This window comes from Xiphophorus hellerii, chromosome 14 (assembly GCF_003331165.1).
Source record: "Xiphophorus hellerii strain 12219 chromosome 14, Xiphophorus_hellerii-4.1, whole genome shotgun sequence".
NCBI lineage: Eukaryota > Metazoa > Chordata > Actinopteri > Cyprinodontiformes > Poeciliidae > Xiphophorus > Xiphophorus hellerii.
Genome location: NC_045685.1, coordinates 25721179 through 25862864, shown reverse-complemented (window position 1 = coordinate 25862864; position 141686 = coordinate 25721179). Strand labels below are relative to the sequence as shown.

The window sequence follows — 141686 nt, the reverse complement described above, 5'->3', positions numbered from 1 at the left end:
CACAGCGACTGTGACTCAGTGGATACAGTTGTTGTCTTCCTGTTTCCCCTGATCACATGTTGATGTGCCCTTGGGCAAGTCAGATAACTCCTAAATACCTATTGATCTGCATATAGGTGTATGAATATGTGTGTGTGTGTGGGTGTGTGTGTGTGTGTGTGTGTGGGTGTGTGTGGGTGTGTGTGTGTGTGTGTGGGTGTGTGTGTGTGTGTGTGTGGGTGTTGGTGGGTGTGTGTGTGTGTGTGTGGGTGTTTGTGGGTGCGTGTGTGTGTGGGTGTGTGGTGCAGTAAATGTTGACCCCTGAATGATGAGGTGACTGTTGGTTCACAACTTTGATCTCATTAATAAAACAAAAATATGCAAAATTGATTTCAAAATATTCAAAAACGGAATTTTAAAAACCTGTTTTTCTTTTTGTCACAGGACCTGAACCTGAAGTTATTGGTGGAGGTAATGGTGGTCGGGTTGTTTCTGTTGTTGGTCTTGTTGTTGGAGCACTCATCATCATCATCATCCTCATCTTCATCATATACTGTGCTGTACGTCGCTGCAGAGGTGAACAAAGTAAGTCAGTCATTGTCTTTGTCTTGCAGGATTTTGGTGAATTAATGATTCTCTCCATAAATGCATATTTCCAATTGATAGAAAATATAGTTTTTAATAGTTTGCAAAAACTGATCTGAAGCTGAAGAGAAGTAAAACTCAGAAACATGGAGCTGTCTGGATAAACATGTATAAGAAAAGTTATGCAGTTTTCACATATTTATTAATATCTGTTGGTGTTTGTCTGAAAAGAAAAGAAAAACAAAAAACCAAATTATTATGAGTAACTTTTTTCTGTTTTAGGTCTTTGTTGTTTATTGTAGCCTTTCTGCCTGCCCAGGTTGATGAAACATTTTTACCAGACAAAAACTGTTAAGGAGAATTAAATATTGTCACTCATTTATATTGTTAAGCTAAATATTCACTGTTGTTTACTTTCTGTTGTGTACAGTTTTTCCATGCTGGAACAACAAGTCTCGACATGAACAAGTGATAAATGATGAAGGTATGGAAATGGAACAATTATGTAATAATTAACTTATGTTAATTATTTACTTTTTTATTTTCCTGCTCATTGATAAACTAAGCAGGACTGCAGTCACTGAACATCACAGCTGAGCATCAAACCAGGAAACTGAACTTCCTTGTTGGTGACTGAATCTGACTGACTAGATAATTTGATGTAGCAGCAATGAACTGGTGACCTGACTGGTTTACTCATGGCTCACCAGCTTTCCCACTGACCTGAACAGTGATATGCAGGTTTAGACCAGAGGTGACCAACCTGTGGCCCCGGATCTGGACAACACTAAAGAAAAACAGCCAAGAATCAAGAAAACAAAATCCAACAACATTCATTCATAAAATGCTATAAATAAATCTATTAAAAATTGCAAACACATAACTCAGATTTTCTCTTCTTTGTTGTGTTTTCTTCAACAGAGAAGCTTATAGCCAATTAAAACATGTTTAAGATTATAATTACATCAGACCAATTAAAATAAAAGAAACTAGAGTTTAATGAAAGACATCTCTTCTACCTTAATGAAAGTTTTATTTAAAAGGTTCTTTTAATCTGACAAGCCTCATCTGAATATACATTACATATTCAATTTAATATGACTATGTTTACATTTTTATTTTAATATGCTTTATTTTCTTTATTGTCTTATTTTTGTCAACAAGAATCTGGAAATAAATAAAAGACAAATAATTTCAGAAACAGTCAAAACTTTACTGCTTTAATTTAATTTATTTTTTGCTGATTGATGATAATTTTCTTTTGAAAAACTAAAAATGACAGAATTGAGTTTTTATTCAAGCCATCTTAATAATAATGTAACTTTGGGATGTCAAACAATCAGAAGAAGATGATTTTATTGAAAACATTGTTTTGTGTTTCATAGATCACAGAGGAAATGGTAACCAAGGAGATGGAGCTGAAGAAATACCTTTACAGAACCTGGAACAACCAAACCAAAATGTGTGAATCATCATCCTGATCTGAAATCTCTCCATTTTTGTCATATTTAAATCAAAGATATATATATTTTTTTAATAAATATAAGAAATGTTTAACTTTGTGTGTGTTGGCTACTTGGGAGGGACAAGGAGGGACCTTTCATGTTATGATCTGACCACCCCTAGACGAGTCGTAACAGAGTGGAGGTAGAGAAGTTTTGTTGATGAATATGTATTATGGTCTGGTCAGCGTAAAGACTGTGTTCATAATTAGCTTTGCCACATGATTGGTGATGAGTCACCATGGGGGAAACACAAACCATACAAACACAAACTATAAGATCAGAACAGAAAGAAATGTCTCATATTTCTGGACTCAGTGGAGGCTTAGAGCTGAGCTTCTATAGCCTGGACCTGGTAAATGAATCACCTGTTCATTTCAGTCAGGTACATGGAAGCAGGGAGAAAATGCAGGACAATGAGTCCAAAGTCCAAGGCTGAGAAAAGTTGATTTATGGTGAAGTAAATCAAACTATTCAGGCTCCCAGAGTCACTTATTTTGAGCCAGTGTTCTGTTGAGATTAGTCCATTTGACAATTATAGTTCCAAACCGATGAGCCTTTTTTAAATTCATCAGCTTGAACTGAGCCTGGTTTAAAATGGCTGTTTAATGTAGGAATAAATGGCTGCTGCAAAGTTAAAGACTGTGAATAAAATGGTTCTCTTTATACTTTATACTTCCTACTAACATCTCAGAAATCAAATGGCTCTTATTTTAAAAAACAGGTTTTTCAATTAGCCAACATCTAAATCCAACATGGCGGCTCCCTGGGTTGCAACTCAAACCTTTCTGGAGAGATTGAAGCTGTTCCTCTATTTCACACTTTGATTCTCTGCCCAGAAAAAGGAAAATGAAACTGCAATTCATTTTCAATATCTGCATAATTCAAATAGAAACTGTAAAAACTTATCAATGCAGGATTTTTTTTAACAACTTAAAAAATAAAAACAAAAAACAAACAAAATACTTTCTACTAAGTAAAGATTTTCAGGCCTGAATTAAAAGGTGTTTGTTAGAACTAAGTCATTATTAAAAAGCCATATTTATAGTAAAAGGCATGTTTTGTTCTTTTGTTAACTTTTGTAAATAATATATATTATTTCTAACAGAATCTGATATTCTGATATTTTGATTTTGTCTGGTGGAGTTTTGCTGTGCAACTCACAGTAAAACTGGAGGGAGACATCTAGTGGTTAAGTCAGAGTATTACTCTGACAAATCACAAGTCTTTATTGGGATGTTGATGCCAAATTTAATAGAAAATGTGAAACATGATTTTCCTCAGAACTACTACAGTTCAGTTTATCTTCTAGTTGTTCATTTGTCCTAAACACTATAAACTGCTGTTGTCACATTAAATATGTAAAAAGTCAAACTTTATAGTGCAAGTTATTATTATTTAACAGATAACATTATTCAAAGTGCTAAACAATAAAGAGTTAAAAATAATACAGATCAAACAGTTAAGACACAAAGAAACTCAATAAAAATATAGTATAAAATTAATGCATATATAAAACAGAGTGAACATAAATGTCTTTTTTTGTTTTTTTCTTTCTTCTTCTCTGAAATCAGGTCTCCACAGACGCAACTCATCCTGAGGTCTTGAGACGTTCAACAGTCTGACATCCTTCTCATGAACAACTGTCAGCAGAAAGAGGCCAGATTAAAACCTGAGCTTGAATCACAGCGAGCAGTCCGTCCATTTTAACATACGCTAAATATTAGAGATGTCCGGATACAGCTTTTTCACTCCCAGCACAATCCGGAAATTGCAGTTTTGATAATTACACATTCTTTTGTTACTTTTTTGGTGTAAAATGCTAGAAAAGGCTTAATCAAGTGGTATTACTTAAACAGAGCAATAGTCAACAAAAACAGTTATGAGAACAACTGACCCATTTGTCATTAACTTTAACCTTAAACACAATAATATTCTGCAATTAAGTTAAATGAATTAAAAGTCCCTAAGAAAAAAACCTCAATAAATTAAATGAAAACAAATTAAAGTTCAAAGCAACAATTCAAAGTCACTTCAGTTTTTTATCTGTCAGCCTGATGCTGCTGAATGGTGGGAACAACTACTGGTGGGGAAAACCCACAATATTGTCCAATTGTGAGAAATTAAGAGTCTACAGCTCCAATTTCCCTGACTGCACCCAAAATAATGTGACCACTGCTCTTGTTGGTTCCATGGTGGCCATTAGAAATGAAAATTATTGGAAAAAAATTATGTTTTTATCTTTGTTCAGAACGTGGTTTTGATAATTATAAATTACATTTTATTTTGATGTTTAATCTTTTTTTTCTAAAACAAAAACTTTAACTGCAGACGTTCAGCATTTCTTCTGCTGAGGAACACGGACGTATTTGGCGCCATCTGGTGGCGATCTTTCAGGTTTCACCACACTTTTGTCAGTCATGTCTTCCGAGTAAAAGAGGAAGAGAGTTAGCACAGAACTAGGAAAGTCAGTGTTTGTTGTGTGTTTTTAGGACCGCAGGTCTCCTGACATCTGCAGATAGAAAACAAATCTGAACCTGAGGCAACAAAAACTCTGATTACTCACTTTATTCTGAAAACCAGCAGTTTCTTATATTTGGAAATGTTACTGACAGGCAATAAAATAAAACACAAACAAAATACAAAATAAGACAGAGTCATTTTATATTCAAACAAGGAATCAACTTTATTTAGATATTTGTCTAAAACTAAATAGAGCTTACAATCTGAGTCACAAGACGACTATTGACACAGTTTGATCCAGAATCTGATCTTTGTCCAATAAATGACTGATGTCCTTATTTGATGATTAATGATGATGATAATCACAGTTTACAACAACATTTGTCATCAACATTTGTTGCTTTGTCACGTTCAGTGTGACACAGCAATAAATGTAATTAGTTTAGTTGAATAAAATCTTCCTGAGCAGTGATTGCCTCCATTGCTGATCAGAAACAGGGAGGGGCAGCACCCAAACAAACTCCAACAAAACAACAAACAAGATGAAAAAGTAGCTCCATAAAGACAGCTGGTCTCTGGACACTGAAGACATGACAACAATGATTGTACAAAAGACTGTTAATTATTTGTTTTCAGCCCTCTAGTTTAGGTTTTCTTCATCAAAGTATTTTAGATGCAGTAATTTATTTCAGCCACTGGGTGGCTTCATGTTCATATTTGTTGCATCTTGTTTATGGATCTGAGTAGAGTGATGCGGTTCTCAAGGCTGACTTCGTTCATAACCTCTTTCTATTGTCTGCGTCCATTGAATGTAAGTAATACTGTTGTTGATTTAGTTCGGTTGTCTAAATGTCTAAGAGCTGTAGTTGTGCTTTGTTCCGTTGAATATTATGGTCGTTTGCTGTATTTTATTTGTATTGTTGAGAGCTAAAGTTAGCCGTTTAGCATTAAGCTATTAAGCTCGGTTAATTAGTTGCAGCTGTTATTTGTGTTACCATTTGCAATTGAAATGCCTTATTTCTCTTGTATGTTTATCGTGTGACACTATTATTTGCAGGGTTTATTATTACTATGTATGTATAATTATTATTTACATTCTCATAGTCAGACATTAACACATTTATTCATTTGTGGAAATTAGGTTTATTTGTGAAAGGGTTTACAGATAAATTCTCATAATTTGTATTTGTTTATCTTTATAGGAAACCACACACACACACACACACACACACGTGCCCTTGTATGCATGGCTGAACCTCCAGAGCTAATTAAAAACAAGTAAAGCTCAATTCTGGACTCGGACATTCTCTTCTTTCACTAACTCACCTGAACATATATCTCAGCTGTTCTAACCCGACACCCTGGAGTGATTGTTTATCCACAACTGAACCAGCTTCAGTCTTCATTACAATGATCTCTCCAAAACAATAATGGAAACTAAAATACACATTTTAACCAATTGGACTTCAAATCAGTGCTGATTATTCTGGGTTAATGAACTCAGCAGAGGATCCATCAGGACAGGAAAATGAGAAGTAAAGTCTAATCCCAGCATGTAGAGGCTGAGTGAATCTGGTCTGGACTCTGTGGATCAGAGTCATAGTTTTAGAGACGCTGTAGAAACACAGAATACCTTTTATATGATCCAGGTACACTCCTATTCTGGAGGAAACTGGACGTTCTAGTGGAGTTTTAATGTTGTTGTGATAAAATGTGTAACTGTTTGTGTCACAATATAATGACCAGGATTTGTCATTGGATCCTAGTCTTTCTGTTCTGCTGATGTTCTTGTATGAAACGGCTACAGATCCTCCTCCTCTCCACTCCACCTCCCAGTAACAACGTCCAGTCAGACTCTCTGTACTGAGAACCTGATAACAAAAACCATCAAATCTGTCTGGATGATCAGGATAAGACTGTTTATGGTTCGCAAATGTTACCTTTCTATTCCCCTCAGATAAAATTAGAAATCTGTTTAGGGTGTTTGGATCCAGAGTGATAATTTTTAAAAGTTTCAAGAATCCATCTCTGGTCTTTGGTTCTGGTTCTGATGGTTGAACATCCACCTCAGTGAGCTTCAGTTCGATGTTTGTCCATGAGTCTCTCAGGATGACCTGTAGTTTGTCTCTGAGCTCTGACACAGCTGCTGTCACGTCCTCAAAGTGTCTCAGAGGACGGATGTTGATGCTGGATGAGTGTGTAGACTCACTGAGTGCTGGCAGTGAGGGGTAGTTGAGGAGAAACTGGTTGTGATCCTCTGTGTGTGAGAGCTGCTCCAGCTCAGCGTCTTTCCTCTTCAGCTCAGTGATCTCCTGCTCCAGCTTCTCCTGAACATCTTTGACTCGACTCACTTCAGTTTCCTGCTGGGATCTGATCTGCTGCTTCACATCAGAGCTTCTTTTCTGGAGGAGACAGATCAGATCAGTGAAGATCTTCTCACTGTCCTCCACTGCTTTATCAGCAGAGACATTGATGGCCTCCACCTCCTGTTGAAGCAGCTTCACATCTTTCTCTTGGTCCTGGATTCTCTGATGGATTTGTTGTCGACTCTCCTGGAGCTTCTTCTGTTTCTCAGCTCTTTCTGTTGCTGCTGGGACTGTTTCATGGCCTTTATGTTCATCCATAGTGCAGAGATAACAGATACACTGCTGATCAGTACGACAGAAGATCTTCATCACCTCATCATGACAAGAGCAGATGTTCTCCTGGAGGTTTTTGGAAGGATTCACCAGCTTGTGTTTTTTAAAAGCAGTTAATTGATAATGAGGCTTTAGATGATTCTCACAGTAAGAAATTAAACAGACCAGACAGGATTTTACAGCTTTCATCTTCCTCCCAGTACAAACATCACAGGCCACATCTTCAGGTCCAGCATAGCAGTGATCAGCTGGAGCAGCTTGGAGTCCAGTCTTCCTCAGATCCTCCACCAACTCTGCTAACATGAAGTTCTTCTCCAGTTCAGGTCTTGGTATGAACTCTTTCCTGCACTGAGGGCAGCTGTATTTTCCCCTCTGATCTTCTTCATCCCAGTGTGTTTTAATACAGTTCATACAGTAACTGTGTCCACAGGGAATAGTCACCGGATCCTTCAGTAGATCCAAACAGATGGAACAAGAATATTTACCTGAATCAATCTTATTTCCTCCCTGAGCCATTTCACTTCTCAACAACACTGAATGTCTCTAGTTCCTCTTTCTCCCAAAGATGTGTCCCAAAAGAAGCCAAACACCAGGTTGTTACGGATCTGCAGCAGTTTGTCTGATCAGCTCAGTGATTCTACCGATTCTGAGCTGATCAGATGAGTAAACCAGAAATGCAGTGTCAAGGAAACCTGAGATCTTCCCACTTCCCCATGCTGGAGATTTTAGTTTAACAGCAACAATAAATAAAATTACCTTTTAAATTAATCACACAAGTGACATCTAGACCCAACATTAGACTTAAACTTCAATAAAATCAATCTGGTTGTGTGTGTTGTTTTTGTCTCCTGCAAACTTTGCTTTAATTCTATTTCTTTTTTCTATCTAATCATAAGAAATCATAGTCAGTCAGAGAGTCATGAGACAGGAAGAGCAGGTTTCCTGGAAAAAGAGGAAGTAAGTTTCCAGCCTGCAGATTTATAAAAATAGTTGAGACTATTCCTTATTTTAAAGCATGAAAGTTTTAAAGAATGAAATCTAAACATTTTGAGTAATTGGATAAGACCCAAAATAAAATACTTATATTAATATTAGTTTACTTATAATAACACTTACACTTACATTTGTGGAAACACTTACAGGTAAAACAAGTAACTGTAATTTTGGTATCAAATAATTAGAATCATGGATTATTCTTGATTTCTTTTCAGAAAACATCTGTAATATCTGTAATAACTCACATTAAGATCATAATAAGAGTAACTAATAAGTTATGGTTATCATAATATTATAAATGAATGCTAAATCAGAGAAGCTAAAGAAGTTATAAATGTGATTTTGACATTGAACTTGAAATGGTGTAAAAACGTGTAACTGCAATTAAACATCACTGATACGTTGGCGGTAGATGGTAGGTGAAAGGTGAAATGTTAGGGGGGGAAGGAGGAACTAACAGGAGAGCAGAGATGATCAACGCCTTATTCGGAAACAGATTGTTGAACAACTTCAACTTTTCAAAGAAAAGGTTGTGCAGGCAACGGATGTAGGAGGACCGTTGAGCAACTCTGGGTCATTAGAACAGACATCAGGACATAATGTCTGTGAGACAAAGATGGATATGAGGTCAAGCAGTCAGCCAATGAAACAAGCACAGCATCAGTGCTAGCCAATGCAAACGCACCAAAATGGTGGATAAACCCTATAAAATGTGGGTGCAAAAGAGAAACCTTAGGTTGGATCCTCCAGGCAGCTTCAAGCCAAGAACATCATCATCAGTTCTAGTTTCAGAGCTGAACTTTGTGTTCAATAGAAGGGAAGAGCTTCACAGCTGCTGTTGTTGGGAGGGAAAAGTAAACATTTCAGATTTCTGCTGCGTTTCTCATTTCACTTCCTGGTTTTAAATGTTTTAATTTACTGACTTTGGCCTCCAGTAGACCATAATCAGAGTTACATTCATTTATATATTATGAGCAAATTTACGCACTCTACAATAGTAAAATATTTGCTATGCAGCAAAGATATGTTAGTAAATAATTTTCTTGAGAAAGTTTTTTACATTTGAAGACTGAATTCCATAAAAAATCTGTTGTGTAAAGAAATTAAATTAGCTGTTTTATTATTAATAAAAACAGAATAATAATGATGTTTGTATTAATCTTATTGTAACAGATGTATTCAACAGCTGTGCGAACAATGTCATGTTTTGTGATGATGGTGGCTCCAAACATGATGAGATCCTGACTGTATTACTGTATTATACTGTATTATACTGTATTATACTGTATTATACTGTATTACTGTATTATACTGTATTATACTGTATTATACTGTATTATACTGTATTACTGTATTATACTGTATTATACTGTATTACTGTATTATACTGTATTATACTGTATTATACTGTATTATACTGTATTACTGTATTATACTGTATTATACTGTATTACTGTATTATACTGTATTACTGTATTATACTGTATTACTGTATTATACTGTATTATACTGTATTACTGTATTATACTGTATTACTGTATCACCCCCAATGTCTTCTTCAGGAGTTCAGACAGATCGCTGTTATTCTGGTTTATCTGTCTGGATCAGACTACACTTTAACAGCCGAGTTCATAACTGATAGATACGACAACAGATGTGATGTTTCCATTCTTCTCCCAAACCTTGAACAATATGTGACATGTCCAACACAGAGATAAAATCCTGAATAAATGTGTTTATGTTTACGTGTCCAGGTGTTGTCCACCTCTGGTCTGAATTTTCCCAAGAAAATACAGACCAGACGTGGATTTTATGAAGAGGAAAAACATAACAGGAATAACAGGAAATATTACAAGATTGGACTTTTTCAAGCAACAGTGGGAAGCAGGAAAACCACTTTTTTCTTTCCATAACTCCTGAACTTTACAGGAATGAATATTGTCCTTCAGGTCGTTGAAGGGGAAGAACCAGGAAATGTGCTGTTGGGACTAAACTCTGTGTTTCACAGCTTTGACTGGTTATACTGTTTGCTTTGTCCCAGGAAATTTTGTTGTTTCTGTTTTCAACTATTCAAGTCGTTCAAATATTCAGTTCATAAACCATTCAGGAAACAAAGATACAACAACAAAGTTTAATATGTTTGTCAATAATACAATATCTAGAAATAACAACAACAAAACCCTGTTTTACAAAACAAAACTGCTTACTTCATGTGTTGAATGAGCTCCTGATCCAATAACCTTTAACCTTTAACCTGGTTTCTGTGTCTTACACTGCCATCTAGTGTTCATTTGCAGGTACTAAGCAAACTTTACGAAAGAGTCTGCTCATTTATATTGTAGTAATAAAAATAATCAGTACAGATCAGCTTTGATTTTAATAAATCCAGAAATTTCACACTAAAGTTTTTTCTTATTTTTTTTTAGGATAAATTAGTATTTGCTTTCTGAACGTGATCAGTATGATAATATTATCAGGTGGTAGATTACACCTGAAGACAAACACCAGATTTTCTAGTTGCACTAATGCAGTAACACAAGTGGACAAGATTTCATGCATTTGATGAGAAAATATTTATTTCATTCGGTACAGAACTGAGATTTGATTTGGACTTGAAGTTCAACCTGAACTCCCACTGCTGCAGTTTGAGAACATCATAATTTTATTTTAAAATATTTTAGAAGTCATTTATTTCCTTTAGATTTACATTTTTAACAGAATAAAAACTAAACATGATTGATGTATTATCACACATAAAACGAAAACAGACAGATCACAGATGCAAAAGTAGTTTTTATAGTTTCCAGCCACTGATTGTAAATAAGGGCAGTAATTTATATTGATGATCAATAAGCCTACAGATAATCATCTCAACACCTACACAGCTGTTGAATACAACAGTTAACCTGAATTGTTTGACATTAAATGATTTTTAAATATTTGAGAGGAGACTGATGGTTTCCAGTCCAGGGACATCATAGTGGGGTTGGAGGTGATTTTCACAGTAAGTAATTAAACAGACTAGACAGGATTTTACAGCTTTCATCTTCCTCCCAGTACAAACATCACAGGCCACATCTTCAGGTCCAGCATAGCAGTGATCAGCTGGAGCAGCTTGGAGTCCAGACTTCCTCAGATCCTCCACCAACTCTGCTAACATGATGGTTTTCTCCAGATCAGGTCTTGGTATGAACTCTTTCCTGCACCAAGGGCAGCTGTATTTTCTCCTCTGGTCTTCTTCATCCCAGTGGTCTTTAAAACAGTCCATACTTTAGCTGTGTCCACAGGGAATAGTCACCGGATCCTTCAGTAGATCCCAACAGATGGAGCAGGAGAAGTGACCTTGGTCTAGTTGAATTTCAGCTCTCAGTGAGTTTCTTGTCCTCAGAACAACAGTTCTGATCTAAACATCATGTGTTCCTGCAGTGAATGAGGCTTGAAAACTGTTAGATTCAGCAGTAAATTTTTAGATCTGAATTGGAGGAAACAGAGATGTATGTTGAAAGGATGCAACATATGAGAAGTCATCAGACAGTAGACAGTAAACAGAACCTGATTATATGAATCTGTCTGGATGATCAGAATAAAACTGTTGTTCCATTAATGTTACTTTTCTGTCCCCTCAGATAATAACAAAAATCTGTGTGTTGTGTTTGGATCCAGAGTGATTTCTTGAAAATATTTTAAGAATTCATCTCTGGTCTTTGGTTCTGGTTCTGATGGTAGAACATCCACTTCAGTTAGTCGACTTTCCAGGAGCTTCTTCTGCTTCTCAGCTCTTTCTGCTGCAGCTGGGACTGTTTCATGGCCTTTGAATGAATAAATGTTAACAAATTATAGTTATGATGCCAAATCCTGAAATTAAAAGTTTTTTTATTATAATTTTCAGTTGAAAATTCTTGTTTTGCAATAAAATGAGTTTATTTTCAGATATTTTATACATCTGTCCCTACCTAATGATGGGTCTGTAGATAAGTATCTGAAACCAGAGAGCTCTGTAGTTTCTGTAAGTCTGTATATATCAGATACTGAAAGTTGTTCTCTCTTACTGAGGATATTGATGAAAAGGTTACATGTTGGGCTCCCAAAGAAGAGCCACAGCTCCCAAACATCTTCATTTATGATCATCTGCAGCCCCATATACTAACATTACTTGGCAAACAAAGAAGTTTATAATAAATCATTTTGCATGAAATGTTCCCTATATGAGAGGCTTTTACTTCCTTAAATTGATGTATTTGTTCTGTTACGAAAGCAAACATTCTTACTTTTTTATAATATTTAAAGCAAACATTTAATTTTAAACAAAAACAAACAAATCCACCAAACAGACTCATAATAATAATTTATTAATCTTCAGTTAGATGCTACTTCTCTTACAGGCATCAGTTATATTTATGGTTTTTGCAACACATCACTGACTATTGACTGAGAAAATCGACTCACCTGATTGTCTTTACATTATCTCTGTTATCACATAATGGTTGGATCCCATATATGGCTCTCTCTCTCTCTCTCTCTCTCTCTCTCTGTCTCTCTCTCTCTCTCTGTCTCTCTCTCTCTGTCTCTCTGTCTCTCTCTCTCTCTGTCTCTCTCTCTCTCTCTCTCTCTGTCTCTGTCTCTCTCTCTCTCTCTCTCTGTCTCTCTGTCTCTCTGTCTCTCTCTCTCTCTGTCTTTCTCTCTCTCTCTCGCTCTCGCTCTCTCTCTCTCTCTCTCTGTCTCTCTCTCTCTCTCTGTCTCTCTCTCTCTCTCTCCCCACCTGCAGGTTTAAACAAGAAGTCAATCCGGTCCAACCTGTTGTCGCTTTGACAGGAAAAAAATAACTTGCTGTTCTGCAAATACTTTCACTCAGAACAAACCACTGACTCATGCAGCATGGAAAAGTCTTATTTATGTTTCTGAAAGTGTTAATTATGAAAAACTTTTAGTTTTCTTTATGTGTCTTAAAAACTCTGAGTTTAGTAACATTGTAAATGTGTGAGAGTAAACTTCACCTTGAAACGTCTTCAGTCGGTGTTCACACGCCCACAGGCAGATATCTGTACACAGGTATGTTTATGCTCTCATATTGTGTTTGTTTTTCCAGTGAGCAGACTGACCTACTTTACCTTTACTGCTACAGTATTTCCTCTCCCCAGGGCATGCTCAAAATGGTTTTACTCAAATCACCTGATGTGACATGAAGAACAGGAACATTTGACATAAAATTCCCTAAAAAAGCATATTTAATACAAACACAAACATAATTCAAAGCACATTTAACCGCTTAAATGTGGTTAAACTAATGATGTGCAATTAGGTTATTGGGCCTGCAGTAGCAATGCATAGGAGAGCAGTGCATTGCCTCACAAGATTTGCTATTATGTTTGCAGTAAAAGTTATTTTTAATGGTAATCCGTGATCACTGTACTGTGATAGATGTAGCTAAATGTTTTTTTTCTTTTTGAATGCATTGAAAATGCCAAAATGTTTTAATTTTTTTTCTGTAAAAGTGATTAAGTGCCATTTCCTGCCCATTAAAATTCAATTTCTGTCTGTAGTTACACTCAATGGGATTATATCATATAGACAAGGTTGGAAAATATATATTTTTTTAAAAATCTTTTTTTGCTTAAATTCCCTTTTGTGTTTAAATTTGTAGAAATTACATGCATAGGAAAGTAAACAGCATTTCAGTGTCAACAAAGCTCAGCCTATCAGAGTTTAAGAAGTTTCTTCTGGTGGAACAGATTTAAAAAATAACTTCCCTTATTTATAAATCCTGAACCTGACAGGAATGTTACTTATTGGGATGTTTAAATTCCACATCTACACTCTAAGAAATGAAATTTCTAATTTACTTAACCAAGTTGTCAACTATTTCCACTAAACCTAGTTAAATAAATCAAAAGAGAATTACACGTTTACTTTCAACATAATCGTTTCAGTAAATACAACCTACAACCTGTTTTTGGGTTAAACTCTGATATGAGAAAACGTTTCAGTGTTTCTTATAAAAATAACTTTTATTACTGGTATATGATAATAAAATGTAATGAAGCAAAACTAAAAAATAAGATCATTGTCCAAAAACAAACACAGACGACTGAGTCACAATACGACTTTATTGACACATATAGATTTATAATCTGATCTTTTCATCTGTACAATTATCTGAACAAACAACAACAACTTTTGATCTGACAAAGCAATAAATCTAAATGAAATTAGATTGGGTGAATAAAAATCCTCCGTAGCAGCGATAGCTTCTGTGGCTGAACAGAAACAGGAAGGGGCAGCACCCACACAAACTCCAACATCAACAAAACAAACAAGACGATAAAGTAGTTTCATAAATACAGCTGATTTTGAGCAGTGAAGAAATGACAACAAATATCTCTCAGCAACAATGATGGAGGTTTAAACAACTGAAACTAAAATACACATTTTAACCAACTGGACCTCAGATCACTGCTGACTATTTCAGTTTAATGAACTCCACAGAGTCCTTACTAAAGAGAGGCCTAACCCCAGCATACAGAGGCTGAGTGAATCTGGTCTGGACTCTGTGGAGGAGAGTCATGGTTTCAGAGACGCTGTAGAAAGACAGAATACCTGCTCTGTGATCCAGGTACACTCCTATTCTGGAGGAAACTGGACCTGGTACTGGAGTTTTAACTTTGTTGTGATGAAATGTGTAACCATCTGTGGTACAATTTAATGACCAAGATTTGTCATTGAATCCAAATGGTTCTGCCTTGTTTATGTTCTGGTATGAAACTGCTACTCCAACTCCAGCTCCACCTCTCATCGCCACCTCCCAGTAACAACGTTCAGTCAGACTCTCTCTACTCAGGACCTGATTATAAACACTGAATCTGTCTGGATGATCAGGATAAGACTGTTGTTGGTCAGTTGATGTTACTTTTCTGTTTCCCTCAGATAATAACAGCTTCTTGTGTGCTGTGTTTGGATCCAGAGTAATTTCTTGAGAATATTTTAAGAATCCATCTCTGGTCTTTGGCTCTGGTTGTGACAGTAGAACATCAACTTCAGGAATTGCCTGTTCAATGTTTGTCAATTTGTCTCTCAGAGCGTCCTGTAGTTTGTCTCTGAGCTCTGACACAGCTGCTGTCACGTCCTCAAAGTGTCTCAGAGGACGGACAATGATGCTGGATGAGTGTCTAGACTCACTGAGTGCTGGCAGTGAGGGGTAGTTGAGGAGAAACTGGATGTGATCCTCTGTGTGTGAGAGCTGCTCCAGCTCAGCGTCTTTCCTCTTCAGCTCAGTGATCTCCTGCTCCAGCTTCTCCTGAACATCTTTGACTCGACTCACTTCAGTTTCCTGCTGGGATCTGATCTGCTGCTTCACATCAGAGCTTCTTTCCTGGAGGAGACGGATCAGCTCAGTGAAGATCTTCTCACTGTCCTCCACTGCTTTATCAGCAGAGACATTGATGGCCTCCACCTCCTGTTGAAGCAGCTTCACATCTTTCTCTTGGTCCTGGATTCTCTGATGCATTTGTTGTCGACTCTCCTGGAGCTCCTTCTGCTTCTCAGCTCTTTCTGCTGCAGCTGGGACTGTTTCATGGCCTTTATGTTCATCCATAGTGCAGAGATAACAGATACACTGCTGATCAGGACGACAGAAAATTTCCAACTCCCTATCATGACGAGAGCATTTGCTCTCCTGGAGGTTCTTGGAGGGATTCACCAGCTTGTGCTTTTTCAATGGTGGAGCATCATGGTGAGGTTGGAGATGATCCTCACAATAAGAAGCTAAACAGGTTAAACAGGACTTGACAGCTTTTATCTTCCTTCTGGTGCAGACATCGCAGGTCACATCATCAGGTCCAGCATAACAGTGGTCAGCTAGAGCAGCTCCCATCTTCTTCAGATATTTAATCAACTCTTCTATCATGGTGTTCTTCCTTAACCCAGGTCTCTGTCCAAACTTATCTCTGCACTGGGGACAGGTGTGAGTTCCACTCTGATCTTCTCCATCCCAGTGGTCTTTAATACAGTTGGTACAGTAGCTGTGTCCACAGGGAATAGTCACCGGATCCTTCAGTAGATCTGAACAGATGAAACAAAACAACTTATCTTGGTCTGGTTGATTGCTCTCCGCCATTTCAGCTCTCAGTGACGACTGTGTTTGTTTATCTTCTGCAGAGCAGCAACAGCTCTGAGCTCTGATCTACACACCATTTGTTTCTGCAGTGAATGAGGCTTTACAGTTGTTACACTCAGCAATAAACCTCTAGATCTGATGAGGAGGGAACAGAGATGTGTTGACAGGATCCAGTGTAGGAGGAGTTATCCAGGAAAAGGTTTGAGGCCATTGTCCTGGCGTGTCTAAGCCTGTTTGTTTTGCCAGGTTTCGGTGTAGAGTTACAGATGGTTGAAACTGAAAGCAGACAATGGTTTGATTGTACCACATTGAACACAAATTGGAGGTTGAACTTTTTTAGCTTTGTGGTTGTTTTAGGAATTCAGGCTGCTGCTGATACACTGATTTCATTCACAGACATATAAATAATGTTATAAGTTGACTATTTTAGACTTACAAATAAAAGATTTAGCCAATAATAGCATAAGTCTGTTAAATAAAAAAAACATGTGCTCACCTGCAGTCGTGTTTTTTGTCATCAGCCTGTGGTTATGGTTACACATCTGACACAAGAAGACAATAGGGTTGTGGTCAGTAAGCACAGTCACTGGAGTTGATGAAGAACCAAAATACACCTCAAAATGCAGCAAGGCAAAGAGCATCACAAGAGTTCATACCTGTCAAGTCTCCCGTTTTGGCCGAGAAACTATCGTTTTTACAACAGTAGCATCGGACGGCAACATTTCCCGTATTCTCAAATCCAAAACTTGATAGGTATGAGAGTTTCTTTTTCAAGGATGGAATAGTTCACCTGCTGAGTTTTAAACTTAGCAGAATAGTGGCTTGCAGGATGGCACACTCCATCCTCGCCGTCTTGGAATAGCACTGCACCAGCACTTTAATCACAGACATTCACTCTGGAAGGCCTAGTGACATCAGGAGCAGCACTGCAGAACTACAGACAACAGATTTAGCTGCATTGAACGCCTCTTCATACTCACTGGTCCATGCAAAGGAACTACAGGGCTACACAAAGTGGTCATGGAAGAAAACATTTCAAATCATGTGCAAGCAATGTGTCCACCATAGTCTCCACTGGACAGGCTGGTCCAAGCCATGACAATATGCTGAAGAAGCTGGTCAGGGATCCCTGTTTAATTTTGTTTAATTTGTTTATAATAAGCAATAATCATGTTTAATATATTTGTAATTAGAAATGGCATGCAACTGCAGTCAAAGTTGATTAAGTTCAATGGAGGTTGCAACTTATAGAGGTGTGATGTGTCACAAGTAGATAGTAAAGGAAATAGATGAACTGAAAGAACCAGGGTGACCGACCTGAGCACAACACGCACAAACCCAAGCAAAGGAGGAACCAAGGAATGGAGAGTGCTGATCGGAAAGCAGGTGGTTGGTCCAAAGAAGGAACTGAGATGGGAAAGTGACCTTTAAGCAATCTCAGGACAAGACTCCCCCAAGCAGAGCAGAGAACTCCATCTAAAGCAAATTCATTACAGCTAATCAAAGATGCAACCTACTTCTGTTTTCATTTTGCAGGGCTGTGATCAACGAGTCTATGGGGGTCAGGAGGAGCTCATAAAGTTGACTGCAGAGAAGAGAAACTTCTGGGTTTCCTTCCTATCAGTCAACTCGCTTACAGCTGGATGGACAAAGAGGCCTTGAAACAAGGTGAAGAGGATCCAGGTGCTGTAGAAAAACAGAGGGCTGCTTCAAGTATGAGGAAATCACTCCAGGAATTCCCAATGACTGTGATTCTAAATTGGGACTCTGCCAAAAGCTGAGACCTGAGAAACCCAAGACTCAAGGTTAAGGCAAGAACTCGTTAGTCAAGGCTGGCTGTCAGCAACCGGATAAAAAGACGGGTCTCCGACAATCTCCCCTGAAGATTTGTGCCTGCCTCAGTCTGTCTGCTCCATGTACCTTGCTGGGGCTCTGTATTGGCCTGATGATGATAAATGCAGCTGAACCAACACTGTCAATACAGTCTTCCATGTGAGGGAGAGGAAGTGAGTCGGGCACCAAAACAGCATTAGGGAAATCAGTACAAAGTCATTTGATACCATCAGGCTCAGCAGCTGCCAAACACGGAGGACTCCATGGACTGTGACTGGTTTTTCCAGCCCGTTCTCCGACAGATAACCAACGTCTTCTTTTGTCTGGTCCGATTTGTCTAGGAGGAGCGATAAGATGCTACACTGGATCAGCTGTTTCCACATCAATGTGATGTTCAATCATGCAAATTCTGGATGGAATGTCACCAAACAAAGATAAGAAACCTTAAAGCACAGCACATAAACTCACAGTGAACATGTAGAGATCTCTGAAACTCGTGTCAAATATGTTAAAGCTTGAAGCTAAGATAAGCATTTCCCCTTGTGGGGACCGAAGTCTGGTCCCCACAAGGGGAAATGCTTATCTTAGCTTAGCAGTGTGTCCCCACAACGTAGTATATGTCAGGAGAAAGGTCCCCACAAGGTATTAGAAACAAACGCACCACACACACACACACACACACACACACACACACACCTACACACACACCTGTCCTCCTCCCTGCATAAAACGCTCCCTCATGAACATTTTAACTCCTTCTTACCAAGCAGCAGGAGCTAATCTGAACTCTTCCTCAATCTGTATCTGGTCACATCTCTCTCTCTCTCATCATCATCATCATTCTCTGACGATAATGAATCCCTCAATCACTAATTTTCCCTCCTTCTCCGTTAATGAATCTGCTACAGTGGTAAACGTTTGTATGATAAACATATAGGTTAGCTTGACATATTTTTCTGAATGGGCATATAGTTTTTCTGACCCGCCCCGTCTCGTATCAATAAAATCAACCAATGGGCTGTTGCGGCCAATAAAAATTATATTTAATATACTTTTTTTTTCTTTTTGTTAAATTATGACAGCCTAGGGTTGCCAGATATGGACAGTAAATGAGTCTGTAAACCAGACGGTCAGTTCGCCCCTGGACAGAAGTTCAAACTCAATTGTTTTACCTTGGCCGGTGGCGGATGCCAACACTACAGGGTTTGATGTGAAAAGTATTTAATTTTCCTCTGCAGTACCAAGAAGTGGACACTAGATGTCCCTGTTCATCTGAGTCACAGGATTCAAAGCTGTGACTCATGGATCACATGCCATAAACTCCTTCTGACATTTCCACTCATCTCTGTTGCCTGCTGTCAGCCATGATGGAGATGCTGGGTGGAGTTGGTTTTGGCTTATGACATTATTGATAAACTGCTGAGTTCTAGTGTGCTCTGCATCCCCAGAACCAGAACCAAACATAGAGAAGCTTCTATGCACCACAAAACCGCAAACTGCAAAACAGCTGCAACACTGGGTTCCTTTAAACCAAGACAAAAACCCACCTGTGTAGAGTTGCCTTTGATTAGTACTAAATGGAACATTGATCAACGTAGTTAATGTGTATTGATGACTTTGATGATGCATTGGATACAATTTAATGTTTGGTTATTTTCAAAATTGGTTACTGTTGATGTTTTTATGATGCAAAACATTTACTGCCTTGTAGCTTATTTGTCCAATACAAATAAACTAGAACTTTAAATTCCCTTGCTTCCCATAAACCTCACAGTCTAGTTCCCTTTTCTATTTTCGGCCTCATTGTTTGCTCTGCCACATGATAAAACATCATCCCCATTGCAACACTTTTTTTTTTTTTTTACATATTATTCTCATGGTCATCAAATCAGGTCAGATCAGGTGATCTGACACCAAAACAGTTTATATTCTCTTCAAAATACTTTAATGGAAAATCACAAGTGATTAACCACAACTTATTCCATCTAATGTGTTTGATTTTACAACTTAGGAAACCATAATAATTGATTTAAACAGTTTTCTCAATTGCTTTGACCTACTTAGAGGAAGTGGGATCCACTCAGCGGAGAGCTGATCTCCTAAATGTATCAACTCTTTCTTGTTGGTTTGACATATTTTGCTCACACTTTTGCACAATAGTTAACTCAGATGTTATTCAAGCAGTCCTAACGATGTAATGTTCTAACAATGGTAGCCAAGCAGAATTCACCGGTTCCTAATTATTAGTAGCTAATTTCAGTATGAATCCAATGAAGCACTTATTTCACTCAACTTCCCACAAATCTTCACTTAACAGTCAGTCTGCAGACTTAAATGGCTTCTTGCATTTTCAATACCTATTAAGCACTAAATCTGATTGTCACAAAGCAAATATTTCCTTATGATGGTGATTAATGTACATTTTAACCAACACTGATCCTGTTGAGGAGGGAGAAAACATTACTCTTTCTTGTTTCTACAAAGAAAACTATGATGATGAATCCATATCAGATTTCTCTGCTCATTTCTAGAAAGATGATATTTTCATGGGGTCAGAGATGCTACAGCAGAGAAAGTTTTCTACAAACGTCAACATCCTTCCAAGGCATGATCACGACAGAGCTGGTCGGCAGCAAAAGGTGATGATCCGCTCCTCTATCTGATTCAGGCTGTAGTAACCAGTAAATCAAAACTTGGTGACCTTTTAGCTTTAAAGTTCAAACATATATAACCTCCAACCTCCTTGGGATCCCCCATTGAATAATAAATATAACATGCTATATCTATTATACATGTTATAGTAAATAGAACATGTATATTTATGCTATAAATATAAAAATAGGTCTAATTCCCAAATAAAATAATATCAATAATTATTTTAAGTGTTACATCTTCTAGCGCAGCGCTGCTTAATGCCTTATCACTGTCACAATTATCACAGCAGCAGCGGTACAGACCCAGGTGAGGCTCACTTAGATCTGCATGCCAGTGACTTGTTATGTATTGTAATAGTGTTTTAAAAACAATAAAAGTTCTGCAACTCACCCCAATAAATAGAAAAACATTCCTGCAGACATGAATTCCTCCGGTCATATAAGTCCTGCTGTTGTTTTCTTTCCACAGGTTTCTTTATGGTGGATGTCGTCATCTTGGAAGTATCTTTGAGTGATGTGTTGCTAATGTTTATGAACCCTGTGTTTACTTCAGACTTGCAACGTATTGGCTAAAAAAAAATAAAAATAAAAAAAAACCAAAAGCGTGTGAATAGCGATTGAAACCTGGTATGTTAGTCAGCTGTTAGTGTCCTCTCCACTCCCAGTGGCTCAGGTTTACTCTGTAAACAACCTGAACTAAAGCACACAGGTGACCTTTCTGAAGCCTGGAACTGCAGTTTTGTTTTGGTTACAACACATAAATTTATTCATATTCAGCAAGCCAGACTCCAAAAAAAAAAAACACACAAAGTTGAAATTTGAGTTACATGATTACTTTATTCACACAGTTTGATCCAGAATCAGATCTTTGCCCAATAAAATTACTAAAATCCTGATTTATGATGATAATAACATTTCCCATCAGTTCATCTGTACATGGATTTGAACAACAATATCTGGTCTGGCAAAGCAATAAATCTAAATGATATTAGTTTAGGTGAACAAAAATCCTCTTGAGCAATAATAGTGAGTAGAAACAGGAAACAAACTCCAACATCAACAGAACAAACAAGATGACAAAATGGCTCCAATAAGACAGCTGCTGTCTGAGCAGTCTGGAGGACAGCAGGGGGCGCTGCGATTCTTTTGAAGGCCGTTTTGCTCGAAGGTAAACTTCACCCCTTGTATGCACAACTTTACCAGTTTAGACTTTGAGCTGCTTGTTAAAAACTGAGGTGTGTGACATTAAAACATGCATGGCTGGGCTGCAACTGTTTCTTCTTCTCTTTACTGTTTCTGTTAGTTTCTTGGCGCAGCTCCGTGATCCTGCTGGTAGCTTCACCATCAGTTCACACCCACGCATACACACATACACACATACACAGATACATAACATATCTGGAAATACGCTAAGCAATGCGATCCTTACCTGTGGGTAGGATAGGGTTGTTACCTTTCAGAAATTAAAATAAGGGACACCCACCACGGTGTGTCTAATCTCATGGAGTAGAGAGCAGGACTCCATGACAGCGGATGTTCCATCTCATGGGATTTACACTAAAAACTAGACAGAAATACTTTATAATTAGTATTTTTGTGTTTTTGCAGTGTCAGCACTTTTGTCAGCCGATACTGACTCAAACTGTGACTCATTAAAATCCTGTAAGGTTTCTCTGTGAAAGGGCTGAGTGACGCCATACAAGCTTTAGATCTACTGTGAAAAAAATATCAGCTACAAAGTATTTTAATAAAATACGAGAAATGTATCTATCAAGGCAAAACCCAGGTATTAAACTGCTTTAAATTTATTTTCTACACTTTTCAGCTTTCAGCATAGAAATAACAACTTAGTTTAAGAGACAAATTTTCACTGACAAGACAATAAATCATGTCACTGCAACAGATTCTGGTTCAGAGACTTTATCACAGTTTTTATTTGTTTGAATCAATTAAGTTTTAATCAGATTTCCACTTTGATATCAAACATGTTTCTGTGAGACACAAGAAAACATTCATGAACTTTAACCTATAATCTGATGACAGCAGAACAGCTTTATAGGATAAATGTTGAACTTTGACCCCCGTCCAGCTGTCACCATGATTGGTTGCTTTGTGCAGGTGGAGTGAAGCGTTCTGTGTCCTACACCGAGGTCATCATCTCAGAGGACAGGAAACCTCAGAGAATCACTGGTGAGTCAGTCGCTCTGGGTTCATCTGAGTTTTATGAACAGATCCGCTCTCTGGAAACCCACTGAAATAAACAAACAGTCCCTGAACGCATCACAGCCGTTAGAGCTGGTCACATCTGACGTGGTTTGGACCAAAGTTCACTTCCCTTCATTACGTCGTTCCTCGCAGACAGCATGCCTTTGTTGACGTTCATAAAACAGGAAGAATGTAGTTCTGCTGAAAACAGTGTCCATCACCATGGTAACAGTTCTTACTGTTACCAGTTCTTACATGGTAACTGTTACCAGTTACCATGGCAGAGTATTAAAGTGAATGTGGGAATATGTTACCTTTAGTGTTATTTATATAAATGAGAACCAACATTTTAATCCATTGTGCCAGAGCAGCCTCCCTCTCTTTCTCTCTCCATTTAAACATCTTTACATGTGATGCCAATAACTGTGGATTTGAACACATATGTGACGGTACCACAGGGCATACTGCCACACATATTATCTTTAAGCTTGAGGTGGAAAGATCCAAAAGTTTATTCCTAAAAAAAGAAAGTGCTGTTAAATTTTTGCACAAAACAAATATCTGCAGTTGCTCCTAACGTGCTGCTCAGTGACGTCTGACACTGTTTAGATCTATAAACCGGTTTCTCCAGCTGCATCCAACCATCTGAGGTGTGTCTTGTTATTGTAAGAACAGCTGACAAGAGACAACATGAAACATTTCAAACTTCACTTTATGGCAATAAATAGTCAACAGTAGAAAAATAATAAATATTCAAGTACAAAACATAATTTTGCGTAGATAAAAGTATTTCTGTAGTGAAAAACATTAATATAATATTTTAAGTGTTAGTGATTGGAACATCCAGCGGAGCAGCAAACGATGCAGAAAGTTCAAATGTCTCCATGAAGCTCAGAAAGAAACCAGTGACTCTTCACTGGTTCAGGCCAGGCTGGGCCAGTTTGATCCCAGCGTTTCTAGACCAGCTGATTTTGTTACTGGTGTCTCTCCACACACTTCATTCATCTGGACAGGTTGCAGGTTTGAGCTGCGTTTTCTAAAATCTGTTCTCATTTCTTCAGTTTGTGTGACGTTCAGTCAGAGATTGTTGACTGAAAACCTTCCACTCAGACTGGTCACCTTGATCTGTAGGCAGACACAGAAAAACTAAAAGCTTCTCTTCAGGTGTTTCCTCTTCCTGGAGAAAAATCCACATTTTTTCATGATTACCTGAAAGTTTGTGGGATTCCTGCAGAATCTGTGAGCTTCTTTATGAAGAACCTTCAGGAGAACAAAAGAAAATCCAGAGTCAAACAAAGAGCATCGCCTGCTGCATCATGGTGTGACATCATCATATGACCACTGATGAGACTCACCTGGTTTCATCGATACGCCTCAGACTGATCGACTCAACCTCCACAGTTTCCATGACGCTGCAGTTGATCAGGAGTCACAATGAGAGACTGGATGGAGTTTTTCTCCACATCAACACAGGTCTGCTCTGGAGCAAGGCAACAAAACTGCAAGGCAGAGGCTCTCAGGGGGTTCTGTTGAAATCTGTAACAGGTTTATTATTATTTTATTAATCTGATGATGATTATGAGAAAGAAGCGCTGATGTATTTGAATTATTTCTGACTTACTTTGTGGTTTTGGAACAATTTTTCAAGCTGATGATGAAAAGTGAACTCAGAGAAATGATGAAGAGAAAAACGGGGAAAACAAGAAACATCCTGGACCGACGACCTGAAATAAAAGAAGAAAAACCTCAGAAAACACAAAAATCTCTCAAAAGAAAAAAAAGAAACAAGTTAAACCTGGTTTATTATCAGAAGTATCAGAGTTTGGACCTGCTGACTCACCGTTCGTCACGGTTTCCTCCTGTGGCGTCGGACTGATGAGGTTTCTGTGAGGAACCGTCGATTTAATCATCTTTAGACCTGAAACAGAAACAATAACAGAATTCATGAGAAAAACAATTAAAACCTGAAGTTTGGACCCGTTTGTTCACCAACAACAAGCTGACAACTAATTGTACTTTAATTTAGTTATGAATTTCATTTAATTCAGTTAGTTTTAATTAGTATTTAGAATGTGTTTGCTAATTTGCATTAGTTACATACTGTTTAGTTTTAGCTAAAACAGTCTTTTGTTTTCCCTCCATTCTGTGGTTAATGTTTGTGATTTTTTAAACATTGATTGGGTAAAGAAGACTCAACAGAAGATACCATTTTCAATAAATGTGTTCAATTATTGCTGAACCACCAACAAACTCAGGAGTTTTCTCCAAACTATTGCTGTCGCTATTTTGCAGCCTAGCATAAGAGCCATCAGGAGGATCATGAACTGCTTATGTGTGAATTCAAAAAATACTAACAGATTAATAAACACAGAACCAAAGGACATTATATCTATAATTTGAGGATGTTTTAGTTTTGTAAATGTCCAATATAGTTCCATTTAGTTACAGTTTTTTTCCCATTAATTACAGTTTTTATTCATTTGTGTTATTTAAAGTTTTTATTTATATCCTCTGCAGATGGTTAGATTCATCAGATACTTTTAGTTTCTGTTCGTTTTCTCAGTTTTACAGCATTTAGACTTTAAGGTTCAGAAATGAAGCAGAAACTCACTGGATACGTTGAGTCGACATCTTCCAGAGTTGAATCCATCTTCAGTTTTCACTCCACACAGATACAGACCAGAGTCTTCAGTCCTCAGTCTGGACACATGGAGTCTGATTCGTCCTTCTCTGAGGACGTCTTTGTCAATCTGGACTCGTCCTGAAAACTGTTCATGCTGAGACTTTGAAATCTCAACACCTTTGTGGATGTGATAGAGAACTAGTTCTTTATGAGGAGCCAGCAAGCTGCAGATGATGAACAGTTTCCTGGAGGATCCCTGAGTCTTGGTGGGGAAGGTCCACTCCAGAGTGATGCCGTGGTTCTCCTCTGCCTGATAGCTGCTCTGTGTCACATTCACTACAAATGTTGCTGCTGAGGAGACAGAGAGGGAAAGAGAGGAGCAGACACACTGAGAACTGGAACATTTCCATCTATTTCTGTCACAAAGACAAGATGGAGACTGACCACAGAGACATGAGCTGAGGATGAGGAGCAGCAGGATCCTGGAGATCATCTTCATCCTGTCAGAAAACCAATTATTAGTGAAGCCATAAAAAATAAACAGCTTTTCACATGTTGATGTTAGAAGTTTTTTATCTGCAGATTGAACCTTTGCTACAAATGATTGAGCGTTCAATAAACAAATTATATTATTGACCTTTATGCAATAAAATGCTTTTTGGTTTAAAGGGGATTGAATTGTTTGTTCATTGGCATGTACTAATGTATTTATAATATTATATTAAATATGTCAAAGTGGTTCAATCAAAAATCTGCAGAATATGTGTTTGTTTCATCTGGTTAGTTGTCACAATAATTTAAAAGAAAATCTATTATAGAAAAATAGATTTATTTTTTTTACAACAATATCCTTTATTGTCCCACAGGGTATAATTAATTGTGGTGCAACAGCAGCAAAGTGACGGAATTACAGAATGATAAGAATATAAAATATATAAAAACAGATTGAAGAACAAATTGTAGTGCAGTCAGGGCAAAAATTCACTCAGTCACTGTCGTCTCTAGAGATTAGCAGGGAAGATTATCGTTTAGCAGGCGGCCGCTGTAGCAGAACTCTGTACGTGTTTTATGTATAATTGTGAGGATTTGGTTTTCCACCTGCGTCTCTTAAGGTCATCTCTCGGTCGACTTCCTCCGGTGTGAGTTCCTAGCCTCAATATTCACCTGTGCTGCCTGGATTTCTGTCACCATTAAAACCACCATTTTTCTCCATAACCTGAGTTCACTGCGCCTCAAGCTCACCTTGAACAGGTAAGATTTTTATTACCAGAATAGTGACAATAGTAACAGAAGCATGAACAGCGGAACAAAGAAGAGAAAAACACAAACAAGTAAATTAACTTAAAACCATAACAAACGGATCAAAGTTTGAATGAAAACATTTCCTGGTTGCTTAGTAACAGTTTAACGTAAATTGAGGAGAAAAGCAGCAGCGTTTACCTTTAACAGGCGTCCAGACCAAAACCACGAAGAAGATAAAAGTCCAAAATCCTGAACGGCTGAAGAAAAACTGACAGAGACCAGCTGCTGACATTACAACAGAACTGTTGTCACCGCCGCTACGGTACCGAGGATTCCCAACGGAGAAGGAACCAACTGTGGGTTTTAAACTGGGCTGACGTCATGGGCGTCAGGGGGTGGAGCTACGGTTTACGTAATGGAAAGTAGGGAGAACACACCTGACTATAACTAAATATTTATGGATCCAATTAAAGACAAATAATCGCTTCCAGATTAAATTAATCTGTGTGTAAAGGCACTTTTGTTGGTTTTCTGTGTTTTATTCTGTTTTCCAGACAAGATTAATCACAAAGTATATTAGACCTCTCACACAGAATTAATAATAAAGCAAGGTTCTAGAGTTTTCTAGAACCTACAAATAGTCTATCCCATTTTTATGATCACATCCTTCAACTAGGTCCTCTGCTCAAACATTTATTTTCATGTGAATAATTAGCAATACCAGGAATCCTGATTTCATTTTATTCTTATAAACATTTGAAACTTTCTAACAAACTGATTCACTTACATTAACAGTTAAAATTAAAAGTGAAAAACGAAAGCCGAGCTGTTTTTATTTATTATGACTTTAAGAATCTAAAGTTTTACTCTGCTTCTCGTGAAGGAGATTTAAATGTCACTTAAAGTGCAAAAACCAAATCATGTCAGACAGAAGTCATGGTGAATGTTGATGTTTTAGTGACCAATCCAGCCATAAACAGGGAAGCAGAGAGAGACAGAGTGATACTGAGAGATAAGAGTAAATATTTATCTGAAGTCTCCAGGGTAACCAAGCCACTCCCTGCTTATCTCCCAGTCATTGATGTCACACAGGATTCCCTACCTACAGTGAAAGTCTCTGCATGTTTTCACGTGTTCAGTTGTAATAAGAGATTTCAACCAAAGCCACTACAGCAGGTTGGGGTTCACAAAGTTACTGCTTTTTCGACCTTGCTGTCTCTCAGTTTGATCCTTTTGAGGTGGAGGGATGTTGCCCCACTGTGGGTGGGGCAACACAGGATAAACAAATCTTAGAGTTGAATGGGATAGAGGTTAAGATTTGAGTAAAATATCCACCTCCATTAATAAAATCAAAATCCAGATTACATCCCTAATCCAGGGATTATCACACTGGATAATCACACTGGATGTAATCCCTAATCCAGTGTGATTAAATCACACTGGATTAAAGAATCCAGTGGTCCCTATGAACATTGACTTGCATGCAAGAGTTTGAGAAGCTGGAATACCTGGAGAGAACCCATGCATAACGGTGGTGCATAAATCACCCTTCTACCTTAAAATATTAGCGGCTTGTGTTTTTGCTCACTCAGGTATTTGTACTACCTGAACCTGCTGCTGACTGGGCCATGAAATCCAGAGGCTCAGAGAAACTTCTCAGGAGTTTTTACCATCTGAGGAAACCCATACTTTATTAACAAAGTGTTTTAATCCTACATTATGTTGCATCTCTGAAATTAAAGGTGTTTTTTCTGACTTTACCCTTTTTTTCATTATTATTTCATAGAAGAAAAGCAATGGGTGAAACAAATGACAGACAAATCCAGCAAGCTGGATTAGAAATGAATGGGATAAAGGTTAAGATTTGAGTAAAATATCCACCTCCATTAACAAAATCAACTCTGAAAAGTCATACATGTGTTGCTGACCTTATATTTAAAATCATGTTGTGTTTTGTGTGTGCACTGATCAGTTTTTCCATCAGTCGCTCTACAAACTGTTTTCTCTGCGTTTCTATTGTCAGCTGGTGACAATAGAAGGGTTTCTGTATCTTATGTTTTCTCCTACATATAATGTTGTTTTTAAGTTATTTAAGTGCCCAAAGGTCTGTATTATTATTATTATTATTATTATTATTATTATTATTATTATTATTATTATTGTTGTTGTTGTTGTTTTCATGAAATCACTCATAACACTTATGTTATGAGTGATTTCATGTGACCTGTTTCCACCTCATATAAGGACTTATTTAAGAGAGCCACTTCAGGTCTTTTCAAAAATTACAGAAAAACTTTCATATGATCACAACAAGAAAAAAACAAATCATATTTAACACATAAATCATGCTGATTTGTAATATGGTGTCTGTTATAAAAACCATTCCACCATAAAAAGATTATTTTGTAAAGTCTTCATTGGTTATTACTATATTTCTCACTTCAAGTTAAAAAAAGTTTAAAAGTAACAATGAACCAATACAACAAATTAAAAATGTAAAAAGCTTTAAAATGTTGTTTTCTATATTTTTAAAGCTTCCAGATGAGCAAGGAACAAATAGATATGTCTAAAACTCAATGACAATTTAACAATTAACTAAAGCCAATGTCTTCTCTAACATTCCTCTAACTTTTTCTCTTCATTGTTTCCTGGTTCCTGGTTTTAAAAAAAACCAGTCTACCTGGTTAAAACCAGTCTAACCAGTCAACCATGTGGTCACACCCATGTGCATTTGAACTACCTAAAACCTACATGTTTATACCTGAAATTAACTAATTAAGTGACTTACTAGCCAAAACACATATTATAAATAACTATAATGAAACAAAAATTCTAATCATAAATTAACAAGAAAGTAAATGAAAATAAACCAAATAATCAAAATTCTAAGATTTAACTGAAAACAGAGAAATTGCTCCTTCAATAGTTTATGACAAACGATGAAAGCGTTTGAAGATTCCTCACTGCTTTTAACTTGGACATTTCCTCATTCATCTCAAATTAAACTGACTTGTTTAAAGCAGGAAATGTGGAGAAATTTGAGACGTCTTTCATCTGTGACTCCTGTCTTTTGCTTCAGGAACAAGATTAAGGTGTGTACACACCTTTAAGGTATGTACACACCTTTAAGGGTGTACACCTTTGTCAGGTCTAAATACCTATTAAACAAACACAGGAAAGACAAGAGAGTTAGATTCTTTGTTCTCGCGAGGAGAACGGACAGAGATGTGCTTTCAGTTACAAATCTCCAACCGCTCTGAAACACATTTGTCCGCTCCTCTCTTTTATTGCTTTTAGGAACCCTCTCACACAGAGCGCTGCAACTCTCAAAGGGCGGGGAAAACAATTCATCACATAGTTGCGGCGCTAATGACATATACTATCTAGACACATGTTATCTACACTCTAGATTCTTCTGCTCCAGGCACGGCGTCGAATAGGACACGTTGTATAGCTTCAAAGCAATGGCTTTGTAGCACAAAGAAGAGCAGAGCAGAGTTTATTGCTGGGCAATAAACTCTGCTATCGCTCAGGAAGTCTTGCAGGGCAATAAATTCTGCTGGGAGTATTTGTCACTCCTATCTCCCAGGGAGGCCTCAGGAAGGAATGAAAGTTATTCAACACACAGAAACATTACTTATACTAAGAGTAAAAGAGAAAAAGAATATAAGTAAACATTATCTAAATGTAACTACAAGGCTACATGATACAACGAATATTTGATAATACTAGTAATACAATTTACCCAACAACCTTGAAGGTGTACACCCTTTAAGGTGTGTACACTCTTTAATGAAGAAACCACTTCCTGGTTTAAATAAATCCTTTGTTTGAATCATGTTTGATGGTTAATCACTTCATCTTGGAAAGAAGCAGTCATGCATTCAGTCTCGTTTGTGTCGCCATCATTACGTTTCTGCTTTATCACCATTTTGGACTGAAATCTTCATGTTTGACTGCAAACTCAGATTCCTGGTTCATTCCTCCTGGGAATAATCATCAATACAGTTTAAATCCTGAGTCAAAGATGAACAGGGACCTCTAGTGGCCACCTCTCGCTACTGCAGCGGAAATCTAAATAAACAGGGACGCGTCACGTGTCCAGAAAAGAGAAATTTCCTTCTGATTAAACATCATCTGCTCTTCTTCAGCTACAAGATTATTTTAAACTGACAGACAGAAGAATGAAAATATAAAGTTCAGTGTTCATGTCAGGCAGGAAACCATAGCAACACCAATAGACTCTACAGTAGAAATATAATAAATAATTCAGTCAGAATATCCAGTTTGTTACATTGATGAAATGCAAAATAAGTTCAGTTGAGTTATAAATAGCTGCTGTCAGCAGCCTGCTGGTGGAAGCAAAAGGCAATTATTGACAAAGTTGGTAATTAAGATTAGAACTAGGATTATGTGCTCATTCTTCCTGGATTTACTGAGAACCGCAGCAGCAGCAGCAGCAGCTGCAGCAGCTGTCTGATTTTTTAGGCAGACCTGCAGTAATCAGATCTCATGAATATAATTTACCTCTCAGAGGTGCTGACACAGAACAACATGCAGATCGCGCTGAGCTATTTTGATCTTTAAATCTGAGTTGATGTGGAGTTTGACCAGTCAGATATTATTATGGTTTATTTAGTACAGTCTTTCTCAAACTGTGGTCCCCGGAACACTGGTGGTCCGCGGGCGCCCCCTCGTGGTCCGCAAGGTACTGCATGTAAACGACCGTTTATTTGCCGCCGTGACGTCATCTCAAAGTGCGATGCTACAGCTAGCTTACCAAAGGATTGTGTTAGAAGTACCGTAATCATGGGAAACTGGCTTAAAACCAAGTCACTCAAAAGAAAAGCTTCAGATACCGGTGGAAAGAATATTATATGATCAGAGGAAGCTACGTCATAGCTGCTGAGTGACGTAATGATTCCTTTGAGCGGTTAGCGGCAGGAATCTCTCCCGTTTGTCAGAACTGTTCTTCGTTTTTTATGAATTTGCTTGGCAATGAATGATGCTCTGCTTTCCCGTCTACAGCTATTATTTTTATTTAATTAAATGATTAAATTAAATTAATTAAATACATTTAACACAATTGATAGAGATGGGTGGATTATTTTTTATATTTGATGGTGCAGAAAAGGATTTTCTGTTTCTGCCAAAGCAACTCAAGTCTATTTTTCTTTAATTGTGCTTCTAAATGACAAATAGCCCTAAATTTTATGAATGCACATAATGATGGTAATAAAGAACAGCTTTTTTTTTTTTCCAGGTGTTTTGACATCATTGAAAAGCTCAGACACTTTCAGAATTTGTAAATAACTCAACATGTCCAAGTCGACCTGGACATTTTGTGGCCAGTCACATTTACCAAACAGCACCACTCCTCTCATTAGGAAGAACAAAGAAAACAACAATACGTGAATTAATAAGCTAATATTGTTATTTCAGGTTGCATTATATATTAAGTTGTTATCGAGGGGCAATTTTCAGTCATGGATCATTTTAGGTGGTTTGTTAAATGGGTCAACTGGTCCTCAGCCTGAAAAAGTTTGAGAAACACTGATTTAGTTAAACACAAAAGCAATTTAGATTATTTCATAAAACATACTTCATAACCAGCAACCAGCTCTCCTTTGATCTTTTTAACTTCAGTTGTCTCTGCAGCAGCAGCAACATTGAACCCATCAGGAAAAACATCAACTGCATCTCCTTTCCATTCTCCATGGCGATGATATAGTATGATGTGAGTCCATGTTAGATTTTACATTAATATGGGTTGTTGTGTTGTGAGGGGTTTTAATGTGACCCTTTTTAACTTTGAGCCCCCGCCCCTCCAGAGGCACCAACACCACTAGGTGCACTAGCTCACCTATTGGTGACTGGGGTATTTTTCAGTCACATAGCACCACCTAGTGGTGCACTAGGTGGTGCTCGTGTCTATCTGTGAACATTCCTGCATGTGTTAAAAGGGTATTTTCTAGTCACATAGTGTCATTTTGTAGCACAATATACTGTTACCTTGGTATAAAAACGTGTTATTTAACCTGTTGAAATTGGGCCACTGTCTCTTTAAGAAGCTCCTTCTCTTTCTGTATAGTATTTAGATCTATGCATCTCTCTTTATCTTCCTCCCTTCATGAACATTGGACTTTATATTTTCTTTGTTCTGTTTGTCAGTTTAAAATAATCCTGCAGCTGCCACCTGACGCAACCCAGTTTATTTTAGTTTTTCTCTGCAGTACCGAGAGGTGGACACTAGAGGTCCCTGTTCATTTGTGTCACAGGATTCAAAGCTGTGACTCATTGATCATGTCCCATAAACTCCTCCTGACACATCAACTCATCTCTGTTGCCTGCTGTCGGCCATGATGGAGACGTTAGAGGATTTTATATTTGGCTTTAAACATTAAACACTAAATGTTTCGATGTGAGCGAGAGGATAAAAAGAAAGGTTGTTTTATCTTTTCATCTCAAATGTAGATGTGATGTTTTCACCAACGACCACTAGGAGGATTTAATAAGAAACAACAATTAATGTAGAAAAGCCTGTCAGCCTCACTGTTAGCCATGGTAGTAGATGTGTGATGCTGTGGGCCTGTCAGTCTTCTGGAGGATCAGGGAATCTTGTTTGAGTGAAGGGTTTTGTTGTGCAATAGGGATGCAACAATGTTTAGCTTATACAAATATCAATAATTAAGATTGTAAAGTTATTAGTAATATAATTATTAATAAAAGTGTCTCACAGTTAAACAAGCGGGAAAAGACCTGATAATGAGGAAAAATGAGCCAAACACCTTCAGTCTCTTGTTAATAATCTATTTTAACACCACAGGATGTCAGACGCTGGACACACACACCAGAATAAACACAAACAGTTTCTCTCCACAGTATGAGGATTTATTTTAAAGAAATAACTCAGCCAATAAACCGTATACATAAACTACAAATATGCAACTAAGCCAAAAACAAGTGGCGAGTGAATAATAAAATCTAAATCTAATCAACTAATATGTTGATGAAAGAAATTGGAATACTGAACAACATCAAGATTATTTAACTAATAATAGTAAAATGTAATAAACTGAAATGCAGCAAATCTCAATTCAGCACAGACAAGCATTGGAAAAACAACCAGGATGTTTATGACATCATGTTTCCATCAGATCATCTAGACATGGATTTGGTCAACATTTGGTCTGACAAAGTAATAACTGCAGATGTAATCAGGTGGTGAATAAAAATCCTTAGATCAGAAACAGGAAGGGGCAGCACCCAAACAAAATCCAACATCAACAAAACAAACAAGATGATAAAGTAGCTCCATAAAGACATCTGATCTCTGAGCAGTGAAGAAATAAAGACCTGGAATTAAAATACACATTTTAACCAACTGGACCTCAGATCACTGCTGACTATTTGGGTTTAATAAACTCAGCAGAGGATCCAAACCACATCGGCGTAATCCCAGCATACAGAGGCTGAGTGAATCTGGTCTGGACTGTGTGGATCAGAGTCATGGTTTTAGAGACGCTGTAGAAAGACAGAATACCTGCTCTGTGATCCAGGTACACTCCTATTGTGGCGAAATCTGAACTTGGTAATGAAGTTACAACGTTGTTGTGATAAAATACGTTACATACAAGGTCACAATATAAACACCAAGATTTGTCATTTTGTCCAAATACTTCTGTTCTGCTCGTGTCCTTGTATGAAACTCCGACACCAACTAGTCTCCCAGTCCACTCCACCTCCCAGTAACAACGACCAGTCAGACTCTCTCTGCTCAGAGCCTGTTTATGATCAGAGAATCTGTCTGGATGATCAGGATATGACTGTTCCTGTCTTATACATTTACATTTTCTGTTCTCCTCAGACAATAAAAGCTTCTTGTGTGCTGTGTTCGGATCCAGAGTGAGTTCTTGGAAATATTGTAGGAATTCATGTCTGGTTGTTGGTTCTGTTTCTGCCAGTAGAACATCCACCTCAGTGATCTTCAGTTTGATGTTTCTCCACGTGTCTCTCAGGATGTCCTGCATTATGTCTCTGAGCTCTGACACAGCTGCTGTCACGTCCTCAAAGTGTCTCAGAGGACGGATGTTGATGCTGGATGAGTGTGTAGACTCACTGAGTGCTGGCAGTGAGGGGTAGTTGAGGAGAAACTGGATGTGATCCTCTGTGTGTGAGAGCTTCTCCAGCTCAGCGTCTTTCCTCTTCAGCTCAGTGATCTCCTGCTCCAGCTTCTCCTGAACATCTTTGACTCGACTCACTTCAGTTTCCTGCTGGGATCTGATCTGCTGCTTCACATCAGAGCTTCTTTTCTGGAGGAGACGGATCAGCTGGGTGAAGATCTTCTCACTGTCCTCCACTGTTTTATCAGCAGAGACATTGATGGCCTCCACCCCCTGTTGAAGCAGCTTCACATCTTTCTCTTGGTCCTGGATTCTCTGATGGATTTGTTGTCGACTCTCCTGGAGCTCCTTCTGCTTCTCAGCCCTTTCTGCTTCTGCAGAGATTGTTTCATAACCATCCATCAACATCTTCATCACCTCATCATGACAAGAGCAGATGCTTTCCATGAGAGTTTTGGTGGGATTCACCAGCTTGTGCTTTTTAAAAGCAGGAGATTCATAATGAGGCTGAAGATGATTCTCACAGTAAGAAATCAGACAAACCAGGCAGGTCTTGACAGCTTTCATCTTCCTCCCAGTACAAACATCGCAGGCCACATCTTCAGGTCCAGCATAGCAGTGATCAGCTGCAGCAGTTTGGAGTCCAGTCTTCTTCAGATCCTCCACTAAAGCAGCTAACATGACGTTTTTCTCCAGATCAGGTCTTGGTATGAACTCTTTCCTGCACTGAGGGCAGCTGTGGTTTCTCCTCTGATCTTCTCCATCCCAGTGGCTTTTAATACAGTTCATACAGTAACTGTGTCCACAGGGAATAGTCACCGGATCCTTCAGTTGCTCCAAACAGATAGAACAAGACAAGTTTTCTTCGTCCAGTTGAACTCCTCCCTGCGCCATTTTAGCTCCCAGTAACGACTGCGTAGTTTCCTCCTCTGTAGAACAACAGCAGCTCTGAGCTCTGATCTAAACATCATGTGTTGCTGCAGTGAATGAGGCCTGGAAGCTGTTAGCCTCAGCAGGAAACTTCCAGATCTGAAGAGGAGGGAACAGAGATGTGTTGGCAGGATGCAGCCTAGGAGGAGTTATCAGACCTCCGTTTCCAGGAAGAGCCTGGAGGCGTGTCTCCCACTGTGCTGGGGTCTCTAAGCCTGTTTTCCCAAGTTTCTATGTGCAGAATTACAGAGAGCTGCAGCAGAAACCAGAGAACGGTTTGTTTATACAACAAAGAGGATTTTTAAATAATTCTCTTTTTTCTTGGTTTAGGGAACTCTGCTGCTGCTGCTGAATATTGTTTAATTTCATTCACAGAAATAAAAAAACAAGGTTTTGGACTAGAATAATTCAGACTTTTGAATGTGAGGGCAATTACTTTTTTACACAGTTTGAGATTGATTTGAACAACTTTTCTCCCTTAATGAATCATCTGAAAACTATTTTTAATAGTGACAAAGAAGCCGAAACTGAAGATCACTGTATTCAGACTGATTGGTGGAATTGGGTTTTCCCATAAATTAAATCTTAACTTTTCAATGACACACAGTGAAAGTTTCCATCTGTATCATATGAAAGCAGCTGGATATGTGATCCACAGACATTAGGAGGCTTTTTAAAAATATTTATCAATCAGAAACAGATTAGCTCTGCTATGCTAGTTAGCTCTCATCTTTCATTATAAACACTGCTAAAAAAGGAGTCTATTGGTGTTGCTATGGTTTCCTGCCTGACATGAACACTGAACTTTATATTTTCATTCTTCTGTCTGTCAGTTTAAAATAATCCTGTAGCTGATGAAGAGCAGATAATGTTTAATCGGAAGGAAATTTCTTTTCTGGATACCTGACTTGTCCCTGTTTATTTAGTTTTCCGCTGCAGTAGCGAGAGGTGGCCACTAGAGGTCCCTGTTCATCTCTGACTCAGGATTCAAAGCTTTGACTCATCGATTGTAAACTTTATTGATGATGAACTTTCTGACACATCAACACTTTTCTCATCAGTCTTCAGCCATGTTGGATGATTTCAGAGCAGGAAACAGATTGAAACAGTTTCATCTTTAATAATTAGAAGTTTTCCATCTCCACAAATGTAACCTTTATATTTTATGTGTAAATCTTTGAATTTTGGAGATATTTATATTTACGTATATTAATCTTCCAGAGATGGAAATCGGATGATTTTTCCTTCAGTCGGCTTTGATTGATTATTGACAGGCTGATACTGTAATTAAATCACCATAATAAGATTCTGGAAAAGCAGAAAAATTAGCAGGAAAATTCATGAAAAGAGTAAAAATTTGATGCCTGATGGAAATAACTTGTTTTCAACTTTTCAACTTATTTAAAATCTGATGAAACACCAAAAACACAAAAATAAATAATAAAATTCATGTTTTGTAACATTTTTGTGAACTTTTTAGAAAATCTTACAAAACATGAAAAACTGATTTTAATAATTGATCACAAGGAGACTTTTTTCTGGGGAGTTTTATTACGTTTTATTTCCTTTTTATTAACAAAACGTTTACCACTGGAGAGATGCACCAGTCCCTCTCACTCATTCATTCATTCATTCATTCATTGATGGAACAAAACATCTAAAAACAATCTTGATATTTAAAGTCTGCTTTCTTTTAGTTTAGTGTCGAAACTCTTATTACCTTTGAAATATTTCAAACTTTTATTTTTTTTGATAATTACTTAATATTAAACCAAATTTCAGTGCCTCAGTTAAAAATTGTGAAAATGTTAAATATTGGAAATAAAAGTCATGTTTTCATTTGCTGTAAAATCATCATAATTACCTAAAATAAAGACTTGAAAATGAGTCTGTCATTAATATAAGTAACATGTTTCACTGAGTGAACTTTACTGAATACAACTGTATATATTTATAAAAAATATTTTTAAAAATCTCTTTTTTTCATTCTCCCATTAAATTTTATGTACATTTTAAACACCTGTAAACTGAAAATACAGTGTAACTGAAGTCATATTCCTTGTTTGTGTGCAAAAAACTTGTTCAAGCAGATTAATTACTATTATTATTAGTATTATTATTATTAGTATTAGTATTATTATGTGATTGCATCATTATTTATGCCATACAACATGTCTGTTGTTCTGATTATTCCCAGGAAGACGAAGCGCGCTGTGAACCAGGAACCTGTTTTGCAGTCAAACATGAAGATTTCCGTCTAAAAAGGTGATAAAGCAGAAACGTAATGATGGCGACACAAACGAGACTGAATGCATGACTGCTTCTTTCCAAGATGAAGTGATTAACCATCAAACATGATTCAAACAAAGGATTTATTTACAACCAGGAAGTAGTTTCCTTGGTAATCTTGTTCCTGGAGCAAATGACTGGAAGTACAGAGGAAAATTTTCCCAAAAGTTTCCTACTTGAAACAAATGTGAGATCAATGAGGAAATACCCAAATTAAAAATAGTGAGGAAACTTCAAACGCTTTCATTGGTTATTAATTACATCGAGTTGTAAATGAAGAGTCAGTGACGGTAAATCCTCTGATCCACGTGTTTATTAAGGATGAAGGAATATAGATTTCTCTTTGAAGGTCTAGTAAAAGCTGGGATTGTTTACGACACTGAAGCCATCAAGGAAACACCAACAGTTATTTTTAGTTACTCAAGCTAAACTTAGATTACAGGATAATTTCCTACAGCAGGTTAGTCTATTTATAGATCTTACAGAGAAACCAGACATTCAGAGGTTTTACTGGTTCAGGAAACAATTAACAGAAAAAACATGATGTCATCATAGTGGGAGAAAAAATTTGTTTAATAAAAAATGAATTAAAGGAAGCTAACAAGAATTAATGCTGATGGACAAGGAGGTAAAATACAGGAATAAATGGAGATAAAGTGCAACAGGAACAGGAGGGAGAGGAGAACCAGAGGGACTGATCAGAGACGCAGCTGAGGAAGAAAGAAACAAAGATGAGAAACTCAAACTAAAAGACAGAAACACTGATCCAAAAAATAAACAATGAGAAAACATGAAGAACCACAGAATAAACTAAAAATGACAGACTATGAGTAATAATCAAAACAGAAACAAATGAAAACCAAAGTTAGAACCTCTAAGGATCGCAGCACATTTATCTTTTCAAACTCCATTTAAAACACGATTTGTGGATTTATTGAACATTTTGGACCCATTCATTCATCATCATGTTATAAAAATGTTGGAGATGAAATGGGATTGGAGGAAATCTTCAGAATAAGTTTAACACATTTAAATTTAGGAAGGGAAATGTTGGTGAAGACGTTGGTTTTTGTTGATTCCTAAATTGTCAGTGGGTTTTAGACAGAAATCAATTTTTGTTCATTTTGAAGCTTTAAAAATGTAGAAAACAACTTATTCTAATTCAGTTTTTTATTTCGTTGCTTTTGTTCATTATTGTTACTTTTAAACACCAATAATGATCTTTTTTAACTCAAAAACAGAGAAAAATAACCAATGAAAAACAATACAATGATCATTTTATGGTGTTATAAATCAGCAGGATTTACATGTTATTACCCTAAATATTGATATATTTTCTTGTTGTAATGAAATCAAAGTGTTTATGTCCTTTTAGAAGTGGCTCATAAATAAGTGCTTACATAAACAGTTCAGCAGGTGAAAGCAGGTCACATGAAATCACTCATAACTTAACAGATCAGCTGAACATAGAAACTACTGGAGGAACCAGTTTGTGGAGCGACTGATGGAAAATCATCTGATGGAAAAACTGACGAGTAAAACCAGAAACACACAGTCAGCAACACGACGCTTTGACTTTTCAGCTGATTTTGTTTCAGATATTTTACTCAATACAGTTGAAATGTTAAGTCATGTTGGTTTGTGTTAATTTTAACCTTTAACATCTTAACCTCTGTCCCACTCAGCTTTAAGATTTTTCAGTTTGCTGGATTTTTCTGTCATTTGTTTCTTCGCTTTTCTTCTACAAATTATAGAGTGAAAAAAGAGCAAAGAAAAAACCCATTTAATCTCAGACATGTGATGGTGGATAAAAACAGTTTGTTGATAAAGTTTTGTTTCCTCAGGTGGTAAAAACTCCTGAAAAGCTTCACTGAGCCTCTGGATTTCATGGCCCAGTCAGCAGCAGGTTCAGATAAAGTCCAACTTTACTCCAGTTTAAGGTCAAGGTGATAAATAATGGGTTTATTCAAAGGAGTGAAATGTGTGTAAAATGTTAAACAATTATGGTTTATATGAGAGGGAACAATCTGATCACAAATAACTTGTTTAGAAATTGAGTATTATCTTTCATGAAGGTTTGTTTTTTCTTCCTGCCCTCAGATGAGGGAGTTCAGCTTCAGCTACATAAACTACACACGTCTTCCAGTAAAACCTGTAAATCTGCACGTGATAAATACCTGAGTGAGTAAAAACAAGCCGCTAACAGTTTATGGAAGGGTGATGTATGATGCTTTGTAGCGCAGCTGCTAAAAATAACCCTCTCTTATCATTTAGTCGAAACGAAGCCGCTTTAATTAGGAGACTGTGAAGCTCTTTGTTTTGAAACTGCAAATCAGTGACTATATTATCTCTGAGGGAATCAGATAAAGTTTCTGCTACAGGAAGAAATTAACAATGAACAAAAAGCTTCACTGTGGATCTAAATCTGTTCTTCGGGTTTAACATCTTCCTCTGTGCTTCAAAATAAAATGCTGTGAAACTGCAAATAAAACTACATTTAATGTGAAATTTAGTTTTATTGTGAAATTAAACTATCCAATTATGTTTTTATTTTATAAGTTTAGAATAACAAACAGCAAATCACTTCTTCAATGGGAAACTGGCATTATTTAGCATAATTAGAAAAAAAAAACCAGAGTGAGATCGTTAATATTTATGCAAAATGAAAATAAGTAAAAAGCCTCCTTAAAAATAAAGCTAAAATAAGCTGCAGGTAAATAACATAAAACGACTGAAATTCAAAGTAAATGGAAAAAATGCTAAAACTACCATTTCTTGTTCTGGTTTCCATATTTAGATTTTCAGTTTCTTTAAATAGCTTCAATACTCAACAAGTTCCTCATTTTACAAAGTGAAAGATCACAGAACCGAGCAACAGATGTCAAACTTTCCACCAGTGAAGATTTCAGGAAATTCACTCCAATGTTGGAGCTTTCACAAAGAAACCAGGGAAATTCATCTCAGTTTAGTTTTATTAACTGGTATCTTATTTACCACAGTCTGTCCAGGTCTGAGGTTTTTATGTTTTTATGTGTTACTTTCCCGTCCTTTTGGAGGAAAACCATTTCCATTTCCTGCTTCAACAACCCGGTTAAACTTTTACTGCCGTCTCCTGACAGTCATCTTGTATGTGGGTCAGAAGTCTAAACAAAACCACAACACAAAGTTTATAAAAGCAACCATCTGTCAGCCTGTTTGATTATAAAAGAAATATATTTTGTGATCCTGATGGAGAAATATCAGAACTATAAGGTAATTTGTTTAGTGTTTGGGGTCTTGCTACTTAAAAATCCAAATGAAATTTCCAAGCAATCAGAATCCAGAGTATCTTCCAAACTCCTAAAGAATAAATAAAATGCAAATATATTTTATAATTGCATTGATGTTTTCCTTCTAAGACCTAATAATGCTGTTAGCAACTATTACATTAACAGTAATAGTTTAGTAAATGACCACTGCAGATCATATCTTAAATTTACTGAGTTAAAACTTCTCTTATGGTATTTTTTCTTTTCTGATAACAGATGGTGCAGCAGAGTTACAGTTAATTTTAGAAACTATTCTGAAACTGTTCTTTCTTGTTCCTCTGCACACTGTGGGTGAAACTGAGCCTCCTGTGGTGCATCTGCAGTCAGAAGTTTCTGTATTTAAATTAGACAAAGTTTCAGCAGAGAAAACAAATCAGTTCTGGGTTGAGCTTCTGCAGCTGCTTGTTTTCTTTGAGACGTTTCTGTGTTTTCTACTGAAGCTCTCAGGTTCATCATGTCTGATGACAGAAACTCTCCACCAGTAAATATACGTTTCAACAAAATCCCTCATCTTCAATCTGTTTTAACTCGGTTAAGTTTCAAACCTGAAACTTCAGAGAAATGTTTGGTTTTCTTGATCAATTGAAACATTTGAATAGAAACTCAGTCAGACCTGATAAACTCATTTCAGAGTCACTGTTTGAATATTTTAATCACTGATGTGTGACAGCAGATAAAAAGACTCAGGCAGAAGTTTCCCTTTGCTTAATGGTGAAGATAAAAATATATTCAAACCCTCCAGTTACTGGCACTGTAACTGTGGAGAGATGTGCAAAAAATCTTTAAATAAAATAAATTAATATCATGTTTCTAATCTCTGACCTAAAATTGGGTAGAAAATCCTGTTTCAACATAATGTCCTCAATGTCACCAACAGCATTAAAGAAAGTACATATATCATAAAAAATCAAGTTGATTAGATCAGCAGAGGTTTTAATTCATGAATGCAAAAGCCCACTCCACTTAGCCACTGTGCAAAATGGGAAAGACAACAAGCCACTAACTGGCCTTATGCACTGGTGGTTCTTACATCGATGCCCTCCTGGGTAATCCTGTCGTTCTGCCTCTTAACCAATCAAACTACAGGAAATATTTTCAAATCTGTGGCGAATTCAAAATGAATATCAATCCTGCACAAAGAATGTGAAATAGTTTCCATATTTCCAGCCACCAGCATGGTTTTCAAATCACAAAGGACAGTATGTTAGTACTCAGTGTATTATTGTATCTGGCGACCATCGTCGTCTCCTCTACAACACCTCCCACCCGTTCTAGTGTCGCCCTGGGCAACAGCCATGTCAACACCGGCCTCAGGGTATGAGTCAAAGAAAACATCTAAACTTACCCACATCTACAGGAAGAGAAAAACATTTACATATTTCAACGTACAGGCTGGTAAGAAAGGATTACTCTCTGTTAAAGTAACAGTAACACAGAGAGCAATCTGGGATCACCGTGTTTCCATAGCAACCATTAGTTTTAAGGCTTTTGAACTCGACTTTGGAGGGTGCCAGTTATATACAGTGAGTGTTAAAAATTTTACCAGAAAGCGGAAAACAAAGTGACACAGAATTTATTCTTAAACAGTATTTCAGACTGACGTCGTTAACACCGGCGTTCCTCAGGGGTGTGTATACGGCCCCCAGCTCTACAGCTTCATCACGCACAACTGGGGCCACAACTCCAACAATACTGAGGAGTTTGTTTGACAAAACCGATCTGATCAGGCAAACTAGCAAAGCACGCTATAATCACATCTAAACAAGAAAACACAGAAACTGAGACAACAAACTCCACCTGAAACTGTTTGTTTCTCTAAAACTGTGTTTGAGAGTTCAAAGGAAGATTTCATTCAACTATCACGTGTGAGAACGGATATAAAGGAAACATATGTTGGTTCAATAAGGTTTTGAAGTAAAAATCAGCCAAATGCAACCTAACCACCAAGATGCAGGACACTCATAAAAATAATAATAAACATTTACGGTGAAATTCAGACTCATAATAGATTCAAACTTAAAGCAAACCAATTCAATACAAAAGTTTAATATTTTCATAGCACCAGAACCTATGCAATACAAAGTGATAACAAAAAGATGCTAAACAACTGAAAGGACAGTTAAGCTTTAATATACTGCATAAAATCACAAACTGGCCAAAAAAGGGGGGAGAAAAACCAGGAAAATCCATCAGGATTTAGATTTAGACTGAACTTCTAGCATCAAAGTAACATGTGAAAATATCCAATTTTTTAACATTTAATGACCATTGAAAAATATACACACCCCATCATTATGAATGTTTTGTGTTTCTGGACACACAGGGGAGAGCCTCCATAAAGCTGGTTCTCATGTTATCAGCAACTCTCTGGTTTCACTCTGGAATAGAAGGTCGGGACAGAACTTATATCTGGGGGAAAGCAAAGAGAGAAGATTTACACCAAAATAGAAACTGTCTTCATGGTAAATGAGTCTCATTTACATAAATGATGCCAAAGACAACAGATAAAGTCTTCAGACTTCGGGCTTTCAGGGGGTTTCTGCTCTGTAGTCGGGGCAGATGTGCAGTTTTATTAATAATATATTCTAATTATGACTCTCCTGAGGAAGTGCAGAGAGTTTGGTCAGTCTTTCCAACCTGGACCAGGTTTTAATAACAGGAGTTGGTCACCAGAGAGGACGGGTCAAAGATCCTTCACTCTGGAGGCTCCAGCAGGAGAAAACTGACGAACCTCCTTGTAGCAAAAAAGCATTAACTGCTTAATCACCAGTAATTATTTTACAGTATATATGAATAAACATATGGACCCAGTGCAGCCTGGCGTCATGCGCGCAAGACCCCAACCCCATCTTCCTGCTGGAGGGCAAAAACCTGCTGGCTGACAATGACTAGCATTGATTTTAGCCATTAAGTTGTCATTATAATGCGCTAAATCTTAAATGTACAACCTATATATAAAAGAAAAAGGGACACAGTGCTATGCTACTAACTGTCAGAACTACCACAACTAGATAACAAGGTCAGAAAAAAGTTTTAATCAAGAAAAAGATAGCGAGGGAGAGGGAAGTAGGTCAGTTATGCTAGCTTGACTATGACAACTGTAAGATGTAGATGTGATGTGGAATTCAATGTGTTTTGGTTAAGTTACAAAATATTATGTGATCTAAGCACCAGCTGTCAACACATAAACCTAAACACCAACTCCCTGACAGATCATCAGGGGTTCAGGGGTTTAAATTAGCTAATCAGCCACCGCAGTGTTAGCTTAGCAAATAGCAGCAGTGGCTAATCTACCACAGCGATCACTTATTAATAATCGCAAAGGCCTAAAAACATAAAACGGTAACAGACTGAATGTTTCGTTCTCTGTGTGGGAAATGTTTGAGTGTTTTTTGGTGTTAAATCCTGAAACAAAAAGTGCTGTTGTTGTCAGTTGCTATGACAACAAGTCTGCATGTAGTGGTTTAGAGTTATTCTTTAACGGTTTTTCTGCATTAGTTTTCCCGTTGCTGTGGCGCACTGCACTAAATTAATAATAATATTTACATCTCCAGGTTTCCTTCAGCTAACGGAGTTGTTCTCCGGTGGCGCGGCTACAGAAAAAAATCGTCTTTTTGCCCTGCAGCATTGTGCACATGTGCAAAATTCCTGGATGTGAACAACAACATCCACTGGGTCCATACTGTAGCAACAGTCCATCTAAATCACATGATCACTCTGAAACCAGACGCTCACACTCAGGTTAATCTTTTCTAATCCACAAATTTCTCTAAAGGTTCATTTCAAATCTTATTAAGGAAAGAAAAATAAACAGTTGTAATAATTATTATTTGACCTACTTTATTTGTTATTGTATGTCATGCCGCGTGACATACGTGGTGTAGGAACTGTTACCATGGTGATGGACACGCCTCTGTTTTCAGCAGAACTACATTCTTCCTGTTTTATGAACGTCAACAAAAGCATGCTGTCTGCGAGGAGCGACGTAATGAAGGGAAGTGAACTTTGGTCTAAACCACGTCAGATGTGACCAGCTCTAACGGCTGTGATGCGTTCAGGGACTGTTTGTTTATTTCAGTGGGTTTCCAGAGAGCGGATCTGTTCATAAAACTCAGATGAACCCAGAGCGACTGACTCACCGGTGATTCTCTGAGGTTTCCTGTCCTCTGAGATGATGACCTCGGTGTAGGACACAGAACGCTTCACTCCACCTGCACAATCAACCAATCATGGTGACAGCTGGACGGGGGTCAAAGTTCAACATTTATCCTACAAAGCTGTTCTGCTGTCATCAGATTATAGGTTAAAGTATCATTCATGTATCACGAATGTTTTCTTGTGTCTCACAGAAACATGTTTGGTATCAAAGTGGAAATCTGATTAAAATTTAATTGATTCAAACAAATAAAAACTGTGATAAAGTCTCTGAACCAGAATCTGTTGCAGTGACATGATTTATTGTCTTGTCAGTGAAAAATTGTCTCTTAAACTAAGTTGTTATTTCTATGTTGAAAGCTGAAAAGTGTAGAAAATAAAGTTTAAAGCAGTTTAATACCTGGGTTTTGCCTTGATAGACACATTTCTCGTATTTTATTAAAATACTTTGTAGCTGATATTTTTTCACAGTAGATCTAAAGCTTGTATGACGTCACTCAGCCCTTTCACAGAGAAACCTTACAGGATTTTAATGAGTCACAGTTTGAGTTCAGCTGACAAAAGTGCTGACACTGCAAAAACATAAAAATACTAATTATAAAGTATTTCTGTCTAGTTTTTAGTGTAAATATGTTAGTAAATTTGAAATAAGACAAAACTAACTCATGACTAAATTGTCAACAAGATATCTGAGCTTTTGGTAAATCAATAATTCCTTAATATGGATTTAAAACGTACAAATTATTCTATTTATTCAGCCACACAGAATAACTCCTGGCTAGCTTGCCAAATGCAACACTTATTTTAAGTCAATAATTCCTTCATATTGGTTTTTTAATGTTCTAGTTCCACTGGCAGATCTTTTTGTTTTAATTGAAAAAAATCTCCCAGTGGACTGGTACTTTAGTTTTATCAAAATTAAAAAATGATTGACAAGATATTTGCACCAAAAACAAGACAGAAAATACTTGGTGAGATTTTCTGTGGAACTAGAACTTGTACTTTTTTTAATCAATATTAAGAAATTATTAGCTTAACAAAAAGCTATAATATCTTGGTGAAAATTTACTTGTATGTTCGTTTTGTCTTATTTCATGTGTTTTAAGATATTTGCACCAGAAACTGACAAAAAATACTTGATAAGATTTTGTGCTTTTGAAAAAAAAAACAAATTTTCAGCTGTGATTAAACATGTAGACTAAAGTATTTAAAACGAGGTAACTCACACTGAGGATTAAAAATAAACTATGACATCAGCATTGATGCCTCACACAGACGGTCATCTATGTTTGAGGCATTTCAAATCTTCCAACTATTGAAACTATGCAAGTCAATGAGGACACCAGTGACATTATGACATTCAAGGCCTTAATTAGTCTCTAAGTTGCTTTGAGGTGTGAATTCAAGAATCCACTTTTAGTCTTGAGGTAAAATTCCTTTCATAGAAATGCATCAGACAGTGACGACTAACAGAATCAAAAAAGACTCTTTATAATAGGGCATGAAAACAAACCAAAGCAAGAGATATGTTTAGTTTTACATGTCACTCATAGCTGTGAGGTGGAGGAACATAGTTCATAATAACCTTCGATGTTATCAGCAAAGCTATTAATGCAAAAATATTAAAATCCACGCAGTAAAACCTCCTCCTGCGTCAAAGATTATCACATTTCATGTTTGACATTTAACTCCCTTCATTCTGTCACCGCCGTGATAAAAGACGTGGTATGTGACATTTATTTATTGTGTCATAAACAGACGTGAGGTGGAGCTGCATTTCTCACGACACAGACTGGGAAAAAAGAAAACGGTAAGAAGAAAAGACAAAAACTCAGGAATGATCTGCATCATTAACTCTCTGCTCTCTGTGCTGCTCTGTTCAGCACATCTGTAATCAAACTGAACGTAGGATGAGACCTCATTCCTCATGATTTTAGTTCCTCAGTGAGAAAATAACATGTTTCTAAAATAAATTATTTCAGAAATGTTAAGTCAATGCAGACGATAAATAATCTCATGTGGTTTAATTTATCTGTTTAACATGAGCATCAATGTTTTCCTCTTTTAGTTTTATGCTCAGCCTTGTGGTGGAACTAAAAGTGACTAAAACAAAAACTAAACAATGAAATGAAGAGAATAATTTAAAATGTGACGATTCTGATTGTTTTTAAGTGTTTAAGATTATTTTTCAGATTTAGACATTTTATAGAGAAAATGTGGGAAAAAATGACTTCAGACTTTGAGGATGAAATTTTTACGTCAGTTTTTGATTTAGTGAATTAACACATGGCAAAATTTAAGTTTTAAAATCTCTAACCTCAAACTTTCTACAGTACTGCATAGTAGCAACGACGCTTTCATGAACCAAAAGAAAAATCAGAGAGTGAAGATTCAAAAGGAGAATTTCTTCCATTTGTTTTCTGTGTCAACATTAAAAACCTCAGACTAAACACTAAAACCGCTCCAGATTAACAGATAAACCCAGAATGACTCACATCTCTGCCAGGTTTAGATTTAGAAAATGTCATTTAATTTTGACCAGGATTCTGGTCGGACTTAAGAATCGTTAACTTTAAGTTAAATGATTCCTTTGAAGCTAAATAGTCTGAATAATTCTGGCGTTAGCTGTAGGTCACAGAGCTTCTCGTTTCACGTAAACTCCTCCGTTTGTTTCCCTCCCTCCTTCTGACGCCCGAACACAGAGAAGCAGCAGGATGTGTTATTTCTGAGTGTTTACTTGAAAACACACTGACCTTTGTGGTTTCTCCAGTGGCAGAGCAACATCAGCGCGATCAACAGCAAAAAGCCAGCCACAACAGGAAGTAGTATGAATGTGAGCGGAGCAGTAGGCGTTTGAGGCCTGCGCCCTTAAAATACAAAGATAGCAGGTTAGCTGGCCTACATACAAACAATACCAGCATCGCTACACAAATGAGGGCGGCAGATAAAACCCACAGCAGAAGAGATCAGATCCTTTTCACATTTATCGATGAAAGAAATGTAATTTCTTTCTGTTAAATCATATTTAATGATGCCGCTGGGGATTAATAATCTGGTAACTCAGTTTCTAAATGCAAAGTGCCGAATTATCATCTCAAGGATTTTTAAATAGTTGTAGAACTTTATTTGCTCCAAATTCACATCAACTGGATTCACACCAGTCTAATCAAATTTACTAAAAATTATATTATTATTCATTAGAATGAATCAACACATTTTAGAAAAAGAATAAGAATGTACATTCTCTAGAGATGTAATTTAGCACATAATAATAAAACGGAGATAGTTTTTTGGCACTATTGTCATTCCATAAAACTGCAGACAGTCATTTAAATAAAACATTTCTCACCTCTTACAGCCACCCAGCTTTCTGCTGATTCTCCTATTCCAGAGGCGTTACATTTATAAAATCCTTCATCAGATTTAGAAACGCTTCGGATGGTGAAGGTTCCCGCAGAGCTGTCCCCGACCAGAACCCCGTTTCTATAGAAACGAGTGAGATTGGAGGATAATGGTGGCCTGAATCTGCAGTGAAGAGTCAAGTTTTCTCCTTCACTAACTGGATGTCCAGGACTGTCCAGGATTATTGGTTCATCTGAGAAACAAAATGTGGAAGAAAACGAGTTTTAAATGAGTCAGAAAAAATATCATGAGCATTTTTATCTCCTGCATACAGGAAGAAACTCATAAGCATAACACATGATGACCCTATCATTACAAAACTCTATAGAATAGAAAACCGTAGATTCACCCAAAGATAAATATAATATAACACTAAGAACAACATTTTGTGCTGTTATTAAAAACAGCTTCTTCTGCCGATACAAAGGAATGTGCAAGTGAGTAGAATATATTTTTTAAATATATGAAATGCATTAAAAACAGGCTATTGTTATTGTTACATAAAGATGTGCAAATAACAGCATGTACTGTAAACGCGTTTTGAGTTTGTGAGGAAGGATCTTTGGTAACGCTGCTTTGTGCAGCTTGGATGCAGCCGTCTGTCGCTGAAGGAGATCTGCAGATCAGCAGCAGCTTCATGAGCTGCGTTTCTATTACAAATGTATGCAAAGCTTTGTCGTTAAAAAGCAATGTTAAAAAAAGAAAGAAAAATGATTAATTTTGCAATTACGATGTTTCGATAAAATAAAAAATGCAAATGAAATCACACCTGACTAAGTTTGTTCACACAATAAATCATTAAAAAGGCCACGCCATCATTGTCGTCGTACCACTTCCTGTTTTCTTCTTCGTCTTTCCCACCAATAGGAACATCTGGTTGTTGATCACGATTCATGTGATGTGAAAAACGTTTTCTCTTTGCAGCTTTAAAAAATACACAAATTTCAATACGGCTGAAAAACAAGCTCAACGTGGCTCAAAACCTTTTAATAGAAAACTTGTTTGGTTCTAAAGCGCCTTGTTGTTATTAAGCTAATTTTTATAAGTCCAATTTGCACAATTAGAAAGTCACGGTCAAGTTTCTATATTACAGATTCAAGACTTTATAGATATTTCAGCTTTCAGCGTGTTGCTCTGATTACATGAGAATCAACTGAACTCGTCTGAAAGCATCAAATCAGATCCAAACTCTACTGATGTTTTATCATGAAATAAATTTGGCCGTAATCTGAGACTGAGAGACGTTTGAGAAACCAAACCTCAAACTGAAGCTTTTTGTGTGAATTTACCTACATCCTGTTTGGTGCCTGGAGGACTTTCCTCTCTGCCTGACCACAAACAGGTCAACCTGAATCAGTTACAGAGAAGAATTAAATCAGCTCCTGCTCACTTTTTACCCACCTGTTACGCTGATGTTGACTGAATCGCTGTGTTCGCCTGCTGCAGATTCACACCAGTAAAGTCCAGAGTCCTGTTCATACAGCTCAGATAATAAGCATTCAGATTTATTAGCTTGAGTTGAATACTGGGGACAGAGTTCACTTATTTGTTTTGATGTATTTCTCCTGACTCTCCACTCAGACCAGTTTCCTTCACAGCTCAGAGTAACAGACTCATACTGGAAGAACTGGGATCTGCTGGGAAAAAGCCTCAGACAAGCTGCAAAGAGGAGAAAAACCTTCAGAGAGGAAATGTTTTCAAAATGTTTCTGATCAATTCAGAAACAGAAAAACAATAAAATACCTTTGCTTTCAATCAAATGTTTTTACAAACCGCTGATTCACATTCATGTCAGACTCAACTACCGAAGCCGAGTTGATGCAGCTGATATAATCGCTTTGACCCGATAAAACAAAAACGATCACAGAGGAAACACCAAAGCAGGAAACTCTCTGATCTTCATGTTTCCCATGAATAAAAAGCTCATTTAGCTGAAGATGTTTCCCATTTTAGTTTTCATTTCATTTCACAGAGAGCAAATAATTCAGATCTTAACATCAGAGAAATGTTTTCTGAAATTACTTCTAGTTAAAAACTAAAATCAAAATCTAAAAAGTGAGTTTTAGAATCAATGAACCAGAAGATGAATCACAAATAAGAGACTTTAAATGACATTAAAAAGGATTTTTACTCACCAATAACGGCGCAGAGAGCTGTTATCTCCATCCTGAGCCGCTGCACTGAGGGATCTCACCATCGGGGGGTTTTCGACATCACATCCTGATGATTGTGTCAAAGACACCACAGCTTCCTGCTAATGCGATCATCTCCGGGTACAAATCTGTGAGCATCTTGTTTGTGCAAGAGCTGTGAAAAAAGAAGAGAGAAACCCTGAGAAGCTCAGAAAAGGTCAAACATTTTGGTCCACCAGTCAGCAGGAAGTGGCGGGAAGTGAAGGTCGCTGTGACCTCTGATGCAATTTACAGCTAAATGTGATTTCAGCCTGAGGTGAACAGAAACTTCCTCTACAGGCAGCGCTGACCCAAACATTTAAGTTCGAAAGCCTTTAAAGCCTTTAAAGAGCGAGGGCGGACCGAGGGTTGATGCACATCTATCTGCTGAACTCTGATTGAACCCGACTATTAAACAGCAGAACATCAAGCTGACTCTGTTCAAGTGCATCACAATAAGTTATGATGTAATATGAAAGTTAATTTACTGCTTTAATTAAATACAGATAGAAATAGAAGTATTATACAGACTACATCAATACAAACTGTTTCATTTTCAACTAATTATTTCTACTGATGATTACAGCAAAAGCCAAAATTCAGTTTGTTTTCAGAAATTATAATAAACCAGAGGATCAATAAAATGTTTCATGACCTCCATCAGGATGTGTTCAATGTTTGGCTCCTTTCACGACTTCCTGCTTCAGTGCAGAGCAGCTGGTGGCTTTTAACTAGGTAATTCTAAATTAATTTAGAATTTAATGTTTAACCTAATTGTTTAAATTAAGTTAAACATTAAATGTTTAACCAAATTTAACATAAAAGAGTGAAAAAACTAAACGGTTTAACAGTGTTGATAAACTTTCTGGAGTTTCGGTTTATCCGGTTTATGCTAACCTGTTAGCAACAAGGATAAAGTACAAAGTTATTTTCATGCTAGCTCATGTTGAGCTGAGCCAACTGAATAAAGTGGTAATAATCTGTTAACTTTAATAATCTGTTAACGGTATTAATCTGTTTTATTGTTGTTGCAGCAGCTGGAATCACCGTGACATCAGAGCTCTCCACAGGCTGAGGAGCAGCAGCGGCACATGAACATCTTGACCTCCATGAATCTTTGGAGAAACGTTGGCTCCATGGTAACGCTTGCTCTGCTGTTTGTGGATCCGGTGGCGGTGCTCCGTCCATAAGGCTAACGGCCTGAAGCTAGCTGGCTGATAAGATCTGAGTTAAAGGCTCTGAATGAGTTGAGGGGCTGACTAAACGTAAAGTGGTTTTCCTTCTGCTGACTTGAAACCACAGCTGTGTGGCACGCGCCCCAGTCCAACCAGATGCTTCCCCCAGATAGCAGCCCAGAGCGGCAGCCATGTTTTCATCAGACTCAACCAGTTTTCCTTCTCATGTGAATTATTATTTATCCACTTAAAATTTGTTCATAATAATGTTTTGCTTTTCTTGTTGTGCTGAACTGTGTGACTGTGTGAGTCTAATTCTGCTAAATTTGTTTAGCGTTTTACTTTAAAGTTGTGACTAACTTGTCGCAGCGCCGCCATCTTGGTAGTCCATCGCTCCATTCAATCAGCTACTGACGGCTAACATAACATTATTAACCACTAGTTCAATTCTTCTTATTCAGTAAATTATTTCTGAAACATTATTTTATTAAAATAGTGTTTGATTTTCTCTGCTGCTTTCTGAACTGGGTTTTTAAACACCAACCACTTGTTCTAGTTTCAAAACTAGCATGGCCTCATGAACAATTCTCAAAACAAACCTTGCTTTCTTTTTTATTATTACTTTTTCATGGTTTATTAGTTTTTATTATTCTCTTCCCTACTTTAATAGCTTAGTTTTTGTTTGCCTGGTTAAAGTTGACTGAAGTATTGAGGTATTTTGTTAATAAATTCTCATATATTGGAGAGAAATTTTTATTTTTCATATGTGTGCAGGTTTCTGAAAACACATGGAGACTTTCACTGTAGGCAGGGAATCCTGTGTGACGTCAATGACTGGGAAATCCCCAGGGATACCCATGACTAACAGGGAGTGGCTTGGTTTCCCTAGAAACTTCAGATAAATATTTACTCTTATCTCTCAGTATCACTCTGTCGCTCTCTGCTTCCCTGTTTATGGCTGGATTGGTCACTAAAACATCAACATTCACCATGACTTCTGTCTGACATGGTTTGGTTTTTGCACTTTAAGTAACATTTAAATCACGATGCGGACATTTAAATCTCCTTCACGAGAAGCAGAGTAAAACTTTAGATTCTTAAAGTCATAATAAACAAATAAAAACAGCTCAGGTCTGTTGTTAACTAAAATGCTCAAACTTTAAGTTGATAAAACTTTCCTCCTGAATCTGTCTGTCAGCCCTGAACAATATTCTAGAAACAATTGATCAGATCTTACCTTCACGCTTTAAAACACCAACTGAAACCACAGAGAAGGAAGCAGGTCCCTCCCAGCAGCAACAGGAAATACCTCTGTGATGTCACTGGTTTTGATTGGCTGAAAACCAACCAAAACAGAGAGTTGTGTGTTTATTTTAACTCCCAGATATTATCTCAAGTTTTGGTTACTTTTCCATTATGAAAAAAAACACCTCAGTAACATGTTTTGTTTTTGTTTCTTTGCTTTTGGGTTTTTTTCTTGTTTTCCCCCCAAATCTCTATTAAAGTTTAAAAACACACATATAAAGAATCTCTAAAGGGAATAGAGGAAAAAACATGAAACAAAAATATAAAATCAAAAGAACAAAAGAGGGAAGAAAGACACCAGCAGAAAATAAATACATCTTCCAACAATGTAGAAACAGTTCAACCGATAAAAGGTAGGAAACTAAATTAAAATAGCATAACCTAAGATAAAGAAAATTTACATCTGCAGAAACCTAACAGTATCTTCTCTCCATATTTGTTATGTAAACATTCAACATCATGTAATAAATTAGCTGGATACAATTGTACTTTGCTATTAGTAATAATAACCTGATAAATAATATTAAACTCTTAAATGTTATTTAGCACCAGAAACTACATGGAGCAGCTTAACCAACCTGAAGCTAATGAAACTGTTTAGTCCTCAGTCCTCCTGTCTGGCGCTGCCACTTCAGGAAGTCCCAGAATATGGAGGCTGTGATTGTTTGCTGCTAATTATGATTGGCAGGTTGGGCAGCAAATGGTGGTTCAGCCTTTATATTTGTATTTGTGATGATATTTTGTTGTTAGAGCTTCCTTGTTCCCCAGTTCAGCTGCGTCAGCAGAATAAAGGGTTCATGTTGTATCTGCTAATCTTACTTTGTGAAGGTGAAACTTTCCAAGAAACAGAAGAAGTTGGATGAAAAATGAAAAACAGGAGTTGGATGAAAAATGCTGTGTTTATCTACGTTCTTACCCAGAACAGAGAAAATAATATCTTTATCAATGAAGGAATTATTTAAAATTTCAAAACTAAAAACTTCCAGGCCTCCATATTATAGCAGAGTTAAGGAGAGGCAGGATAAAAACAGGACAGGTTTTGCTCATTTAAATGGGAAAGTTAAACTTTACTCTTTTAAATTAAAAGCTTATTTCTACTTATTTCTGCTCTGTTCTGGTAAATCAGTGTTTATTTTTGCCTCCACAAATCAATTGTTACTGTTTAACCCTCTATGGCATGGCGTTGCCCTCAGGCAACAAACCACATATCTGTACCTCACATTGCTCCTTTATTTTATTTTTTGGGGGGCATGATTTTTGACATATTTTTGTCCAAAAAAAAGTTTTTTTATGAATATAGTTTTTGTTTGATTTGTATTTCATTTCTCATAATCAGTGTAGAAAATCTTGGTGTTCTAGACCAATGTTACCCTGAGGCAACAAACCCAAATCTGGTTCCAGGAGGTGTCAGAGTCCGATTTTATGATTGACATGTAATTAGGGACCACCAAGCTCCCAAAGAATGCAGGAAAATATTTTTTCCCCCAAAAAATAAAAAGTCATGCCATAGAGGGTTAAAGCTACATTGAAATTGATTGCTAAAATGTTTTAATAAATATGAACCGGCTTTCATTTTTCACTTTTAATTTTAACTGTTATGTAAACAGATATGAATTCAAGTGAATCAATTTGTTATAAAGTTTTCAAATGTTTATATGAATAAAATGAATGAATCAGGATTCCTGGTATTGCTGATTATTCACAGCAAAATAATAAATCTTTGAGCAGAGGACCCAGTCGAAGGATGTGATCATAAAAATGGGATAAATTGACAGAAAACTAACAAAAGTGCCTTTACACACAGATTAATTTAATCTGGAAGCGATTATTTGTCTTTAATTGGATCCATGAATATTTTTGTTATAGTCTCCAAGGTGAATCCTCCCTACTTTCCATTGCGTAAATCGAAGCTCCACCCCCTGACGCTCATGACGTCAGCCCTGTTTAAAACCCACAGTTGTTTCCTTCTCCGGTCAGGGAATCCTCGGTACCGTAGCGGCGGTGACAACAGTTCTGTTGTAATGTCAGCATCTGGTCTCTGTCAGTTTTTCTTCAGCCGTTCAGGATTTTGGACTTTTATCTTCGTCGTGGTTTTGGTCTGGACGCCTGTTAAAGGTAAACGCTGCTGCTTTTCTCCTCAACTTACGCTAAACTGTTACTAAGCAACCAGGAAACGTTTTCATTCAAACTTTGAGTGAAACGGTTGGTGAACTCATTCATTGTTTCTCTAAACAGCGAACTATGAAAGACTCAGCTGCTTTCAGACGGTCTGGCTGTCTCTGTTTTATATTTAAGTAACTTATTTGTGTCTTTGTTTTCCTCTGACCTCATTTCTTCTGTTTATACTTATTTTATTAAATATAAAACTCACGTACAGAGTTCGTCTAAAGTACTACATCTACCGTCATGCACTGCTGCTTTCTGACAGTTCAAATTGTTTCACATTGGTTGACTAAATTAGTCTTCAAATCTGAATCTAAATTCATAAGCTTTGTTGAAGAGATTAAAATTATTTTTTTTAAACCGCTATTCATTGATATTAAAACGTATCCGCCGGTTGTCCGATAATAATTGTTCTGACTTTATTTGGAAGAGATGCTTTAAATTATTTAATGTTTACTCTTGATATTCACGGTGAGTCAGCATGAGCCCACCACCACAATGACTCATTAACTCACATGACCGAAATGTGACATTAATCAGCAATAATGATGGACATAGAGCTTAGCCATAATGAAACGTGGGCGTGACATCGTGTCTTAAATAAAAAATAATATTTTTTTTATACCAGGTTCAATATCATTTTAATTTTTCTTGCTCTGTTCTCCTTTTTTTTAAAAAGAAATGACAGAAAAATATTTTCAGCAAGTGGCTTTTATTTCAATCATCCCTGATGAGTTGCACCACAATTTATTTAAAGCAAGGCTTTAAATACATTTTAAAGCCTTCCCTAGAGGGGAAGCTAATGGAGAACAGAATTAATTTAATGATTTAAATGATAAAATCACTAAAATAATCAGTTGTTGATTCAGGTGAGAGCAAATGGAGCATAACGATTCATCACAGCTTATCTCTCCCTGACAGGGATCAGAAATCACTCAGTAATATTTTCCTTTTTCCACTTGTTTGCTTTGGTTTGACTAAAATGATAAATGGGACATTCTGGCAGCTGCTTATATTACATTCTGGAAAGGGAGATTTTTGGATGTTTAAAGGGAAACTTGTGAGATGTAGCCTTAGATAAGGTCCTCCAATACAAACCGATTCATGTAAATGTATTAGATAAATGAATGCTGGCATATTTTTTATTTTTATTTTTGTTTCATTATTGTACAGTTTTTATTTCTAACATTCAATTGTGTTTGAATTGTAAATATATTTTCTGGAGGAAACGTGGTAGAAACCCAACCCTCCACAGATGGATTGTGTTTCTATCTGTGGGGTTTTTCACTCTTGGGGAAACTACCCTGAAGTTTCAGGGTTTTACTTTAGTTTCATGATCATATTTATGAAACCTAATAAAATCTTCCCTGTGCTTCCAGGTGGCCTCCATCTGATTGGTTCGTCTCAGCCAATCGTAGCTGCTCCTGGAGATGACGTCGTCCTCCCGTGTCGGGTGGATCCCGAGTGGGACGCCGTGGGGAAGACGGTGGAGTGGTCCCGACCGGACCTGAGGCCGTCCGGCCCTCAGAAGCGTGTGGAGTACGTGTTCGTGTACCGCTTCAAGAAGACGGACCGAGACATGATGATGGACACGTACATCCAGAGGACGTCTCTGTCCCAGGACGGCCTGAGGCGAGGAGACGTGTCTCTGACCATCAGGAACGTCAGCCTGCAGGACCACGGCAGGTTCCGATGTTTCATCCCACGCCTCAGGATAGAAGCAGAACTTCTGCTTGTTGTTGGTGAGGAACGGGTCCAAACTGCAGGTTCTGATCCGGATCTGTTGGGGTTTTTTTCTAATCAGTCCTGTTATTGTTGCTGTTTCAGATCCAAACTTTGTTTCAACAACGACAACGGAGTCGGTTCATCCCAGAAACCTCATCATTCCGACGCCACAGGAGGAAACCGTGACGAACGGTGAGTCTGCGGGTCCAAACTCTGATGCTTCAGGTTCTGAGAATAAACCAAGTTTTACTTTGTTTTGAGGTTTTCTGACATTTTTCTTCTTTTATTTCAGGTCGTCGGTCCAGGATGTTTCTTGTTTTGCCCATTATTCTCTTCATCATTTCTCTGAGTTTACTTTTCATCTTCAGCTTGAAAAAAATCTCCAAAACCACAAAGTAAGTCAGAAATAATTAAAACACATCAGCGCTTCTTTCTCATAGTCAGATGATTAATCAAAAAATAAACCTGTTACAGATTTCAACAGAACCCCCTGAGAGCCTCTGCCTTGCAGTTTTGTTGCCTTGCTCAAGAGCAGACCTGTGTTGATGTGGAGAAAAACTCCATCCAGTCTCTCATTGTGACTCCTGATCAACTGCAGCGTCATGGAAACTGTGGAGGTTGAGTCGATCAGTCTGAGGCGTATCGATGAAACCAGGTGAGTCTGACTCATCAGTATCAGATGTCAGACCATGATGTCATATGATGGTAGAGGCAGCAGGTGATGCTCTAATAAAACGCTCTTTGTTTGACTCTGGACTTTTTCTTTTGTTCTCCTGAAGGTTCTCCATAAAGCAGCTCTCAGATTCTGCAGGAATCCTACAAACTTTCAGATAAACATGAGAAAATGTTCTGGATTGATCCAACAAGGAGAAGCTCGTCTGTTGGCTGAACTGTGTCTGTGCAGAGCAGCTCTGGGATTCTGCAGAACCTCTTCAACCATATCCTGAGCCAAGAAAAGGCTCAACTGTTCTGGAAGACATCCTGTCTGGTTCCAGTTCCAAAGAAAACTCACCCATCAGTCATCAACCACCACAGACCTGCTGCCCTGACATCCCACAGCATGGAGGTTCTGGAGAGACTCCTGTTGGCCCACCTGAGTAAGCAGACAAGCTCATATCATGACCCTGTGCAGTTTGCTTATCGCCATGGAAATGGAGGTTGCCATCATACACCTGCTTCAACAAACTTTGTGTCATCCAGACAAAGTGAGGATCATGTTCTCTGATTTCTCCAGTCCATTTAAGACGATTCAGTCTGAGCTGCTCTGTGAGAAACTCCAGAAGACACAAGTGGATCACCTGGATCTACCTGACAGACAGACAGACCACCGTTTGTGAGACTAAAGGACTTTGTGTCTAACCAGGTGGTCAGCAACATATTAGCACCACAGGGCTCTGTGCTCTCACCATTCCTTTTCACTCTGTACACTTCAGACTTCCAGCACAAGTCCAACATCTACAGAAATACTCAGATGATTCTGAGTTGTTGGGTGAATCAGAGATGATCATGCAAAGAAGAATTCTTGATAAAATCAAGAAAATGATGGACAATCCTGACCATCCTCTTCATGAAACTGTCTTGGGAAGGTAGAGTATCTTCAGTCAGAGGCTTCTTTAGATTCAGTGCCGTACAGACTGCTACAGAAGATCTTTCCTGCCTTCACCATCTACAATAATTGAAGAATTAACGAGCTACAACATTTAACTTTCCTTTGGGATTGATAAAGTATTTTTGAATCTCAATTTTTTAGGATTTTAACTTATTGTACTTCTGTTTAACATCACCATGTATGATCTGGTATCATCTTTCATTTTAATGTTTTTCATTTATTTTGGACTCTGCTGTTTAAACACATGTTGCATCTTTTAAACATGAAGCTCAAACATTTGTTAAAGATCTGTAGACCAGATCAAGCTGTGAAACGTTAGGAAATATTTTAAATGTATGTGTGGAAAAAAAAGTGATATAGAACTATTTTTCATTAATGCAGTAACACTGTATTTGCACTTATTTTGTAATCTGTGTCTTAATGTTACACTAAACAGTAAATCAAATCCTCAATGTGAAAAGATAAAAGTCTGAGTTGTTTTCCTTGTAGTTGACCTGCTGTGGTTACATGATGGACTGAAATTTATTTCCCAGTCACTTCCTGGAGGAGTTTTAGAGAAATGCTGTTAAACTTTGGAGATTTTAATCCTGCTGGATTATAGGGATTTTTTAAGCTGTAATTTATTTTGCTACTTAGACACTTAAAGCTAAATTGGGACTAAATGATTCTCAGTTTTGGCTGATGAAAACCTTATCAAGTTAATAAATTAAACATAAAGCCGTAAATGTTTCTGACTTGAATATTTATTTTTTCTATATTTTGTAATAAAGTGAACTCTGAAGTACCGTGTTTCAGATTTCTTTAAATATATTTGCGTTTTCTTCTGTCGCTCTGAATTGGCGTCTCTGTTCAATGATCTGATTTTAAATAGAGGTGACCTCTGACCTCTGATCAGAACATAAACATGTTTCTTTGCTGTGATCCAAACGTTGTCCATGAAAGATTTCATGATCTACAGTTTTCGTGGCTTCCTGAAGGTTCCACTTGGAGTTAAAGGTCTGGACTTTAACTAGGCCATCCAAACTGAGAACTTTTTCTTGTCTACCTGAATAAACTTTTGCTTCTTTTTCCTTTGAAATCCAATGAATCAGAATGTTTTCTGGAAACTTACTGTGGTTTTAATTCTGGTGAACTATGAACCCCCCCTCCGGTTCTCTCCTTTGTCTCACGTCAGACCAAACCTTCAGGCGACAGGTAGAAACAGATCCCAGTGGATCAGTTATCTGCTGGGAATCACCTGAGACAACAACAGGCCTTGTCATGTTCAGTCAAATCCTGATAGGTTTCAGCTCCAGGAGATTAAAACGTTTCTTCTTTTACTTTCTGGTTCTAAAATAAAACCCAAAGGGGAAACCCAATCGAAGTGGAAAATCTTAGTTTTTATGGAAATCAGTGCCGTTATGACAAATTAAAACCAGAAATAATAAGGAAATTGGTTGTGAATTCCCAAAACACCCTGAAGGTGTAAAATTTTCAGACCAAGTTATTATAATAAATGAGTTATTGTCTGACTAAAGTTTTATTGGGATTAAATGAGCTGTCAGAATTTATTCTGTAATCTTTAATCAACTTTCACTCTAAGGTTGTTGGGAAATCTTAATAACTGATTTCCTTGTAAAAGTTAATAAATTTTAACGTCCAAACATATTAAGTGTTGAGATAATGAATGTTATCAATGTTATCATAAATGTTATTTATAATGTCAGTTTCACATTATGTGTGTCCAGAAAACCCCTGAATTTCTAGATCCCTTTCAAAACAAATTGATTAATGATTAAATACTTGCATCATTAATAGTTTTACTTTCTCTGTTTATTTTTATAGTCAGAATCTCCCTGGACTTCTAACAGGAACCATAAACAAGCTGTTGGGTTACGGTTGTGAATAACATCATAAATATAATACTGATTTATTGTTTTCCTCATTTGTATGTTTTGTTCATAAATGCAGCTCAAAACCAAAAGCACTGATTTGTTTTAATATTGGCTTTGGCTGCTTGGTTTGAAGCAAATTCTGTTTAAATGTCAGATAAAGCAACTTTTGCTGCCATCTAGTGAACTTTCTCTTTCACTTCTGCCGTCATGGATCATCTGCTTTCCCTTCACTTTCCCTCTCACCAAAGTTTCAATTAGACATCCAAGATTAGACTTGGCTGCATTTTGTTAGGACACACACACACACACACACACACAGACACAGACACACACGCACACACACATGCTTGTGTGGCTATCTTTGTAGGGACTTTCCATTGACTTCCATTCATTTCTACAGCCTAACCCTTATCCTAACCCTAACCTTTCCCATTACTAGTATATTCCTGACTCTAAACTTTATGAAAAACAGATTTAAATCTTACCTCTAAACTTATCCCCTAAACCTAAACAAAAGGTTCCACCATGTTATGATCAGGCGTTTGTCCCAGTAACACCCATAGGTCTTCAGAATGTTAGATTTATATCGTAAATTTTGTATTTAGGCCTTTTCTGGCATATTTACCGACATTCTGGAGACCTCTATCAGTTTGAATATGCCAGTCGTCCCATAGATAATATTATTTTACAAGTGAAACACTCCATTCTGTCACTTGTGGATAAGCAAACCCGTCTCTAGATACTTTTCACTGATTGTAGCTCAGCCTTTGTATCGGCCAGCTGGCTGATAAACATGGAGAGTCAGACACACAAACCTTTCATGGTGAACCTGATGAAAACAGACCCAGTAGAGCTTCTGCAGCTGGTGAATCATGCTGACTGGAAAACTTCGCAAAGGAGATGACATCATGAGGAAAGAGCATTGTGTGGAAGAACTTGTTAACTGAATAAGAGAACAAGGCCCAGTTTGTCATAAAGCTGCGCACAATTAGCACAACACCTCAGCCGAAGCTCTGAAAACACGTCGTCTCATTTGGTTTGAGTCAAGTCAAAACTATTTTATTTATATCGTACTTTTTAACAAGGCACTTCCAAGAGCTTTACATCATAATAACATCATAGAGTCAATATGAACCAAGCAATAAACTGAATGTTCCTATGAAGGTTTGTTCATAATTCCTCGTAGTTACAGGTTTCCCAAGAGCGCAGCCCGCCGCCCCACCCAGCAGCAGGTCACCATTTCAGAGCTGAGCAACAGCTTTACCACCACTGAGCCGCCGCACTTTTAATCATCCCAGAAATATGTTATGATCTGGGATGAGAAGGAGATTCTGGCTGCAGCTGTTTGAACAGGAAACAGGAGCTCCCAGTCTGTTTACAGCAACAAACTGCAAGCTGTTAGCCGCAGAAGCTAATGACTGCGACATTAAAGTTGATAACTGAAAGCCTGTTTCGTTCTCTGCAACTCTATTCGATATAGTGCCTGGACTTTAATAATAGCTTAGGGTGATGATTTTAAGTGATATTTCTGTCTAAGTTACTATTTTTATTAAAGTGATTATGTCAAATATTAATAGATAACACTTTCTACACTTCAACAGCACAGCAGGAAGGAGGTCCAGTCCCAAGTGACAGAGTTAAGTTTGGGTTCTTGTTCACAGATAATGAAAACACAGAGCAGGAGATCAATATGTGGATTGAAGCGCCGTTAGCAGTGATGTACTGATCTGTCTTAGTGAAGAAATGTAACGTTAAATCATCATTTTTACCTTCATCTGTGGTCAAACACATGTAGATGTTTTGAGTAGTGACCAAAAGAATGAGATCATGAACATTTGGTTCCAAACAACCAGTTCAAAGCACAAAGCATGAATGAAGATGAAGTATTATTTTGAGAAAATAATGTTTATTGAATAATTCTCTGAATTAGAAATCAAATGATTCTTTATCACTATTTTGGGATACCAATATTGCGGCATAAAAGGACAAATATAAACTAGGTTGGGATGTTGCAACAATCTATTTTAAGTCTGACTGTAAAAACCTTAAATAGCGACGCTAGTTTTTATGAGCTCCAGTGGTTTGCTAAGGCTGACCACACACAGGTAAATAGACTGAACATGTATGGAGCTTTTCCAGTCATTTTGCCACTCAAAACGCTTTACACTGGAGTCACATTTACCCACAAACACACACACATTTATACACCAATCAATAGGTAACTTGGGGTTCATTCAGTGCCTTGCCCAGGGGCACATCGACACAAGACAGGAGGAAGCTGAAATCAAACCTACAACCTTCCAGTTACAAGACGACTGATCAACCCCACAGTCAAATGGACATAGGGATCTATATTTAGCATCAATAGTTACCTTAGTTTAGCACAAGCAACAATTATTTAATTAGCTGATATTTTATTGGGTAAATCACACATAAGTCTGTTATTTTTTGTTTGTGAATAAAATCAAGAGTCTAAACCAACCAAAACAGCTAAAAAGTTAAAGCTCTTCTCTTTTTTTGGTTCTGTAACGGAGTCATTATCTGATTTCTGTTGTAACTCTCAGTAATTCTCCACATCCTGGAAAAACAAGCAGGTTTAGGCAGGTCTAAGAAAAACCTTACAGCTCTTCCTGGGAACGGAGGTGTGACGTTTTCCCTTTCGCTGTATCCTGTAAATACGTCTCTGTTCCCTCCTCCTCAGACGATAAATTGAAACTGATCCAGTCATTGTTACTGAGAGCTGAAATGGAGCACAGAGGACTTCAGTTAGACCAAAGTAACTTCTCCTGTTCGATCTGTTTGGATCTATTGAAGGATCCAGTGACTATTCCCTGTGGACACAGTTACTGTATGGACTGTATTAAAACACACTGGGATGAAGAAGATCAGAGGAAAATCCACAGCTGCCCTCAGTGCAGGAAAGAGTTCATACCAAGGCCTGAACTGGAGAAGAACTTCATGTTTGCTGCTTTAGTGGAGGATCTGAAGAAGACTGGACTCCAAGCTGACCACTGCGCTCGTCATGATGACAGGATGAAGATCTTCTGTTGCATGGATGAACATAAAGGCCATGAAACAGTTTCAGCTGCAGCAGAAAGAGCTGAGAAGCAGAAGGAACTCCAGGAGAGTCGACAACAAATCCAGCAGAGAATCCAGGACCAAGAGAAAGATGTGAAGCTGCTTCAACAGGAGGTGGAGGCCATCAATGTCTCTGCTGATAAAGCAGTGGAGGACAGTGAGAAGATCTTCACTGATCTGATCCGTCTCCTCCAGAAAAGAAGCTCTGATGTGAAGCAGCAGATCAGATCCCAGCAGGAAACTGAAGTGAGTCGAGTCAAAGATGTTCAGGAGAAGCTGGAGCAGGAGATCACTGAGCTGAAGAGGAAAGACGCTGAGCTGGAGCAGCTCTCACACACAGAGGATCACATCCAGTTTCTCCTCAACTACCCCTCACTGCCAGCACTCAGTGAGTCTACACACTCATCCAGCATCAACATCCGTCCTCTGAGACACTTTGAGGACGTGACAGCAGCTGTGTCAGAGCTCAGAGACATAATGCAGGACGTCCTGAGAGACTCATGGACAAACATCTCACTGAAGGTCACTAAGGTGGATGTTTTACTGGCAGAACCAAAGACCAGAGATGGACTCTTACATCATTCAAAAGAGATCACTCTGGATCCAAACACAGCAAACTGGAATCTGTTTCTATCTGAGGGGAATCAAAAAGTAATAAGGGTGATGCAGCAACAGTCTTATCCTGATCATCCAGACAGATTCACTGATTATAAGCAGGTCCTGAGCAGAGAGAGTCTGACTGGACGTTGTTACTGGGAGGTGGAGTGGACTGGGAGAGGAGTTGGAGTAGCAGTTTCATACAAGAGCATCAGAAGATCAGAAGGGTTTGGATTCAATGACAAATCTTGGTCTTTATATTGCACCAAAGACGGTAACACATTTTTTCTTGATGACATTGAAACTCCAGTACCAGGTCCAGTTTCCTCCAGAATAGGAGTGTACCTGGACCACAGAGCAGGTATTCTGTCTTTCTACAGCGTCTCTGAAACCATGACTCTCCTCCACAGAGTCCAGACCAGATTCACTCAGCCTCTATATGCTGGGATCTGTGTTTATAATGGATCCTCTGCTGAGCTGATTAAACCTGAACAGCCATTAGTGGCCTGAGGTCCAGTTGGTTTCAGTTGCTTTTGTCTCCATCATTGTTGTCATTTCCTCACTGCTGAGAAATTTGTCATCTTGTTGTTTTGTTGATGGTGGAGTTTGTTTGGGTGCTGCCCCCTCCTGTTTCTGTCCAGCCATGGAGCCGAGAAAGTGTTTTAAGAGAATGTTCAGAAGTTAATGATGAAATTTGCTGAATCGACTGACTGTACTGATTGATTGACATTTATATTTATTGTTTTGTCAGACCATATTTTGTTGTTGTTGTTCAGATCCATGTAAAGATGATCTGATGTAAACTGTAATTATTAGCATTATCAATAAGTCATTTTTTATTGGACAAAGATCAAACTGTCAATAAAGTCGTTTTGTGACTCAGATTGTGGTTCTGTGTTTGTTTTTGTGCATTGATCAAGTTGATCACTGTTTGAATATATAATGAGGATTTCATGTTTTATTACATTTTATTATCATGTGTCAGTAATAAAAGTTATTCTTCAAAGGTAATTTTTAAACATTTCCAAATAGCAGAATCAGTCGTGGTTTTCAGATGAGAACAAAATGAGTAATCAGAGTTTTTGTTGCTTCAGGCTGAGATTTGTTTTCTGTCTCCTGATGGCAGGAGTCCAGGATGGTCCTAAAAAGACCCAACAGAATCTACCGGGTTTTATATCTGTGTGAGGACTCATATACCTGGACGACAGGGCTGAGATAATACTGCGGAGGCCACCAGATGGCGCCAAATACCACAATGTTCCTCAGCAGGAAGAATCATGAACGCAGTTAAAGTTTTGTTTTTAAAAGATGGATTAAACAAAAATATAAAATGTTTTCCACAGCTAGGATAACCCCAAACTAGATTTGAACAGATTGGCACATAATCAGCGTTACTCTTTCTGCAAACTATTTACAATTGATAAAGTCTTTTACGCAGGGCCGTGCAGAGACCTTTGGAGGGGCGGGGGCTCAAAGTTAAAAAAGGGCCACATTGAACAAAAACTCCGTACAACAACATAGCAACAACCCATATTAACCAAGAATCTAACTGGATCCTACTGGATCATCGCCATCATGCAGGAAATGCAAAGCAAATCTAGTCCCTATTTTCCCCAACAGGTAAAAAGTTTCTGTTTCTGCTGCTGACAGTCCTGGACAGCTGAGCTGATCTGAGACTGTAGCTGTTAAACAGGCCAGAGGAGAGAAGGTCAAAGGTCATGAAGTTATGAAATAAGTAAAATTGCTGCCACTTTACCAATGAAGCCCTAATAATATCTATTTAACCTCTAGAACAACCTGGCTGCAGACTGATTTATAGATCAGAAACTCAAAGGGGTTAAAACTATATAATAGTTTGATGTTAAACCTCTAGATCTAGAATTATAAGACTGGCATATCAAGGCAAAGAAAACTCAGTAGCTGCTGGTAGGGGCCATTCAGGGGCCTCCAGACACTCACAGGCCTCCAGACACTCAGGGGCCTCCAGACATTCAGGGGCCCCTATAAATGGTTTAATTGTAACACAGACCATAGATCTAAACCTGTAGCATCGTTTATAGAGAATAACAATGTTATTAAATTTTATTTAATGCATCAGCTGAGAAAAATAAATAGTACATTTAGGATTTAATTAGGACGTTTACTTTGTAAAAGTTTAAAGAATCATCTTGATAGTTTGATTGTTGTGTTACCATGGCTACAATATGGTGTAATCTCTGTGTTTGAATTTGGTTTGTTCACAAATACATCACAGAAAATAACCAATAATCAGTGATTGATTTTAAACTGGGCCAATAAACCTGGTCTCTCTCTTACAGATTCACCTGATCGACATTTAAACATGTTAGTGATGCTGAGGTTCTTAGTAGGACGGGGGGTTCTGGCTAAGGCCCCATATTACCTTGGGCCGGCCCTGGAGGAACAGCCGCTGCGATGCTCATCTCTGGAGTCTACCTGGAATCCACCTGGAATCTACCTGGAATCCCCTGGTGGCCCCTGTCAGTCCCCCCGATGCTTTGGAGACATTTTGGTTCATTTCATTGTGGCATGTTTGGCTTTTTGCTGCGGTTCTGATTATTGCTGCAATATTTTCTCTGATGTTTATTTCATGAACTCTAATTGGGCCGAATCTTCCTTTAACACTTGAGGTTCTGCAGTAACTTCTGTTTACAGCCCAGAACCTCCAGCAGCGGCTTTAACCCGCCCGGTAGAAACGTTAAGGAGAAGCAGAGCGAAAAGAGAGCAGGTGGTACCAGGTGGTACCGGGTGGTACCAGGTTATACCAGGTGGTACCGGGGCTTTGAGCTGCGTTGCGACTCGCGGTGTCAGTCTCAGTGTCTTATATCAGGATGTCTGATATAAAGACAGATATTCTTTCTGTCGGTGGTTCCGACCCAGACTGCCTGTAGCGAACCGGGCTTTTAGCAGAATGATGAAGTTAAAGTCAGAAGTTTCTCTGCAGCATTTCTGAGTTTAGTGGTGAGGCGGGTTTTGTCCCACAATTGCAGGACGATTATAAAAATATAAATAGAAACAGTTTTTCTAACATCAACATCAGACCTACGTTTTTATTCACAAACCAGTTAATGAAAATATTCTTGCCCATAATTAGATAGATAGAGGAACAGATCCTCCTCCTCCTCACCATGGAGTCTGAACAACATGGAGGCTCTGAGAGTCATTATTAGCCTGAGGGCAGCCAGACTAGTTTATTTTACTACATTATTATATTTAGAGAAATATTATTGCTGAGGGGAACAAACAGGCCTTCTGACATACAGATAAAAAATAAAAATAAAATAAAATAATAAAAATAATTTTTTTTGAAAAAAAACCCCAAAAACTCAAAAAGGGCCCCTGCACGTGCCTGGCTTAAAACTAAATATTTTTTAAAAAGTTTTTTAACATTTCTTCCTTAAACATTATTGTTCATGTTTTCATTGTGAATTCTGTCCTTTAGATGTAAACTCATTATTTTTAATAACAATAAATATGTAGAAGTAAATCATTTTGATCTAAAAATTAAGATTAGGGAATTTCACATTTACCTATACCTTTAATAATTTTTGATTGGACAAATTATCTAAACTAGATATTAAATTGTGATTAAAACTGAAATGAATTAGCTGGTATTAAGATAAGCTTAAAGGTAAATTAGATAAATTAGGTCAATTTAAAGCGGATTTGAATTTGCAATTATTGTTGGTTTTTGCCTCTGAATTAAAACATTAGAACCGAAATTAACAGAAATATGTAGAATCAAAATAGTTTTTAATGTCAACAGTTCTTACCGAGTATGAGACGCTTTAGTTGCCACTTACAATATGGCGGCCGCGCTGACGTAATTTCCGGGCACGTTTGAGTTGCGACGAACTACAGCCTACATAACTACAGTTAGTTTTTTACCTCTCAGCTTGCTCTAGTCTCGCCTGGACATTTTCCTGGTCGCTGATGTTTTCATCGTGGATTTTTACCTTCTGCTTTTACTGGACTTTGGTTCGCGGTGAGTTTCTGCTGCTGCTCAATAATAATAATAATAATAATAAAAACTGATAAAGACATTTTAGCTAATCAGGTTTCATAACACTGAGTTTAGGAAAAGTTTACATTTGTTTTTAAGTGGAGCTGAATGTAGGACTGTGTGTTTTTATAGTTTCATAACTCTCATTCAATGAGTCACATGTGATTTATGACTCAACAACAAAATATATGCTCACAAAGTACCAGAATTGTTGTTGCATGACTAAAACTACATTATTATTGCAACGTTTATTATTTCAGTAATTGATTTATAATGACCTTTTCAACCCCTTATCTTATTAATCATATTAATCAATCAATCCCTCCATTTTCTTGTAATTCTGTTCTTTTTCGCGCTAATGCAGAATTATGAGTTTATTGCTAATTTTCCCCCAAAATTGTCAAAAATATGTAGTTTAGTGATACTAACTGCAGCCTGCAGGTGGCAGTATTTCAGGCTGCTGCCTTATTGATATCAAGTTATAGGCCGTGGTGGATGTATGTTTATAACCGGATCCTTTCTGCGTTGTGCTGGTTTTATTGAGTAATCAGGCCATGACGCGGTTTGTCTTTGAAAAGGAAGGTTTCTTGATTTATTCTGGCGAGAACAACAGACAGAAAACAACCGTGTTGTAGGCTGCCCGCTCCAAGTCCTCTTCTGCAGGACAACATGACAAAAGGGGCGCAAACAATGTAAAGACAATACCACAGAAGAAGAAATAAAAAGGAGGGGCTTCCGATCTTAAAGTAACACGATTAAAACAATTATAAACATTTTTTAGAGGTGTTTCAGTCAGCTAAGGAACAATACAAATAACCAAAAAAAGACATTTTGTGTAATTATAACAAAAGAGAAACACAACCAGGTTACATTCAGGCACGTGCAGAGGGGGGGTGAGGGGGGCTTGAGCCCCTGCCCTTTTTATCCTTGATGCCCCTAGTGCCCTTTCTGAGTATTTTATTTAAAAAAAAAAATTTTAATTATTTTTATTTATAATCTGTATGTCAGAAGGCCTGTTTGTGCCCCTCAGCAATAATATTTATCTAAATATAATAATGTAGTAAAATAAACTAGTCTGGCTGCCCTCAGGCTAATAATGACTCTCAGAGCCTCCATGTTGTTCAGACTCCATGGTGAGGAGGAGGAGGATCTGTTCCTCTATCTATCTAATTATGGGCAAGAATATTTTCATTAACTGGTTTGTGAATAAAAACGTAGGTCTGATGTTGATGTTAGAAAAACTGTTTCTATTTATATTTTTATAATCGTCCTGCAATAGCAGGACAAAACCCGCCTCACCACTAAACTCAGAAATGCTGCAGAGAAACTTCTGACTTTAACTTCATCATTCTGCTAAAAGCCCGGTTCACTACAGGCAGTCTGGGTCGGAACCACCGACAGATAGAAAGAATATCTGTCTTTATATCAGACATCCTGATATAAGACACTGAGACTGTCACCGCGAGTCGCAACGCAGCTCAAAGCCCCGGTACTATCTGGTACCACCTGGTACCACCTGGTACCACCCGGTACCACCTGGTACCACCTGGTAAAGTAAAGATCTGGTCAAAACTAAAACTTGCCTAGTAATTGTGCACACAGCGTATGTGAGAGAGTCAATGACCATTTTTCAATCAATCACCTTTAATACACTTACTGAAGCAAACTCCAAAATCTGTGCTGGATCAGAACTTGACCAGCAGTTCTGATCCAGAAGTGACATCCCTGCTGGTCAGAACCAGCAGAGATGGACACTGAACTCTACAGCTCAGAGTCTGTCCCTGCTGGAAGGCAAGGCTAGATATGGTTTCCATAACAACTTGAAAAGGAGCCCAGTCACCTTACAGTGTTGTGGGTGGATACAAAGGTGACAGGATTAAGTTAATAACATATATAAATACTAATCATTATATTTAAGGACTGTGATATATAATGATTAGTACCAACATTCCAGAAGTGAGAGATGCCTGCAGGGAAGCAACATGCGTGCCAAATTAGAAGCAGATGGCCTGCAGCAAGGGCGATAAGTAACCTAACAGGAAGAATGCAAGGTCAAGGGTCATGTTTTACGACCCTTAGAGACGGGAACGGTACCTGAGGCCACAGCTGCATGAAGACTAGAAACTTTATTGTATTAGAAAAGATTTGTAACTGTATTGGCAGCTGAGTTTTCTGTTTGCCTCTCCGCTAGTTAACAGCTGCTAATCTTGTAACAAGGGACCGCCCTGAGGAAAAAAAAACTGAAGAGAATGCTTCAGAGTGTGGGTTTGGAAGACTGAGATGAAGTCTTGTTTGCCCCGTTCTCAGCTCTGAGTGTAAAATCTAAAATCAATTGTCTTTCTTCTTCTTCTTTATAATGTAGATGAACCTGACAAAAGGAAAAGGAGAGTCAACCCAAGGGTCTTAAGTTCACTGAGCTGGAAGAAGATACAGCTAGAAAACCGACAACTGCTGTCAATCAGGTGAGCATGAAATATTTAATTATGTAACATTTTATGGGCTAAATCTCATATTCATCAGTCTTAATTCATCAAGTCCAACCCTTGTTTTTTATGCAGGTGAATGAAATTAAAGGAGTAACATTACTTCAGCAGCATTCAAAATTTCCAAAATAACCATAAACAGGTGAAAGCTTAAATCTCTTCCCCACTTTAAGCATCTTATAAGTAATCAGTTTTCTGATTTCTGTTCTCCACATAGAAACTTGGGAAAACAAGCAGGCACAGTGGAAGACATTCCTCACAGTTTTTCCTGAGGTCTGATAACTCCTCCTAGGCTGCATCCTGCCAACACATCTCTGTTCCCTCCTCTTCAGATCTGGAAGTTTCCTGCTGAGGCTAACAGCTTCCAGGCCTCATTCACTGCAGCAACACATGATGTTTAGATCAGAGCTCAGAGCTGCTGTTGTTCTATAGAGGAGGAAACTACGCAGTCGTTACTGGGAGCTAAAATGGCGCAGAGAATAGTTCAACTAGACCAAAGTAACTTTTCTTGTTCCATCTGTTTGGATCAACTGAAGGATCCGGTGACTATTCCCTGTGGACACACCTACTGTATGAACTGCATTAAAAGCCACTGGGATGGAGAAGATCAGAGGAGAAACCACAGCTGCCCTCAGTGCAGGAAAGAGTTCATACCGAGACCTAACCTGGAGAAAAATGTCATGTTAGCTGCTTTAGTGGAGGATCTGGAGAAGACTGGACTCCAAGCTGCTGCAGCTGATCACTGCTATGCTGGACCTGAAGATGTGGCCTGTGATGTCTGCACTGGGAGGAAGATGAAAGCTGTCAAGACCTGCCTGGTTTGTCTGATTTCTTACTGTGAGAATCATCTTCAGCCTCATTATGAATCTCCTGCTTTTAAAAAGCACAAGCTGGTGAATCCCACCAAAACTCTCATGGAAAGCATCTGCTCTTGTCATGATGAGGTGATGAAGATGTTGATGGATGGTTATGAAACAATCTCTGCAGAAGCAGAAAGGGCTGAGAAGCAGAAGAAGCTCCAGGAGAGTCGACAACAAATCCAGCAGAGAATCCAGGACCAAGAGAAAGATGTGAAGCTGCTTCAACAGGAGGTGGAGGCCATCAATGTCTCTGCTGATAAAGCAGTGGAGGACAGTGAGAAGATCTTCACTGAGCTGATCCGTCTCCTCCAGGAAAGAAGCTCTGATGTGAAGCAGCAGATCAGATCCCAGCAGGAAACTGAAGTGAGTCGAGTCAAAGATGTTCAGGAGAAGCTGGAGCAGGAGATCACTGAGCTGAAGAGGAAAGACGCTGAGCTGGAGCAGCTCTCACACACAGAGGATCACAACCAGTTTCTCCTCAACTACCCCTCACTGCCAGCACTCAGTGAGTCTACACACTCATCCAGCATCAACATCCGTCCTCTGAGACACTTTGAGGACGTGACAGCAGCTGTGTCAGAGCTCAGAGACATAATGCAGGACGTCCTGAGAGACTCATGGAGAAACGTTGAACTGGCAATCACTGAAGTGGATGTTCTACTGTCTGAACCAAAGACCAGAGATGAATTCTTAAAATATTCACAAGAAATCACTCTGGATCCAAACACAGCAAACATATTTCTGTTATTATCTGAGCAGAACAGAAAAGTAACATTAATGAACCGGCAACAAGATTATCCAGATCATCCTGACAGATTCACTGGTTGTTATCAAGTCCTGAGTAGAGAGACTCTGACTGGACGTTGTTACTGGGAGGTGGAGAGGACTGGGAGTGGAGTTTATGTAGCCATTTCTTACAAGAACATCAACAGAAAAGAAGCCTTTGGGTTCAATGACAGATCTTGGTCTTTATATGGTTACACAGACAGTTACACATTTTATCACAACAACATTGAAACTCCAGTACCAGGTCCAGTTTCCTCCAGACTAGGAGTGTACCTGGACCACAGAGCAGGTATTCTGTGTTTCTACAGCGTCTCTGAAACCATGACTCTCCTCCACAGAGTCCAGACCAGATTCACTCAGCCTCTACATGCTGGAGTTGGTCTTTACTTCTCACTTTCCTGTCCTGGTGATTCCTCTGCTGAGTTCATTAAACTGAAATAGTCAGCAGTGATCTCAGGTCCAGTTGGTTAAAATGTGTATTTTAGTCCCAGTTCCTTTCGTCTCCATCATTGTTGCTGAGAGATCAGCTGTCTTAGTGGAGCTACTTTGTCATCTTTATTGTTTTTATTAATGTTTGATGTGTGATCAGAATCTCTAATTTCTTAATTTTTTTCATATTTAGCTGCATCATTATTATCACATTTATCACTTCTGATGTCACCAGAACCTGCTTGAGTTTCTGATTATTTTTAAAGCACATTAACTAGTAGTGTTAGTGTTAGTTAATGTAACTAACGTCATCATCATTAGTATTTTTTCTCTGCTCTGCTTTCAGTTTATTCTGATTGAACCTCCAGAATCTCCCTGCACTTCTTACTGTCATGTTTTTAGTCTGAATGTGTAAGAAACTGCAAAGTGTGGATTGTTACAAGCATCATAAACATGATATTGATTTACTGTTTTCCTCATTTTTTCCAGTTGTTTTGTTTGTAAATGCAGACAAAATGCTCTGATTTATTTTAATATCTACTTTAGAACTCCATATATGTCATATTATTTTGCATAAAACATTTTTATGGTAGATTTTTCACTTTGCTGTTATGGTGAAAAGTCCATTAATTTTAGCATAAACCTGTCAATAAATGATCAGAGGGAAAATTGACCGATTTATATGTCTGAACAATGGATCGGTGCATTGCTACTCTTTATATTTTAATGTAAACATCTACAAGATTCAAGAATGGACAAATAAAATATAGAGATTACAGTGGAGTAGTTTACTGACCGCTAGTTATTAAAGATTAAACTGTTCAAATCTGATTTCTGGCTCTCAAAGTCAAATCTAAAATCCTCCAACATGGCTGAAGTCCAACAGATGGTGCATAAAAGTTTTTAATGTGTCAGAAAGTATGGCAAGCCGTTTTAACATAAATTCAGTTTTACCGCCCTTACATTCCAGATATCTCAAATTGTTTTATGACGTTTTAGTGATTTAAGATATCTCTAATTACAGTCTGACTAGTCGAAACTCATCTCTCCTTGACTCCTGAAATCAAACCTGAATGGGAATCATTGTATAAGCCTCCGCTAATGAAATAAACATGCAGATTTACAGTGGAGAATCCTTCGTGATATTAGCTGTAAACAGAAATTTTGAACTTTAATATTTATTCTACACATTTTTATATCATTGGAAAACATTAAGAATGTTTGTCATGTTTGTCCTTCCTTGTTTTAAACCATATTAAAACAAACATATATTTCCCACCCTCTTCTTTTTTCCATTTTCAAACATTTTTGTAAAAGCTCCAGAGCCGCTGGGGCAGCACTAAAGAGCTGCATGCGGCTCTGGAGCCGCTGGTTGCCGACCCGTTTATAGTAAACCCAGCTGTTTAAATGATGAGACGCCAGAGACAATATCAGAAGAGACTTGGAGATTTTGACTGATAAAAATCTGAACAGTCTGGTGAGTATATTTAGCTTTGTTTTAAACAGTAAAAGCATTTTAAAAAATCAGTGAAGTAAAATTTTAGAAACAAAATTTTTTGCACCAATCTGATAATAGTATAGCTACACGGTTCTGATTTGGTCTTTTCTAAACTTTTGTTCCTCATTTTGTGGTCAACTTGTTGCAGATGCAGCTGATTTTTGCTTTTAATCTTTTTAGTTTTGGACAGTTGCTATGATGTGTAGCCATGGCAACAATGAGTTTTATTTTGTGTGGGTTTTTTTACAATGGGAATTAGCAGGTTAGCATTAGCATCAACTCCATTGTCTCTCTTTTTAACCTTGTGAATTAAAAATGTAGCGTAATCCACCTAATGAAGGATGAAACTTTAAAGATGAACATTAAAGTTTCAATGCAATAAATTCTTAGTTTCATTGCAATAGCTGTACACACAAAGCATAACGTGAGCATAATGTAAAAACGTTTACAACATAAAATAAAGGTACAATCTAAAAAACAACTTTAGTTTAGGCATATGATCAAACAAATGCACAGTTTTTAAAAAACATAAACTTATTTACACAAAAAACATACATTGTGCTTCTATTAAAGATTCTGTTAGTAAGAGATTTTAACTCAGTTACAGATTCTTCAGTCTTTTGTTGTTAAGCCGCTGTTCGTAAACATACAAAGCAGAAAATGTCACTTCAAAATAAAAGCATCAAACCGGAAGTTAATCATAGATAAAACTAATTAAAGGCGATAGGCATCAAAAAGTGATACAAATAAATAATGAACTTATTTCAGAGCTAATTTGTACTTTTTATTCTTTTATTGTCTTCGCTTTCTTTTGTATGTAATCTGGACTCTGAGTCTGTAATAAAATCTATCTATTTACAAAAACACTTACACTCCACACTCTTCAGAAAAACCACATATTGTTTTGCTTCCGCTTCTTGACAAAATTCCCCAAAAACATGTAGAAATTGACCTTCATAAATTGCGTGTGGAGTACGTGTTCGTGTACCGCTTCAGGAAGACGGACCGAGACATGATGATGGACACGTACATCCAGAGGACGTCTCTGTCCCAGGACGGCCTGAGGCGAGGAGACGTGTCTCTGACCATCAGGAACGTCAGCCTGCAGGACCACGGCAGGTTCCGATGTTTCATCCCACACCTCAGGATAGAAGCAGAACTTCTGCTTGTTGTTGGTGAGAAACGGGTCCAAACTGCAGGTTCTGATCCGGATCTGTTGGGGGTTTTTCTAATCAGTCCTGTTATTGTTGCTGTTTCAGATCCAAACTTTGTTTCAACAACGACAACAGAGTCGGTTCATCCCAGAAACCTCATCACTCCGACGCCACAGCAGGAAACCGTGAGGAACGGTGAGTCAGCAGGTCCAAAACGTTTCAGAATCACTTGTGAACCTGAATGTTTTCAGTTAACTAATTTGGACTTTTTTGTTTCTGTTTCAGGTCATTGGACCAGATTCCATCTTTGCCTAATTGTTTTTTCATTCGTCATCATTTGTCTGGGTCCGGTTTCCTTTTGCGTCGCAAGGAAATCCAAAGAAATACAGGAAGTGAGTCAAATTTGACTTCTGAGTCAAATTTGACTCACTTCCTGTATTTCTTTGGATGAAGTCAAATTTCATAATATATTTTTATGGAGAGAATATATTACTTTCATGGAGAATATATTGAAAGTAATATATTTTCCAAACAATATTCCGTCTCCAGGTAAATGTACCTGGAGACGGAATATATTTTTTATGCATTTTTTTAAACTGTCACTACGTGTTATGAGACGTGTTATGAGACATAATCTGTAAAAAAGAAAAAAGCTCCTCTGCTTTCTCCCAGTGATAACTAGAAACAACCAATCATTGCCAGGAGGCGGGTCTTAGCGCTGTCAATCACCCTCCTTGCTTTCTGAGTTGAGAACTACACATTTTATTTTAATATTAACTAATTTTATTATTTCGCAAGTAAAGGCCTCAGTACTTCCTGTCTGCTGGTCAGAAGGTTGGTCACTCTGTCACAAGTCGGCCATGTGTTGATGCTGATGGTTTCTTCTTTTGACGCTGCAGGAATCTCCGCCTAGATTTGCCAACATGACGAGGACTCCAACAGATTTACGCCTGGAGAAGAAACGAGAACCGATCAAAAATCCTAGAAGTCTTCTTGAAGCGCTTCAGGTTTAGGATGAAATAGATCAGGACAAAACGTCGACATCTGTACTTAATTTGAAGTGTTATTGAAAACAACCTGTTAAACTTAACAAGGTTCTTTTTATGGTAGCACTGGTTTACTGTTGTGATAATATGGTTTTTTTTTTTACTTTACTCGACTATTTAAACCACAGGATAGTTTTTCCAATCTGAATTAATGTGCCTTAAACATTCACATCAGCAGGTCTGGAGATCAGATCTGCATTAGATGCTTTGTATATTTTACTTAATGAATGTTTCATTTTACCAGAAAATGATGCTTATTTATAGAAAAGTAGAAACAGAAAGTTGAGTTTCTGTTCAGGTTTTTAATCCTGAAGAATATTTAACTGTTTAAACACTTGAAGTTCTTTAAAAAAATAAAAAAATATATGTTAAATTTCAATTGACAAGAGCAGCTAATAACTCCCTCTGTTCAATATGAACATTAAAGATTTTCATGTCATGAGGAAAACAATTTTATTTAATTCTTGGATTATCCACATGGGGGCGCTCGTTAGTTATACATTTTTATTACATATTTTTGTCGATGTGAAAAATAAAGAGAGCAAAAACTCCTCTCACTCTAAATGGTTTCATATTGTTATATTTTAGTGCTGTTTTGTTTATTCTCTATAAATAATTCATGGTTGTATCTCACCTGAATTTAACTTCACAGGAATGTTTTATTCTCATACAAAATGTAGAAAAATATTCATTAAATTGTTTTATTGACACTTGCTATATTTACAACCTGCCTGGGTATTTTTTTTTCTGTTAATAAAAAGGTTTTTGTGTAATAAATTGTGGTTCATCTGCTCTCAGCATGACTGAGAAAATCCAGCCAGAGATCAATCTGACTGAAACTTTATTAAAAATATTTAACTTTTAGATCCACAGCTTCAACTTTCGACCTCTTTAAAAAAAACTGTAGCTTTAAAACTAAACAAACAAAAAAACTTATAAATGTGTTTTAACATTTCTTGCTTTAAATGTTAAGCTTCATGCTTTCAGTAATTTGATTACCGTGAGTTGCTACTCACAATATGGCGGCCGCGGTGACGTAATTTCCGGGCACATGTGAGTTGCTGGGAGCAACAGTTAACAGTTTTCTACCTCTCAGGTTCCTCTAGTCTCGTCTGAACATGCTCCTGGTCGCTGATGTTTTCATCGTGGATTTTTACCTTCTGCTTTTACTGGACTTTGGTTCGCGGTGAGTTTCTGCTGCTGCTCAATAATAATAATAATAATAATAATAATAATAATAATAATAATAACTGTTTCTGCGGTGATAAACAAACAAAAAAAAGTTTAAATTTGTTTCTAAGTGGAGCTGAATGTAGGATTATGTGTTTTTATAGTTTTATAACTCTTATGTTTTTCACATTAATTGGATTTTAAAGTTTTATTCAACAGCTTCCATCAGAAGGCTGATGACATATTTCACTGGCTGGTGTAACTTAATCGCGTTTATATGAACCTTTATCATAATGACTTAAATTATTATGATAAAATCCTATCTCACATTTAAGTACTCATGTTAAATACTAATATGTGTTTCATTATTCAAAATCAGTCATTTTAATTTGATTTAAGCAGTTTTACTTTTACTATGATGATGCCTTTAGGTACTTTACAGAGCAACAATAAACAAAATATTGGGGAGTTCTCCAATATTTTGTTTACAGAGCAACAATAAACGAAATATTGGGGAGTTCCCCAATATTTCGTTCTCCAAAACGTTGAATTGCCTGTCAGGAAACCACAGACACGCTGAAAACCTCTGAGACATTTTGTGGGTTTTTTGTTGTTGATGTTTTTACTGTGACTGATGATGAGTTACTAGATCACAAAAACGTGTTTTTAAATCTGATGTTCTCACACCTGTGGTTTGGTGTTGAGTCGTGAATCACATGTGATTCATGACTCAACAACAAAATATATGCTCAGAAAGTACCAGAGTTGTTGTTGCATGACTAAAGCTAGTCATACAAACTACATTATTATTGAAACTTTTATTAGTTCAGTAATTGATTTATTATGACCTTTTCAACCCCTTATCTTATTAATCATATTAATCAATCAATCCCTCCATTTTCTTGTCATTCTGTTCTTTTTCGCGCTAATGCAGAATTATGAGTCAAAAATATTTAGTTTAGTGAAACTAACTGCAGCCAGACCTTAAGTGTGACATCACCTGAGAACTATGTGTTGTATTGGTGTCATAATAGATGTTGCTGATGTGGAAATGATATTGTAGTTCAATTGTGGACACGACTGACCATAACGATGGTTCGGATCAGTGACTGACTGGCTTACAGGAACTGAGTTGGACCGGGTCATGGAGAGGAGCTGTTACTCAGCCGTTTGGACCAGACTGTGGTCTCCATGGATTCACTGAGGAGGAATCTGACTGCAGTGACTCAGCCTGAATCATTGATTATCTGGAGGGGAAGCTCATTAACATTCTCTGGAAACACACAGCTGCTTATATTACAAACTTGCTGGAGGAAATCCAACCTCCGGGTACGTGTCAGTTCACACAGATGGATTGTGTTTCCTTCTGTGGGGTTTTCCACTCTTGGGAAAACTACTCTGAAGTTTGTCAAATACTGAGAAGTTTCAGGGTTTTACTTTAGTTTCATGATCATCCATCCATCCATCCATTTTCTGTTCACCCTTGTCCCTAATGGGGTCGGGAGGGTTGCTGGTGCCTATCTCCAGCTACGTTCCAGGCGGGAGGCGGGGTACACCCTGGACAGGTCGCCAGTCTGTCGCAGGGCAAACACAAAGACATACAGGACAAACAACCATTCACACACACACACACACCCCTAGGGAGAATTTAGATAGACCAATTAACCTAACAGTCATGTTTTTGGACTGTGGGAGGAAGCCGGAGTACCCGGAGAGAACCCACGCATGCACAGGGAGAACATGCAAACTCCATGCAGAAAGACCCCGGCCGGGAATTGAACCCAGGACCTTCTTGCTGCAAGGCAACAGTACCAACTGTGCCACTGTGCAGCCTTCATGATCATATTTATGAAACCTCATAAAATCTTCCCTGTGCTTCCAGGTGGCCTCCATCTAATTGGTTCGTCTCAGCCAATCGTAGCTGCTCCTGGAGATGACGTCGTCCTCCCGTGTCGGGTGGATCCCGAGTGGGACGCCGTGGGGAAGACGGTGGAGTGGTCCCGACCGGACCTGAGGCCGTCCGGCCCTCAGAAGCGTGTGGAGTACGTGTTCGTGTACCGCTTCAGGAAGACGGACCGAGACATGATGATGGACACGTACATCCAGAGGACGTCTCTGTCCCAGGACGGCCTGAGGCGAGGAGACGTGTCTCTGACCATCAGGAACGTCAGCCTGCAGGACCACGGCAGGTTCCGATGTTTCATCCCACGCCTCAGGATAGAAGCAGAACTTCTGCTTGTTGTTGGTGAGAAACGGGTCCAAACTGCAGGTTCTGATCCGGATCTGTTGGGGTTTTTCTAATCAGTCCTGTTATTGTTGCTGTTTCAGATCCAAACTTTGTTTCAACAACGACAACAGAGTCGGTTCATCCCAGAAACCTCATCAGTCCGACGCCACAGCAGGAAACCGTGGGGAACGGTGAGTCTGCGGGTCCAAAACGTTTCAGAATCACTTGTGAACCTGAATGTTTTCAGTTAACTAATTTGGACTTTTTTGTTTCTGTTTCAGGTCATTGGACCAGATTCCATCTTTGCCTAATTGTTTTTTCATTCTTCATCATTTGTCTGGGTCCGGTTTCCTTTTGCGTCGCAAGGAAATCCAAACAAATACAGGAAGTCAAATTTGGACCAGTCTCCATGGAGACATGAGGGAATTTGACTTCTTCAGAAGTCAAATTTGACTCAGAAGTCAAATTTCATAATATATTTTTATGGAGAGAATATATTACTTTCATGCAGAATATATTGAAAGTAATATATTTTCCAAAATATATTCCGTCTCCAGGTAAATGTACCTGGAGATGTTACACTGTCACTACGTGTTATGAGACATGTAATCTGTAAAAAAGAAAAAAGCTCCTCTTCTTTCTCCCAGTGATAACTAGAAATAACCAATCATTGCCAGGAGGCGGGTCTTAGCGCTGTCAATCACCCTCCTTGCTTTCTGAGTTGAGAACTACACATTTTATTTTAATATTAACTCATTTTATTATTTTGCAAGTAAAGGCCTCAGTACTTCCTGTCTGCTGGTCAGAAGGTTGGTCACTCTGTCACAAGTCGGCCATGTGTTGATGCTGATGGCAGGAACTTCCTTCCTCCAGAGGTCAGCAGGTCAGGACTGCAAGTCGCCTCATCATCACTGCGTCTCCATCTGGAGCTGTTCTGCCTGGAGACGAACTTATAATAATGTTTAGTCAATATGACTGCGTATGTTGTACATTTCAGGTTTCTGTTATTATTTACTCCAAGAAACAGTGAACTAATTTATTTTATTATTGTTTTTAGTTGCTTTGGTTCCGTTTTCAGTTAAATTTATTCTGGGAATTAGTTTTTCTTTTCTCTGTTTCATCAGCAAATATTTAAGTAGTTTGACTCTAAATGGAAACATTTCATTCAGATTTAAAGCTGAACTCTTTATTCTGTGGTTTGTTCTTATTGTTGCTCTTCATTCAGTTGAAGGCTTTTTATCGCCCAAACCTTCTGATCAACACACTGATCGGTTCTGCAGAGGAACCGGTTCTGTTCACAGACCAGAACCTGAACCTACTTTAGCTGCTTGGATTCGGATCAGGAACAAAGTTTGACGTTTGATTGTTGCAATTGTTCAAAACTGAATGAGTGAAATGTTTACCAAGTATCACTGTGATCAGTTTTTTTTGTTAACGTTTTTCCAGACCTAAGGCTGCGTTCACATTGGGTTTTTTTTTTTTTCTGAACAGCACAGGTCGGATTCTTTTCGAATGCGATGCAGGTCACTTGGGTATCCGTTAAGTATCCGCTTCAGATGCGACCTAAAGTCCAGGTCACGTTCACCTGACCTGAACGTCACTGATATTCGACAAACGTCACTATTCTGCGTCCTGATACTCACAAGCAGGAAGAATAACAGCAACCATGATGGACGTAATGAGGATTAAGTTGTTAACCTGCTGCTCCGGTCGGACAACAACTTCAAATATGTAAACTATGCTCCACTGTTAACATCCATGTTTACTTCAGCAAACACTGAGCACTTCTACTTTTCATGGCCATTGGTAGAACGCTGACGCTGTTGCGCCCTCTACTGCGCATGCGGGACACTTTCAGGTCCTTTGCCCGTTCACACTAAACAAAAAATCAGAATTGGGTCACTTCAGGCTGCGATGTGAACGCAGCCTAAGATTTTAATGTTTGTTTTGCCGATTTCTGATCAAACGTTGACTGAATGTAGACGGTTTTGTTTTTTTATTACTGTGAATAAAAACTTTAATGAAAACAACAACTAAAGTTATTAAAGGGAATAAATACGTTTTTTAATCTAACATTGGGTTTTATTTTTTTAAAACATGAAGTTTTGTTTAGAAACCAGAACCTGTTTGTGTTTCTCTGTGTGAAAGTTCAGGGTTTGAAAACATTTTCAGTGTTAAATCTGATAAAATAACTGAATTGAGCAGCGGTTGAAGCTGCGACGCCTCAGATACGTCCGACATCAGAGCCACGCCTCAGACTGAAAAAAACAAAAAGCTGCTTTTATTGAACAGCTGACTTTTTATTTCTGACCTCTTTAGTTTGAATGTTGAATAAATGTTCAGTTTTAGAGATTTTAGGTCAGAAAAATCTCAATATTTCAGGATTTTTATTTATTTAGCTATTTACTGCTGATGTTAATAAAATAAAATATTAAATATTTCAGTGATTTATGTTTTGTTTTGGTTTTTTAGCTCAGAATTTCTACAGTCAGTCTGTCACTGTCTGGTTCTGAGTTAAACTGGACCCAGCAGAACCTCAGCTGACCCAGTTCTGATGGAGAACAGACTTGACTCATTCTGCAATAATCAAGCCTTCATTTAACTTTACTTGTTTTACAGATTTAACTACATTTGCCAGCCAAATGATACCAAGTATCCAAACAGCTGAACAGAATAAACGCAGAAACTCCACAGACTCAGAAACGACAGCTTACAGAATTTACTGACATCAATTTTTCTGTGAAACTGTAACAGGACAAACAAAGGAATACATATAAGTATCAGTGCTGCAGTAACAATGTCAAAATCACTGCTTACACCATTTTGATACACAACTAGTGGTCTTAATTAGCTTAGCAACAGGCCGAGGTCTTAATTAGCTTAGCAACAGGCCGAGGTCTTAATTAGCTTAGCAACAGGCCGAGTTTACTACAACATAAAAATACATAATTTCTCTACAAATGAACGTGTCTAACTATTCGCATATGTGATTAATTCAATTTATAACACAGTTGATGCTTAGCGGGCAGGAAAACAACATAAGCAGGGCTGAGGAAACTGCTGCACTTCTACTGCGTTTGACAACTACCAAGAATGGCCACTAGATGGCGCTGTTTAACAAAAATAAATTAGAAGCACAGCAGTGAACATAACGTTCATATTCAGTAATCTGGCTGAATATGGCAGATTAACGTCGCATTTTAAAATCAAGAACCTTTAAGCAGGTTTTAAACATTTTTATTGTGTTTTTTCTTTACTGATGCGGTAAATTAATCTACACGTATTTCTGTTAATTATCAGAATTAATAAAATAATTAATTTTGTTTATTCCATAAATTATTATTATTATTATTATTATTATTATTATTATTATTATTATCTTTCTTGAAGCATCGAAGCTGGTTTTAATTCATTTGTTTCTGAGTCCTCAGTGAACTGAAACCAGAGCTGGTATCGGGTCAGGACAGAACCGGGTCTCACGTTTTTGATTGATCAGACAGTAAAAACAAAACTGTCACCACGGCAATGGCGCATGTTGCTTCCTGTTTGTCTCCATGGTAACCTGGTAAAGTGTGCCTGGCCCCGCCCCCTGCTGCAGGTTGCTGTTGTTTCTGTTGTTTCTGTTGCTGTTTTTTCTGGATGAGTCTGGAGACCAACTGGACAACCGGAATAGGGGACAATAAGTCAGGTTAACTCAGGTTAACTCAGATTAACTCAGATTAACTCAGATTAACACTGTATATCGTTGTTCTGGGCAGATTGTCTCTCAGTGAGGCCGTTTATCAGCCACTCAAAGAGCCTCACATGAAAATCAGAAGAGTCAAAGTTCAAACCACCGACAAACCGTTTTGCTGCAGAGAGAAAAACAGAGACGTGTTGAAATAAAGACCAGATTTTATGATGATCCGGTTATTCTGGGTCAAAAGGAACTCAGTGTTTCAGCTGTAAAGCAGTTTACTAGAAGTTTGTTCCAGATCTGTGGTGAATAGAAGCTGAATGCTGCTTCTCCATGTTTGCTACATGCTACATGCTGCTAGCTACCTGCTGTTAGCTACATGCTGCTAGTTACCTGCTGTTAGCTACGTGCTGTTAGCTACATGCTGCTAGCTACCTGCTGTTAGCTACGTGCTGTTAGCTACCTGCTGTTAGCTACATGCTGTTAGCTACATGCAGCTAGTTACCTGCTGTTAGCTACCTACTGTTAGCAGGGGGAGTCCCGGGATGGAGCCTTGAGGAACTCCAGCTGGTTCTGGTCGTGGAGCTTCTCTCTAACATTTAGGATTTATTTTGGTTTCTACTATTTCTGACTGAGAATGTTTTTGCAGTTTTTTTTCTGTTCAGGTTGTGGAAAAGTTTTCTGTCAGGTTTGACACCTATTAAAGACAAATTAAACAAACACAGGAAAGACAAGAGAGTTAGATTCTTTTTATCTCGCGAGGAGAACGGATAGAGACGCGTTTCCAGTCACAAATCTCCAACCGCTCTGAAAACACATTTGTCAGCTCCTCTCTTTTATTACTTTTATTACATCACAGAGAACACTGCAGCTCTAAGGGGTGGGGGGCAAAACACTTCATCACTGAGTTGCAGTGGTAATGACAATCACTAACTTGTTATCTTGCACTAGATTATTGTGTTCCAGACACAGAGTAAAACAGAGCAAGTTGTACGTCTTCACAGCGACAGTTTTATAGCCATCTAGCAGGTCAAGGATGCAGAGGTTTCTGCTGAGCGATAACCTGTTAAAAACAGTTTCTCTGTTCTTCCTCAGAGGCCTTCTGAGAAAGGAATCAAAGTAATTCAACAACACAGAAACTTTCTTTATGCTAAGATGAAACAAATAAAGGCAAATAAGACAAGAACATTATAAAGGCACATGAAACAACAAATATTTGATAATAATATATACAATTTACCTAACATTTTCACATCCCAACAGTTTGAGTTATGTTAAATAAAGTTTATATCAAGCTAACACAGAAAGGACAGAACTTTCTATCCCTTCTGACCCGACCGGGGAAAGTTTTCACACCCTGAACCCGACCACAGGCTCTCTAGCGTCAGTGAGATGACCTTTGACCCTCTCTGCTGAACTGATTTAATTCAGACTCTTTGGAGGTTTTAGGAGCAGGCGGTCCGGCTGCAGCACTAGACTTTGACTAGGCCACTCCAACACCTTGATCTGGTTGGATTATTTTAGATTTATAATAGTTTAAAACAGAAAACCAGGACAAATCTGTATATATGTTTCAGTTTCTGTCTGAACATTTCAGATTATATTGATGAAACTTTAATTTACTTGATTTGATAAAGAAAACAAGGGAAAAAATTAAACTTTAAATGTTTTTATTGATCAGAAACATTCAGGTAGTTTCAGTTTTATCAACAATAAAATCATTACTACAGTTTTAGAAATGAAGCTGGTTCTTCTGGACAGTTCTGGTCACATTGAGCCAATCAGAGAGCAGATCCAGGACAGAGTGGGCGTGGCTTCAGTTCTTCAGCGAATCGGTTCTTCACTTCATTCAAGTGTTTGATCAAAATAAATAAAAACAATGAAATATTCAATAAAACACACAAATAAAAGTAGAAACACATAATAAATAACACATGATTCAAGGTCTCACTTTCTCAAGACAAGAACTGAGTTCCAGAACAGAACCAGTTATCCCAGTAAACCCAGTAAACCCTGACCATCACCAAGGGAACTGTCTCTCTAGTTCCTCCTCAGCCTGACGCTGCAGGTGCATCATGGGAAATGTAGGCTCCACAGCATGTGCTTCTCTATGAACTTTGACCCCACAGCTTTGATCTTTTTATTTCTAATATGAAGGAAATATTTCTGACTAAAATAATAAAGTTTAACTTCCTGCTCTTTTTTTTCCTCTCAAATACTTTAACGCCAAACTAAAGTAATCAGATTACTTTTACTGTAGAATCAAACCCAGAAAAACTTTTCCTGTTTGGCTGAAAGTTAACGAGGAATAAATGTTCAACTAACTGTGTCTACAGCTGGATGTTGACCTTTGACCCCATCAGGAATAACTGCTGTTACTGATTAACATGAACAGAACCTCCAGCGTGAGGCTAGCAGGGTCAAAGGTCATCTACACTGATTATAGAGACTCAGCATGTCAAACAGGAAATCCCAGTTTGACCTTTGACCTCCTACAGAGACCACCAGCCTGTAGAGGGAGAGGTTCACCCGGGTTCTTCAGACTGCTGAGGAGAGTTTCTACCAATCATGATCTATCTATCTATCTATCTATCTATCTATCTATCTATCTATCTATCTATCTATCTATCTATCTATCTATCTATCTATCTATCTATCTATCTATCTATCTATCTATCTATCTATCTATCCTGTGATGATGTCATCTTGTGATGATGTCCTCTTGTGATGATGTCATCTTGTGATGATGTCATCTTTTGACGATGTCCTCTGAGGTTTCACTTCTTGTTTGTGACCACTTCCTGTTTCATTCGCCACTTCCCGTTTGGTCTGGACCATAGAACTCTCTCTGAGTCGTGGACCGGGCCCAACCGGGTCAGAACCAGCAGAGTAACACATCTGAACTGTCCTCAAATCACACCTGACCGCTACAGGAAGTGATGTCACAGCTGTTTGGACTTCTGATTGGCTAACCTGACACATACCTGGCTAACCCTAACCTAACCCTGTCCTAACTCTACCTGACCCTATCTACAGCCACACCTGGGCTCTTAGGGGGCGGGGCCACAGCAGGTAGCTGCAGCAGCGTCTGAGCTGAGAGGAGCTTCGTTGTTTCTGGTCAGACTGGAACGGCCTGGTGAGGGGGCGGGGCCTCCTGCACAGGTGAGCTGGCGTTCAGGGGGAGGAGCTTCATGAAGCCCTCGGTCCTGCGGGTCTTCCAGATGACCAGAACCAGGAGGAGAACGACCGCAAGCAACGATGAAGACCTGCAGGCAGAGGAACCGTTAGGAACATGGCAACCCCAACATGGCAACCCCCACTGACCCAGCCAATTAGAAGTCAGACTGATGCAGCATTCAGCCAATCAGAGTTCTTCAGACGAACAGAGGCAGAACCATGCTGCAACAAGCTGGCCAATCAGAGACCAGGACTGAACCACCAACCACCTGATTGGTGGAAACCATCCTGATCCACAGCAGGACCAGAAAAAGGATCAGAACCTGGACCAGGACCAGAACCAGGGTCAGTGTCAATGCCAAGTTCTGGTTCTGATCCACTAATCCAGGTTGTGAGACTGAAGTTTGATAATCAGCTGCTGGGTCTGAGCTGCTAATGGACCAGAACCGATCGGCTAACATGAGCAATACTTACGCAGCACCGAGTCCGATCCAGATGGAGGCAGAAGAACCTGAGGACATGGGAAGCAGGAGGTCAGAGGTAGCAGGAGGTCAGAGGTGAACAGTCAGCCCCTTCCTGATGGCGCTGATCTTACCTGCCATCTGGACCGGTGCTGGTACCGGTGTGGTTCTGTTCATGCAGACAGAGTTTGTGTAGGCAGAACATGGAACCACGGTCTGCTGGAGAGACTCTGGAGGACACAAGGAGACAGAACCGAGTCAGGACCAGGACCAGAACCATGAGTAGGATCAGGACCAGGACCAGAACCATGAGCAGGATCAGGACCAGAACCAGGACCAATGGGTCAGCAGCAGCTTGTCTCACCTGAACAGTCGGTGCAGGGAGAACATTTGGTTCCGTATCCGATTCCGTCCTGGGCCGTGCAGTTCCTGGTCACATAGTAACCTACGGGTCAGAACCAGAACCAGAACCCTGCATCATCATCATCATCATCATCATCATCATCATCATCATCATCCTCATCATCATCATCATCATCATCATCTTCATCTGTGCTTTACCTTCTGGACATGGCTGACAAATCAGTCTCGGTAACTGAGCAGAACTCGGGTCCAACATCATCAGCAGAACCACACCAACCTGGAAACAGAACCAGAAGCAATGAGAACCAGAACCAGCCTGTAAGTCAGACTCTCTCTGTGTTTTTATCTTTAACCTTTAGAGTGTTTTCTGCACTGTTTTCCGTTGCCTAGCAACCAGAGGCAGTTACCTGCATACCTGGGTAAGCCCTGCCCCTCTCACTCGGTATGAACCCATAAACACCGGACAAGATTAAAATCAGTAGAACTGGACCAGAACCAGAACCAACTAAAGGTCCGGACCTCCAGCTGTCCTCCTGTCCAGGACTAGAGTCTGGACCTCACAGGCAGCTGAAGGCTGCAGACCTGCAGCTCTCTTCGCTGAACCTGATGACTGTTCTGGTTCTGGACCGGTTCTGAGCTGCTGGTATCGCTCTGTGTCTCACCTGCAGTTTGTCCATCCTGTTGGTCCAGAATCAGAATTGGAGCGTAGAGAACTGAGAGACGGAGGATCAGAGACGAAGGGAAACAGCAGTGAAGGAGGCAGCCTCCAGGCTCCATAGATAAACAATGGCCACGTGACCACGCCCCCTGTTGGAGTGACCACGCCCCCGCTGTCCTACAGGACCCGCCCTGTTCTCTCCCAGGAAGAGCCATATAAGGGCGCTGAGGGGTGGCGTGTCCTGTATCGGTCGCTTCTGCTGAAACTCTTCTGCCCAGGTTGTGTTTGTCTTCTGGACATTTCCTCTCCGTCCCTCTGGACCACCAAGGTCCAACCTCTGAGATGTCCAATCATCTGTCTCCATGCAGGCGCTGGCCGGGTTCTGATCTGTAACATTAATCGTTGACAGGAAGTCCAGTTCTCTGGTCGACCTGGTCCGCAGTTCCTCCAGAATCTCTAATGGATCTCTAAATGGATCCATTAGAGATCCATTTAGCTAAAGATTAATCCGGAACCGACCCAGCAGCACTCAGAGACTGAGAGAACAGAACCTTCAGAACATCTGGTCAACAGACAGAACCTCCAGCTGCAGAACCGGACCTCAGCTAGACCAATCAGAACCGGGTCAGAACCGGACTTCAGCTGGACCTCTTCAGAAAAAAATCAGAACCAGACCTCTGCAGGACCTATTGGGTAGCACCATCAGAACCAGGCTGGGTGGTCAGTACCTTCATCCTGCTTTGGATCAGAACCGGGTCCCTCCAGAACCAGACTGATCAGGAGTTGCTCTGAGATGTAAAATGACTCCAGGACTTCCTGTCCCTCTGGACACCATGATGACGACTTCCTGACCGGACAGGTGGACAGGGTTGTCCTGTTCTGTCCCGTATTGTCCCGTTCTGACACTATCTGACCCGATCCACTTCCGTTCGGGGACAGATTAAGATTCTTTCTGCTCTGACCCGCATGTCTGTCTAACATCCTGGCTGCGGTTCAGGAGGAACCTCTGATGGCGTTCAGCTGGACATGTTTGTGTCCTCCAGACCGGTCCGCCAGGTCCAACTCCTCAGGGTGTGGTTGACATCAGCAGAAGGTCAGAACCAGAACCAGATGGTTCCCTCCTTCAGGTGACAGAATGGGGGGGCAGACCTGAAAGGACTTCCTGTTGATAGAGGACTGGAGGTCTCCCAGTCCAGAGACTCCACCCAGCAGGAAGCTCTTAGTCAGTCACAGGGTTCACTAGAACCACAGCAGCTAAAGGGTTAAACCTCTGGAATGAGTCACTGAACTGACTTACTGAACTGAGTCACTGAACTGAGTCACTGAACTGAATCTCTGAACAGAGTCTTTGCAGAGTGATTGGCTGCCTCTCCTCCATGAGGCCGTCGTATCAGTCCGGTTTGCCTGCAGCTGAAAATAACCCACAGGTGCATCTGAGCATGCAGGAGTCATGCAGGTGAACCTGGAGGACACTGTTGCCATGGTAACAGCACTACAAGGAAGCACACAGAGTCCTTCTGTTGTTTGGGCCTCTAAGGCTCCTCCACCTGAAAGGAGGAACCGAGGATGTAGAGGAGCAACGACATCTGGGTGGAGCCGGACTGCAAGTCCAGGTAACATCTGGATGGAAGACAAGGTTCAGGTCAGTCCACCGTCACAGCTCACCTGTCCAGGTGACACCAACATGGCTGCCTGATGCTGCTTCGGATCTGACTGCTGCTCATAAAACACCAAGCAAGGTTAGCTAATGGAGTGACACAAGAGTATCCATCATCCATAGTATATACATCATCCAACCATCATCCAACCATTACCCCAGCTCCTCTGGGGAATCCCGAGGCGTTCCCCGACCAGAACCAAGGTCCGGTCCGGTTCTGTTTGGCTTTACTGATCCCTGAGATCAACCATCAACACAAAACAGAGGCTAACTTCATTCATTCAGCAAAAGCAGCGAGACGGACCTCGCTGCAGCAAGCAGAAAGGGGCGGGATGGCAGGCTCATACCTTATTTGGAAATGGGACCATTGCACTCCTGAAATAAAGAGGGCGCTATTTTCTATGCTATCTGCGGTCCCCAGTTTTTATTTTCTTTTGAAATCTGTGATATAGCTTCACCTTTAGGAATGAGTTGCTGTTACAAAGGAGAGGAAATGTTTGGGGAACTCCTCGCTGAGAAGGATGGGACGTTCCGCCCTCTGGTGGTGGAACAAAGGAAGTACAACATTCATAATGGATGTGGATCCAGTTCAGATACTAATAATAATTTTTTTAAAAACCGAACCGATGTTTTCTGCTGTATAAAACATCTGTATTAATAATAATAAAATTAAAATAAAAAAAATAAGTAACAATGAAACTCATATTTCCTATTTTTGTAAAGAGTTTCCCGAATGTAATTGTAAAAACCACATTTAACCATGATAAACAAAACAACAATAGCAAAGTGTTGCCTGAATTTCCCCTCTGAAGGTCAATAAAAGATTTTCTATTCTATTCATTGGCAGTACAAACATATTTTGTACATTTAAAACAGCAACAAATAGAAACAAATTAAATTCTGGTAAATATTTAAACACCAAAACCCACTATGATTGTTTTTACAAAACTACCTAAAACGTTAAAATATTTAACTTAAGGGGAATTTCCTAGATTTATTTCTAGTTTATAGAATTTATATCTATTGATAAATTTCAGTGCAAAATAATCAATTATTAAGTTATTTTGAAAAATATAAAAATTATAATCTTACTCTTTTGAATTAAGATTCGTGAAAGTTAAGTCTGATATATTATTGATATATTGTCAACAACATATATATACAACATATATATATATATATATCAAATAAATCAATAAAATATCAACTTTACATCAGTTTCTTGACGATATCTACAATTAATTCATTTTAAAGGAGTTGTTGTTGTTATTTTATTATATATAATTATTTCTTCACAGCTGAAGAAAAAGTAATAACACCTGTCTGAGTTTTTTTATGAATTCTGTTGATTTATTCATTTCTCTCTTATCGACGCTCTAATTTCCCAGCCGTAATTAAAAGCACCATGAGACCCCCTGTTGAGCTGTCCATGGTGCTGAAACACTAAACTCAGCTCCTCTTCTTCTTCTCTCTTTATTTGAACCTTTTGTTTTCTACAAACAGCTGCTTTAGTCATTATACTGACGTCACAGTTATAAGTCTAAGATTCCACATCAAAGGTAAACGTCTCGTGCTCTGCTCTGCAGGGCGGCGCGTGGATGCTTCAGGGCGGCGTGTTCACGTGACAGAACGGTTCAGCTCCCTCCCTGCCGAAGATCGTCTATGTTCGAAAGAGAGTACTCCTGTGTGTTTACAAAACTTTAAGTAGATTTTTTTTCTTTTCTTTTTTTTTTTTTAAAGAAATTGAAAATGTTTTTTGTGTAAAAATTTACAGACCAGTTTCAGATTCAATGTCGGCTTAAAATGAAACAAAAATGAACATGTTGGTCATTCTTGTAGGTGTGTGATGAAAAAATAAATAAATCACTTAAACAAAGTCAGAGACTTTATTTGCTATCCTAATAAGATGAATTTGTCCGAGGTAATGTTTAGAATAAACACAGCAGAAAAGAGACATTAACAAAATTAGAAATATTATACTAATTATAATTACATCACAAATGCAAAAATTGTTCCTTATTTACACACGATAAAGAGAATAATAGCCACTGGAAAAAGAAAAAAAGAAAATTTTGACTTTTTCTTTTAAATCAACAACATCCGCATTACAGTATAGCAGTGGTTCCCAAAGTGTGGGGCGCGCCCCCTTGTGGGGGCGCAGTGAAATTGCAGGGAGGGAGGGTGGAAGCAGTATGGATGAATGAAAAAAAAAAACAGTTACACAAAAGTGTTTCACTGTAAAGAGGGTTTGTAGTTTGTTTTGTTGCAACCTGAAGTGTGAAATAAACTTCAGTGGAGTTTGAAAACAAGTTTGTCTGGTTGAACGATGTGTGTGACCAGCAGTGATCTCAGTAACTGACGTCGGATCACTTTTTTTCAGTAACGAGTAATTTAACGCGTTACTATTAGTAATCAGATTACTTATCCAAATCACTGCGTGTTACTATTTTCTTTTGGAATTAAATTTTATTTCCTCTACACTTCTTGGGGGGTTTATTGTAATCCATCTTTGGGAACCACTGCATTTTAGAGTTTCACTGTAGATTGAGTCAAACAATTAGGCATTGTTTTAAATTATATTTTATCATGTAATAATAATGATGATGATGATGATGATGATGATGATGATGATGATTTTTTAAATTTTGAAACTAAACTTACATTTCATTTTAAAAGTCCCATTTTAAAGAATTTATTTAAAACAATCTTAAATTAAATGAGTAATAAAAATTCTTATATAAAAATTAACAGTATGTACATTTGATAAAATATCAGATTTAAATAATTTGTTCAAAGTCATTCCAGTCATAATGACTTTTCGTTTTTCGTTTTCCAGCTCGTTTCAAAAACTGCCCCATGTTTCCAGTTGGGGTGACTCATCTTGTTATTAGACGATCTGTGTCCGCCTGAAAATAGATCCAGCTGGGTTTGGTCTGACTATCATCATCCTCGCTGGCTCCTCTTTCCTCCAGTTTCCTCGGGAAAATCGGACCGTATCCGCCGCTACCTGGAGGATTTACCGACACTTTCTCCTCTGAGCGCGAGTCAAAGCCTCCAGCCCGCCGGAAATAGCCTGAAATCTTTATTTCCGCTCTTTATTTCTGCCTGTGAAGCCGAAGAGAGGATGTCTGTCGCGGGGTTGAAAAAGCAGTTCCATAAAGCCACCCAGGTAAACAGACAACATGTTCATATATTTGTTACTTTTTCATGTTTGGGTCTCTTTTTAGGCAATAATTACACATTAATGCGCCTGAATTTGATGAAAGTCAGTTTATTTACTGAAACCTGAAGAGCTGCGAGGTAAACACTGAATCTCATTTTCTTCGTTATCCATAAAACGCTCCAATTCTTCATAAATATAGTTTCTAATATGTTTATTTTATCCAATCAAAGCCGTGATGTGTTATTTGGCAACATTTCTATGAATATATTTGCTCATATGTTCAGTTTATAATGTTTCTTTTTTTTTTTTTTAGATTTTTCAAATTAAATTCTCAATCGGTTGCTGTTTTATTGAGACGCTTGAACAATTCTCGCGATATTTTGTGTGTTTTTAGCGTTAAAATGAGGGTGAACCCCCTTCTGTAACATTATGTAACAGTTTATGTGCTGGAAGTCTGCAGAGCTGATTGGCTGTTGCTTCAAGCAACAGGGAATTCCCTCCATCCTCCTCCACATTCTTCCGCCGTCATCCCTCCATCTTCCATCCTTTCTTTTCTTTACTTTCTTCATCAGTCTTAATTAGCATGTCTCGATTTTCATTTGTATTTTATTTCAGATCATCCAAACTCCCATCTATTATCACTCCATCATTCCTTCTCACCTTTCTATATGAAGAAATCTCTCAGTCTATTTTCACCTTTTATTCATCCATTTTATTCTCTTTTTTCTTTTAACCTATTAATTCATGTTATTCTCTATCAGCATCTTTTCTCTGTTATTGTTCACAATTTTAAGCGTTTCTTTAACTTAAATCCATCCATCATTTATTTATTTTTTTTAACTGTATTTAGTTAAGTTGCTATTTCCTGGGAAGGAGTCGCCATGGTGGACCTGTCAGCCAATCAAATGAGAGCTTCAGGAACCATGTGACCACATTGTGCTAGCTACATCCTGGATGCTGTTTGTGTTTGATTAAAAGTTGTTGCGGCTCGTTTTAAAAGCCTGTGGAGGATATTTAGTAGAGCGTTTATGAAAGCGGTAAGAATGAGTTCAAAGGTCAGGTCTGGTGTGTTTTGTTTGATACATATAGCAGATATAACACAGTTTTAGATATTAGCTGAAAACTCTGGTCTTCTTTCAGTTTTTAAAAATTATTTTTTCACTGTTTTGTCAATATTTACCTTTTAGATCCTGATTATTTGCTGGAGTTTTTTCGCTTTGCCTGAAATATTTAATTTTGTCTTCCACCTGCTGGGCTTTTAAGGGTTTACCAGAAGAAATATTACAAGTTACCAAAGTCCAAAGAAAAGCCAAAGACTGGTCAAAAAACAAACATCCCACATTTATGATAAACCAAATGTTTGTAAATCTGTTTTACCCAGAACAACAAACAGCAGCTGATTCAAATTCTGTAAAAATAAATCTCTTATTAAGCATCTTTTGCTATTCAGCTATGAATCAGTTTATCAGAAAAATGATCAATAGATTGGTTCTGTATTGTACTGATGTTGAGAGGAGAATGGAAACGTGGATTTTTTAATAATCAAATCTCTTGTGTAATATTTTCTTCCTCCGTCTCTGTGACATTGTTTAAATCCTGGTTTTTCTGATCCTTCCTGTTTTCCACGTTTCTTGTCGTCTCTTTGTTTGTTAGCAGAATTTTAATAGACTTCATGTTTGTTTCTGTTGCGCTCCGTCGTTTCTTATCATCACGTTCCTTCAGTTTTTTTACAGCAGGTTTTATTATTCTGAACACGGAGCTTTGATATTAAATTTCTCTGTTTTCCTCCTCATTCATTCATCGCTCCATATTTCCATCTTCTTTTCATCCTTTCATCATCTCTCCGTCTTTCAAACCGAACCTTTACCTCTGACTGAAGCTCATCTGTTTGTGTATCTGTGCGATCAGAACCAGGCGAAGCGGCTGACCCGGTTGTTAATGAGCAGAACCTCTGACCCGCAGCTCTGCCTGTCAGCTGCCTGTTGGTTCTGTTTAGGAGACGGAGACGGAGCGCGGACGGACATCCTGTCTCCTCCGCTCAGCGTCCTCTCCGTCTCCGTCTCGTTAGTCCTCCGGTTTCTTCTTCTTCACTTTGCTGCTGTTGGTTCTGGAAACCCGTCAGAGGAAAGTCCAGTTTCTCGTCTGGATGTTTACATGCCGATAAAAACTCCTAACCGCTGATTAATGTTTGCTAGCAATGCCCCTTTTTTTTTCTGAAAATCTGGATTTTTTTTTTCCACCATGAACTTTTTGGGTCTCCAAAGTTCAAAGTGATGTCACTGCGCCCAGGGCGGCCATCTTGTTTGGCTTTGAAGCTTCTGTTTATTTGGACTTTGATTTCAGGTGGAGAATAAAGTCATAATATTTGAGGAATGAAGTAGTTATTTTCTAAAAACTACTTTATGGAATGTTGATAATATTTTGGTGATATTTATTCAATAATTTAGCTTTAAAAAAGGTTTTTGAATTGAATATAGTGCTTACTTCAGACCCTGAAATTAACTGGATTAAATAACTTTAATCGCATCCTAATGGTTTTTAACTTTTTCTGTGAGCGCTGCAATTTTCCCCTTTATTTCACTTTAACTTCACAAAGATTAAAAAATATCTGTATAATCCTTCCCAGGTTGATGCGCAGCAGCAATTGCTTCTCTAAGGTCACTGCTGTTGTTCAGACAAAAACGTCTGAAACATTTCTGCAGTTTAAAATCTGGGGCATCATATAAACTTCAACAGCGGCTTCAGGAAATATAAAAAATAATCAAAATTAAATAAAAATCGAATTAATTCCACCTTCATATAGTGCTCTGAGCTCCTGCAGCATCATGAAATGTTTCCCGTCTGAGACCAGATAAACTCCAGGAGGAATCTTCCTGTTTTCTGTCCGGCTGTCAGCGGGACGGATTCCTGCACATCTCTGTGGCGTTTGTCAGGCGGCGGCGCCAATAAAGAGAGGAGATGATGTTTATTGATCCCTGAGGGTGAAAACTGGGTCACTGCAGCAGAGCAGGAAGCAAAAACATAAAAATAAAAAGCACAGCAGCATGAACCATCCTGCTCCTTCTCCTCTGCGTGACTTTAGTTTTTATTCTGTTTGCTAAATTATTCATCCCTCTGGAGCCACACAGTGTCTTTACTGGGTTTTATGTGATAAACCAACACAAACTGCTGTATATTTTTACTGTGAAGTAAAATAGTTTCATTTTTATTTTACAAATAAAATCTGAAAAGTTCAGCAGACACGTGGAACGTTTTCTGTGTAGGAGCAGAGATTCATCTAAAAGTTACAGGATAGTTTACAACAAAGCATATTCACGTGTTGGAATGGTCTAGTCAAAGTCCAGACCTACAGTAGATCCCCGGTACTCGCAGGAGTTAGGAGCCACAGCCAACCTGCCTTCTAAAATGCAGATATTTAATTAATATTTTAACAGTTCAAACATCAAACATTCATTAATATACATTAATACTCACCGTGGAAACGGGCTGGGTAATAAATCAATAACAGTATCTACTGCAATAGACATCTGATCAATTAAAATATAAAATATTCAATAGTTTCACTAAACTGAGATGTAGGCAGAGAAAAGACGGCTAGCTAAAACACACTCGCTCTTTGGTTACCTAGCAACAGCCTGATGAGTGAGTTGTGGTTGCCTAGCAACAACCTGTTGAGTAACATGTGCAGCAGCAGTTTAAGGTTTCACCACTGTGCCTTAAAACTTCTTAGAAATAAAAATCATGAAGTGAATAGATAGAATAGAAAATGTCACGCCACCATTTTGGAAGTATTTCAGATATTTAAAACTACAAACTAATCAATAATTATCAATATTGATTCAAATGAAAGACTTATATTGTGATACATTTTTCAACCCTAAAGGAAACTGTCTTAGCAGCACAACAGAAACTAACATTAACATCTCCCATGTTTCAGATCTTTGGGGTTCAGCCAATCAACAGGAAGCAAAACGAATGCCGCTCCTGGATTGGCTGCTTCACCAACGCCAGATAATACTGTGTCAAATAGCATTGGCACAATGGTATTTGGGAAGTTGGTATTTTAACATCCCAATCTACAGTTTTTATTACATGAAAAACGTAATAAAAATGTCCTGATTTAGTTAAATTTATTTGAATCCTGAAACGGGAAAATTCAGTAGAGAAATTGGGACTTGAAACTGATGTTTCCAGATGTTATCTTCTGAACATCTGATTTCAGCAAAATAATTGATAAAACTTCATTTTCTAGGCGTCTAAAGAGACTTCCTGTGTGTGAATCTCTACAAACTATGTCTTCATGAGGGCTGAATGCTTCTGCACGCCAAAACTTTATGGATTTTATTTGCTAAAAATGTTGAAATCCATAATTTTTATTCTGCTTTGCATTACTTTGTGTTGGTCTGACAGATAAAACACTCTTAATCTTTTAAGAGATTAAAGCCTCTTAAAAGGACTTATTTTAGTGTGAGACATCAAAGAGTATCATCTAAATGTTCATTTTTAAGGTGGTAATCATCATAGTTGACATTTTTCTCTTTATTATTTTAAAGAAAAACTTGTAACTTTGAATCATAATAAACATTTTTATTGCTTTCAAAAGCAGAGGAAATCCCACTGATCAGTTCAGGGATCTGGCTTGATGTTTGAGATGAAAGAAAAAGAAAATCAAAGCTTGAATCAGATGCTTGTAGTGAGGTGAGATGATGCCTGAAATAGATCAGGGAATCGACAGAAGGCATTATGGGAAAGCGGCTGGCGGCACGAGACATCACAGACTGGTGGCTCTGGAAGCTGATTGGTCGTCTCTTTGATGATGATGATGATGATCCCTGCAGATGTCGGCCGCTGTGATCTGATTCGCTAACATGCTTTATTCATGTTTCACACACCGAGCGCAGAGAGCCGTACGGCTGGCTCATGATTATCCTGATTAAAAACACGACACCACATTACGTCCTCCATCTTTAACAGGTAATTACAGGTAAAAAAAAACATTTATTTATAAACTAAAACAAGAGCTGGAGCTGCAAGTTAGCTAAACATTAGCTCTTTTATGGCTGGACAATAAATCAATAACAATATCGCAAAAGACGCAAGATCAATATCATTCGATAAGATGCCTGATGGAGTATTCACTGAACTCTGACCCAGAACCGCACAGCATTCTGGGAGATGACGGCAGACTAGAATCAACAAACTAACTCGTTCTTTGGTTACCTAGCAACTAACTCATTCTTTGGTTACCTAGCAACAACTTGTTGAGTAGCAGTTTAAAGTTCCGCCATTTTGACTCACAACTGCTCAAAAATTAAAAATAAACGGTGTGGAGAGAAAACTGGATGAACCAGGAAACGTCACATCAACAGCTGGTCAGTATTTCAGATATTAAAAACCAAAAAATCAATAATTATTGATATGGACCGATATTTCCAGTTCTTTTAATACGAGTTTCTACAAGTTTTTGTTGGACTCCTACTGGGATATTTTTGTTTGTTTTTGTAGTTTTGGTCAATTTCCAGACTTTTGCTATTAGTTCCCTAATTAAAATAAAAAACATTACCAGAATTAGCTAATTACATTTACTAGAAAAACGTTGTTGGGAAAAAATTACTTTTAGGAGAATTTTTATTATGTTTTACTTCATACTTTTACTTTAGTAACTAACTGTATTATGAAGCATTGCTACTTTTGAGTAACATTTTGGAAAAATGTTTCCTTTAGCCAGAGTTTAACCTGACCCCTGACCTCTGACCCCAGAACCTGACCCAGTTCCACCGGTTCTGTCTGGAGAAATGGGCCAGAACTCCAGTAAACTGCAGTGAGAAATTTGTGGAAGGAAATCCAGAATAAACAGTTTTAAACATTTTAACAGCAATAGGATCATTTATGGATTTGGCATTTTCATTTTAATTCTCAGTGTAACGTTAAAGGTTTTTTAATATTAGTGTTTGTCTAATAAGAACTGAGCTGCTCGGTGTTTTCCTTCCTTTTTACATCAATGGATTCGTTTGTGCTGGAATCCGAACACAGCGGAGGAATCTGAAAACTGAAACTAAAATGTAGGCCACGTCCCAGCATGGCAGCGTTTCCTCACGCAGCCCAGAGCAGAGCGGCGGCATCAACGGCGTTGGCGACGGCGACGGAGCGGGAAACGAGACACCGGCGACCCGAATGAAACCCGAGAGCGAGAACAGATCGATGTCCAGGTGTAGAAACGCAGAAGAAGCACAAAGAGCCACGAGGAAATGAGGTCAAATCTAGAAATGTGGATTTTTACTTCCAATTACTGCTCAGTTTTCTTTACATATGAAATGGCTGAAACAATTAATTATGATTAATCTGATTATTGAAATAATTTGCTGAAAGAACATATTCAAAGTCGTAATTAAGTCAAAACTGTACAAAAAATTATATGCATTTAATATTTAAGTTAAAAAAATTCTTTGTCTGTAAATATGTTCAACCCAGAACTTAACCTGGTTCAAATTCTGCAAAAATTTCGTATTAAGTTAATTTTTATATCCAATTACTAATCTGCTGATCCAAAAATGAATCACCGTCTTACTGAAAAAAGGAATTATGCATCTTTTAACATATTTCTAATATTGTAGAAAACGGTTGAAGTGATTCATTAATTTATTTTTATCCAATTAATGGAAAGAGTAATTTATTAATGAAAATCTATTTGTGTCGGTTTTAGCTGAGGGAACACAGACGCTATAAACAAAAACACTTATTTAATACTGATTTACACTTCGATTTCTTTCTTTGACACACTACGTGTATTATGAGATTTTTTATATATATATATATTTACATATTAATATCTTTCTTTTATTCCAGTCACTGTTTAAAAAGGAAAGTAGAAAAAAAACTCTTGAAGTTACATATTTGGCCAAATTTAGTTTAAATAAGTAAAATGCAGAATATTGTTATTGAGGTATTTAAAGAAATATAACCTGAAATAACTTTTTGCCAATATCGCCCATCCCTCGTTCAGACTCAAAATGATTAACTTTATAATCAATAATTAAACTAAATCCAGTAATTTTATTTAGATTTTAAGTAAATTTATCCAAAGTCTAAAAAATTACACTACATTCTGTCTATTATTTGTTCAATTTATGTTTTTAAGCTCCTTTTTTTCTTAAAAAATTGACATTTAGATTAAAGGAGAATTAAATATGACATTTATAGTTGGACATAAAGGGCGTAAACAATGTAAATGTGTTTAATTCTCCTTCTGTTCCTGCCGGCTCCGTGGACCGTGTTGTCATGGCAACCACACGCGTGTCGGCAGAGAGTAGGCGTGATGCCAACACACACACACTCACACACACACACACACACTCACTTTTGGCTCGTTCTGTAGCTCAATAATTAATCATCCTTGAGGGCATCGCTCGTGACGGGGAGGCAGAGGAAGATCATTCCAGCTGAACCGTGACCTTTGACCTCGTCTCTGTGCGACTCCGACAGACGTTGAGTTTATTATCAGCTGACAGACGATGACGACTGTTTATGATAAACTCTTCCTAGGCGGAGGTTAAAGGTCACATCAGGAAGGACGCTCACAGCTAATTTTTCTGTTTTTGTTGTAATATTTTGATAAAATAAACGGACCTGCTGTTAGCTTCACAGCTAGCTGTAGCAGACGGAGGTAAAAAACGTTTCTGAACACCATCACATTATAACATAACGGCATCTATCATATTTATTTATCATGAAAAAATTGGATCATGGTAAAAAATTTGATTTATTCACTCAAAAAAATTAAAATAACGACAATTTACAAAAAAACCTGGCAATATTATTGAAAATGTTAATTTTACAGTTTTCTCCACTGTTTTTTTCATTCAATAAGAAAATATGATTAAATGTCTTTGTGTGCAGCTTAGAGATATAAATCACACTCCTGAAAAAAATTTATGTTTTCCAAGAGCAGAATTTCTGTTTGTGTGTCTATGAATGCAGTTTCCTAAAAAATAAGTTAAAAAAAAAAGTTTTTTAATCATAATTCTTATTGATATCACAGAAAATCGCAATAAAACAAAATCAACTTTTGTGCTGCTGCCACCTTCTGGATGAAATTATCCTGTTTGTGCAACATAATCATCACATCATGATTATAAAACAATTACAAAGATTTTAACAGGTTAAAATTTTAACACCATTAATCAGTTTTTTAATATAAAATCTACAGGCGTAATAAAACAAACTGTACAAAATTCAAACTTATTAACAAAAATCTAAACGTGTTCAAGATCAGCTGTAGCTGCGGGAAAATGAAAGCTACAAACCAAACGCTTATTTAATATTTATTTACACTTTGATTTATTTTGTTGACACAATAATGTAAATATATATATTTGCATATATTTACAATTTTATGGTTGAACAACCTCAATAAAAGGTTACAAGCAATAAATATATTTGATCTCATGTCTATTTAGTCAATAATTTAGCAGAAAAAATTGGTTTTTGAATTGAAAACGTCTGTCAGTGTATTCTTATCGATTAAAATGCGTTTAGTTTCAGTTAATTAGTTGAAATTAACCTGAAATTAACTCCATTTAAACGGTTTGTCACTTCTTGTAGTCGGAGTCCGTTTGGTTCTGCGGATCAGAAACACGCAGCAGGAAAGTCCTGGTGCTGAAAACAGAGAAAACTGATCAATTGAACTAATTAAATCTTAACGACTGGCTAACGGCGCTGATGAGCCTCTGATCAGATCCGACTCTCTGATCAGTTGATGTTTTTGTTGGACATGTGAGGCGTTTTTGTCATGTGTTGGGAAAATCTTTGGTTGAACTCGATCATTCTGAACAAACTGACCAAAAATAAGTGCTTTTATTTTTTGAACGTTTAATAGCTTCAGTTGATAAAACCAAACTTTCAGTCATAAAGTAAAGTTACTCAGTGAAACTGACACAAAGCAGCGCCACTGTCTGGTCAAACTGGGACAGTTGCGTTCAGTTTGGTTTCTTAAAATAAAAATGAATTAATTCTTATTTTCATTTAGCAGTTGTTTGTTTTATGATCAAAATGTAAACTGTAAAAATGAAAAGTCTTAGTTGCTCCATAAGCTGCAGGATTTAGTTGTTTTTGTGTCAGATGTGTTTTTGTTTTTACCGCCAGCGAGTCGTGACTCCAGCGCCGCTTTATGTCCAACTTCATGGTGTGAATAGTAATGAGGGCAGAAATGGATCCGGAGGCTTTGGGGTGTTTCTGTTGCATCGTTTCTTCTTCTCCTTTCACTTTAATCGACTCTATTAGCCACAGATAATTAATGTTTCAAACAGGAATCAGCTGCTGTGGCACATAAACATTACAATTTTTACAATATAGACGTCATTCTCATATCATTCCTGTTGTTTATATTAGTTTTAATGCCTAAGAGAGGAAACAGCGCTTCCCCTCCTCCACTTGTTGCTGCTAGTTTCACATATTGAAGATATTTGAATCAATTTTGATAGAAGGAAGTTATATTCCACACAATAAGTACATTTTATTTCAGAAATCACATAGAAGTAGCAGCTATTTTTGTCCATATTTGTATTTAATCACTGAAACTCAAACATTATTGAGTCAAACTATTCTCAGCACATTTTCAAATATTAGCTCAACGAAAAGTCGCCCATTATTCTCTTCACAATTCACGCAAAAATCATCGGATTCCCACCTTTTTGGCACTAATGCACATTATTGAGTTCATTGCAAATTTTCTGGAATCGGCTGACAAAAATCTGGGAAGTTTCAAAAGTCTAAAAATGTCAGAAAATTTGTTGCAAATAAGTTTTGGAATAATAAAACAGTAGAAAACGTTGCTGTAGGCTGCAGTGTCTGTTTACTTTCAGTGAATCTGGTGTTTTCTGCAGGTTTTGAAGTTTTTTTTTCCTACATCCTGTAGTTGAAGCTGCGATGAGCTGCAGCTGGTTTCCCCTCTGCTCTCATGTTTAGTTAATGCTGCAGCAGCTGCTGCAGTGCAGCTGGTCAGGATTCCTGCAGGAACCAAAAAGGTCTCAGAGAAACTCTCACCAACCGGTTCTGCTGCCGTCAGTCGCCTCATTTCTGCCTCCTGGTTCAGGGTGAAATGTTTAGTTCGCGTTAATCCAGTTCCAGTTTCTTCGGCTAAAACGTCTGGCTCGTTTTGGGGAGGTGTGAATCCGCAAACCCCCAAAAAGCCTCTCCAAAAGCATGAAGTTTTTGAGTTTTTTCAGAAGTTTTTGATTTGTTTCCTTCAGTGTTTCTTGGGTGGCGCCCCCACAGGCCAGGAGGGGAACAGGTTTTTCAACCTGTGTCAGTTGGATTGACACACAGCAGAGAGAAAGAAAACCACAGCAGCTGAAAATGACACAAATGTTGAAGTTTTGGTCTCAAATCAAACCAAGAATATCAGACTATCAAGACCCTCTTAGTTTCTGCTCCTCAGTCTCTTTATTTTTTCCATCTTTTCCTATCATGTCTGGATTAAAGCCGCCTTCAGATCAATCTGATTGATCGGCTCTGGTTCTGATTACAGAGATAAAATCCTCCTTCATCAAAGATCTCTGCTTCTCCTCTCCGAACCTGAAAGTCTCTCAGGATATTTCTTGAAGCTTTCAGCGAGAATTTAGTTTTCCGTTCCTGTCGCACGCCTCCACTCTGAACCCAGTTTAAACTGAGGGCGGATGACAGGATACCAGCTGAAGAGCTCGAATATTTACACGCTGCAGGAGATTAAAGAGGCTGTGGAGGAAAAATCCTCAACACTTCAGAAACATTTAGTCAACGTTTCATATTTCCATATAATCACATATAGCTAGCTCCAATAAGTGGATCCTAGGATCAAAGAAAATATGGAAAACTGGAGAAAACATCCTGATTTTTTATTTTATTAAGGTAAAAAAAAAAGAATTATTAATTTTTTTAATCTTTAATGACATACAGATTTCATTAAAAAATGTTGGGCAATTAAAACAAAGGAAAAGAATCACAATAAACTAATTTTTGCATTTTTAATTCCTGAGGGAGTCTTCCCAAAGGATCAATAAAGTACAAGTCTAAGTCTAAGTCTTTTAATTGAATAGTTTTTATATTAACGTTTCTACTTTAGTAATTGTTCCTACTCTTTCATTAGTTCATAAATCTGTATTTTAAACCATCAGCCTGAGTGAAATGGTGAAGAACTTTTATATATTTGTAGGGATTGGCAATATCACTGATTTATTTTGATGATTTTTTATTCTTTAGAAATTCATCACGGGATGTTTTTCTTTAAAATGGGAAAGTTTTTGCCCTCTGTTCCCATGGAAACAGCTTTTTTTACAGAGTGAAAACTTGTCCCTCATGTGTTCATGTAAACGATGATGTAGACGGCTTTGTGGAAAAACTGAAGTATTATTTCAGCTTCTGACCTGACCTATGACCCCAAAGCGTGAAATAAAACAACAACATTACATGTTTCTGATTGGCTAAGCGTCACATTTAACAGATTTAATTATCTGTTAAATGTGATAACAGATAATTATCTGTTATCACATTTTAATAATGAAATGTAAATCTCTAAATGAACCAGATCTGATCTTTTCTTTCTCTCATCTAAAGCCCATCATTTTTTGCCTCGTCTCTCGGTCACATTTCTTTTCTCCATCCTCTTCCAGCCTCTCAACCTCCTGCTGAGGATTTCCAAGAGAAAATAAATGGCAACCATTAATCATCACAGCTTATAGTCACACAGAATGTGTCACATTTCTGTAATAATTTACATAAAACACTAAAATCCAGGATCAAAATGTTACATGAACGAAGTGGAGAAGGTCGTTGTTTCTCTTTCTGTTCCTGGAGATTTTTATTGATGTTTTTAGTTCCACATCATAAAACCTAAACCTTAAACCCTCCCTGCTTTCTCTTTGTCTAAACGCTGAAACATTTCAGTGATTTACGGCCGAACCGCCTCTCTGGGTCGGGTCGTCACGTTTCCTCGGCTAATTAAAGCCTTTCTGTTCGGGTTTCTGGTCGAGCGTCTAACCGACAGATGATGCACATGGATGATGCAAGCGTCCCGGCTGCCGCGGAAACAAACGGAGCAGGCGAAGGAATCGGCACCACAGGCAATAAAATCATTACAGGCGGGAAGGAAAAGACGAAGCAGCCAACATCAGTGGTGCATTTTTCTTTTATTCAGAAGAGAGCCAAAAAAATAAAATTGAAAACCCTTGAAGGCCAAAACATACAACAAACTACAAGGAAATTACACTCAGATTGAGACATTTTGTAGATTTATTTTTATTTAACCTCTTAAACCTCACATTAAAATATGTAAATAAGCCAGCAGCTGCTTATTTGGATTCAAAGTGACAACAAGTAAAACAAAATAGGCAGAACTGAGCAGACTGAAATCCCATCATCTCAGAATGAGTTTGTGCAAAAACATGTGATGAACATTTATCCTAACCTGTCAAGGAAGCATAATGGGTCACTTTTAAGAAGATTTTGTCTGTGAAAATGTGACCCTAAATATAAAGGAGCCTGGAGGCCAGATGTGCTCCTTTCCTAAATTGTTTGCGGCCGTAAGCAATCATTCAAAGTGCTGCTAACAGCCCCCAGACCACACTTTGGACATCCCTTCTGTAGAAATATCATAAATCCGATTCCGTGTTGCAACAGGACATAAAATGGACAAACTTTGGAGATAATCGTGGAATTTAGGATGCCGATAAATGTAGGTCCAGTGATTTTTATTAAAAATGTTTCCACACCCAATAAACATAAATGAACCTGCAGTAATGGGGGCAATAGAAGAACAAGACCTTAAAATAAAGGCTTGGAAATCTAAAGTTTGCTGCTGACGCTGCAGTTTTGAGTTATTAAACATTCTGGACCACAAGTTCAAACTTAAAATGCAGAAATGCATCTCATTAGGACGACTCTGGGCTCTGATCCAAAAGAATCCTGCACCAAAGTTCGAACACTAATCAGTCGTTGGTCAAACTGTCCATCAGTCCTCTGGTATCTACCGTCTAAGATGGCGTCTGGGGACTTTGGCAGGCCGATAAGATGAACCGACTCCGGCTGCCAAGTTCTCCATCTCCTGATGGTCAGGTTCTCCTCTGGAGAGCAGGGGCCTCCATCTGCTGTCAGGGTGCCACGACCTCCGACATTTGTCACGGCAGCGTTGTAATTAAGCTGATTTTCCTGCAGGCCTCGGCGGGGAGTGACTCAGCAGAAAGCGAGTGTGGATGTAAGACGAGAAATAAAAGGACAAGAGAGCCACAGAGGGAAGATGGAGGAGAAAAAACAGCAGAGGCAGCGAGAGTCCTGAATAACGGGAGAGAAACTGTGGAGGAGGAGAGAAGCAGAACAGATGGGCCTGTTAAAGAGTCGGTTAACTTTTCATGTTCCTACAACTTTCTGCCATTTTATCACAGTACAGCTGAGATTTAACCTTCTTTTGCGACGTAAATTAACTTTTTAGATTTGGCAAAAGAGTCAAAGCATGTAATGCACACAGACAGTCAACCAGCTGTTTGTTGTGTTATGAGGAAGAGGAACTAATGCTAACCTTTCTACGTTGGTGTTAGGGGGTTTCGTGCTACACATTGTTTGGCCACCGTGCATTAGTCTTGGGTAGGTGGCTAACAAGCTGTAGAAGTTATCATGTCTGTAAAATAAACAACCTACTGCAGACTTGTTAGCCCTCCGGCGAAAAAATCCAACTAATACCCAACAGACACAATGTTCCCATTTACTTAAGAGCTTCTAAAGTAGCTTTCTCTAGACTGCACCGCTGAGAAAACTGTCATAAGATCATAAAGATGAATAATAGAGAAAAGAAATGTTTGCATTTCTTGTATTGGATGAAAAAAAATCTCCTTAGGATTCACTATTTTTGATTTAACTTGACTGTTAGTGACTTTTCAGGTCTGACCAGCTGTTAGCTTAAGTTTGAGTTACTGCTAGCTTGATTCTTGACTCTGATAAGTAAGAAGTGAATCCAGTTAGACATTAGCATTAGTTATGCATTAGTTATGCTAATGTCTAATGCTGGACATTAGCATAACTCTGGTTCACTGTACATTTGACTCAACCACCAGCCGGGCTCTGAGTTGTTAGCTTGCCTCTAATTAGCGGTTTGCTCGACTTCTTGGTGACTAATTTCTGCCTAATTGTTCACATTGATGTGATTGTTGTCTGTTGTCTACTTTCTGCAGCTCATATCTTCTCTTTATCATCCAGGTTCCAAACAACTGAACCATCTGTTGTATAATATTGGCAGTAAAAACAGGTCAAACACACTTTAGATTTCCCTCAATAAAGGATGGCAAAGATGAAACTGCTGAGATAGGCTGACTTATGTAAGAGTTTAACACACACACACACACACACACACCTCACTGAGACCAGGCTGAGGTTTCCTCCCTAGCAGGCAAAAAACACTCTTATAGGTTTGTGTTTGTTTCCTGGAAGCATAATAGAAAGCTTTCACATCCTCGTCTCTATGGTAACTGCATCCCCATCTGTCGGTCCTTCACACTTTTCGTTCCTGTCTTGGTCTAGCGTTGTTTTAATTTTAAATTTGACTTCTTTTTTATTCCGAGAAGCTCCTCAGTTTAAAAACGCCGTGGTTTCGTGTTTTTCTGTGACATATTTCCTCCGTCGGAGGGGCTTTGAACGCATCGTCACTCACACCTGCACTCAGAGCTGTTCATGTTTGGCTGGTTTGTTTGATGGAGGCAGCTGCTTTAGATCCCAGACGCTCACATTCAGATATTTCACACTAGTTGAAATATCTGTGTGCAGCTTTTGAATTTTGCTACATAAAATTCACTTCACATTCCAATAATTTCAGTTAACAATTAGGCTTTATTCGATTGATGCCACTGTAAAACCAGACAGTATAATCTCCCTCCTGCAGGAATCCCAGGATGCCTGGACGGGTTACCGATTCATAACTCCTAAAATCCAGCTGGCTACAGTTTTCTCCCATCCCTCCATCGATATATAAATATTTTGTTCTGCTAATTAGCCTCATTACAGTAATTTATGGGCCGGGTCATGGTGCTGCTGGCGCCATGTGAGGTCTTTATGTGTTTGTTTACCAGCGTATTGGTGTGAGTGTGTGGTGTGAGTGTGTGTGAACGGAGCGTGGGCGGCTGATGGCCCACTCTGCTCCTCCATGGCTGCAACCTGAGGCGATGAGAGCGAATAATGTTGTCGCTCTGCAGCTTCCTGCTCCCACAGTGACCCAAGAGGCCTGAACCAGCTGCCTCACTGGTGCCATTATGTAACCTTTAGATGTGAATTAAACAGCTTTTCAACACTTAAAGTGGATTCTGTTAGCTTAGAAAACTAATTAAATGGACTATTTTATTTATATTTGTTATTATGTAGTTTTTATATGCTTGATTTGTTGGTTCATTTGTTGGCCAAAATAGTCAACTCCATGATTCTACTCTACTTTCTGACTTTATCAAACTTTTCTTTACAATCTTGCTTTAGTTCATCGAGGTTTGCAGAGATTTGTGTTTTCACACTTTATAGTTCGATATGTTTGGTTTGATTTGGGACCAGAACTCCAACATCTGTTACATTTTCAGCTGCGATGGTTCTGCGAGTCAAACAAACCAAACCTTTTGAAAAACCTGTTCCCCTCCTCGCCTGTGGGGGCGCTGCACCAAGAACCACCAAAGGAAATGATACAGAAACCAATGAAAAAAACACCAAGCGCAACTTCTTTCTTCACAAAGTCAGATTTTATCAGTTGTTAGATAAATGTTTTTGTCTTTGGCAAAAAAATCAAGTGCTAGCGCTAGTCTCGCTAGCGCTAGCACTTGACTGTCGCATTTGTTTTGGTTGTATTTACCCAGAATGCCCTGCGCTGTAGTCCACTTCCTGCTTTTGGCGCGGTCTCCATTCTGCTTGTATACATTCGGCCCGCCTCAGAGTTCACTTCAACCGAACTGAGGCCGAGGTTTGTAGGTTCACTTTTTGTTCACATCTCCCCAAACAAACTAAACTTTGTATACAAACGAACCAGTCTGACCAGCGGCCACCATTTTGTTTTACAGCTTGTATTTATTTGGACTTTGAATTCAGGTCAACTTTTTTGCTAACTGGCTAAGCTAACCTTCTGGCTTCATAACATTTCTGCTCTGCCTTTATTTTCCCTCAGGTTTTATTCTGACCTGTTTGCTGTTTGCCAGTATGGATGTGACAGTGAAGCTTGTTTCTGCCGACTGTAACCTTCAGCTTTCTATGTAAACAACTAAAAAAAATGTGGCAACAGTTTGAAGGTTAGAAAATTATGTGTGCAAATTAGAAAACTGTTATAAGACTGTATACATCACGTTTTATCTGGCTCCAACGCTGACAATCTGATTAACTGACAATCAATTGAAAGGTTATCTACTGCAGGTGAGATTCTGGTTTAGATTTCTGTTTAGAAAACCTTCAAATCTGGAATATATTCATCTATCCAGCAGCAGAAATGATGAAAACAGAGACGCTGCTGCTGCTGCTCACCGAGGCGTTTAAAGACTGAAGGATTCTCTTGAAATGGATTTTCTTAGAAACGAAGCAAGAAAATTAGATAAAGCTGAAACTAATGAGTCACCTGGCCTTAAGTGAAGGAGGGTTAATTGCTCTTTTATGACTTTAAATGAACAAATGGAGATAAAAGAAGACGTCTTGAAGTAATTAAAGGGAAGATGTTACATTTGGAGTCGGTACAAAGGAGAGAGGAACTCAGGATATTAACTCTACATGTCAAAAGTTATAAATCTTATAATAATCACAGCTGTATTTGGTCTGATGTTTATCAGATCAAAAGTTTTTATGTTTTTATGTTTCCTGCATAAATAATCAGACACATCAGCTCATTTTTCCATCTTCCTCCTCGGCAGCAGCAGCAGCTCTCCTCTGTTTTCCGTCCATTAGCTCTCAGATCAGCCCGTTGTTGGCTGTAAAATGTTTGCTGGATGAGAATATTAACTCGCTCTCTTTCTGTCTTTCCTGTTTTTCTCCGGGCGTCGTCACAGAAAGTCAGCGAGAAAGTCGGAGGAGCAGAAGGAACCAAGCTGGACGATGACTTCAAGGAAATGGAAAAGGTCATTTATCCTTAAACGTCCAATTAACCGTTTAAAAGTATCTATAAAGTTCTGAATCAAGGCATTTGTGATGCTTATAACTGCCTGTTTTAATCGTTTAAACACAAATATAACTTAATCTTAGTGATGCACCGTTTGCAGTTTTCTGGCCGATCGTCAATCAACCCTGATCTGATTCTGATTAATGATCAAAAAGCTTTGATAAACTTAAAAACTGGCATGATTCTTTCTTTAAATGAAATCAGTAGTTTATTGTTTAAAAGTCCTAATTTGATTCTAATGTGCTAAAATATTAAATATTTTAAATATCCTAATTTGTTTAACCGATACCAAAGTATCAACATTCCTTATTTTACTTTTTTCAATTATTTTTAATGGAAGAATTCTCATAAAATTTCTGCATTCTAGTAATGCAGAAATTACTAGAATTGCCTTATTGCCAGAATAAGGCAATAAGTTATATTGCCTTATTCTGGCAATATAACTTTATTCTGCTAATATTACTTGTTTTATTTTGACATTGTTGTGTAATATTAAGACTTAGTTTATTTTATGTTTTTACTTATAAAAATCACTTATTTTTGTGATAATTGGTTCTGAATGTATTAGTTTGTTCCTCTTTTTCTCCTGCAGAAGGTGGACATCACCAGCAGAGCGGTGCTGGACATCATGACCAAAACCACAGAGTACCTCCAGCCCAATCCAGGTGTGGTTCTCACACACACACACACACACACATGCACAGTATGAAAACATGGCTGACAGTTAGAGCCTGTGCTTGCCGGCAGCATCCAGAGCCAAGCTGAGTATGATCAACACCATGTCGAAGATCCGCGGCCAGGAGAAGGGGCCCGGCTACCCGCAGGCCGAGTCCATCCTGGGAGACGCCATGCTGAAGTTTGGCCGGGATCTGGGAGAAGAGTCCTGCTTTGGTAAGCAGGAAGCTGCTCCCATCTACTGAACTGGGTTTTCCTTCAATACTGGGGAGAAAAACACTGGAAACTCAGCAGGTTCAAGGCTTTAAGGCAGGGGGCCCAAAGTGGGTCCTGGAGGGCCGGGATCCTGCATGTTTTAGTCTCTCCCTGGTTTAACGCACCTGGATCAAATGATCAAGGCCCAAGAAGAACATTGACCTGCTGAGAAGGTTGTTGGTACCAGGGAGAGACTAAAACATGCAGGATGCCGGCCCTCCAGGATCGACTCTGTGGACCCTTATTAAGGTGTTTTTATTTAAACTGAACTAGTCTGTCTTGTTCAGAGGAGATAAAAACTTTCTGGCTGGTTCTTTGGAGCAGAACTTAAGTTTACAAAGTTCTGCTCCAGAGAACCACAAGACTTCTGGGAAATTTACTAAATATCAATACAGATAAGTTATTAATAAATAAAACAGTTTAGTTGATTCCAGGTGCAGATTTTGCACTTTTTTATTCCTCCATTTGCGTTTCTACTGCTTCTAAAAAGAGACGACGCACTTTAAAAAACAGCCAGCTTTTTTTTGTAATGAATTTATGTTTGTTGGTGTCTGAAAAATTATCTGAATGTGACCTCACAAATCAGCAGGATGAATTTTTGGTTAAAACATGTTTGTTTTAATTCAGAGGGTAGAAAATCCAGAAATTTCACTAAAGAGTAGAGATACTTCATACTAAAATTACTCAAGTAAAAGTAAAATGTACAGTGTAGTAAAAATACTCCTTGAAGTTACTTAAGTAAATGTAACTAGTTACTACCCAACTCTAGTAATGAGTACTTTTGACTTGACGGTTCTGTTCTGTTCGTCCAGGCCTGGCGCTGATCGACGCCGGCGAGGCCATGAAGGAGCTCGGCGAGGTGAAGGACGCTCTGGACATGGAGGTCAAGCAGAACTTCATCGACCCGCTGCAGAACCTCCACGATAAAGACCTGAAGGAGATCCAGGTGGGCCGACCGCTGAGGAGACGCCGAACGAACCGAACGGCGACCGGAACCGGCTCCGGCTAACGTCTTGTGTCTGATCGCTGCAGCATCATCTGAAGAAAATGGAGGGCCGGCGTCTGGACTTCGACTACAAGAAGAAACGTCAGGGGAAAGTCCAGGACGACGAGATCAAGCAGGCGCTGGAGAAGTTCGACGAGAGCAAAGAGATCGCCGAGCAGAGCATGTTCAACCTGCTGGAGAGCGACGTAAGAAACATGGCTGAAGCCTGGCCTGCTGTTGCTAGGAGACGATTTAATCCAGACTTACAGGAAATACAATATATGAAAACGGCATTAAACAGTTTCATGAGTTATTTTCACTGTGTTTATATTATCTGCAATCATTTTAACATTTTAAATGATATTAATCTTCCTTTCATGCATATTTATGGTTTAAATTTAAAGCAATTTGTGTTTCATCTTTATAACTCCATTAATTCTGACATTTTTGTGTGATTTGTTTAAATTTTATATGATTTATTTAATTTTATCTTTATTTCTTTTAATATATTTGTATTTTATTTACGTAGTTTACTTTCACACTTTTGTTTTTATATTTTAATTTGTAACTAATTTATATTAAAAAAATCTTTAGCACTTTTTATATATTTATATATATTTTTTTATTATTCTTTAGGGATTAGGTATTATTCATATTTTCTGTTATTTATAATCACAACAACAAACTGACTCATTAAAAAAAAAATCTTCTAAAAACAGAAACTTAATCAGATATTTGAATATTTTTTATTTGTAAACAGTTTCTTCTTCTTCTTCTTCTTCTTCTTCTTCTGTCAGTTCCACGTTTTCAGCCACGTCTCTGTTTATCAGAGCAGTAGGAAAACAAAAGACTCTCAGGCCTGCAGAGCAGAACCAGATTCAGGCCCAGCAGGCAGAACCATAACAACCTGTGTGTGTGTGTGTGTGTGTGTGTGTGGGTGTGTGTGTGTGTGTGTGTGTGTGGGTGTGTGTGTGTGTGTGTGTGTGTGTGTGTGTGCTCCAGATAGAGCAGGTGAGCCAGCTGGCAGCGCTGGTCCAGGCCCAGTTGGAATACCACAGCCGCTCCTCAGAAATCCTCCAGCAGCTCTCCAGCAAGATGGAGGACAGGTATCGATCCGTCCTCCCACCTGGGCACAGACATAAGCCAGTGAACGTAGATCTGCGCGCTTTCACTGAAACGTTTGTCTTTTCCCGTCTCCAGGATAAAAGAAGTGTCCAGTAAACCCCGGAAGGAGTACACTCCCAAACCCAAGATGACTCTGGAGCTCCTGCCCCCCAGCGAGAGCCACAACGGGGGGATCCACTCGGCCAAATCCCCGGGGAAATCACCAGGTATCCAACATGCATCCAACCGGAAAAATAAAATCACACTGAGGCTTAAATTCAAACCTGTGGATGGAAATTAACTTGAAAACTGGTAAAAGAGTTAGAAATGAAGCACAAAAAGAAAAATCTGCCATCTTTTTGCCTTTTAACATAGAGAATATTTAAATGTTTATTGATTTAGTTGAAATAACCTCGAGAAAATTGGCAAATTTTCTGCCAAATTTCTGTTTTCTAGCTTTCAATTTTAAGAAAATATGATGCAGTTGCCAGTTTCTACCAGCAGGTGGCAGACTCATGCCATCACCTCATAATTATGTCTATTGAAAAAGAATCAATGGGATCAGAGATGAGCTTTACTAATTATACTGTCATTTATATCCAGACATTAGTCAAAATTCTCTGTAGAAAATATGTCAAATTTATTTTTTATATTTTTTAGAGACCTTGAGAATAATTTTAATGTCGGTAAAGAGTACGAACCATAACTCCAACTCATATTGTGCCATAATGACGAGAGTTGGGTAGTAACTAGACACATTTACTCAATTACATTTACTTGAGTAACTTTTGGGAGTATTTTTACTACATTGTTTTTTGTTTTTTTTTTACTTTTGCTTGACTAATATTATTATGAAGTATTGCTATTTGCTACTTGAGTAGAATTTCTGTTACTCTGCTGATCTCCGGTATAAAATATTATGGATTACATGTATATAAAGTGTTTCTCCGTGTATTTCTGATTGGTGGAGATGACTTTGACTGGTCCAGTGACCAGCTTGTGTTTTGTCGTCGTCTCTCAGCGCCGATGGACCAGCCCTGCTGTCGAGCGCTCTACGACTTCGAGCCAGAGAACGAGGGCGAGTTAGGCTTCAAGGAGGGCGACATCATCACTCTGACCAATCAGATCGACGAGAACTGGTACGAGGGCATGATCAACGGCCAGTCGGGCTTCTTCCCCATCAACTACGTGGATATCCTGGTGCCGCTGCCCCACTAGTGTCCAGCCGGCCGCCCGGTTCTTCCCTCTCGACCAATCCGGACACCCTTGAAACAGCCTGTATTTGCAGAAACGACAAACCACGCCCTCCTTCTACTTCTTCTTCTTCTTCTGTGCTTCTGTGCAATTCTGCTTTCACTACAATGGACCAAACCGAGAGAGGCGCTGGACAACACAGGACTTTCAAAAAGAGACGATGAGGAGAGGAGGAGGAGACTATAGGGTAAGCGGTGCAGCAACGGAGAACTGAAAGAGACGAGAAGATGGAGAGATGTTGGTCTGTTAAAGCATGGTGCATAGCCTGGCAGCAATGGACACCAATGAGGCTTTGGAGACTTGCAAACAAGGCACAGTGTATTATGTACATGCATGTCTGAATGTGTGTTTCAACCTGTCCGTACTCCGTTATGACGAAGCCAGCACAAATTCCTGCTCATCGGTTACCAACCTGACAGCTTTTCCTCATCTCTTTGCTTTGACTTCTTCTGCTTTTCTAGAAGTTTTCATTTTTGTTCTCTCCGTCTTACTAGCACTGCCTTTTAGCATGGCTCCGTAACCTGTAGAGCTACAGCTGTTGTCATTTTACTAACTCTGCCTTTCTCGGAGTCGGCGTAGATTTCCAGTTCAGTGGTTGAATGCATGGACCAGCCACATCAACGGTTTAGGAGATTAGATCCAGTTCCAGGGTGAATACGAGGTTTAATCTTTGAGTTTATCTGTCTTGAAACTTTAGCTGCGTTTTAGAAGACAGCAGCCATGTCGGATCGGTGAAAGAGAGGAAAACCTTGAGGTTGCCGTGTTCTACAGCGGCTAAAATAAACTGGTAACCATTTGTAGAAAGATTTGCACTGAGCTACAGAGAGGTTTTGTTTTTCTGTCCTTCTAGAGTCACATCTGTTGGTTTTAAAGTGTGGAGCTGTTTGCAGATTTGTCTAGTTCCCTGCCTTTGCACGCGAGACTGACTCGCTGAAATCTTAACGTTTAATGTTCAGGACTTTGGTCCAACATGCATTCAGTTCAGATGTTGATCACTGCCTCCCTAAAACGACACATAACTGTTGAAGCAGGAAACAAAATAGTTTACAGAAAACTCATCTTCTGCAGCAATTACAATTTTCAGTAATTTCACCAACAACCAGTTTTTACCATCAGTCAGATTTTAACATAAAATTAAAATGATTAATTTAGCTTCTTAGGAATACAAAAAGGCAATTTCTGATCATCTTTATCAGATAAAAAAAGTCACATGAAGGAGTTTGACTTTGATTTCTGCATTAATGAGATTTATTTGAAGGAGTGAACTCTAAATACTGTCAATGACCAATTCTGGCCTAAAATATGAACTCAACTTTAAACAAAAACACAATTTCATCACTAAAACATAATTAAATCTTGTTTTTATATATAGTTTGATACACTGATCATTTCCTGTACTATAGCAACTATTGCTAGCCTTTTATTTCCTAATGTTATTTGGGTTAAACTTTATAGTTACAACTATTTGCAAGATATTGCATCATCAAATTCTGTTTTAATGCATCAACCAAACTTATTATGTTTTTAACATTATCATATTTAATTTCCCTTTGGGATCAATAAATTATTCTTTAACTGACCTGAACAATATTCATTTAAACAAAAAATATAGAATTAGGTTTTCTGTCTTCAACGGTACAGAACATAAGAAGGTTATTTTTGACTGGGTCGAGTCAACATAAACATTAAAACGCTAAACGTGCCAGAATGTCGTCACCGGTCTGAAACTCCCTCCAGGTTTCCAGCTGGATGGGGAAAATCCTAGAACCTCAATGGTGCTCCGAGAATTTTGTTCTGGTTCTAGAATTTTCAGCAGAAAATATACAAGATATAGTTTGGGTTTGTTCATAAAACCAGTTTCATTGTTGGTGGTAAATATTGTCCATACTTGTTCTAGTTGATGTATAATTAGACGGGGCAGGACTGGTACTACAGTTGTTTTAGTTTCTGGATCAGTAGCGTTCTTTGTATTTGGGTTTAAAGGTGTTTGTTACAACCTCATGAAAGAGATTAAGTTGGTAACTGTTGCATATAGCTCTTCAATAATACAGTAGTTTATCAAGCAGTTAAGCTATACTGGTAGTAATAAAAAATACATTCATAAAAAACCTTTAGTTCACTTAAATGCTTTAGTGAAACATCTGAGATGTTCGATTTTTGACTTAATGCTAGTTACATGTTTTTAACATCTAGAGGTTTAAGATTAGCATGTGTTCCAGAAGCCAGTTGAAATTCACATACTGATGAGGCATAACTGTTTCACAGTTTTGATTTTGCAAAACTGAAAAGGCATTTTTACATTTCTAGGAGTTTTGCTAGCAAAAAATATAACCGGAGTGCTAAATGTTGTACTTGCGGCTTCCTCTTGTACCATAGTGCTATTTTTAAACAGCTCCAAATTTACATTAAGACTTTTTTAATTCTAATATTTAGCATTAATTTTAAATGCAAACTCTTTTATCCTGGTAATAATTGCATTTAACAAACAATATCAGCAGGAATCTGTGCTAGCAAAGCTAATGCTAACTGTGTAAAGAGTGGCTAATCACACACAACCGTTAGCATCGTATATTAGTGCTTTAATGACAGTGTTGAGCAGAGAACTCATCAGTATACACTGGCTAAATACTGAATACCTCATGTAACATTAAGCGAAGTTAGCAACATCTTTTGGATTAGACTGTCAGAGGGTCATGCTTCATTTATAAGCACTGCTCGCTTTTGTCACGTCTTATTAGTTAAATTATTTTAAATAGGTAATCTAACGTCTGTGGTAACATTTTAGAATACATGGACTTATTTCCATTAGTAAGGATTTCGATACAAGTAAAATATCATTGTTTTTGTATTGACTTTTGTATTGAGTTTTAAAACAGACACATGAGTATCCTTCATATACTATCCATCTAAATTCAGTTGAAAAATACCGCAAGTATTACTTCTCTCTAAATTTCCAGTTGTTTTAATAATAACAACACAGACTACTGATTTTTGTCTTCAGAATATTTGCATTGTTCTTCAGCTTTGTGGTTACTTGACAGAAGCAACTTTACCTCATTATTGCTTTATCAAGTGACATTAGAATCAAACCAGTGATGAAAGGATTTAACATGTCATACACTATTTTGGCTGGAGAATAGTGAACTTTGAAGCTGTAAAAACAAAAAATAGAGTATTTTAGACATGAATGCTAATATTATGAAACTGCAGTGTCAAGCTTACCACAGAGATCTAACGTCAAATAAACAATAATCACCATGGCAATAAACAATAAAATTTAACATTTCAATAAGAACACAAGCTATCTATCTATCTATCTATCTATCTATCTATCTATCTATCTATCTATCTATCTATCTATCTATCTATCTATCTATCTATCTATCTATCTATCTATCTATCTATCTATCTATCTATCTATCTATCTATCTATCTATCTGCTAGATGGCTAGCTTGCATGCTAGCTCGCTAGCAATCTGTAGATAAGTCTATCTGTTAGCTAGCTAGCTTGCATGCTGGCTAGTGGTCCCTAGCTAACAGTCTATCTATCTATTGGCTACTTAGCTTGCATGCTAGTTAGTTATTTCTAGCTCTAACAGTGTATCTGTTGGCTAACTAGCTTGCATGCTAGTTAGCAATCTCTAGCTAACAGTCCGATGTGCGACACCAAAATAAGACTAATGAACTTTCTCTGCCACATTCTAGCTACTCCTAAACTGTTGCAGGTTTTAGAAGATGGAGGTTTGGAGCACAATGTATGTTCAGTGTTTTTCTTTTTTATTTTATGTTTTTTTATTTTTATTTTCTACCTTTTTTTCATTGCGTGAACTTCTGTGTCTAAAAATCTGATTTTCAGATTCTGTCTGCGGAAGGTTTGTGAGCTGCACGCAACCGAAGCGCTTAATGTTTGCTGTCAAGGATGGCTGTCCAAACACAAAATCAGTAAAAATACGACTAGTGAGACGTCTGTCTCAGCTTTCATTGTGAGCAATTAGCTTATTTTAGAAAGTGCTATACAATTGCTCCGTGGGCAAGCTTTTATCCCACTTAGGTCTAAGCATTCCTATTTAAACTACAAAGTGCTTTATGACTTTTTTATTTTCTGTTAAATGTCTTAATTTATTTCGGCCCTGCTTTTACCTGTTTCTGTTTTCTGTCTTTGCCGATTTGCCCTCTATGGCGACATGTATTCTAACCTCAATGAGGAACTTGTTGTACAGTGTTATTCTCCATGTTCACTATTCACTTACGTGAGTGTCAGACCTCGGCAACTTTACTTGCCTCTTCTTAGTTTTCAGCGTAATGTGTGGACTGAAGGATAAAACGTAGCACTTAAACCAAACCTGGTTTCATCTCAGCCTTTCATCGGTTGGAAGCTAGCAAAAACACTCATCTGGGATGACCTTCAAACTATTTAGGAAAGGAAAAAAGCTGAGCATTGATATTAAAATGCAATGCTTTTTCAGTTTGAGTTTAAATTGAGACTTTTTCATCTGCTTTGGTGTGTTAGTTTTTTTTATGGGGGCATTAAAAGATTTTATTGAATGGAGTTAGCCTCTTTCTGCTTCGACGGCACCAAAACAGACATTTTTCTCCTGTAATTCAATTGCATCATCATGACGTAACTTAGTGCAGCTTTCCATTTACTTCAAAGATAGGAACTGTGAGCCCTGAAAGAGCCAAAGAAGAAAAAGCAAAATGTGCTTTAGCAAGACCCTGACTTGTTTGTGTAAGATCCCAGAAAGGCTTTGCAAAACCCCTTCAACTTTTCTTGTGACATCAGGCAAAGATTTGCAAGATCAAGAGGAGTGATGAAATCCCACAAAAGTTGTATTGGGTAAAGCAAAAGTTAAGAAGGATTAATGCAATTAGTCTTCAGTATGGCCTAGTCACTGCCCAAGTGTTGTTGCAGTTTGTCTACATTGATGAACATTTAAATGAAACTCAAACTTATGATTTATTTGTCTTGTCTCAGGCCTAAACCACATGTAGGTCAATATCTGGTCAAACGAATACATTTTATGTGTTTTTGCCTTTTATCCACACAAAAACTATGTTTAATATCACTAAAATGATTATAAAAACTCCAAACAAAGCGGAGATTTGGGAGAACTATGTATTTAACAAAAAACATCAACAATATATCCACAAACCTCGTTTGACACAGTTCCCAATCGACAGTCTTATTTTAATAACTTTATATTCTAATACACTATTTAAATATAGTTCAACCCATTAATCTGCCCACACAAATGAACCTCCTGGCGCCATGTTTAATTCCTAACAGGAAGTCGTGATTGTTTTTAAACAATCTGATCAGCTGACAGGTTTTAGTTTGGCGTTACACTGCCCCCTATGGGTTTGGCATGCTTAATACAACGCTCAGGGGTGAATTTGTTTGGGTTCAACTGGATGAAAACGTATATGAAACTGATCCTGTGTGTATGACATTATTTTTTTAATAAATGTGGCGTAGAGATTTGTTTATAAAAAGACATGGCCACGTCTTTTTATAAACAACTACTGAATTATTGGAGATTCTGAAACTATTATGGTTTTACCAACACATTTTAACAATTGTATTTATATTTTTTCACATGTTCTGATCATTTTGAGAGCGGGTGATGATCATGAAGTATATTTGTTTCCATGGCTAATGGAGGTGGAAGTCACACATTTCTGATGCAGAGTCTTTCCCTTATCTGTCTCTTGAACCCTCATCTTTTTCAGGAACCCAAAAACCTTTATGGGATCTTAAAAAAAAAAAAACAAGCCAGGATCTCTGAACATGTATGGAATCTCTGAGAACTTTTAAGAAATCTTGCGACCCTTTTTTGGGATCTTACGAAACAAAAAATGTTAGAATCTTCCAAAAGCCATTTGGGATCTCTGGCAAAATATTGGAAAATCTTACAGATGCTGTGAAAATAACTTGGGATTTTGTAAAAGTATGTCTTACAGTACTTTTGGGACTCAGTCTGAGAATAACATCTCAGACCAGATTAACTGGTTTTCAGTAAAAGTCAGATGAGAGTCTGTAATCGTTGTCTTCAGTGACCAGATTGAATGCTAGCAATGCCAACCAACAGCAACAGGTTATTTCTCTCTGCATTTATCTATGACTGTTTTGAAAATAGATACAGTTTTATGTGTGTGTTTTAGCAAATTTTCAACAGTCATAAATGCAGTTGGACAGTTCCATCTGTCACCACATGTCCCGCATGTGGCGGCCATATTGGATCTAAACTGACGTTGCTCAACCTGCTTTCTGAAAATGTTTGCACTATGATTTCTGAGGCATAATAATTTGGCCTTGGTCTGACCTGTGGCTGTGTTACATAATGAAGCTGTACGCCTTGTGGCTGTATTAAAAATGAGATGTAAAAATAAACAGCTCTATGCCTGTGGAACCTGCTGTTCTCTGGTGAGCTACTTGTGTGTATGTAAATATATATACACAACTCATTACTATTTATTTAAGTATTGTACATATTCATTTGGTTATTTATTGATTTATTTATTCCAGAGTCCTGTTTATTCGTCAGGCACCTGTGACATTACTTTGATGGTTGTAATCACTTGGGTTTGTGGTGTAGCGGAGAGGAGGAGGTGGTTATTTTCAGGGTCTGTGGGTGGGGTGGAGAAAGAAACCATAGCTGTGATTCTAACTGTTGCTCTCCTCGTATTGGACAGTGATATACTCTAAGACCACTGTATGTATAACTGCTTGTTGTGAAGATGATCTACAGTGATATGACAATAAAGAACTAAAACCACAATCAAAAGCTGTGTATAATGTGTCTAAGGTTTATTTTATATACAGTCCTCATTCAAAATCTGAATCAAAGAGAAAAAAGTGTTTGTTATAGTGTAAAGATTGATGTGTTTTTTTAATGCTTGTTTTCCAGAACAACTAGCAAAAGCATATGAACTTCAAAAATGTTACATCAGGGTAGATTTTGCTTTTTAGAGTGAATAATGCAAACGAATAAAGCAGCGAGTTAATTGAGACCAGAATGGGTGAAATATGACGCCATGTTAGGGTCATTGTAGAAGAAGGAATAAATTTCCGCCAAAATATCATTGAATTATTCTAGAAAAGACCAAAAAAAAAATAAATTACAACTTTTCAAACTCAGAAACTGACATGTTTGGGTTTTTTTACTGGAAAATGTCTTAGATTCATCTCAAACTTTATGAGTGTTTTTATAAAGTTTAAAAGGTGTGATTATTTTCACTGTAAAATGAATTCCTGTTTGATTTTAATATACAAACATCCACTAGAGACGCTAGAAGTCAATGTTTCCTTCATGTTGCCGTTTCCCTCCGTTTTTATATGTTCAGGTGCTTCAAGAGAAGCCCGGATCTGTTTTGACAAGAATGAAAAATCATGAAACTTATTTTTTAACTGACGCCTTGAAGCAATATTTGTGCTGAAATTTTCTAAAACATCCCATCAACTAGTCATCTAACTCGAGTTACATGTGTTCATTTTGCTGTTTGTCGTTTAAAATATCCAAATTTCTGTTGACACTTGAAAGCAACAACGCCTTGACCCACTTTCACGCACGCTATGTAAACGTTGTGTTACTGTATCGCTTTATGATACAAAAGCAGCGTACTTCCGGAAACTGTTTGCTTTTTCAAAATAAATGTAAAACAATAAACATACTTTGTATATTATTTCATAAATACGACGCTTTTATTTTGCCTATATATGAAACAAACTGATATATATTTCAATTATGAGCTAGAATGTAAAATAAGTAAAGTTAATGGTCAACGCGTCTACTGGACCGTCTCAGACTTTTATTGTTGTAGTCTTCGCTGGAAGTTCTTTGTGCTAGCTGTAGCTAACTTCACTCTGTTTCCGCGTGTTGATGCTGAAGAGAGGATCGTGTAGAAACGAGTGTTTTTGCATCGCAGAGAGTCAGAAGTAGAGGAAAATGGACATGAAGAAGAGGGTTTCTTTAGAGTTGAGGCACCGATCTCCAGCGGAGGTGAGAATCCCGGGTTTTTAACTATTTGACTGCGGTGTGAACTCAACCGGCAGCGGGAGGGGGAGGAGGAGAGGTGGTAAAGCACATGGCAGCTGGATCTGCAGCTTCACCAAACTACAAACTAATTTATTTATCTCTTGAAATCAAAGTTGTTCTAAAATAACAGATAAATTATTATTTTTTTAGGTAAATTTATTTGCTGTTGTTCACTCTACCATGTATCTAATGCGAGTATAAACTTGTGCTGGTGACGCTGAAGTTAGTGTCTGTTTCGAAACTTTAGTAAAGGGTTATTGGGATAATTTTGAGAGTTTGGACTTTGTTGAACTATGGATCAAAATATAAAATCCTTATACTGCTCATACCTGGACTTTATTATTCTAAACTGAATAGTATTTTTCATAAAATTGGTGAATTGTGAAACATTAGTTTTAATGTGAAACTAAAACTAGTGTTTTAATACCCATTTCTTTTCTTTAATATTGCAGTTTAAACTGCAACGATTACACCAGTCTAGCCTGACCTGAATAGTTATACACTGAATATGCATTCTTAAAAACAGACATAAATTAGAGAAATTTATAAGTATCTGTTGTAATTTTGAAAATTTCACAAAATTAAGACAACAAACAGAACAAACGTTTTTAAGAATATTTGTACTGTGTAAATTATCCAGTCAAACTTTAAGTTTTGCAATTATAAACGATGTATGATAATTCCAAATCCTGAACTTGTGAAATACCCCTTTACTATAGCTCTGAATTGGATACCAACTTCAGCCTCATACATCCGTGTTTGTGTCTTGGGCCTAGCTAATATCTGGAACTACATTACTACGCAGCTGTATTTGACTCCGATAATATAAAGTGATGATTACTGCAAATTATTAAAATAGCTTTACATTGTTTTATTTCAATTCATGGAAGTTATTAAATATGTTTATACACCAATAAATATGTGTTGTTTAAATATTACGACGTATTATAATTTAAAGTCGGCAGGAAATGAGTTTTGAATGTTAATCTTTTTACATTAAGTAACATTAAAATAGAAGGTTAAGCTTTAAATATTAATTTTTGAGTTTGCCTACACTGAACTTTGTGCCCTTTGTGTGTATTTGTACATTTTGTTACTTTAATAGCTGCCTGTACCAACGTTGTGTCAGAAAGTAGTCGGAGCCCATGGCTGTAACGTGCCATTAGGGCGCTAACTCTAGCTTGAAGCTAAAGTAGCCTAACGGTAATTCATCGAAATCTGTCCGATGTGTTATTCATGTCAGTTAAAATTCTCAGGTTTAACATTAAACTTAGAAGAACAATATTGTTGTTTTTTTTTTGTTTTTTTTAGCGTTTATGGAGGTTAAATAGAGCAAAGCGACGGTTAGCAGATATGAGACCCACGTGACGCCGCTCGTGCGTCGGGAGTTTACAAACAGAGAGGAGGCTGGGTTCCAATAAAGACCTGGTGAGGACCCGCTCCGGTTCTACAGCTGATCAGGACCCGCTCCGGTTCTACAGCTGATTAGGACCCGCTCCGGTTCTACAGCTGATTAGGACCCGCTCCGGTTCTACAGCTGATCAGGACCCGCTCCAATTCTAAAACTGATCAGCACCCGTTCCAATTCTAAAACTGATCAGCACCTGTTCCAAATCAGGACCCGTTCCAATTCTAAAACTGATCAGCATCCGTTCCAATTCTAAAACTACCCAGGATTCCCTTATATTTATAAAACTGCTAACTGATCCCTTTTATTTTATAAAACTACTCTGTTCCAGTATCAAATTGATGAGGGGTGTTTTCCATTTAGATTGAAGTGAAATATATTTTATAACCATTACAGACTCATTTTCATCCGGCAGGTTAAGTTAGCTGTAGCTTGGTCCACAGGGCAACCAATGATAGGTGTGTAAATCATTAATTAGCAAGTAGCTAGCATGTCTAGAACGTGGGGGGTAAGTGATTGATGTATCAGGGAGTTACCAAGGTATCAAACAGTCGTTGAAAAAAGATGGATGTTCTCCTTTTCAAATTAAAGCCCTGGAATTAAAATGCATCCCTGTTGAGTTGCAGAGCTTTACATGTGAATAAAAACCCTCCACACCTGAAGATAAAGTCCTGCTGAGTGATCAGATCACTCTTTACATGATAATAAAACGCACAAAGAAGCACACTCTCGCTGCTAAATTGTTGTGGGCTGGACACACACACAAGACCTCAGCAGGTCTGCTGGTGTTTCTGTAGTTTTTAGGAGCTTTAATTACTTTATTATTTAGGCATCAACATGGCTGGGATTCACTTAAAAAGCTCAGGTTGAGCTATGCTAAAGATTTTTACCAATAGCTTGCTAGTTATTATTGTGGGCATGTTGTTCTTTTTATAGAGATTATATGTGTTTTGCATGCGTTGGTGTGTAACCCGTTTATCACAGTGGACTTAGCTTTTAAAAACATAATTTAAATAGTCACCTGATGTCCACTGATAAATTTATGAGAAAATCTGATGTATATAATCATTCTGATACTGGAATTATTTTGAATCCTACTGTTGTTATAGAAATGTTCAATTTTGTTCCTCCACTAAAATATTACAATAATTTCATACCTTAGTTTTAGCTGGAAGCTTCTGCAACTGCCTGATCATCTGTTGCGCCCTCTGGTGGCCACTTCAATCACGTCAGCTCCTTATAAATCATAAAATATTTTTTAAAACTTGAGCTTATAAAATAAAAACTTTACAATAGAGATCATTATTACTGTAAACTAGGGAAATAAATGCGTAACTGTAACATGTAACGAAAAGAGATGGTTTGGTTCTGATGATGCGTTCAGGTGCAGGAGCTGGTCCTGGACAACTGCCGCTCCAGTGAGGGGAAGATCGAAGGAATCACAGAGGAGTTCTCCAACCTGGAGCTGCTCAGCCTCATCAACGTCGGCCTGACCAGCGTAGCGGACATCCCCAAACTGGACAAGCTCAAAAAGGTGAAGTCTATTCAGAATCCTCTGGCAACAATAAGCTGATGTTTCTGCAGAGTGTAACTTTTATAAATGCTGAAACTGTCACTGTACCGTAACATGAGACAGATGATCTGTGGAAAAAAAAGCGAGCTCCTCCATCTTCACCTAGTGCTTACTGGAAACAACCTATCAGAGCCAGGAGGCGGGTCTTAGTGCTGTCAATCACTCATACTCTCTGTTACGCTGCAGCTAGCAGTGAATGTTGTGAATGCTAATGCTAGTTAGCAGTCATCAGTGATTTCATAAATCTAAAAAAAATCTAAAATTTTCTTTTCAAGTTTGAAAAGTAAAAAAGTTGCTAGAAAAAATCTGGTTTCTGGATAAAATGTGAACATTTCTGAGTTCAAAATTTCTATTTTTGAACATTTTTGACTTTTGAAACATTTTGTAAGGTTTTTTTTTAATCTAAACAAAATTCTAGAAAAAACTTAAAATTCTTAGTTTAAAAAGTCACAAATTTTGTAGAAAAAAAATTCTGAGATTAATTTTAAATATTTTTGAAAAAAAACCCCTCAAATTATGGACTAGAAAACAAGAGTGAACAGAACCGAACCGTAACGGTTAGTTGTTTCTCTGCCAACTGCACATTTAGTGGCGAGTACACAAGGTTGATTGACAGCACCAAGCCCCTCTTTCTGGTTTTGATTGGTTTGTTTTCGTGTGTTTCTTCTGATAATAACCCAGAGAGGAGCTGGAGGAGATAAATTCTTTTCACAGATTCTCATAAACATGTTTTTATAAAAGCTACATGCTGCAGTTTTAAATGAGCTGTTGATCTATGAGATTTGTTGTGATGTTGAGAACATTTAGACTTTTTACTACTGCAGAGTCGCTTTAAATCCCACTAAATGTTTAATTTTACTCCCCTCTGTGTCTGTAGTTGGAGTTGAGTGATAACAGGATATCAGGCGGTCTGGAGGTTCTGGCAGAGCGGCTCGTCAATCTGACGCACCTCAACTTGAGCGGCAACAAGTTCAAAGACATCAGTACGCTGGAGCCGCTGGTAGGTCAGAAATGAGACGCTAACACTTCCAGTTTGGTTGTTTACCGACAGACATGATGCCTGCTGGCTGTGTTAGCTTACAGTCGACCTTCAAACTGGAATATTGAAGCATTCTGACGTAACGACTTAAACATATAATCTGACTTTTTTAGGTTGTCTCACTTTCTTTTCTAAGAAAAGAAATTACAAATGACAGAAAGTACTTTCAAATCCCTTTTGTGACTTGTATTAGGGGCAGGCTGCAATTATTTTTAATTGTTTAATTACGGAATATAGTCATAATATTAGCTGAATGAAGACACAATCTAGCCTTTTGTTTTCAGTGTCTGGATTGACATGACGCCGGCTCCGCCCCCATTCTGACAAAGAGCAATCCTCCCCCAATCATTCCAGGGCACTTGTCAGGAACTGACCAATCAGTGTTCCAAGTACACGTAGAGTATCTATCATAGAAAACATGCTGGGGTCAGAGAGATTTTGAGGAAAATAACAGATAATAATGGTCCAAGTTGTCGGTGGGTAATATGCGATTCCGACAGCCGTTACCCAGAACATAGAGGGCGATACAATTCATTACGTTTCCAAAATCAAAAAGGAGTCTGGAATAACGCAAGAAATGGATGATGGACTGCAGCCCACCTCACCTCCAGTTGAACGAAACTGATGGCCGGAAACTTTGTAACCGGTAGTAAACATCCCAGTTTTTGACATAACGACACTTACTGATAGCTCCGTGCTAACGACTCACGGCTCCGTGCTAACGACTTAACGACTCACGGCTCTGTGCTAACGACTCACTGCATCAAATAAACTCAGTTAAATTAAAATAACAATGCTAAACATCTATTCATTTCCAGATCAATGAGTGAAGGTAGTTGTCCTGGATTTTATGCGTGTAGATTCCAACAGTAGCTCTATGGCAGCATGAAAACAGACTGCAGTAACTGCTATACTGGCATTTAAACATCGTTTCATGCTACTGTTTATTTCTAAGGATTTTCCTGAAGGCAGATTTTCAGAAGCCGGCTTTATTTTAGTGATTGCTCACCCATTTTGTACGTGCAAAGTGCGTCCCACAGCGTTCATACTTACATCTAACCAGACTTTTTTGGCCCTCATTTTTCCTCTTGATTTTTATTGTTGATTTCTGCATTATTTCCCGCTAATAACCTTACAGACCTGACGTAGGACTAGTTACAGAATTTTCTTGCCTGCTGTCTTTGCCTCAGTGTTGGTTTATAAGGCAAAAATGACTCAATAAATGTCTGGGGGTAACGCATTGAGGTCCATTAGTCTGCCTTAATAACGGTGTGTTTGTCGGAGGACAGCTCTACTTCTGCTGGGGGGCGGAGCCAGCGTCATGTCGACTGCAGCCAAACTGGTTTTTACATCAATTTTTAAGCATTTATGAGGCAAACTTGAATCTGTTGCTGCACAAGCTATTCAGAAGGTGTTGCTAGGTAACCAAAGTTGGGGGAGGGAGGTCTTGAAATTGCTTGTTACGTAGCAGGTTGTTGCTAGGCAACCAAAGAGTGAGTGAGTTAGTTTATTCCACCAACTTTTTCAATTCAATTCAAAAATACTTTAAATTAATTAGTAATTTCTTAGCGAGCTCTGAAAGGTTCAGTAGCTAAAGTCTTTCCAATGCCTACATCTCCCAGAATGCTCTGCGTTTCTGGATCAGTTATTTAATACTCTGAGATGCGTTTTCTATTGATATGAATCACGTTCTGATATCAATGTTGTTGTTGATTTATTGTCCAGCCTTAGCCCTGCCCTAATATTTAAAACAAGATGGCCGCCCTGGCCGTACTGACAAAACGGTGGATTTTCCAAAAATGTAATTTTCAAAAGCCAAAAATGTGATGATTAATTTATGGGCTAGCCCTTTACTGACAGCCGAGTTGGTGAGTAGTTGTGAAGCGGAGGGAACCGGTTCTGTTCCTGGTTCTGCTCCGGTCCAGGCGGCTGAACATTTTTGGGGTTTTTTGCCGCTGCAGAAGAAACTTCCTCAGCTGAAGAGTTTGGACCTGTTCAACTGCGAGGTGACCAACCTGGGCGACTACCGGGACTCCATCTTCTCGCTGCTGCCTCAGCTCACCTACCTGGACGGCTACGACGCTGACGACTGCGAGGCGTCCGACTCGGACGGCGAGGCCGACGCCGTCGATGATGAAGGTCTGTGCGGCGCCGCCAAAGCTCAACAAACGGTTCGCCGTGTTTGACGTTAATCTGAACCTTCTGCGCCCAACCAGGAGAGTCGGAGGAGTTCTGGGAGGAGGAAGAGGACGATGAAGAAGATGTGGTGGCGGAAGAGGACGACGACGACAGCGGTGATGATGAGGTTAGCTTCCTGCTTCATCTCATCTTCATCAAGTTGGTCATCATATTAACATGCTGGTGTTTCTGGCAGGAGGGGGGGGTGAACGGAGAGGTGGACAGCGAGGAAGATGACGAGGATGATGATGAAGAGGATGACGAGGAAGATGAAGGTGAGTAGCCGAGCTCTTCTTCTGGTTTAACCTCCAGTCTGAGATAAAAACATGATTTTCTTTTTGAAACGCCTTAAATAACTTTTCAAACCATGGAAAGGTTGAAATATTCAACCCTCTTCAGTAATGCACCTAAATAAAATACATCCTGGTGGAATTATTTACAGAGGTTTTTTTTTTTTTTAATTATCTTTAAGGCCTTAAAATGTCTTAAATTCATTACACAAAATGTTAGCCTTAAATACGATAGTCACAGGTCTTACATTTTATTGTGGCAGGAATATTTAATCTTCTATGTAGTTTGTTTTTTTTCTTTGAAGGACTTTTTTGTCAGGAAAATTGCGTTCTGTAGTTTGAGGCGGTTGCTAACTAGCTGCTAATGTACCTGTGCTAGCTAGCTTTTTTTTTGCATTTATTATGGATGCAAATTGCTAAGTTTCTGCTGCCAACCCATAGTCGCACCCAATCATCTCCTAGATTTATATTTTTCAGTCTTAAATTTTATTCAAACTGGCATTAAAAGGTCTTAAATTCATGTATCTATGATTAAGGCCTTAAAATGTCTAAAATTAATTTTAAAAATGTAAGCTGGCCTTATATGCATTAGTCACTGGTATTAAATTTTGTTGTGGCATAAATATTTAATATCATATGTAGTTATGTGTTTTTCTTGTGGTTCTTTTCTGTCAGGCAAAAATTTGAGTTGCACACAAACATCTTCATTGTGTTTACTAGCTGCTAATATGTTCCTGCTAGCTGGCTAGCTAGCTAGCTTCTATGCATTTGAAAAAAGAAATTTCAAACTTCACTTTTATTCAAACTGGCATTAAAGTTCTTGAAAGTTTTAAATTTGACTTTCTGAAACCTGCAGATGCCCTGAATTAGTAAACAGTGAAGTTCAACGGGTAACTTGTTTCGTCCACAGACGAGAATTCGTCTCCGGTAAAGGGACAGAAGAGGAAGAGAGACCAGGAAGACGAAGAGGATGAAGATGATGATGAGTGAACCCTCCCAGTTTCCCATCAGCCAACACCAGCTCTGCTTCCACTCCCACTGGGCTGCATCCCATCCGTTAATCCTCCAAAACCAAAATAACTTTCTCCTCCATGCTTCACGTTTATCTTTTATCAACAATCCGCTCAACTCCTCAGATTCTTCCTACGTTTTTTTGTAGATTTCTTATAAACTCAGGAATAAAATGTAAAAACAAAAAGTTAGAAGACATTTATAAACATTTTCTTTCCTCTTAAAATATGGGATTTCTTCCCTTTTATTATTTTTTGTCATATTTATACAATCGTCACTTTTTCAGGAGCTCAAGGTGGAAAATGACCAGATTTAATTTTTACCAGTTTAATTTCTTTCTCTGAATACATCCGATTATATTTTACCAAGTTTGTAATATCTTCACAGAAAACACAAAATCTAATATTTTCCTCTTCAAAACATCTGCAGCCATAAAATAAAGCGTCAGTTGATTTAACGTTTCGTTGGTCGATTCCATCAGAAGCGTTTGTGTGGTGATGTAAAATAATAATATGTGAAATGATTAAATTCAGGTCGGTGGATGCAGGTTTTCGTATTTTTGAGGTTTGATTCTCGTTTTTTTTCCCCCCCCCTTTGACCTTTGACCCGATCTGTCGTCCCGGTTCCCCGCAGCCAGCTGCGCTCAGGGCAAACTGTGTTGTTTTGTTTGTGTTTTTTTGCCAGCAGAGCTTTTTAAAAAATCTATTTTTTCAGAGAAAGTTTTGTTTACTTTTGTATGGCTGCCTCGAGGCGCCGTCTCTCTCTCTCTCTGTCTTTCTCTCCGTCTGCCTCGGCGTTCGTTTCCAGAGAGATCCGTCACTGTCGCAGCGAAGCCATGAGGTCGTTTGCTTGTTTTATTTTTATTACTTTCTGTAAGTTAAAAATGAGAAATCATACAAAAGGACTCTGTAAATAAAATCTTAACATTTTCCTTCTGGTGTCTCTTCATGTCTTCATTCTGAATTTGCACGAAAATGTTCCTAATAAAAAATGTTTTTGTTAAACTTTTCTTGGTAAATTTCTACATAAAAAGTTGTAAGTTGTAGAGAAACAGAAATTTACCCCCAAAATTCTAAATTTCTTAAATTAATCTAAAAGAAATTCTAGAAAAAACTCTAAACTGTCAAAAGTTAAAAATTTGTCATGTTGTGAAAATCTTAAAGTTTGAGATTTTTGAGTTTTTAAGCTCAGAAATGTCCTTTTTTCTAGAAAAATACAACTGAAGAATCTGAATTAATGAGTTACAACATTTAATTTCCCTTTGGGATCAATAAAATATCTTATTTTTCTATTTGAAATGACTCTCATATGCATGTCGTATATATTATAAGAAGTTACAAAATAAATTTTCTGTAACTTCTAGTTATGACGTTTGTCCACAAGGGGGCAACAAATCAACATTTTAGGACGAAATTAATTTATTTCTCTCGACAATCTGTTAGTTCGGCCTGGGGCTGAACGATATGGGTTAAAAATTAATCTGTAAATTATTTTTTTTTCATATTAAGTTCAGTTTTATTAGATCTTTTTCTTCTCTAACTTTTCCTAAAAAGAAATGACATATTACAGAAAATAAGTTTTTAAAAGTCGCCTTTATTTGAATCATTTCTTCTGGTAATTGACTTGAATTCAAAGTCCAACTAAATACAAGCTGTAAAAGCGAAATGGTTGACTTTTAAATATTTAATCGTTATGAATGCAAAATTTGATTTGATTAAGCTGGTTTATGAAGTTTAACCTCCACAACATTTAGCAGTTTATAATTATTTAGGATCTACATCAATTTTATGATGTTTTATAACATCATTTGCTTTTACTGTCAGTCAAAATTATCTATACTATTGGATGCTGAACAGTTTATCCCAATAAAACTAATAATTTTCATTTCATTGCATGAAATGTCACAAACAAAAATAAAGTAGTTCAATATCTGACAGTTTTATGCATTTCTTGTTTTTTTCAGAGAATTTTCCCAGATTGAATCATTTCTCTCAGGTGAACTTCATCTTCCACTGATTATTGTTTACAGTTGCTCAGCTTTACTCAAAGATTGTTTCTAATGTTTACTGTAAATAACTTTGTACTTTGCACAATGCTGTGAAATTGTTGGAAATTTTCAGGATTTGGCACCAAGATGTGACTTTGCTGCATTAGAAAACACTTCCAGAGTGAAGAGTCGCCAGTTTATAACATTTAGTACAAACAAATACTGATGTTTTCTGTCTATTCATTTCATTTAATTATCAAGTTTTAATCTTATTTTCACAATTTTTATGCATATAAATTAAACAGTTCTTTGTTTCTGGAGCAAAAGTGAAACAGCTTCCATGTTGCTGAGGTCAGTGTGAATAAATGTGATTGGGTCAGAAGGTCGCCCTCAGGTTGCTCCTGTTCTTTATGTCCACCTCCAGTTTAGCGATTCTCACCTGCAGGATGGAAACAACCAGTCAGAATCATTTCATACAGTTTTTTAAATTATTTTAATTTTTTTTAAGTGCCTAAACTTTGTGTAGATCACTGCTGGACCTATAAAAAAGCTTCTTGTGATTACTCAGATCATCAAAGATCAATTATTAATAAATGATTAATAAATTCATACAATGAGTTTGCCTTCAAATATTTTTGACCAAGAAAAATGCACATTTCCTTAACCTGTCAAACAAAATGCAGACAAACTTCCACATGTTAAAGTGAAAAGTCATTTTTTTCATCCGTCATTTATAAACTATAAAACCATTTTCTGTTTTTGAACCGACCTCTTTCTGATGCAGCTCCTCCTTCAAGCCTCTGATCTCGTCTTGTTGTTTGTAAAATGCCTGCAGGAGCTGAAGCAGAAAGTCTGTCTGTGAGTTTATTCTGAGAGTTTAAGGAATGTTGTCTTTAATTATGGATCTGTGGTTCTGTTGGACCTCGCTCTCGGTTGTCGGCGGCGGTTTCTCGGCCGGTTCGCGGCAGTGAGGCGTGCAGCGGTACGACCACAGCGGACTCTCCGTCTCATCCGGCTGCCAGCCCGACAGATCGCTCAGCTCTCTGGGGTATTTGGCGTCCTGATAGGCCAGCTGCTCCTCCAGGAAAGCCTGAAAACAATAAAACATTTAAACCAAACCAAGTGGAGACGTTTACACAACCAGAAAGTAAAGTCATCCCAATTGTTTTTTTTATCAATTAATCAGATATTTGGGTTCTTAAAGGTTACATTTTTTGAAAATTTGGATTTTTCCCTTTGGTTTCCATAGTTCAGACTGATGTGAGCGCTACCCGGCGGCCATCTTGTTTTGATGATACTCCGTCTTGCATCTCTCAGTGTTTTGTGACTAAACGTATCAGCGTACCTTTTCCATAAAGTCCAGGTTTGTGTTTGTCTGGAACCTGACGGCGCTCAGCTGCCTCAACTGGCTTTTATCCGCAGGAATTTCAGCGTACGGGTTTTCCACATGAGCCTCCGGCCTCAAGGACATCAGCACCGGGCCTGAAGAGGAGAAGAGATCCCCGCTGACATGACCCTAACCCTAACCATCTGTAACCAGTAACCAGGGTTACATACCCCTGTTGATGCCCAGCAGCCACTCCTGAGCCGTTAAAGCTGCCTGGTTTCCAGCTGTCATTGGATACAAATCCTCGTGGAAAACCTCAGACTGGAACAGAAAACCTCACCTGATCGGCTGCTATCACCAATAATAACGAAACAACAATGATCGATACCTGTTTCCGTGGTATGATCATCGACAGAGGCTCTAGCAGGTCTTTGACGGTAATCAGCCGATAAAAGCGGAAAATCTCACACGCGCTCACGTCCAGGCCGCGTTTCGGCATCACACCTGAAATCACAACACAAATATGAAATGTTTCAAAAACAGATTTAATCTGAACTCTTTCCATTATTAGCTGCCACTCCTTGTTACTTTTCAGAATGTGTCCAAAGTTTGGGCTGGGGGCCATTTGTGGCCCTTGAAATGACTTTAAAGCTAACGCTAAACCAAAGTTAGTTAGCATTGAATTGGTTAGCATGAGTCCTGAATATTCACTCATTGTTTAGTGTTTCACAATCCATTATGACATTGTTTCTGGTTTGTATCCTGGTTCCTTTTAGCAGATCAAACTCATTTTCGGGATGTTTGTCCCCAACTCTTACTTCCACTATATTCAGAATCTATGTAGCTTCTTTATTATCAGCACTTTCTCAAAGCGAACTTGTTTTCTCCATTTTAAGTGATTTGCTGTTTTGAGTGTGATAATCCGACCCAGTCCTTTCTGTGGCAGCAGAGATCTGTACTCCATCAGGAAGCTGATGTAGGGTTTCTCAGAGCTCAGCTCGTAGTATCTGATGTTCCCGTCCCCCTAAAACACAACAACAACATTCATGCCGAACCTCATTGCTGCTGTTTTTAATACTAAAGTATTTAGAGGCAAATACTACAATCAGGAACCAATCAGAAGTACTTCTGATTACCAATTTAGACCAAAAACCTTGTAAACATCACAGGAATTACACTGAACCAAAGATGGGTAAATAATACTTTACTGAACTTGGAAAACATTTTAGTGTTCAGACCCAACATGTTACATTAATTATTCTGGATTTAATTAGCATTTTTAAAACCTTTCCAGCCAAGTAGAGCATCTGTGTGTCAGGGTCGTAGAACGGGAAGAGAACTCCTGCAGATCCGTCCAGATCTTCTTCATACAGAGGCTCTGATAAATCATCCTGCACACAGGAAAGATGTTTTAGGTTTAAACAGCTGGAAACACAACGGCAAAAGGACCTATTAAGGGATAATTTACTTCCTGTTTTGGACTGAATCTTGCATATGAATTACAAACGGGTTCATTTTCTAGTTACAGCCTGACTGGGGGTTCATTCGTTTTAATCGAAGGTCATTTTATTTATATATCACATTTTCAGCAACAAGGCAGTTCAGAGTGCGTTACATGAATTAAAAGGAAATGCAAACAAAACAACAAACCAAAGGAAAGAGCAAAAGAAACTAGAGTATATAAACTAGATCCTCCTGATCTAGATTGCTAGGTAGGTGTAAATACTCCATTCCTGTTCAGAGTTGCTGGATTCTAAGTTTGTTCTGGGTTGCTAAATAAGTAAGTAAGTATTCTCTGGACTTTCTAAGTATGCTCTAAATTTGTAAAAGTAATGAGTACTCCACAGTTTCTAAGGAATGATAAAAACAAAGTGTTGTTGTTCTGGAAGATTTTGTTCTGGATTCCAGTTTGTTTGGGAAGGTTGGCCAAAGAGTGAATCTGGTCCGCCTACAAACCTCAGTCTCGGTTCGGTTGAAGTGAACTCTTTGAATGCATATGAACGCATGAAAAACAGGAAGTGGACTACAGCGCAGGGCATTCTGGGTAAATTCAACCAAAACAAACACGCTAGGCTAGCGCTAGCGGGGGAAATGACTCGTGGTCTTTAACAGAAGACAAGAAAAATCCTCCAACCGCTAAAATCTGAGTTACTCCATTCTTGTTTACATTTTGCAAAGAGGGAAGTTGCGCTCAGGTTCTTCTTCAGAGGTTTTCAAACTGTTTCCTTCAGTGGTTCTTGGTGCAGCGCCCCCACAGGCGAGGAGGGGAAAAGGTTTTTCAAAAGGTTTGGCTGGTTTGACTCAGTGCGTTGTGAAAGTGAACTCCAGCAGCTGAAAATGTAAAAAATGTTGCAGTTTTGGTCTCCAGCTGAACCCTAAACTAATTCTAGCTGCTGGTTTTAGAATAAAGTCTTACTGGGTCCCAGAGGAGGATCTGTCTGTGGTTCCAGGGCGAGCTTCCAGTGGACAGGAGCATCTTCAGCCCTCTGATGTATAAAACCTTGTTAGCCCTGTGCGTCTTGTTGCTGGAAACCTGTAAAACCAAATAGTAACATGACTACCAGTCCCACCAATCGATATACAATCCAACAGGAAACACTAAAAAAACAACCTGTAGGATCTTCCCGGTCCGCGGCTCCAGAACCCGAATCCGCCTGTCTTTAGATGTGACCGCCAGTCTGCTGCCGTCGATGTTGAAGCTGACGGAAAGCAGCAGCGCCTCGGATGGGTAGCGATGGTGGACGGGCATCAGGACCACTCGGACCGGGTGTCTGATCACAGAACCGGAATGGGACACATCCCAGAGGAGAACCTGGAGAAGGTTTCAATAAAAAGTTTGTGAACAAACTTAATTTTTGATTTTAATTGTGTTTTTTATTTAATGGAAACACTGCAGTTGTGAAATTGTTTTTTTCATCTTCAGCGGAATATAAGCGACGTTTTATTAAGTATTATTTGTACTTTTATCCGTAGAGGAATGTCACTGACTAAAGAGGCGGCTGACCTTGTAGTCGTAGCCCGAGCTAAGCAGCAGGTTCTCAGCAGTTGGATGCCACTCAATGATAGCCACCCTCCTGCTGTGACCCGTCAGAGTCTTCCTGGCCTTGGTCAGGTTCTGTTGGACCCCACAAACTGGAATATCCCAAATCTTCACCTGCGTTCAGACGCATAATCATGGTTTTATCCTCTATGATGTAATTTCTAGTAACGTTGACCTGACCTTGATTTTAGGTCTAACCATAAAATAAAGTCTGAACCAAAGAAAACCTTTGGAAAAAGAACCTTTGAATGTGAATAAACAGAGTAAAACATGGCTGCTTACAGTGCAGTCTTCAGAGCACGAGGCGATGCAATAATCGTTAAATGGATTCCATTTGACGTCCAGGACTCGGCCGCTGTGACCACAAACCCTCGGACAGTGAGGGTCTACTCTCCCCAACTGGAAGACATTTTACTTTGCTAAATTAAACTAATTATTTAAACATTTCTAACCAAAAGTTCAGTTTGTTTAGTTTTCTTTGGACAGTAGACAGACAAAAGGTCTTCAAGGCCTTGTCAGTTTAATAAGTAGCAGTAAAATTATTGTTGTGTTGGTTGAAAGTAACCCGAGTTTGACCTACATACACAATGAATGGGCAGGACTAGGAAGGCCCCGCCCCCGGCGCACTCCGTCACCACGGCGATGAAGCAGGGATTGGCTGAGCAGTAGTGGTTGTCATGGACGCTTCTTGTGATTGGCACTCCGTCGTAGCTGTGCTCCTTGGTCGCTGGCTTCCCGAAGACGTAACGAAACTTTGAGCATCGGAAAGACGAGCGCCACGACATCTGGAGGACAGGAAGTGACAGAACAGGAAGTGACAGAACAGGAAGTGACAGAACAGGAAGTTTAGAGAGTTTCACACCAACTACAGAGCGGACCCTTAAAGGGGCAGTATGATGTGTTTTCCAGGCACATAGTGCCATTTTATAGCACAATTTCTCTTTAAGTCTTTAGAAAAATGGAGCTGCGCCTCGAAGGCGGAGCTAGGTCCTCCCAGGCGTTTTGTACAACTAAATGGTTGCCATGGAGATGAAAAGATTTCTCAGACATGCGTGAAAGAATCCAGTTTTGTTTTTGATGAGGAAATAACATCATAACATGATTTAAAACTAAAAAAAAATGTTGATTTTACATAATACACTGCAAAAATACTAAACCTTACTAAGTACTTGTCTAGTTTCCAGGGCAAATATTTTGAAATAAGACAAAATTAGGATCTTGGTTTAAGGCAATAATTCCTTAATACAGATAATAAAATTAAAAGATTACTTCTACTAGCAACTAGTGTAACTTGTTTCCCGTACTACAAGCAACATAAATTCTCTCCCAGTTGGAATTTCTTCTTCTGGAAAGATTGTTTTGAAATCTGAAGTTGGAATTTGGACATTTTAATTTCGGAATAAAAATTAAATTATAAAGTTGTTTTTCCTGATTTAATGACGGTTTGCAGTTTTTGTTTTTCTCACCAGATTCTCTTTGACGTTGTTTCATTATCACAGCCATTCTGTAATTTCCTCCTATATTATTACTAGAATTATAACTTTATTATTATTTTTCTCTTCATTAGTAGTGTTGTTGTTCATTTTATTATGATTAATAATAAAATTAAAGACTTCTGTATTGTTTTTCCCTTCATTTTATTCTTATTCTTCCTTCCTGTACCATATAAAAAAACCTCCCAGGTTCTTATTTGTTCTTATTATTTTCTACATCTTCCTTAGTTTACTTGTTTTACCTGCAGTTTATGGAAATAAAACGTTGTTTTTTAATCTCATTTTCCTCCCATTTTGAGGCTCAGTAAAATCCCAGAACCTTGCCCTGCCAAACTCAGCAGCGTTATTATCGGTCCTGATCAATAATGCATCCAGCCGCAGTTATAGGTTCTCATAATTGTATAAATAATAAATCAGCTTCTTTCACGCTTCATGGTTTTAATCGCACCATCAGTTCACCTCGCAAATTGAAAACCTTTTGTACAAAACGTTTTTAAATATTTATGCTACATCCCGTCTTTTTGCTGAGACCAACGTCTGCTGACCTTTGACTTTTGCTGCTAAAGATCAGCTGGCTGGGCAGAGAAAATGTAATAACTGGTAAAAATGTTTATAAAACAGGAAAAAAGACAATAATGACACAAAGTTATTTAAAGTTACAAACTTTCTCTGACATAAAAGATGAATAAAGTCTCACCTTGAGTTGGTTGAAGGTTCCTGCTGCTCTTCCTCCAAACAAACATGAGTTTAAGTTGGTGAAACGTTTTATTCTGGATCTAAATATAGACCAACCTGACCTCTTACTGGAGGCTCCTCTCTTCTTCTTCTTCTTCTTCTTCTTCTTCTTCTTCTTCTTCTTCTGATCCATGACGCCTGGCCTCTGCTTCCTCATTAGCCGAGCCGTTTATGCTCGGCTGCTCGGCGACAAACACCCGGCTACAATCTGATACGACTACAGCCGCACACACACACACATATCAAACACACACACACGCCCACACACACACACACACACACACACACACACAAAGACCTTAATGACGCCTGTCAGGGTGAACCTGTGGGAGACAAACAAATTTCTGTGAAATAATTTAAATTTTCGGTGAATCTGATCTGATTTCGCTGCGTTATAAAACAATTTATTCTTTACCGTCCTTCATTGGAGACATTTTAGTTTTTCACAGGTTTTCTCGTTATGCTGAACTTTGATTAGGACATTAAAGTATCTTGACAAAACAAAACGTTGTGTTGTGTTTTTTAAAATTCAATATATATGCTTTTTTTTTTTTTAAATAAAAAGTCATCAGTTGCACATCCTGAACAATGTTTCTGGTCCAATAACTGCACAGTATTGTTTTTGTACAGTACATTATTATTATTATTATTATTATTATTATTATTATTATTATTATTATTATTATTATTGTTAATCTGTTTTTGTTACATATTTTCTAACACTTTTACAACTTATTTGTCAACTTATTAGTTACTGAAATGATTAGTAAAATCATTCGTGTTAAATCGATTATTGAGATAATCCTCAACTAATTTAATAATCGATTAATAGTTTTAGAATCACCTGGTTCATATTCTGTAATTCTTTTTTCAAACCTTCCTATTATTCACCTTTTGCTACATAATTATTAATCAGTTAATTTCATGTTGATGTTAAAAGTATTTTTTAGCTGCAGATTCATCCTTTGCTACAAATAATCAAACATTCACTAAATGAATGTTCTTGTTTATTCTCCTATTTAAAATGTAATTTAATTATTTAATTATTTGTATTTTTTATGTTCTTCTAATATTGTGTAAAATTATCTTAATTGGTTAAATGAATTAATTGATTAATAGTCAGAATAAGCAATAAATTAATCAATAATATTAGTTTCTCCTTTAGATCAGGACTCAAAACATTATTTATTATTTTTTATGAGTAGATGTTAAAGATTTCTTTCTGAGTTCGTTTTTATTTGCTTTATATTCAAATGATCATCTTTATATTTTCATTTTATGTGATTCTTACATCTTGTTTTGATGTAGTTCATGAGTTTTATCTCTTTCTTTGTTATTTCTGTTAAAATTGCATTTGAAACAACGAGATATTAAGAGGTTTTGATTTAAATAAAAACAGTTTGGGTTTTTTCTCGGCGGATTCTTCAGAACATTCTGACGTTCTTATGAAGTCACAGCGGCGCTGACAGCAGTTCTGGTTCTGGTTCTGGTTCTGCAGCTTCTGCAGCTCTTGGCTTCAGTTTGTTGGGAGATTTTGCTGCTTTCATGTTAAATCTACTAAAATCAGGTAGGAAAACTGGAAACAATCCTGCAAAGGGTTAGGGTGGAGTTAGGGTGGAGTTAAACCTGCAAAACAATCAGAGTTTTCACACAGAAAAGTCTGAGTTTAATGTGGAAAATGACAGAAAAATTCATGAGTTTTATTTTTAACTGAATGAAGAAGAAACATATTCACCTGTTTGTGGTTTGAAATAGTCATCAAAGTAAATAAATGCTATTTTTTCTCTGCTGCAGTTAGATTTAAAAGTAAAGGCAGTCGTTTTCAAGTTGTCACTTTTCTTTAAAGTGTTATTTTTAGTTAATTTCTGCCTCTAAGGAAAGGAAAATCAAATTTAAATTTCATTTAATGGTTTATTTTTGGGGGATTTTTGCTGTAAAATTGCATTCAAATTTTTCGGCTCAGTTTTCAAACCAGTTTCGGGTTCATGCTTTAACTTGTTTGTTAGTTAATAATATTTTATTATTCCACCATCCAGATTGACTAAAATAAAATAAAAAAAACTATAAAGTTGCTTTCAAAATATTTGTAGACTGAAGGAGATGAAAAACGCCTGAAATAAACTGAATTTAAATGTACAGAATCATCATGAGGCCATTTTTGGTTAATTAAACACAGCTGACCTTATGTTTCTGTTTTTGAGGTCTTGTCTTTGCATCTTATAAATCATAAACATGTTTATGATTTAAGGATTAGGTTAACAGTACAACCAGAGGAGCTCTGTGTGTGATGTCATTTAGCTCCAAGTTACGTCCAAAACACCTGAGTTAGTGAAGATAATTAGGCTTTTAATTGGCATCATCCTAATGTTTACATCACTAGTTATTCTAATAACAGATTAGAACAACTTTAAATCCTCAGTAAAAATTTATTTTGCAAAACAGTTTGCATTTGACTTATAGATGTATTCAATTATAAAAGCGGCTCGACTATTGACAAATTAACACAGAATATAGATGGAATTTTAAAACAGTCGTTTGATTTTTTGTTACAAATAAGAAATATGAAATTACAACAAAGTCATTTTTTTTTGTTTTTGTTAA

The 141686-nt window shown here is 38.0% G+C and overlaps 12 protein-coding genes, 2 long non-coding RNA genes and 1 pseudogene across 31 annotated transcripts in view; 10 read left to right on the top strand and 5 right to left on the bottom strand.

Moving 5' to 3' along the window:
• LOC116732072 (junctional adhesion molecule-like) overlaps positions 1–114 on the top strand; it is a 49414-nt gene extending 49300 nt beyond the window's left edge. Inside the window, exon 5 of the mRNA XM_032582010.1 lies at positions 1–114. This exon is cut by the window's left edge and continues 79 nt beyond it. The gene's annotated coding sequence lies outside the window, so the exon portion shown is untranslated.
• The window catches only part of LOC116732075 (myelin-oligodendrocyte glycoprotein-like), an 82968-nt gene extending 80847 nt beyond the window's left edge, over positions 1–2121 (top strand). For 4 of the 5 annotated variants that reach the window (XM_032582021.1, XM_032582018.1, XM_032582023.1 and 1 more), the window contains one exon: positions 1950–2121. In XM_032582021.1, coding sequence (XP_032437912.1) covers positions 1950–2032 — 83 coding nt within the window. In that variant the 3' untranslated portion in view covers positions 2033–2121. Of the gene's footprint in view, positions 1–994; positions 1049–1949 lie in introns of all 5 variants that reach the window. The other variant, XM_032582017.1, reaches the window with a different exon arrangement.
• Positions 2122–4619: 2498 nt separating this feature from the next.
• LOC116733249 (tripartite motif-containing protein 16-like) lies at positions 4620–7357 on the bottom strand. Its single transcript, XM_032584031.1, has one exon. The coding sequence runs from the start codon at positions 7355–7357 to the stop codon at positions 6011–6013; it is 1347 nt and encodes a 448-aa protein (XP_032439922.1). The 3' UTR covers positions 4620–6010.
• Positions 7358–14250: 6893 nt separating this feature from the next.
• Positions 14251–16834, bottom strand: LOC116732406 (tripartite motif-containing protein 16-like). The gene is made up of 2 exons (XM_032582543.1): positions 16771–16834; positions 14251–16550 (listed from the first exon to the last, which is right to left on the bottom strand). The coding sequence occupies exon 2, from the start codon at positions 16272–16274 to the stop codon at positions 14622–14624; it is 1653 nt and encodes a 550-aa protein (XP_032438434.1). The 5' UTR covers positions 16275–16550; positions 16771–16834; the 3' UTR covers positions 14251–14621.
• Positions 16835–23659: 6825 nt separating this feature from the next.
• Positions 23660–46244, bottom strand: LOC116732415 (uncharacterized). 3 transcript variants are annotated; one of them, XM_032582564.1, is made up of 8 exons: positions 46240–46244; positions 40013–40020; positions 26034–26092; positions 25578–25940; positions 24807–24884; positions 24588–24690; positions 24322–24502; positions 23660–24226 (listed from the first exon to the last, which is right to left on the bottom strand). In XM_032582564.1, the coding sequence occupies exons 3-7, from the start codon at positions 26086–26088 to the stop codon at positions 24355–24357; spliced, it is 747 nt and encodes a 248-aa protein (XP_032438455.1). In that variant the 5' UTR covers positions 26089–26092; positions 40013–40020; positions 46240–46244; the 3' UTR covers positions 23660–24226; positions 24322–24354. The 3 variants fall into 3 exon arrangements, with proteins under 3 accessions (XP_032438455.1, XP_032438456.1, XP_032438454.1); XM_032582565.1 differs by lacking the exons at positions 40013–40020; positions 46240–46244 and adding an exon at positions 27030–27185 and having other exon boundaries at positions 25578–25937; positions 26034–26089; XM_032582563.1 differs by lacking the exons at positions 40013–40020; positions 46240–46244 and adding an exon at positions 27030–27184 and having other exon boundaries at positions 26034–26089.
• LOC116732417 (uncharacterized) lies at positions 31790–38411 on the top strand. Its single transcript, XR_004341779.1, has 2 exons — positions 31790–32568; positions 38082–38411. It is a non-coding gene; the product is annotated as an uncharacterized LOC116732417 (long non-coding RNA).
• On the bottom strand, positions 32987–53725 carry LOC116732408 (E3 ubiquitin/ISG15 ligase TRIM25-like). 8 transcript variants are annotated; one of them, XM_032582545.1, is made up of 8 exons: positions 53622–53725; positions 51174–51345; positions 50440–50697; positions 48986–49231; positions 48390–48503; positions 45621–45692; positions 43767–43890; positions 32987–35983 (listed from the first exon to the last, which is right to left on the bottom strand). In XM_032582545.1, exon 8 carries the CDS (start codon positions 35846–35848, stop codon positions 34238–34240), a length of 1611 nt encoding a protein of 536 aa, XP_032438436.1. In that variant the 5' UTR covers positions 35849–35983; positions 43767–43890; positions 45621–45692; positions 48390–48503; positions 48986–49231; positions 50440–50697; positions 51174–51345; positions 53622–53725; the 3' UTR covers positions 32987–34237. The 8 variants fall into 8 exon arrangements, 6 of the variants coding, with proteins under 6 accessions (XP_032438436.1, XP_032438437.1, XP_032438440.1 ...); XR_004341777.1 differs by lacking the exons at positions 32987–35983; positions 53622–53725 and adding an exon at positions 38726–38883 and having other exon boundaries at positions 51174–51723; XR_004341778.1 differs by lacking the exons at positions 32987–35983; positions 53622–53725 and adding an exon at positions 43512–43632 and having other exon boundaries at positions 51174–51725.
• Positions 45057–45607, top strand: LOC116732419 (uncharacterized). The gene is made up of 2 exons (XR_004341781.1): positions 45057–45222; positions 45366–45607. It is a non-coding gene; the product is annotated as an uncharacterized LOC116732419 (long non-coding RNA).
• Positions 53726–55630: 1905 nt separating the features above from the next.
• Positions 55631–77766, top strand: LOC116732413 (myelin-oligodendrocyte glycoprotein-like). Of its 5 annotated transcripts, XM_032582555.1 has the most exons (6): positions 55631–55804; positions 57232–57594; positions 57680–57769; positions 57870–57972; positions 58052–58232; positions 58357–59970. In XM_032582555.1, the coding sequence occupies exons 1-5, from the start codon at positions 55711–55713 to the stop codon at positions 58197–58199; spliced, it is 798 nt and encodes a 265-aa protein (XP_032438446.1). In that variant the 5' UTR covers positions 55631–55710; the 3' UTR covers positions 58200–58232; positions 58357–59970. The 5 variants fall into 5 exon arrangements, with proteins under 5 accessions (XP_032438446.1, XP_032438450.1, XP_032438449.1 ...); XM_032582559.1 differs by lacking the exons at positions 57680–57769; positions 57870–57972; positions 58052–58232; positions 58357–59970 and adding exons at positions 76072–76161; positions 76252–76358; positions 76866–77766; XM_032582558.1 differs by lacking the exons at positions 57870–57972; positions 58052–58232; positions 58357–59970 and adding exons at positions 76252–76358; positions 76866–77765.
• LOC116732410 (tripartite motif-containing protein 16-like protein) lies at positions 63393–65590 on the top strand. The gene has a single exon (XM_032582552.1). It carries the CDS (start codon positions 63806–63808, stop codon positions 65243–65245), a length of 1440 nt encoding a protein of 479 aa, XP_032438443.1. The 5' UTR covers positions 63393–63805; the 3' UTR covers positions 65246–65590.
• Positions 68643–74090, top strand: LOC116732407 (tripartite motif-containing protein 16-like). Its single transcript, XM_032582544.1, has 2 exons — positions 68643–68738; positions 71457–74090. The coding sequence occupies exon 2, from the start codon at positions 71707–71709 to the stop codon at positions 73324–73326; it is 1620 nt and encodes a 539-aa protein (XP_032438435.1). The 5' UTR covers positions 68643–68738; positions 71457–71706; the 3' UTR covers positions 73327–74090.
• Positions 77767–78085: 319 nt separating the features above from the next.
• On the top strand, positions 78086–80977 carry LOC116732416 (selection and upkeep of intraepithelial T-cells protein 1-like). The gene is made up of 4 exons (XM_032582566.1): positions 78086–78198; positions 80065–80427; positions 80511–80600; positions 80691–80977. Exons 1-4 carry the CDS (start codon positions 78147–78149, stop codon positions 80828–80830), a joined length of 645 nt encoding a protein of 214 aa, XP_032438457.1. The 5' UTR covers positions 78086–78146; the 3' UTR covers positions 80831–80977.
• A 12336-nt stretch (positions 80978–93313) lies between these two features.
• Positions 93314–116721, top strand: sh3gl2b (SH3 domain containing GRB2 like 2b, endophilin A1). The gene is made up of 9 exons (XM_032582553.1): positions 93314–93570; positions 110586–110654; positions 111288–111360; positions 111443–111586; positions 112438–112571; positions 112658–112816; positions 113613–113716; positions 113811–113941; positions 114736–116721. Exons 1-9 carry the CDS (start codon positions 93526–93528, stop codon positions 114930–114932), a joined length of 1056 nt encoding a protein of 351 aa, XP_032438444.1. The 5' UTR covers positions 93314–93525; the 3' UTR covers positions 114933–116721.
• A 6083-nt stretch (positions 116722–122804) lies between these two features.
• LOC116732414 (acidic leucine-rich nuclear phosphoprotein 32 family member D-like) lies at positions 122805–131434 on the top strand. Its single transcript, XM_032582562.1, has 7 exons — positions 122805–122968; positions 125797–125946; positions 126863–126985; positions 128986–129163; positions 129241–129329; positions 129399–129477; positions 130403–131434. The coding sequence occupies exons 1-7, from the start codon at positions 122915–122917 to the stop codon at positions 130480–130482; spliced, it is 753 nt and encodes a 250-aa protein (XP_032438453.1). The 5' UTR covers positions 122805–122914; the 3' UTR covers positions 130483–131434.
• A 1783-nt stretch (positions 131435–133217) lies between these two features.
• Positions 133218–137642, bottom strand: LOC116732409 (coronin-2A-like; annotated as a pseudogene).
• Between the last annotated feature and the right edge of the window lie 4044 nt (positions 137643–141686).

Excerpts from the sequence above, each read along its gene's own strand:
- LOC116733249 (XM_032584031.1), bottom strand. The coding sequence starts at position 7,357 with ATGAAAGCTGTAAAATCCTGTCTGGTCTGTTTAATTTCTTACTGTGAG.
- LOC116732406 (XM_032582543.1), bottom strand. The coding sequence starts at position 16,274 with ATGGCGGAGAGCAATCAACCAGACCAAGATAAGTTGTTTTGTTTCATC.
- LOC116732415 (XM_032582564.1), bottom strand. The coding sequence starts at position 26,088 with ATGAAGATGATCTCCAGGATCCTGCTGCTCCTCATCCTCAGCTCATGT. Across the intron at positions 25,941-26,033 it reads CCTCAGCTCATGTCTCTGTG|CAGCAACATTTGTAGTGAAT; the intron begins GTCAGTCTCCAT and ends CTGTCTCCTCAG. Across the intron at positions 24,691-24,806 it reads GGAGGAAACCGTGACGAACG|GTCGTCGGTCCAGGATGTTT; the intron begins GTGAGTCAGCAG and ends CTTTTATTTCAG.
- LOC116732408 (XM_032582545.1), bottom strand. The coding sequence starts at position 35,848 with ATGGCGCAGGGAGGAGTTCAACTGGACGAAGAAAACTTGTCTTGTTCT.
- LOC116732413 (XM_032582555.1), top strand. The coding sequence starts at position 55,711 with ATGTCAGCATCTGGTCTCTGTCAGTTTTTCTTCAGCCGTTCAGGATTT. Across the intron at positions 55,805-57,231 it reads GGTCTGGACGCCTGTTAAAG|GTGGCCTCCATCTGATTGGT; the intron begins GTAAACGCTGCT and ends CTGTGCTTCCAG. Across the intron at positions 57,595-57,679 it reads AGAACTTCTGCTTGTTGTTG|ATCCAAACTTTGTTTCAACA; the intron begins GTGAGGAACGGG and ends TTGCTGTTTCAG.
- LOC116732410 (XM_032582552.1), top strand. The coding sequence starts at position 63,806 with ATGGAGCACAGAGGACTTCAGTTAGACCAAAGTAACTTCTCCTGTTCG.
- LOC116732407 (XM_032582544.1), top strand. The coding sequence starts at position 71,707 with ATGGCGCAGAGAATAGTTCAACTAGACCAAAGTAACTTTTCTTGTTCC.
- LOC116732416 (XM_032582566.1), top strand. The coding sequence starts at position 78,147 with ATGTTTTCATCGTGGATTTTTACCTTCTGCTTTTACTGGACTTTGGTT. Across the intron at positions 78,199-80,064 it reads TTACTGGACTTTGGTTCGCG|GTGGCCTCCATCTAATTGGT; the intron begins GTGAGTTTCTGC and ends CTGTGCTTCCAG. Across the intron at positions 80,601-80,690 it reads GCAGGAAACCGTGGGGAACG|GTCATTGGACCAGATTCCAT; the intron begins GTGAGTCTGCGG and ends TTTCTGTTTCAG.
- sh3gl2b (XM_032582553.1), top strand. The coding sequence starts at position 93,526 with ATGTCTGTCGCGGGGTTGAAAAAGCAGTTCCATAAAGCCACCCAG. Across the intron at positions 111,587-112,437 it reads GGGAGAAGAGTCCTGCTTTG|GCCTGGCGCTGATCGACGCC; the intron begins GTAAGCAGGAAG and ends CTGTTCGTCCAG. Across the intron at positions 113,942-114,735 it reads ATCCCCGGGGAAATCACCAG|CGCCGATGGACCAGCCCTGC; the intron begins GTATCCAACATG and ends GTCGTCTCTCAG.
- LOC116732414 (XM_032582562.1), top strand. The coding sequence starts at position 122,915 with ATGGACATGAAGAAGAGGGTTTCTTTAGAGTTGAGGCACCGATCTCCA. Across the intron at positions 125,947-126,862 it reads AACTGGACAAGCTCAAAAAG|TTGGAGTTGAGTGATAACAG; the intron begins GTGAAGTCTATT and ends CTGTGTCTGTAG. Across the intron at positions 129,330-129,398 it reads ACGACAGCGGTGATGATGAG|GAGGGGGGGGTGAACGGAGA; the intron begins GTTAGCTTCCTG and ends TGTTTCTGGCAG.